We start from the raw sequence: 123,455 nt of genomic DNA on the forward strand, positions 1-123,455 counted from the left end.
AGACTCCGCCAGCCAGTAGAATAGAAGTGGTTTATTGCTTCCCCAGTATACAGCACAGCACAGATGTCATCAGGTTACAGGGTAGGCTTAGGATGCCTCAGCCCCCCTTGATATGGGGCAGGGGTCTCGGCTTCTAAACCCCCCAGCCTGTTGCTGAGGCTGCCGCCTCCATCCTCCCAGACAGAAACTAACTCCCTCTCCTCCAGCCCTGCCCCGCAGCCAGGGCAGCATCCACCTTCCTTTGTTCCTCTCCACGGGGGTTAGCTGGTTGGATTGGTTGAGAGATCCCTTTGCATAATGACCCATTCCTGTCCTTCTGGGCTGTGGTACCGGCGGCAGCCAGTGGGGTTACCACAGACCCATAGAAACCAGCAAGTTACCCCCCACTACGTCACACCTAGTTTAAAGCCCTCCTCACTAGGTTTGCAAGCTTCCATACATTCCTACAGACTCTAGATTCAGAACCAACAGAGATAGTGGTTGAAATTGAGACTATAGCCACCAGAGTGGAATCCATGGAAGTACAATTAGCATTACATAGAATTAAAGAGTCCAATGAGCTCCCTTTCTCAACCACCACACACAGTAAGCTCACAGGGCAGGCTGGGCAAGAGGGAAGGGCAAAATATACCTGGACAAGCCAAATGACTCAATTGGTCTGGGGAGTGCTAGGCTCTGCCTCTAACTTATTTTGGGTGTCCCATTTCGGGTGGCGGGGGGAGAAGTGAATGAGGCGTGGAAAATTATGCGTCGAGTTCATGTGACTGAGAGCCACATTTCTCCTGCCTGAGAAGCACAGAATTTAAAGTATTGCTTAGTTTTTTGGGTGACAGCAGGTGGGAGTTTAACATATTATTCTCCTCTCTAAACATTGGTCAAAGGACCCATCACATTTGATAGCCAGGGACTCTCCCCTCCCCAATACTGTTTTACTTTAATACCAGGATCTCAAAGGGTATGTCTACACTACCACCCTAGTTCGAACTAGGGTGGTAATGTAGGCAACCGGAGTTGCAAATGAAGCCCGGGATTTGAATTTCCCGGGCTTCATTTGCATATAGCCAGGTGCCGCCATTTTTAAATGTCCACTAGTGTGGACTCCGTGCTGCGCGGCTACACGCGGCACGGACTAGGTAGTTCGGACTAGGCTTCACGAGGAGTAACGGTAGTTCGGAATAGGAAGCCTAGTCCGAACTACCTAGTCCGTGCCGCGTGGAGCCGCGCAGCATGGAGTCCGCACTAGCGGACATTTAAAAATGGCGGCGCCCAGCAAGATGCAAATGAAGCCTGAGAAATTCAAATCCCGGGCTTCATTTGCAACTCCAGTTGCCTACATTACCACCCTAGTTCGAACTAGGGTGGTAGTGTAGACATACCCAAACTGAGTAAGGGCAACCCATCACAGAGTCATGTCTAAAGAATGATGTTTTCCAAAGTCATTGACAAGACCATGTTGGGAAAGAGGAGAAAGTTTAATGCCCAATCATGCAATTAATGTGTCTATGGAGAAATTGTGCCTGGGATAGTCTGACATGTCACTGGAACTCTAGAGCACTAAGCTGTGCTATTTGTGCTTCAGGTCATTAGCGGTCTCCAAGATGCCACTGGTGTTATTTATGCTTCTCAGTATAAATACTGAAGTGGTCCATTCAGAATTCCAAGCACTGAAAGAGAACAGCAAGAATCAATGTTATTGACAACTCAGGAGTCTGAGATTTCCCCCATTAGTTTTGCTTTGGAGAGGTTGTTTGCAGCTTTTAGAATCAGCTGTTTTAAAGCTCCCTAAAGCAGTGGTGCGCAATCCATGGGTCATGACCCCCAAAGGGGGTCGCAGATGTCTTCCTGGGGAGTTGTGGCACTTAGAGCTGGCCGGCTGGGGCCTGGGCCCGGCCGTTGGCAGCCATACAGCACGGTGCTTAGATCCGGCCGGCCAGGGGCTGGGCGCGGCACTTAGATCCGGCTAGATCGGGGGCTTGGTACAGCAATTGGTGGCTCCCATGGCACGGCACCTAGATCTGGCTGGCTGGAGGTTGGGCCTGGCGGGTGGCAGCCCCTAGGGCACGGGGGTCGCAGATCAAAAAAGGTTGTGCACCACTGCCCTAAAGCATGGAATTTACACTCATTATAGGGATGTTAAATATCGGTTAATTGAATAGTCGAGTAACCTCATGAATTCTTATCAGTTACTCGACTTCTGTAGTCCCCGGGGGTGGGGCTCGAAGCCAGTGCACTCTGGCCTCACTCCTGAGGAACCCCTTGCCACTCTGCGCTGCTCCCTCTGTATCAGAGGCAGCAGCGTAGGGTGTCAGGTTGGAGCTGGTCCACAAGGAGAGCCAGTTTAAAAAAACCCAGCTCCGCTCGCAGATTGGCTGCTTGCCACCCTGTGCTGCTGCGTCTGATAAAGAGGCAGCAGTGCAGAGTGGCAGCAGCCCATCTGGGGGTGGGTCTGAGCTCCTAGACCTGGCACGAGTCGGGCTGCCTGCCCACCTGGCTCCTAGTACACTTTAAATGCAGAGCCATAGTAGAAGCAGGTCCCAGATCTGGTGTAAGCCAGGACTGAGCCAGGCTGCTGGCCAGCCTACTAAAAAAAATTTATGCGGGGGGGGGGGGGGGGGGGGAGGAGAGAAAATGCATGCAGTCTACATCATTAACCTAAAAGCTTTTGCTTATTGGTTAATTGACTACACTATTACATCCTTACTTAGTACCCAAAGAACAGTCTCCAATTCCAATAATTTTTCACTGGCAGATTTAACACCAAGACAGACCATCCAGTGTCACAGTGAGGTCACCCCTGTCATCTCATTGGCAGCAGTTAGTGATTGTTAGTGTAGGAATGTATCCTAGGTGTTCACACATCTCAGAATTGACCTGTAGGGTTAAGATCGGTAGCTTTCATGGTACTTAATGCTATGTAGTTAAGGTTACAGCTTCACTTCACTTAATCTTCCGGTCTTCCTTTTGTAAAGTTTAGGGGAGCCTCATCAGCAATCTAAGTAGTGGAAGTGAAAGGTCACATTTTCAGTCATACCATGGAAAGTTGACAGGTGCTCTCTGGTTCCATTGCTTGGTAATAATCAACACTACAGTTAAAAGTAAACCTCAACTTGGCACGTGGCTAATCCTCAACAAGAAGGAGTTCATATTATAGTGGAGACTCACTATTGAGCTTATTTACATGGCTGTAACACAACATGGCTTTGTGATTTTAGCATTTTAGCTAGTCCACTCCATCCCCCCTGTGGCAACATCCTTCACTATACACAGGGCTGCTGGGAAGAACCATTCATAACCTTGCAGTTTGAAGGTTATGGGCTTGGAATGTCAGAGGGGCTCAATTCCTGCCTTCCTTCTGAAGCAATCTAATGCTCCCTCCATTCCTGCCACTGAAGGGCACTCTCTCATACGGATGTCATTTCAAGACACCCCACCCCACCTACCTGTTGCTTACTGAGAAGTGGAATCCCAATCTGTCCTGCTGAGAGATGAGTTACATAAACTCCCCCCACACTCACACACACACACACGCCACAAGTCAAAGGGGAACATTTTGCAATTGTGAGGAATCTGAATTAATTCATAGTATGTGGAGAGCTAAAGTTTACACGTTTAAAAGCCAGAGACAACACTACTAGATATTTTTCCCAATGCTTAACTCACAGCAGGGCCATAGCAACAGACTATCTGGAACCGTTCATGATCAGACACGTTGGCTGAATAAATGTTGAGAATATTTCAACTTTTGCTTCCGCAACTTTTACCAGCAATGCATTGGAGACCATGGCAGAGATACTTGTGGGATTACATAGTTCACAATAATGGGCTGTGTCTACACTGGGCCACTTATTCCGGAAAATCAGCCGCTTTTCCGGAATAAGCTGCGAGCTGTCTACACTGGCCCTTGAATTTCCGGAAAAGCAACGATGCTCTACTGTACAAAATCAGCCGCTATTCCGGAAAAGCTATGCTGCTCCCGCTCGGGCATAAGTCCTTATTCCGGAACACTGTTCCGGAAAAGGGCCAGTGTAGACAGCCCGGTAGTCTTTTCCGGAAAAAAGCCCCGATCGCGAAAATGACGATTGGGGCTCTTTTCTGGAAAAGCGCGTCTACATTGGCCACAGATGCTTTTCCGGGAAAAGGGCTTGTAGCCAGACACAAACCCCATCTTGTTTTTCCACGAACCCCATCTTGTTCCCCGCCCCCAGAGAGCAAGAGAAAGGCAGTCAGCCTTTGATGCCCTGGGAACGCAGGTGTGCTGCCCGTCCTTGACTCTACCATAAACAGAAACCAGACAGTAAATGGGCTAGCTGAAACCCGGGGCCTCCCGTCGCCCTGATGGCTAGTACCAGTAATTGACACACCTGCACTGTCCCAGGAGAGGAATCTTTGCCCATTACATACCAGAGGTGCCCATTGTCTGCATTTTCCCAGGTGTAAATTATGCTTTGCACCCTTCATGGGAAACTTGGTGTTCAAAGCCATTTTTCCTAATTGGCCACTTGAGACCAGGAAGAAGCCTACATGACCCAAGGGGTATAAAAAGAGGTTCAGCAGCCCATCCCATTTGAGCTCCAATCATCTATACCTGCTGGCAGGTATTGATTGTCTCCCGAGGTCTGTGGGACGCCCAACCTCGCCCTACTTCTTCCCGAGGGATTGAGAGAAAGACGCTGGCCACGCCAAGTCTGGAACGCAGGGGTGAGAATATATACCTGCTATGTGTCTATTTTGCATGCATTTAATAAGAGCTCAGAGAACCAAAAGGGTTTCATGGTACCTGTAAGTGACTTATTAGTGTAATTTCTGTCCTGTCCTTTGTAGTGTCTGTGTTATCTGTAACACAGTAGTAGCATTTAACAACTAAGTTTACCCTGTAACAATAAAATAGTAACTGTTTAAGCTTTAACCTGACTCCTTCAGTTGCTGTAACAGAACCAAGCACAATTTAAAAGAACTTCAGCCAGTCATAAGGGACTCACTGCCCTGACCGTCAGCTGACAGGGCTTTTCCGGAAAAGCAGCCTGCCAATGTAGATGCTCCTTTTCCAGAAAAACTTAAAACTGAATAGTATTCCGTTTTAAGCAGTTCCGGAAATTCATGCCAGTGTAGACACAGCCATGGAGTGTAGGTGAAGTTTACAAGTTACAAGATTACCAACACTGCAGATCCCACCTCAAGTTTGGAAGTGACATCTTCTTTCTGGCTTGTTTAAGACTGGAAAGCCAACTTCTTCCAGCAGCAGCAGCCAGGGGCAGCAGGTCTGCAGAAATTTTGGTGGTGCTCAGAATGCCCAGAGCCCACACCCCTCCCCCACTCAAACTCTCTCCCCACCCAGCCTAAGGCTCAGGGATGGAGTTTGGGTGCAGGCTCTGTGCTGGACATGGAAGGGGAAAGCACTGAGGTCAGCAGATGGGCTGAGGGAAGAGACCTGGCCCTGAATTTTGGTAGAGCCAGGCCCCAGGCTAGCAATATTCCCAGTGCCCATAGAACTCATCACCTATGGCAGCATTGCTAAACCCATTGCACAACCCCAGCCTAGAGTTGTATTTGGTCCTACAACTGGCATTTAACTATTGATGGTGCACAAAACAGCATGAATCCCAGATCCATCAAGGATGGCAATGTTTGTGGGGAGTCTGAAAGAAGTGATGTATTTGTTACTGAAGACTGAACTACAATGAGCCCGAGCCCGAGCCTACAGGAATCAGCCTGGGACTGAAGTGGTACAATATTTAGTCACTCTGACTCTAGGGGGCTTGTTAATTTTGAATTAATGTGGGTTTTTTAGCCACTTATTTTAACTAAACCGGCAATGCCAGAGGAGCCATCTCAATCACGTTAGGTGTGTTTTCAGCAGTTTCTCTGGTCATAGGTTTAACACACCTCTACCAAAGCCTACCCCAATATTCTCAAGTGTCAGAGGTCACAGCCTGCAGTTCAGTACTTAAGTAAAGAAAGCGTAGTCTAGACTGCCACCTGGTGGGCATCAGGCAAATAGGTCAATTTTGTGCTTACAAGAATTCTGGTGAATGCATCTGTGAAGCCACTTGGAAATCACACTGGAATTTTACAGAGGCTTTCCTGGCACACATTATCTCCTCTGCCTTTGCCACCAATGCAGTCACCTGTAGAAATAAGCAGGCAGAAACAGAGGGCAATCTTGCCCCTTGTGTATGTGCATTGCAACCAAGGAATCCTGTACATATCTTTACAGATTAGAAGGCACAATTTTGTTTCCTCAGTCTGCAGTTGTTATATTCAGTTATATTCAATTAGAAGGCTAAATTATGTAAAGGATTTAGGATCCCACTAGGTCTAGCATCATCATGCTCAGAAGTCTGAAGGATAACTGTGTTAGTCTGCAACTGAAAAAACCCTTAAACAACAAATCGTTCTGCAGCACCTTAGAGACTAACAAAAAATGTAGATATCATGAGCTTTCAGGGGCACAACCCACTTCTTCAGATGAATGGAGTAAGGGGTTCAGGGTGCAAGTAAATAGCAGAGAAATAGAATGGGGAGGGAAAGAGAAGGTAAAAAAAGAAGAAAACAATATTATCAAATTAGTGTCTCCATGCTAAATGGGGCTGTATGTACCCGATGTAGAGTCGGCTGTATGTACCCGATGTAGAGTCGGCTGTATGTACCCGATGCTTAACTTTTTAAGTCATATGGGTGTGGAATCTAGTGACCCATCCAAGTCAGATCTTTGTTCAAATCTTAATAACAGGTGTCAAACTTGTAAATGAAACCAAGTTCTGCAGCTTCTCTCTCCAACTGTTTTTTTAAATTGCTTTGTAATAGTATAGTCCCTTTCAGATCCATTAGGGTATGTCTACACTACCACCCTAGTTCGAACTAGGGTGGTTAATATAGGCAACCGGAGTTGCACATGAAGCCCGGGATTTGAATTTCCCGGGCTTCATTTGCATCTTGCCGGGCGCCGCCATTTTTAAATGTCCGCTAGTTCGGACTCCGTGCCCGCGGTACCGGTAGGTGCTCCGTGCCTCGTAGTGTACCGGTAGTTCGGAATAGGAAGCCTAATCCGAACTACCTAGTCCGTGCCGCGTGTAGCCGCGGGCACGGAGTCTGAACTAGCGGACATTTAAAAATGGCGGCGCCCGGCAAGATGCAAATGAAGCCCGGGAAATTCAAATCCCGGGCTTCATTTGCAACTCCGGTTGCCTACATTAACCACCCTAGTTCGAACTAGGGTGGTAGTGTAGACATACCCTTACTGAGTGCCCAGGCAAGTGAAAATGTTCCCCAACATGTTTCTGTGTGTGCTCAGAAGGCAAAAACTGAGGGGCAGTAATTTGGACTGTCCCATCACCTCGGAATAATTGGAAATGTTTCCTTTCACTTTTGCTGAAAGAATATTCAAGTGACTTTTTGCTAAGTGGTAAATCACCTTGTTGGGAATCCATGTCCTGAATGCTACAAGAGCCAAGAGGTGGAACTAGATGAATCAGGTTGCGATGTGATAGAGGGGGGCCAAAGATACTAGTCTGTTCTTCATTCTACTTTGTGGGAAGTGCCTCCCCCCTCCCTTCCCTACATAGGCTGGAGTCTGGCCACACCATCAAGCTCTGAACTACGTGCAACTGACTAACACAGCCTTACTCATTTTCAATTCCTGGATTTTAGCCCCATGAACTTGCCAGGGCCTACATCCAGCAGCAGCACAGCATTACCCCAAAGCAGGAAAAGGAACATGATCCCAGTCCCAAGGAGCTCATACTTGAGAAAAAAAGGTTACAGGAGTTAAAAAAGTATATAATGTAGGGTTTCTCAGGGCTCATTGCACCACAACCCCATCTGAAAACAAAAAAATTACCACAAGACCCTGGAAAGGGGGACCAAAACTGCTCCAGGCAGGGAGACCAACAGAGCCGTCCTTACACTTTATGGGGGTTTTATGCAAATAACCACATATCCCCACATGGCTTCTGCTGGGGCCTGAGGCTTCCCTCCCTGCACCTTATCCTTACAAACTTTTGGCACCGAACAGCATGACCCCGTTGTGCCAATACTAGCCTTATAGCTTGGTTACATCTAGACAAGCATGATTTTCCGGAAATGCCTTTAACGGAAAAGTTTTCAGTTAAAAACATTTGCGGAAAAGAGCGTCTAGATTGGCACAGACACTTTTCCGCAAAAGCACTTTTTGTGGAAAAGCATCCGTGCCAATCTAGACACGCTTTTCCGCAAAAAAGCCCCAATCGCCATTTTCGCAATCGGGGTTTTTTTGCGGAAAACAAATCTGAGCTGTCTACACTGGCCCTTTCAGCAAAAGTTTTGCGCAAAAGGACTTTTGTCCGAACGGGAACAGAATAGTATTTCCGCAAGAACACTGACAATCTTACATGAGGTCGTCAGTGCTTTTGCAGAAATTCAAGCGGCCAGTGTAGACAGCTGGCAAGTTTTTCCGGAAAAGTGGCTGATTTTCCAGAAAAACTGGCCAGTCTAGACACAGCCCTTCAGAACCATGATTTGTTTTAAAGGGAGTCCTAACAAGAGACAATGCTCACCTGGGTTTGTTTTGTTTGTTTGTTTGTTTGTTTGTTGTTTTTTGTGCCAGCCATCCCCTTTAACGCTCAGGATGCAGCCAGCCTACACAAGCTTGGTGGTATGTTTCCAGATACTCTTCTAATTTCAAGCAGCAAATTGTGCAACAGATTCTACCTTAGTATTAAGGAGGCCTCGGGCTCGTCTACACTGGCCCCTTTTCCGGAAGGGGCATGTTAATTTCAGAGATCGTAATAGGGAAATCCGCGGGGGATTTAAATATCCCCCGTGGCATTTAAATAAAAATGTCCGCCGCTTTTTTCCGGCTTTTAGAAAAGCCAGAAAAGAGCGTCTACACTGGCCCCGATCCTCCGGAAAAAGCGCCCTTTTCCGGAGGATCTTATTCCTACTTCAAAGTAGGAATAAGATCCTCCGGAAAAGGGCGCTTTTTCTGGAGGATCGGGGCCAGTGTAGACGCTCTTTTCTAAAAAGCCGGAAAAAAGCGGCGGACATTTTTATTTAAATGCCGCGGGGGATATTTAAATCCCCCGCGGATTTCCCTATTACGATCTCTGAAATTAACATGCCCCTTCCGGAAAAGGGGCCAGTGTAGACGTAGCCCTCTTGTTTGACTCATTTAAAGCTGTACCACTCCATAAAGATTCAGAACCCTACATACTACAGTATCTAACCAACAGATCTTGCCTCACTTGTGAAGAATTCTCTCTGGCATTTAATAATACTTGAACCCTTAGTAGATAAGTGCCAATAATGTCTACGACTACTCTATATACACATCTGCTTTCACACCCAGCACAAGTGAAATTAGCATTAAAGTGACTTAAACTGTACCATTTATCCAAAATACAGTTTTTCAGAGGCTATACCAACCCTGCTGACATTATTCCCCTTGCCAGGCTCCCTGAGGATAGGAAACCCCCCTTGCCCTCCCACCATGCAGCCTTTGTAAGGGAACAAACTGACCTAAGGGGCAAGAAAGGAACTGCAAGGCTGGGACCAGTATTACTCTCTTAACCAATTAGTTGCCATTTCTCCCCCTTTTCCACTGCTGCTGTTTCACTACGTGGGGGATTAATTCAGATTAATTGCATGCAGGTGTGTGGTTCTTTAAGCGCTAGACCTTAGTTTACATGATGCTCAAGTCAGGCTATAATCTGGGGAGTCCCCTTTAAGGCTTCAATTTAGCTGCTGAAAGCTACTCCACAAAGGTGGGCCTTTTGCCCATTTAGCATTCCATCAATATCAGTGGAACTCTGAATAGGTGTCTGTCTTTGCAGAGCACCTAGCAGGATTGGGGCCTTGGGCCCTCTCAAGGGGCAGACTCACCACCATAGCACCTCCAGCCAGCTGTCCTGAGAGTTAGCTTGTTTGGCTCTTGGATGCCTCCCTCTAGCTCATGTCTCCCCGGCTGTGTCTACACTGGCGTGATCTCGCGCAAAAGCAGCCGCTCTTGCGCAAAAACCTGCTGCCCGTCTACACTGGCCGCATGTTCTTGCGCAAGTAAACTGACATCCTAATGTATAAAATCAGGGCTTCTTGAACGAGAACTCTGATGCTCCCGCTTAGGAAGAAGCCCTTTTGTGCAAGAGCTCTTCCAGAAGAGGCCAGTGTAGACAGGCAACATGAATTTCTTGCGCAAGAAAGCCCTATGGTTAAAATGGCCATCAGAGCTTTTTTGTGCAAGAGAGCGTCTACACTGGCATGGATGCTCTTGCACAAAAGCACATGCCAGTGTAGACGCTCTCTTCTGGAGGAGTTTTTGCAGAAGAACTCTTCCACAAAAGAGTTTTTGCGTGAGAACATGCCAGTGAAGACCTAGCCCCCATGTTTTTTTCCCAGGGAACACCCAGTTCCCCTGTACCCATCTTGCCTCAGTGACCGTCAGTCTTCATCTAGCCCCTGCCTCGGGGCAAACTGCAGTCTGTAATGGCCACTCATCACTGGCAAAGGGGTGTGGACCTGCTGCTGCCACCGCCACCTACCATGGCTGCCCCTTACAGCCCCAGTAGCTTCAAGCCCTGCAGCCTGGGACCTTAGTAGGCCAGAGCCACCCCAGACCTGTTCTATCTCTAGGAAGCCACATCTGTAGGCACTCAAGACCCTACTATTCTCTGTCTAGAGTATCAGTCAGTTCTCCCTGTCCCTGCAGGAGTCCTTCTTTATATCACCCCAAGCAGGGCCCTCATTAGCAAGAACTGCCTCAACTGGGGCTTCCCTAGGGGTACGTCTAGACTACATGGCTCCGTCGACGGAGCCATGTAGATTTGTTGTTTTGGCAAAAGCAAATGAAGCCGCGATTTAAATGATCACGGCTTCATTTACATTTACATGGCTGCCGTGTTGAGCCGACAAACAGCTGATCAGCTGTTTGTCGGCTTGCGCGCTAGTCTGGACGTTCCCCCTGTCGACATCAAAGCCCTTTGTCCGCAGCCCCGGTAAACCTCATTCCACGAGGAATAACGGGGCTGTCGACAAAGGGCTTTGATGTCGGCAGGGGAGCGTCCAGACTAGCGCACGAGCCGACAAACAGCTGATCAGCTGTTTGTCAGCTCAGCGCGGCAGCCATGTAAATGTAAATGAAGCCGTGATCATTTAAATCGCGGCTTCATTTGCCTTTGCCTATGTGTCTAATCTACATGCCTCTGCCGACAGAGGCATGTAGTCTAGACACAGCCTAGCAGTCTTTGCTCAGGGCTGGGGGGTTTTCCGTTAAAATTTTTCCGTTAAAAGCATTTCCAGAAAATCATGCCAGTCTAGATGTAGCCTTAGGCTATGTCTACACTTGCAGCTTCTTGCACAAGAACAGTCGTTCTTGCGCAAGAATCCGCAGAGCATCTACACTGCCCATCCGCTCTTGCGCAAGTAAATATACAGTACGGTGTGATAAAAGACGGCTCCTTGCAGAAGAGCTACGCTGTTTTCTATCAGGCTTAAGCTCTCTTGCGCAGGTGCTCTTGCACAAGAGGGCAGTGTGGACGTTCGGCAAGCGCATACTTGTGCAAGAATTGGCCTCCAGTGAAAAACACAGGTGGCCTCTCCGACACTCTGTACAGGCAATCACCACTCGTTGGTTCCCCCTAATTGGCCCCCCCTTAAAAGAACAGGCGCGGAGCACAGCCATTTGCCACGTGCCACCCGGGTAGCAGCTAGAGGGACGAATGGCAGCTGCCCAGCCCCAGCCAGGTCCCTCAGACCCCATGGAGGAGCCACCCCAGAGCACCCAGCAGGCCCGAAGGGGCACCAAGCGGCGGGCTCCATGCTGGAGCACCGCCGAAGTGACTGCCCACCTGGACCTCTGGGGAAAGGAGGAGGCCCTCCGGGACCCCAAGTCCCGGAGGAGAAATGCACACATTTTTGCCCAGATGGCCCAGGCACTGGCCGCAAAAGGACACCTGGCCTGGACCCTGGAACAGGTCCAGGCCAAGGTGAAGGACCTGCTCCTCACCTACGTGCAGGCCAGCGAGCGTGGGGACGGCGGAGCCACTGCCTGTCCCCAGTATCACCACCTGCACCAGATCTTGGGGACAAAGGGGCCATTCCCCTGCTGTCCTAGGTGGACATGGCAGTGGCCACCCCAGTGGTCCGACCCAGGCCACCGGAGGAGGAGGAGGAGGGAGACCGGTCCTCGGACAAGGACAAGGAGGTGGCAGAGGACAGCAGCCAGACCTCACCATCCCGGCCCAGCAGCAGTCAGGATGTGTCCCGGGCATCCTCCGAAGCCGGCGACGGATTGTCTGGTGAGTGCAGTGGCTCCATTCGCAAGTGTGCTGGAGAAGGGGGTGGAGGGCCACAGGATGGGGAAGAGGTAGCGGCACATGGCACAGCCTGGCCACATGCTGCGCAGAGGCATGCAGCACGTGCAACCTCGTGCTGCTAGGGTTGCCAGGTGTCCAGTTTAGAACCGGACAGTGCAGTCTTTGAGCTTTCTCTTCAGGAAACAAATTGAGAGGCTAAAAATGAGAAAATATACATGTCTGGGATTTTTTAACTAAGATGTAATGTAGACTGTCATGTAATGTCAAGTGTGCCCAGTATTTTTGTTGAAACCATCTGGCAACCCTATGTGCAGCCAGACCAAGTGGCACAGAGAAGCCGCAGCTAGCCCGAGCACATGCCTAGGACCCCAGGGATTCCGCTCGACCAGACCGGCGGAGGGGGAGGTTTGGCCAGGAGTAGGCCAGCCCCAAGGTTGCAGGCCTAACCCCACACAGCCTAAAGGGTGCTGCACACAGCACACATCCATGGCCACCTCTGTGACACTGTAGCTTCCCCTGGGGAAGGCACAACAGGCTCCCTCCCAAGCACATGCGGCCCCCCTGGGGGCTCCTGGGCCACCTTGGGACCCCTCCTCCTGCTGCCCCAGGGAAATTCCCCCTCACCAGCCACACCTGTCCCCGGGCATCGTGACGTGCTGGGAGGAGGGCATGGGGCTCTGGAACACCATTTGGGGCAGGGCTCACTGACCATGTTGCTCTCCTCTGCTTCTCCTGCAGTGGGACCCCCTGCCAGCGAGGGACCTTCCAGCCCCATCCCGCTGGCGCAAAGGATCCAGGGCCCATCGCAATGCTCCCGGTACCGCCACCACCTGCTCCGCCACCACGTCTGCGCGATTGAGCGCATGGAGCGCGCTCTGACAGACCGTGTCTGCACTCTCCTGGGCACCATTGCCGACCGGATGGGCCCTGTGCAGCAGCCCAATGCTACCAGGCCCCCCTCTGCCACTCCCAGCTCTCCGCCCGCTTCCTCCCCTGCCTTGCCCATGCCCCCTCCTGAGGTCCCCCACCCTCGGCACCTCCTGGTGCAGCCTGCCCCAACCCAGCACAAGGGGCAGAGGCGCCCCCGCACCCATGGGGGTGGGAGAGGCCTCCATTATCCATCATGAGACCCTCCCAGTTCAGGGTCCCCTCCTCCCCCCTCCTTCCAGTTCAGCGTCCCCTCCTCCCCCCTCCTCTCAGTTCAGGGTCCCCTCCTCACAGTGCACTCCCTTCCCCATGTAAATAAAAAAGTGCCTTATGTACAGCAAGTGCATTTTATTTATTGGGAGGTGAGGGAACGGTGGCAGGAAGGGCTGGTGATGGGAGCGGGAAGTGAAGGCACAGGGGAATCCCTGCAGTCAGAGGTGTAGGAGTGGCCTATTGTGGGGCCTGGTCCAGCATCACCCAGAGGGCTTCCCGGGCCCAAACCCCATGGCGGTTGGTCTGCCGGGTGGCAGCCATATGGGGCTGCTGGTAGGCCTGGCCATCACCTACTATCCACCCCGGGAGGAAGGCCTTCCCCCTCCCCTCAATAATATCGTGGAGCATGCAACATGCTGAGATGACCTCCGGGATGTGGTGCACCCCCATATCCAGGCGGGTCAGGAGCCACCTAAACCGGGCCTTCAGACGGCCAAAGGTGCACTCGACGGGATTGCGGGCCTGGTCCAGTTCGCTGTTGAAGGTGGCCTGGCTGTGGTCCAGGTGGCCGATGTATGGCCACATCAGCCAGGTGAATCCCCAATGACATCCCCAATGCTGAATTCCCGCTGGGGGAAATAGGTGCCCACCTCCAGCCTGTGGCACAGGCCTGAGTGCCTGAAGATGCAAGCATCGTGGGCCCGCCCGGACCACCCAACATAAATGTCCTGGAACCAGCCCAGGTGGTCCACTAGCGCCTGGAGCACCACGGAGCAGTAGCCCTTCCAGTTTATGAACTAGGCCGCTTGGTGCTCTGGCGCCTGCATGGGGATGTGGGTCCCGTCTACGGCTCCCCCACAGTTCGGGAACCCAAGGCTGGCAAAGCCGGTAATGGTGGTGTCCACGTCCCGGGGCGGATCACCCTCTGGAGCAGCACGTCATTGATGGCGTTGACGACCTGCAGAGGGATGCATGGAATGAGAGACAGTGCGTACATGGGCCCCTGGGGTGTGCTCACCCTCCCTTTGATGGCCCTTCCCCCCACGCAGGCCAGGGCCCTCTGCCCCCCCAGGATCTCCCCCTCCCCCACCAGCGGGGCTGTGTGCAGGAGGGACAGCATGACCCCCTGTGTGCGGGGCTTCCCCCTGCCCCTACAGCCTCCCCCTGCCCGGTCTGGCCCCTTCCCTCCCCCAGGATGAGCCCATGGTCCACGGAGGGCCTTACCTGCCGGACGACCACGCTGACGGTGGACCTGCCCATCCCGAACTGGTTCACCACGGGGCAGTAGCTGTCTGGGGTGGCCACTTTCCAGAGGGCAATCGCAACCCTCTTCTCCACGGGGATGGCGGGGCGCAGGTGGGTGTCCTGCTTTTGGAACACAGGGGTGAGTCAGGTGCAGAGCTCATGGAATGTCCCCCTGCGCATCCGGAAGTTCTGCACCCATTGCTGGTCTCCCCATTGTCCCAGCACCAGGCGCTCCCACCAGTCCCCACTAGTGTTGTACCTCCAGAGGCGCCTGTCAGTGGTGGGTTGCGGGTGCCTGAGCCCAGCTGCAGCCGTGGCGAGGTCCTGCACATGCTGCCCAGTCTCCAGCTCCTGCTGGAGCAATGTGGCTCCCTGGTGGAGAAGCTCCACAGCCTCTGTAATGGCCATGAGGCGCGGATGTTGCTGGCTGGGGTCCTCCTCCGGCTCCATAGCTGTGACGGTGGCAGCGAGGGTACCCAGGGCGCTTGCCAGGAACAGAGGTGACAGGTGCTGTTCTGGCTCTTGCTCCCTCAAAAGGGTGCGTGAGCATGCAGCTACAGGGAAACGGCCGTCCAGGAGTCCCTTTAAGAACGTTTCCCAGTGGGGGTCCAGCGCATGTCCACAGACACTGCTGGGTGACCTCTTGACATAGCTGATTTGCTTCCGGAGACACGTTCTTGCGCAAGGGCTTCCCACTAGTGTGGACGCTTTCTTGCACAAAAGCTCAGTGTTCTTACGATGCGGTTCTGGTCAGTGTAGACTTTTTCTTGTGCAAGAGATCTTGTGCAAGAGATATTCCTGCACAAGAACCCACCAGTGTAGACGTAGCCTTAGGTGCCTAGCTTATGGATGTTAGGTGCTTACATACTTTTGAGGGGCTGAGCCTTAGAGTGTAAAATTTCTGGGGAGAGGAATTAACACCGTGGCCAGGCTTTTATACCCTTGTACACATAACACTGTGCATGTGATAAAGAATAGCAATACATAAGGAAAGCTGAAGATTTCAACTTATAAATAGCAAGGTTCCCTAGGACAGCTGATGTCTGGAGAGTCTGAACAGAGTAGGTTAAAGTTGAATGCCTGCTATCTGAGATTTATTTTAGCACCAGAGACAGATGTTATTTTAGATTTTTTCCAACTATTACTTTGTAACTGCCTGTTAATAAATGATGTATTTTACAAATCTGCATCCTGGAGTCAAGTGATTTACATGTGAATCTGAATTATGTTGACCAGATGTCTCATTTTTAAAGGACTGTCCCATTTTTAAGCCCTCCTGCAGTGGTCCCAACTTTTTCTTAAAAACAGACAAATTGTTCTATATTTTCTGGCACTAGGGTTGCCAGATGCTTTCACAAAAAATCCTGAACATGGCAGGAGAAAAATTGGTTGAGCAAAAAACACCAAGGGACCAACCAAAGTTGTTGAGAAAAGAAAAAAAAGGTCACTGTGCCTTTAAAAATCCCCGCGCTCCTCACTCATTTTACATGTCTGGTATTTTCTGGGGTTTTTTTACCAGATAGGGGCCACTAATAAGGGACTGTCCAGGTGAAAACCGGACACCTGGCAACCCTATCTGGTGCCCCCCAGCCCATAAGTCAGATCCCTAATCACCAGCTGCCCTCCCACCAGCAGTGAGGGCAGGGGTCCAGTGGCTGAGGTTGGGGGTGGGAATGCAAAGCTAGTGACAGGGCAAAGATGGCATGTGGGGCTGCACATGCCCTCTTTGGACTCTCAGCACAGTCCCTGCTGTGTGCCATCTTTCAGCCAGCAGGACCCTGCTCCCTGTCCCATTTCCAGTCGGAGTTAGCAGTGGTAGCTGGTGAGTGCAGGCAAGGGCCAGTTAATGTGTCACCTCTGCTACCCATCCACGAGCTCTTTACATGCTCCCCCTTTCGCTAACCTCACCCTGCTTTGCCCCTTCACCTCCTAGCTCTGCTACTTCTCCATATCCCCACTGGCAGAGTCCCAGCACTGTGCAGAGAACCACCCCGGTCAGAGTGCTCAGCTCACCTACAGTCTGGCCAATAGGCTTCTTCCTTTCCTCACTGCCTTTCGCTGGCCTGTGCCAGGGAAAGCCCAACACCATCAGGCTCAGGGTGCTTGCTAGGAGGTGCTGAGACGTGCCTGGGCCAAAGCCCTTCACTGGCACAGAAAAGCCTCTCTGCCCCTCAGCTGGAGTGATGGGGTGGAGTGGAGTGATGGAGTGGAGTGATTTCCAGCCTGTTCAAACTTCAAATCTGCAGGCTCCTCGGCAGACCCCAGGGCAGGGTCTTAGCACCTTTTCCACCCAGCTTCCTGTCCTGGATCCTGCCCCCAGGAAGCGTGGGGCTGCTCCATCACTTATGCACTTTCCTCTGCTGAAGCACCTCTCTGGCCAGGTTCACTGAAGTCCCTGCAGCCAGGTTCCTGGTGCACAATTCAGCCTGAAGGCTTCACCTCCTTCCCACCCATGCTGTAGCTGGGAGGAGAGGACAGGAGGCAGCTGGGTTATATTGGTTACCAGCAGTAGCCTGGAGGTGTTAGCTGCCTTTTGACACTGTGTGGACAGGAAGGAACAAGCTGCTTCCAGCAGTGGGTGGGGCAGGGGAGAAGAAGAGATGAGTTCTGCAAAGTCAAGTTACCCCTCCCCACACTCCATTGTGACTGGAACCAAAACAAAAGAGGGCTGCTGGCCACATTCTGGTGTGTACCCTGGCAGAAATCTCTGGGGGGAGGTGATCCTGTGTGCCCTACCCAGATGTTGCCTCAAGAAGACGCGATGCCAGGTACCATGCGTGTGAACTGGTCCCTTCGGGCACCGCCTTCTGCTCTCCCACAGGAGAGGCAGGTCCATACTGAGGGTCCAGCCAAGAATGGAGGGCAGAGAGTGTTGGGTAGGAAGGTTCAGGTCAGCAGCTCGGTCGCTCCTTCGTGTGTGTGTGTGTGTGTGTGTGTGTGTGTGTGTGTGTGTGTGTGTGTGTGTGTGTGTGTGTGTGTGTGTGTGTGTGTGCGCGCGCGCGCGCGCGCGCCTTCTCTCCCCATAAGTAAATGCAGGAGATAGGGGTGTATGTCATCCCTTTCTGTGTGAACCCTAAAGTCTTAAAGATAAGAAGGTAAATAAAAATCCAACTATGTAGTATTTCTTTTTAATGCTGGGCTCAGTTAATTTGAACTTTTTTCTTGCACAGTTCTAACTGACTGCCATTGAACTTGCTTGAATGCGAGTAATTTTACCAAGTGTCCCGTATTCAGCATAGGGAAATATTGTCACTGTAGCCTCAACTGTTTTTAGTGCCATGGTCTTTGTCCTACCTTTGGGCTTTAGCATATTGAGATCTATGTGTTAAAATGCTCTCCTATCATTGGGCATGAGGGATAAGGAGCATCTGTACTAGTTTAGATTTCTTTTTTTTTTTTGGCACAAGGTCATTCCGCATCCAAGCTGGAGCCATGTAACTGTTTGTAGATCTTCAGATAATCATATATGATCATCCTGAAACACTTCCTTTTAAAAAAATTGCTAAGAAAAAAATAATGCAGGTATTAGCAAACACCTACACAAATCTGAGACTGCAGGACACAAGATGGAGACTGAAAACCCAAGACTATTGCATTCAGCATATGTAGATGTGGGAAATATTGTACTCTGATAAAAAGGGCAAAGAGTGAATTGCAAAAAGGGTGAATAAGAATGGAGCACATGGTGATACTGGGTTTCTCCTGAATATTCTCACGTTTAATAATGACATGCAATATTTTATATGCAAGAATGCACTGCTGTAGGGGATATCTGGGATACCCAGTATGATGGTGTTGACTTTAAAACAGACATTAATCCACCCCTATAGGGCAGGGTGTGGAATGTTTAGCCACTAACTTACCTAGATGTTGCAAACACTTGCAAGCATGGGCTCACTTTATTACTGTGAAGAAGCTTCAGGAGGTAGCTGAGTTAGTCTGTTACAGAAAAAAACAACAAATGGTCAACAACAGCGGCTGTGCCCAAGAAAGCTCATGATACCATCTACACGTTTTGCTAGTCTATAAAGTTCTACCAGACCATTTGTTGTTTTATTACTGTGAGTATTCTCATGGAACTCAATGGGGCTTCTCCAGGAAATAAAGAAAAGTAGAAGCATAAGCAGGGTTACCATATTTGAACGTTCATCTGTACTAATCTGTATGTATCTGTATGAATATCTACCAACTCACATTGCATTAATGTGATAATCACATTAATATAATGTGAGTTGGTAGAAACTGATCCAGATACACTCCTTCTCAGGAGTGTGTTCTTTTTTTAAAGTTCAAATATGGTAACCCTAAGCATAAGCGGAAATAGGCCTTATTCGGAGCCATTCGCCCACTTACACATCTGTTGTTGCATCACTATTAGATTTGGTGTGGGATATTCTGTGTTTTGGGATACACTCTCCAGGATCCTACTACCTACTGCTGTTATTGCAATTTCACCGAAATGGTTAAAAAAAACTGAAACTTGTTGAAAACAAATGCACATACAATTATGGCTCTTTTATATGCAATAGAAATAAATTTTGAATTCTTTCAGCTGTCTGTGTCAGGCATTATTTACAATTACTGAGTAGGTGAACTTTGCAACAGAACTGAAGTCGTGCTGACTCTTCCGTTCTGGGATTTTCCCTAGGGACGTTACTCTGGGATTCTTTCCTTTTCAAAATGTGTATTTATTTAAAAAAAAACTACTAGGTACTCACGAGTACCTTCCTTCGCGACCGCGGCAGGACTCGAACCTGCAATCTTCTGATCCGAAGTCAGACGCCTTATCCATTAGGCCACGCGGCCACCTTGTGTTAAAGACTCAGCAATTGTCCTAGGAAGCTGAAAAAACGTCCGCTGTGGCTGATTCCATTTGAGCCAGAGACAGGGGGAACCAGGCGGAAACCCGTGAACTGGCCCCTTCAGGCCCCGCCCCCTCCTCACCCAAGCTGGTTACAGCCTCAAGCCTTCGCGTGCAACGCGGCCTAGAGCACCTGCTCCGCCGCCGCGTCTGCCACCCCTGCGAGCAGGGCCCAGGAGCCCCCGCGCGGCGCAGCCTGTGGGTGAGGGGCCCTGCGGGGCTGAGCCCGGGAGAGAGGAGCCACCCCCCGGAGCCTCACTCCTATGGGGCCTGGGGGAGGGGGGCAGGCTGAGAGCTTTGGGGGCGGGAGGGAGGGGGAGAAGGGGGGCAGGCTGAGAGCTTCGGGGGCAGGGGGAGGGGGAGAAGGGGGCAGGCTGAGAGCTTTGGGGGCAGGGGGAGGGGGAGAAGGGGGCAGGCTGAGAGCTTTGGGGGCAGGGGGAGGGGGAGAAGGGGGCAGGCTGAGAGCTTTGGGGGCAGGGGGAGGGGGAGAAGGGGGGCAGGCTGAGAGCTTCGGGGGCAGGGGGAGGGGGAGAAGGGGGGCAGGCTGAGAGCTTAGGGGGCAGGGGGAGGGGGAGAAGGGGGCAGGCTGAGAGCTTTGGGGGCAGGGGGAGGGGGAGAAGGGGGGCAGGCTGAGAGCTTCGGGGGCAGGGGGAGGGGGAGAAGGGGGGCAGGCTGAGAGCTTCGGGGGCAGGGGGAGGGGGAGAAGGGGGGCAGGCTGAGAGCTTAGGGGGCAGGGGGAGGGGAGAAGGGGGGCAGGCTGAGAGCTTAGGGGGCAGGGGGAGGTTGATACCCTTAGGGAGGCTGGGGTGAGGGGAGAGATCTCGGTGGATGAAGGGGAGGCTGAGACACTGGGAGGCCGGGGGACTGAGGGTTTGAGGGTAAGCCGAGCCCCCTTACGGAACTGGGAGAGGAGATTGGCAAAGGAACCCCCCCCCCCAAAAAAAGTTTCCCCTGCTGAACTCCCTGGGTGGTAAGGGGAATTCCTGGAGAAAAGCCAGGGGAGAGAAGCTGTGGGATGGGACACATGGGGTGTCATGGATCCATGGTAGCTGGAGTGAGCTACTGGAATGTGGGACTGCATCTGCCTGGCCGATATCACAACGTTACAGCCTTGTCTACACTAGAAGATTTGTTTTTGAACTGTTCCACGCTGGTTCTGCTCCAGTGACACACTACTGGTGGTTGCAAATTCTCAGGTTCCCAGAAGGGGCAGAGGAGCCCCAAAATGGATTATGCTAAATGTCTCTCCTCCTATTGCTCTTCTCTTTGCAGACCTGTCCCACCGAAAAGGGCACATTCTCCATGTTACTAAAGGTGGCTGAAGATGGCTCATTTGCTATGGCGGAAGTCAATAGCACGTCTGTTTCCATCACCGAAAGCCAGGCATCGAAGATGTGCCTCAGGTTCTTCTGCCAGTCACCCAGTGCAAGAGGAGGTTATACATGATTCTGGCACCAGCCAGCGGCGCATGAACCCACTACACATCCAGATGCTGTCCAAGGTTCTTCATGAGCAGATTTTCCGGGGTGCACAGGTGCAGTACTCAGATGCTGACATCCAGAGGAGTGTAGAACATCTGAAGAAGCATGACCTGTGGGGCAAAGAGACATCCATACTCCCTGATGTGGATCTGCAGCTGCCCCGCATGTATGGGACTAACCTTGATGAACACTTCCGGATTCTGGCCCAGAAACAGTCTCTCCCTTACTTGGAGGCTGCTAATAAGTTGCTTCACTGTGAGTTGCCCCCAATGCCCTCACAGTGGGCTTGGGAAGTTGGTTGGACACAATACGGACCCAATGATGAGAGGAAGGCTGTAGCCTTCCCTGAAGAACAAGCTTTGGTGTTTGATGTTGAAGTGTGCATAACAGAGGGCCATTGCCCAACACTGGCAGTAGCTGTTTCTCCAAGTGCCTGGTAAGATATAATGATTGCAGTATACAAGAGAAGTCACAACACTAGCTGTTACCACAGTGGAAATGGATGGAGGAGCAGCAGAGCTGAGCTTCTCCATTGCGCCAAATACTTGGAATTAGTTTGATGGGGAGTAAAGGGTCCCATGGAGATGTACAGTAAAACTCTAGTTGTTCAGCATCCAGTGGTCCAGCACTCCCAATAGTCCAGCACCAACTGGAACCCAGAAGTGCTCTGGCCAGCCGGACAATTGGAGCTGCTCTGCCCTGGGCTTCTCCAAGTCCACCGCTGCTGAAACTGACCAGCGACGGATTTGGGGAAGCCAGAGGCAGAGCAGTTGGAGTGCTGCCCATGCTGCACAGTTCCCCGCTGATCCCTTCCCTCCCCCCCAAGACCTCTCATAGCGCCCCTTTCGGTACTCTGGTATATCCAATAATCCGGCACCCCCTGGGTCCCAAAGGTGCCGGATTATCGGAAGTTTACTGTAGCTACTGGACATAGGTCAGTCCTAAAGCCTGCATGTGAAACTCCAGTTTGGTTCAATTAGTGAATTCAGTACTGGTTTCACAGCCTCAGTGTGTGAACAGGTAAAACATGGGCAGCTGCTGTGTTTGCTTGGATAAGTCAAATTCGGAGGGGGAAGAGAAGAGGAATTTGGTCTCGAGGCTCATCCCTCCTTATAGTCTTTCCACTAAGACTAACAGAGATGAATCAAATTTTACAATTTAAGTAACGCAAAATAAATACAACCTTCTTTTCCAGGTACTCCTGGTGCAGTAAGCGGCTGCTAGAGGAACGCTACACCTGGTCTAACCAATTGACTCTAGCTGACTTTATCCCACTAGAAACTAATCTGAACGCAAGCTGTCCAACCAAACAGGACTGGACAGAGAGATTGGTGGTGGGTCATAATGTTGCCTTTGATCGTGCACACATTAAAGAGCAGTATTTGATCCAAGTAAGTCCATTCCTAGTTTGTCTATTTCATCCACTTGCTTTCAACCTGGGCTTTGGGCGTGGTTTTGAGGAAAGCCATTTAAGACTTGATTTTCAAAATGTATTGTGTACAGTAAATTATTTAACTTTGTAAAATAAATTATATTTAATTTGCTAGGGTAGGTACTCCTAGTTGCTTGCCACTTGCATGTTCACTTACCTGATCCGCATCTGCTTTTGTAATTACGCACAAATTGTGTATGTTTTTATAAGTATAATTGCACTCACCTAATTTTGAAGGTTTGGTGTCTTAATATACTGCTCTGTAATATGGAAATGGCATCACTTCCTCACCTCATGGGAGGGATTGTGAACTTTGTCCTCTTACGGCAAGGGTGGGGAACCTTTTTTGGCTGGGGGCTACTGACCCACAGAAAAATTAGTCAGGTGCCAGGAGTTATGGGGAGGTAGGGGAGGGCGGGCTGCCAGGCAGGTTCCCCAATACTGGAATAGGTTCGGGGGCCAGATCCAGGCAATACAAGGGCCACATCCGACCCCTGGACCTTAGGTTCCACACCCCCATCTTAAGAGTTGTTACTTGTTCCCTTAAGTGCTTTGAGATTCTCGGATATAAAGTGCTATAGAGGACAGCCCTTTGCCTCTTGATGCTTTTTCAGTTTCCTTGCCCTGTGTGTCTAAGTATATAGATATTGTGCTTAGCATCAGGAAAATCGTGAAGGCTAGAACTGGCAAATAACATGGACTTCAGAAGTCCAAGACAAGCTACAAAAATAGCCTGTAAATAGTGAAATATAGCAAGTCATTTTGGTAGCATCCTGGTTTACTGCCATAGCACAGCCCTGGCTTCTTTCATTTGTAACCCCAGGATCCTTTAGAACACATTGTACAAGCACTGCCAAGCCTGACAGAGTTGTAGAAGGGCTTGGATCTTTGTTGTGGTTAATTTCTGGGTATCAGATTCTGTCTGTCCAGCAGCAGAGCTAGCAAAATGTTGAGTCTTAAAGTCAAAGTCCCAGCTGCTTACCTGTGTGCATAGAACACTAGCAGCTCAGACACTGGACTGCCTTCCTTCCAACTGCTTAGCCCCATTCTTGAGAAGCTTCAGTTTGTGAATTGTGAAAAAGGTAATGGCTCCTGGACTGCCTGTCCTCAAATTGTGGGTCAACTAGGGCTTAAGCCAAAGCCTGAGCCCCACTTCCTGGGGCCAGATTCCAAGCCCTAGCATCTAAGGCCAAAGATGAAGCCCAAAGGCATCAACTCTGATTAGTGGAGCTCAGATTACAACCCCTCTCCTCACCTGAGGCTGAAGCCCTCAGGCTTTGGTTTTGGCTACCCCTCCCTCTGCCCATAGTGGTTGGCCTTGGGCTTCAGTCCCATCTCCTATGGTTGTGCAGTAATTTTTGTTGTTGTGAGGGAGTCGCAGTGTAACGAAGCTTGAGAATCCCTAACCTGCTGTGCATTTCAGGGGTCCCGGATGCGTTTCCTAGATACCATGAGCATGCACATGGCCATCTCTGGGCTGACGGGATTCCAGCGCAGCCTCTGGATGGCAACTAAGCATGGCAAGAGAAAAGGATTGCAGCAGGTCAAGCAGCACATGCAGAAAACACGCAGCAAAACTGAAGGGTCTGCAGTGAGTAGGAGAAACACTGAAGAAATTTGTACATCACTAACTATACTGCTATAGATCCTAACTGCTTGTTTTCCTTCACTTTGTTTCCTTAGCATTTAAAACCTTCCTACCTCCTTTCCCGCCACAGGAGACTTAGCTCTGGCTTTCCCAAATAAATGCTTTAATAGACTGCTCCATTGCATTGTTTGAAGTAGCAGAGTCTGTAATACATGTTTCATATTGGGCTGTTATCGACCATCTCTGTAAACTCCAGATGGGGTCTGAAGACTGAGCTAGGCTCTTTCTACCTCTTATGTTATCATGTGTAATTAAGGGACTGCAATCAGAACTCTACTGGTGACCTGATGCATAAGGTACAATTGTGACATCTTGTACTCCTGTAGCTTCAAAGGAGCTACAGGTCTAACAGGAGTAGGAACTGGTCAGTGACAATAAATCCAACAGCTCTGACTTGCAGATGCAGGAGGAGCAAGCCTGTGGAATAAGAGAGACCGCTTTACCTTGATAAAAGCAATCTTGCCCCACTCATACCTCTTCAGAATACTGCTGCAAAGATTATTGTCCTAGCCTATCACTGTGACCATATCACCCCCAGTGACTCCCCCTTCTCTACTGCATCACAAAGAAGCTTACCTTTTCACTTTAAAGGCCCTTCACAACTTGCCCCTATCATATCTATCTTTTCTCATTCATTATCAAGATCTCAACTCCTGTCTCCAATGGGCATGTGTCTGCCTCCAGTACTCTGCTTGCTACGTTTTCAAACAAGCATCTTTGTGTCTTCTCCCATGTTGTTCCTTATTGCTAGAGAGGAGCTCCCTGTAAACATCTACAAAGCTGCCTCATTATCCTTCTCTAAATCCTCTTCCAAAACTCCTTTGCCACGATGCCTACAAAAAATTAGATTATACAGAGACCATCTGTTGGTTCTGCACAGTGCCTAGCGCATAGAGATGTTAACAGGTAACCAGTTGATCGGTACCCAGGGAGCAGCCTGCAGTATGCTACAGAAGGAGGGCTGCTCTAGTGGCAGCCTCGCACTGAAGTGGCCCAGAAGTGGCAGCAGCTCTGCTGGCCCCACTTCAGGCTCCTGCTTCCACAGGAGCTCCATGTGGGGCTGGAAGCAGCTGGGCTGGAGCAGCCCCTGCCTGCAGCATGGTGGGAGGGAAGAGGGGCCCACTTCAGCCATGCTGGGTTGGAGTGGCCCCCCCGCCCAGTCCCATTTAATCAGTTAAACTTAATGTTTAACTGGTTAACTAATTAAACAGGATTTTACATCCCTACTAGCACAGTGAGACCCTGGTACATAAGACTCCTAGACCTTATAGTAATACAAATCAGCATTATATAATCATTTTTCTCATCATAAATGAATTTTAGGTATACATTTGATATATCCATTTAAAAATAGTACAACAAACTGCCTCTTCATGTCAGGTGGCTGCCAGTTCTTTTTCCTGTCCTGAGCTGGCCTGCTGGCTTGTCTTTTTACAGATTGCCTCTTGGGACTGGGTGAACATCAGCAGCATTAACAACCTTGCAGATGTGCATGCCCTGTACGTTGGGGGTGAGCCACTGGAGAAAGAAGCCCGTGAACTGTTTGTCAAGGGGAGAATGAGTGACATTAGAGACAACTTCCAGGTAAGGCTGAGCAGCTTCTGGGTGAGATCAGTGAAGGGGAAGCAGAGCCAGGACAGGTGGATTCCTTTACTTTAAAAAAAAAAAAAAAGAACTCTGTGGGAATAACATTTTCTAGCAGCATGTTTTCCCATTTCCTTGAAGTGGCTTTTGGAGACATACAGAGCATCCCAGCTACAGGCAATTAAAGATGGAGCACTTTGTGCTACTGTCAGTAGTTTTCATGGGCAGCATCTCCATACTAATGACCAGGGCGTTTACAGTTGGGTCCTTTTCATTGAAAAGGTGGTGCAAGTCTCAGTCTTCCTGCACATTGGGAATGTGGCCATTACTTAGCTAAGATTTACGAGCCTCTGACCCAACCTTCTGCAGTTTCGTTTTTTTACCAGGGAGAGACCTGAGGGGAAGTTGAGAGGTCGGGGTAGAAAAGTGCACGATGGAGGCTTTTAGTAGAACTGGCTAACGGGTACCATGACACTATGATATTCCTCTCCAGTTTCAGCAATGTTTTGCTCTCCTTGCCACAGCCAGTTTATTGTACTATGCTCTACACACATGGTCTGATCTTCCTATTATTACCTGTCTCTGCCCCAAAGGAACTAATGAAGTATTGTGCCCTTGATGTCCAAGCCACCCATGAAGTATTCCAGAAGCAGCTGCCACTCTTCATGGAGAGGTGAGAAAGGAATTTGACCTCAGCTGACACAAAAAATAAGCATTGCGCAGAGCCAACAAAAGCTGGCCGCAGACACAGGGAAGTTAGTGCAGTTGCTGCAGTCTTATCCAGCCATGCAGAAGACCAGATTTTTATCATCTTGGGGGCAGGGAGTAAAGTCATATTTCTGAGTTGCCAATCAGAATCCAAGCTCTTTGTGTTGTGGAAGGTTGCAGTGTCACATAACCCCATTGCATGATGACCCTGATCCCTCTCTCCGGGATAGAAGGAATAAGCATAATCACTTCACATTCAGGTAAGCTGGGCAGCCCTTAATGAGAGGGGTTCTGTAGTGAAGTTTTCATGGATGGGACTGAGGGATCTTGTTGATGAAGACTTTTTTCTGCCTGCCCTACATACAGATTAATATTAGGGCCCTCAATAATTGCCAGTGGGGAAGGTCAAGAGCCATAGCATGAGGCAGTATCATGAGGTTTGGAAACTACTAAGTGGAAAGGGAGTTAAAGTTACTTATTTTTTTATCTTTCTTTGTAGAATAACCCAGTGTTTACAAACCAAATGCCTTCTGGGTTGTTTAATACTATATGTATTTGTACTGTAGATGCCCCCATCCTGTGACATTTGCAGGGATGCTGGAGATGGGTGTTTCTTACCTGCCTGTCAATCAGAACTGGGAGAGGTACTTGGATGAAACTCAGGGCACCTATGAGGAGCTACAGAAAGAGATGAAGAGATCCCTGATGAACCTGGCAAATGATGCCTGTCAGCTGCTTTATGAGGAAAGGTACCAGCTCGGTTATGAGAATTGTGGCAGGAGAAAATGCAAAAGATGAAAGGGCGTAGATTCTGGCACTTCATGTGTTGTACCAAATATGCAGGAAGAGAAAACATTTTTCATTCAAAAACAGCAAAGAAATTCACTTAGCAGTAATATGAGAATAGTGGGGCTAGATGGCTAAGGAGATTGTTGATGAGACCTGGAGCCATTTATCTTTAGATCACCAAATCTGTCCCCATATTCAGAAAGGCTGATCCTCAATCCAGTCCCTAGCGGGGAAGTGTTCACAACTCTGAAATTATCTTTAGAATTGGCACCAATTAGTTAGCAACCTTTGTAGAAGCGGAAGGTTCAAGGGAGACCAAATTTCTGACTGTTTGAGTCTGGATGAAGCATGTTGGCAAGGATAGTATGTGGGAAGGTGGCATTGCTGAGGTCTACTATTCTGTTCAAAACACTCGAGTTAATACTTGATAGGGAAAATAGTAAAAAATTAGGTCTGTGTGTGTCCCTTCAACTTGTCCCTGGTAAAGTAAACTGCAACCAGATGTCAAAATTCAGGGTCTAGATCAGGCAGAATGTAGAACCAAAAAACCAAAACAGACTGTGTGTAATATTTTTCTGCCATGCAGATATAAGGATGACCCCTGGCTATGGGATTTGGAGTGGGACCTGCAAGAATTTAAGCAAAAGAAGAAGAAAACAGTAAGGAAGAAAAATGAAGATGTAAACAGTGAGCCAGCCAAAGTGGTGGCAAACCCAGCTGTCCTAGAATGGCAGGAAGGTAGTGCTCTTGGTGTGTGCACATGGTGGGGAGGTGAGGGTGGAAAACAGATTTAATACTAACTATAAGTTGTAGTGAGGTTGCAGGAGAGATGTGCAGCATAAAGTCTAAGCAGTGGGAAATCTAAACCAACAGCGAAAGGCTAGCTGTCAAGTACAAGATAGTTGATGTAACTTTATAGACAAAGAGGAACAGAAATAAATGAGTAAACACAAGCATGTGTAAGAGCAGTGAATGTTGGAAAAGACACTGTCTCATCATGCTGCATTTCCAAATGGAACAGCTGGTGTGGATGCATAGAGAACATCCCCTGCTGAGGTTATGTTTATTACAAAATCAGATCCTGGTCCCCCCAGTGAAGAGGAAGAGCTGAAAGTCCCCCAGAGCAGGGTCTGCCTGGAGCGTCTGAAGGAGACTATCAGTTTGCTACCAAAGAGAACTCAGCACCTACCTGGCCATCCAGGGTGAGTCATTCTATGGGGGTTTGCATAACTCACCACCTAGTGGTGACTTTGGTGTCTAGATGGAAACATTTCCAGCTGCTATTGCTAATCTATGGAAATGTTATCTGGTTCCTGCTAATGCTTCCTACCCATGGGCCAGTGTATTCCAGCTGTCTGGTTTCTTTCCAAGTGCATTTGCCCATGGGTATTAAGTAGCTAAGAGGTGGTAGAATGGTATGCGAAGTGGAGAGCTTGGAATCTAAATGGATGAAATATGTACCTTTTGTCTCGGAGGCTGGGTTTACACTCTGGCTGATGTGGGATTAGTGGACAGGAGTTCATCTGGGAATAGGGCATATGTAAGTATTCTGCTCAAAATGGCTTGTGCTGAGCCAATGTGAAAATTAAATCACCTCCCAGTTCTAGAGAAGATGTATCCTCCCTCATGCTGGAAGCACCACTGCTACCGCACTGCCCCAGTGTCTGCGGTTGAAGATATACTAAACATATCCCTTTGTTCTATGACCAAAGGAAATCTGAGTGTCTCTTGGGGCTGGCAGTTCATGGGAGTGGATTCCTGAGCTAGGGATGTTAAATTTATTTTTATCAACTAATCAATGGATTTTCCATCGACTAGTCAATAAGTGGGGGAGCCGCAATGGGGTTAGCTCCCGGCCCCGGGAGCTAACCCTGATGCAGCTCTGCCCTTTAAATGTATGAAGACCCAGCAGGCTCTTTATACATTTAAAAGGCTGAAGTGCGGGGGGGGGGGGGAGGGGGGGGCAGTGAGCTGGAACAGCTGATTCCTGGCTTGTGTTGGGTGTCTCCCCCCCACCCGGCTGCACTTTAGCCTTTTTAATGTATTAGGAACCTGCTGGCTCTTAATACATTTTAAAGGCTGAAGCACAGCGGAAGGGGGGGGGGGAAGACATAGTGCAAGCCGGGCCAGCTGATTCCTGGCTCGTGCTGAGTCCCCCCTTCTGCGCTTCTGTGTTTTAAATTTATTAAGAGCCAGGAGGCTCTTAATACATTTAAAAAGCAGAGGTGCCGCTCTGGGACTGGGTTCGAGCCAGGAATCAGCTGATTCCCAACTCGCGCCCGGTCCCACTACTCCCCTACCCCCCTCAAAGATGGTGCTGGGGGCAACCAGCTTTTAAGCCAGCTCCCCCCAGCACTGGCTTCTGCTCCCCCTACTTACTGCCTCTGATAGAGGCAGCAAGGGGGTGGGGAAGCTACTAATCGAGGGACTAGTCGATTTCCAATAAGCTTTTGCCTATCGGATAGTTGACTTGTCGCTTACGTCCCTATCCTGAGCTGAAGCATGTGCAATATCACCTTTTCCTAGAAGGGGAAGAGAAATTCCCTTACTCCCAAGATTTCTCACTCTACTGCAGTCCTTTGCCCCAAGAAACAGAAAAAAAAAATCAAGCTTCTCAAGACAGCTTTTTATAAGAGGAAATGGTGAAATCATTCCCCTGTCCCTAAGAAATCAGCACTTGGAAAGTGTTTGCTTGAATACATAAGTAGGAGGCAGCCACTTATGATTTCCTTTTGATGGGTGAGCTCCACTCAGATGGTCTTGCATTTGCTGATGGCCCCATTGATCGTTCACTGGATATTAAATCAATTAAATGAGTTCTAGAGGCAGAAGCCTCTCTCAGTTCAGAAAACCCTGTCCTAGGCTAAGAGGTGAAATGGGATGAACCGCCTAGAAACTCTAATAGTGAAAGAAATTTCTGATGTTGTCTTATTAACCCAAATGAAAGGAGGCAAATGGGGAGAAAACTTGGAATTGCTCTTGCAGCCTAATTGCTACTGTCTTGGATTTCTAGGTGGTATCGTAAACTCTGCCCACGCCAGGATGATCCAGACTGGGTACCAGGTCCCAGTCTCATCAGCCTTCAGATGAGAGTGACGCCAAAGTTAATGAGACTAACCTGGGATGGTTTCCCAGTGTATTACTCCGAGAAGCACGGCTGGGGCTACTTGGTGCCGGGGAGGAAGGAAAACTTGGCAAAGGGTATCCCAGAGACAGAAGAGCCATCTTGTCCATACAGGTAGGAGGGCAAAAGAGAGATGGTACGGGCTATTTAGGGAGATGTCGGCAATAAAGCTTCTGTATGCGCCATTCTGGAAGAGAGTCCCATGTTGCTAGGACTTCCAATCTTTAGTGCTTATTTGCTGAGCAGTTTTGGGGAGGGAGACTGTGGGAAGAAGGCCTGCAAATTCATCCAGAGCTCCAAAGCCTTAAACTGCTTGGCAATCAAACAAGGCAGTAACCTGAAGGACTTAAAGATGCATCTGTTCCCTTCTGAATAGGGGTATGTGCTTTTCTGTATCCAAGAAAAAGTCTCTGTCTAAACCATGTTTGGCTGAGAATCTTGGCCCTTCCTTCTAAAGGATGCTGGGTGAGTATGTTGCCCTTATATTAATCTTCTCTGAACAGATGTCCTTGTGGAGCCAGGTAACGCTCTGTCATGGGATGCTGCTTGTGGAGGTGATAAATTCCGGTTCATATGCTTTATATGAAACCTTTCTCTGCTCCCCATGACACAGTTTCCTGAGTATCACTCATCCCTTCTTCTCCCTCTAGGGTTATTGAGCACTTGTACAAAGAACACTGTAAGGAGAGAGGGAAGGAGCAGCCTGGCTCACTGGATACCTCCCTTGAAGAGGAGCTCATGTTAACAGACAATAGCACTATTTGGCAAAAGGTAAAGATGAGTTTGCTGGAACTGAGGGATGGAGGGAGTAGCGGCTCAGAAAACTTGTCTAAAGTACCCATGGTGGACAGAAAATCCACTTGCACAAGTAAGAAGAGAGGCTCCACTGCCTGTGACTTCTGCCCTGTAGGGATGTGAAAGGTTAACCAGTAAGTTAACCCTTAATGGACAATGCTTGATGTGACATAGTGGGGATTGTATTCACTGTTTGCTTTGTTATGCTGTATGTGATTCCTACTGTCCTGTGCTGCTCTGTAGTGACTGTGTGTGTGTGGTGCCCCGTGGAGGATGGGATCTTTGAGTGAGAACTCCTGAGGGAAGGCACATAGGGAATGGCCCAGGCCAGCCTGTCACCTGACCCTACGGTGAAGATGCAACCAGTGATAGTCAGATAACACCCTGGGTCTGGGAAGCAGGGCAAAGGAGGTGGCGGGGCTGCCTAGATGGCTGGGACCAGTTGCTGTGTATATGAGCTTAGTTTTTTGGCTGGCTTAGGGAGAGGGGAGTCTGGCTCTGGACCCCCACATCCCCAAGATGGAATGTACTGACTGCTCCTGGTTCCTGTAACAAGTCTGTGCTACACTATGTCGCTGTCAACAAATAAACCTTCTGTTCTACCTGCTGGCTGAGAGTCACATCTGACTTTGGATGGGGACACAGGGCCTGGTGACTCCCCCACACTCCATGACACTTACTGGTTCAGGTTAACTGGTGGGGGCTGTAGCAGCTCTCTGCCCACCACAGGAGTACCCATGTCCCCTTGAATTAGTTAATTGGTTAAACATCATGTTTAACTAGTTAATCAATTACCCAGGATTTTACATCCCTCCTGCACTGCAAACAAGCTGGCACCTTTCATCAAACCAACTATCCACCTGGGTTCCTTGATCATGATGTAGGGCTGCCCCACATTCTGCTTTTTCCTATGTCTGGGTGTCTCCATTAGTCTTGACTGACTTGGGATTCACACAGGCCTTGCTTTCCATGGTCATTTCCCTGAAAGGAATCTTGATATTTGTATATGAACAGAGAACATTGAAAAATACTGAGTTCAGGTCAACTCCACCAGATTGACATCTTGACTCCCATAGTCCCTCTCTGAACTACTAAAAGTCTGGCCAGGTGGCCACCCTACTCAGAGATTTGTTAGTGCCAAATCTTAGCAGTCTGTGACTTGGCGCAACTGAGAAATCATTTCAAAGAGGGATGAGGGGAAAAGGGAGGTGTGAAGCAGTGCAAGAGAATGCCTTGGAGTCCAGAACAGATTGCCTTGGAGCCCGGGGGCCCTCTTCACAAAGCCCCCATCCTGTTCTGCACAACTGCTTTCTTGTTGGTTAAACACTGCTGTGCTTACATTCAATTAAAGTGACGTAAGATGGGACTGGCCAGCTTGTATGGGAATACAGCCTCTTTCATCTGGTGCTGATTCAAATCCAGCACAGTCACAAGTGACCAAGTTGTTATCCTCTGGCTCTTCAGCAGCCTGTGCGAAACAAACTAGCCTTACTGAGACTCTTGGCAGAGAGGACAGAGACTAGTAGCTATGAAGAACGAATTCCCCATTTGCCCCAGGCTAGTACCTCCAGGTCATTACTGCACATTATTTCCCTGCTGCTTCCTAGACTGTGCCTCTTTCTGGGATAAACTGATTCCTGAAGTCGCCTTAGATATCAAGATACCAGCATCTTTTGCCAGCTGACTTGAAAAAGGAAATTGAAGAGCTGTGGGTTCAACAACATGCTGGAGAGCAGGAGCCTCACACTGTGAGAAGTTAGCTGTCCTGGCTGCTCCCAATCTAACTGATAAGCCAAAGCACGTAGATTCGTAGACCTGGAGAGGTCATCTATCCAGTCCCCTGCACTCATGGCAGGACTAAGTACCTTTCCTGACAGGTATTTGTCTCTGATTCCTCTGTCCCTTTTGTTCCCAGGTGGAGGAGCTGAGCCGTTTGGAGATAGATACTGATGTGGAAGCTGAAACAGGCAGAACAACTAAAGGGCCCAGACTTGTAAGTGGAATGTTCTGTTGAGAGTGTATCAGCCAACTGGGATTTACTGTACAGATGCTGCTCCATGTAAAGCAAGAGGGCCCAGGATCTTGCATAATCCTGTGAGACTGACGAGGAGCAGCCACCTCGATAGCAGGGTCCCTTTAGGATGCTGCTCTCGGGAGCCTAATGGATGACACCATGGTAGTGTGTGAAGGGTCATGCTTTCATTTCAATGTGCTTATGTAGCTGAGGCAGCACTTCATTAACTAGGTGCCCCTTCCACTCTGGAGAGTTTGCCTTCTTCTGGCTCTCTGTTTAGCAAGTGTCTCATGCTGGATGGTTTCAGGGAGAGACTACTAACCTGGAGCTGGAGTGTGCCAAAAGCCAGCCTACATATCACCATGGCAATGGTCCTTACAATGACATCAACATTCCTGGCTGCTGGTTCTTCAGGCTGCCTCATAAGGTGAGTGTGGGATTCATGGGATGTTTGATTGCTGCTAAGCCCTCCTTGGAGTGCAGGGCAAGGTGTTGGAGACCCATGGCTAGCTTCAAAGAGGGGGGAAGAGTCACACATTTGGAGACCATTTCCCCTGCACTGACTCAGTTACGCTCTTGCTGTCCTCATGACAAATCCTGGGATGTGCTGAACAGTTTACCACTGAAATGCATGAGGGCTTCCAGTGTTTTAACTGTGGGACAGTCCACTCACTCCTCCACCCAAAGCCCTTTATTGGCCTAACAGGATCAAACCCAGCTCCTCACTTTCTCCTTCAAGGCATTGCATGGTTTCACCTTCTTCATCCTCTCTGCTCTTGTATTTCCTCCTCACTCTGCCTCCTCCCACTCAGAGTTGTGTACCTTCAGTTGGGCCATCCACCTAGTTTCTATCTCCCGAACGCACTTGCATTCCATCTTCAGCCCCCACTTCTTTGATGCAGCCCCTTGCCCTGGTCAGCAGCTTGGGGAGGGCTGGTGTAAAGTACATGCTTATATAGTTGTGGAATGGGACAGGGAAATGATCAGGATTTTAATTGCTATTTTATAATAAAAGCCACCCAATACACTGAGCCAAGCCAATCTCCTTTCCTTTATTGTTAAAGGATGGGAATGATAGCAATGTTGGAAGCCCTTTTGCCAAGGATTTTTTGCCCAAGATGGAGGATGGCACCCTAAGGGCTGGCACTGGGGGCACTGACGGGACGAGGGCCCTTGAAATTAACAAAATGATCTCATTCTGGAGGAATGCTCACAAGCGAATCAGGTGAGAGAGACATTAATTCCTCTCCTCCCCAGCTAAACTGCAGACCCCACCCTCATGGAGCGTCTGCATTACCAATGAGAACTGGATTTGCACTGAAAGTGGTGTGGACCTCTCTGTTGAGGCACTGAGGAGCATTAGAGCTGATCAGGGAAGGAACCCTCACAATCTCCAAAGAGGCTGATCCTTGGCACAAACTTTGCACACTTAAGAAAAAAAAAGAGGTATTCAGCAAAGAGCCAAAATGAAACTCTTAGGCTGTGTCTAGACTGCCCACTTTTTCTGGAAAAGCAGCTGCTTTTCCGGAAAAACTTGCCAGCTGTCTACACTGGCCGCTTGAATTTCCGCAAAAGCACTGACAATCTCATGTAAGATTGTCAGTGTTTTTGCGGAAATACTATGCTGCTTACGTTCGGGCAAAAGTCTTTTTCCGAAAAACTTTTGTGCAAAAGGGCCAGTGTAGACAGCAGAGATTTGTTTTGCGCAAAAAAGCCCCGATCGCGAAAATGGCGATCAGGGCTTTTTTGCGGAAAAGCGCGTCTAGATTGGCCACTGACTCTTTTCCGCAAAAAGTGCTTTTGCGGAAAAGCGTCCTGCCAATCTAGACGCTCTTTTCTGAAAATGCTTTTAACGGAAAACTTTTCGGTTAAAAGCATTTCCAGAAAATCATGCCAGTCTAGACGTAGCCCTAATGGGTGAGTGCGGGAAGGGAGCTCTGACAAAGAGCAAACAGACTGAATTAAGCATCCTGGTGCTATGGACCTGGGTCTTGCGAGGATGTGTCTTCCACTCCCAAGGAATGCAATGACAGTTCCATAGACACTCTGCGGGGGAGGGGGGAGATGTCAAGGCCCAGCCCAGATCTAATATGGGAAATCTCTCCACTAGGATTTCTAGTGGAGAGCAGTGGCAGTGTAGGGCAGTGGTGAGTAACCTGCGGCTTATTGGGGTTCTATGTGTGGCCCATGAGACATTTTGTTTACCATTGCTCACATGCAAGATTATTAGATTCCACTGTTTTCAGTCCACATAGTTTTTTCCTACCCGTATTACTAAAGTGACATGCATGTAAAGTAAGGGGACATGAAGGGTGGTACATGCCAGTTGCACAGAAAGTTGACTGTGAGAACCACGTGCTTCCTCTGCATTTAAAGTGCTACTATGGTTCAGCTGACACACCTCACAAACGCTAGGTATGCAAGCACAGTTAGCAAAACTACCCTATCTTGAGGGACCATCTTATGGTAGAGGCACACTTGCAGCTTACTCACTAGCTTAGGTTGCTCATCGCTGCGGTCAGGCATTCATGCTGCAGAAGTAGCTTTCTGTAGATCTGCAATAGTCTCCAAGTACATGTGCTCCCACTGTTTGCACTTCTGGAGTCAGGCAGATAAATGTGAATGTTGGGGGTCTGGTAGATTTGCTACTAACTTCCCTTAGCAGACTACAGTAATTTCTAAATTACAACATGCCTCTTGACCGTCCTTGTTCTTTGGACAGGGAACTTCCTATCCAGGTTAAATAATGTCACTGTCTTGTTTTCTGGTAGCTTGCTATGTGGGACTGTATCTTCCTGACCACTGTACAGGGGCTAATCTGAACTAGAATATCAGCAATGTAGGATCTGAGGGAGGAATGTAGGTCTGAGGGGTGTAGTGCCATCTCTTATCACAGCCTCAGTGTCCCAACCCGTGAATGAACGATTTTGCCTTATGGTCTGGATGAAGCTTGAAGCTTTCATCCCCTACAGTATTTCCATGTAGCATTAAGTTAGAGATGGGAAAATGGCAAATGTCTGAGGGCTTGTCTTCACTTGCTGCACTGATGCTGTGGTACCTACTTAACATGTCTAGTGAGGACACGCTATGTCAGTGGGAGACTGCTGTCTTGTAATTTACTCCACTTCAACGAGAGGCGGAATCTGTCAGCAGGAGTGTCTCCTGCCAGCAGAGTGCGACGTAGGCACCACTTTAAGTCAATGGAACATCGGTTGCTCTGGAGGGTGTTTTTTTATTTTTCCACACTCCTGAGTGGCATAAGTTACATCAACATTAGTGGTAGTGTAGATAAGCCCTGAGCAATTCTTAAACACTCTGCCCATCAGTGGCAGACTTTTACCTCTTCATTGAGTTAATGGGAACTAACTGGGCTGTAGGTGCGGGAAAGTGCCAGAATGTGCTGCTGCAACCCAAGCAAGAGGACACACATCTCCCACATCGGAAGTGCCAGAAACCTGCTAAACTGATATTTAAAACTGCCTTGCCCTCGGCACAGGCTGTCATAGTAGTGCTGGAAGCTCAGTGGAGACAGCATGCTCAGCTCTCGTGTGCGGGTCTTGGGCAGCTGAAACCCAAGAAAGGGGAATGTAAGCTTGGGGATAGGGGAGAGAGGCTGAGATCTTCTCTGTAAGTGGTGTCCTGCCCCAGTTGCTGCTGTTCATGTCCTTTCTCTTCTTGGTCTGCTTCACTAGGGCCCTGGCTTCATATATTCTTGTTTTGACAGCTCTCAGGTGGTTGTGTGGCTGAAGAAAGGGGAACTGCCTCGATCAGTAACTAGGTAAGCAAGGAAATATCATATAGGTCAGTGTCCCAGTTTGGTTAAATCTGATCTCTGACTATTGGACCTTTCTTCATCTGAGGCTGTGGGAGTCTGAATCCTTAAGGGTGTCAGAATTGAGGCAGTACTGGGGGAAGGGTCTCTTTTCTAGTCCTTCTCCTTCTTCTCTTCAGTCTCAACTCTCTGGCTTGTGCAGTCAGACCATTTCAGCAATCAGACTCCACAGTGGGATTATTAAAGCACTTTAGAAACTCAGTCCCATGTGATGGTTCCTTCTTTGCTATAGCCACAGAAAAGTCCCGCTCAGAGACCAGGTTCTCAGTGTGGGAAAAGCCAGAGTGAGGCCATCTTTGTTCCTACTCTGTGAGGGCAGGGAATAGGCGACAGTAGGTGGATCACTTAATTGGCTGTTCTGTCCATTCCCTCTGTGGCACCTGGCATCAGAAGACAGGATGCCAGGCTAAATGGATCTTTGGTCTGAGCCAATATGGCTGTTCTTATGTTCTACAGCTTTCCAGTGGGCATGCAGTGACAGTGCGCTTCTATTCCAGACATCCCGACTATGATGAGGAGAGCAGTTATGGAGCCATCCTGCCACATGTGATAACGGCAGGGACTATCACTCGTCGGGCCGTGGAACCCACCTGGCTGACTGCCAGCAATGCCCGGGTATAGAACTGTCCTCTAGTACTCTGAACGGGGATTATTTGTGGAACACAATGTGGGGTTTCTCCTGCCCCAATGGGCAAGATCTCTCAGGCTAATGACAAATGCTGTAGATTTGAAATCAGATTCTTGGGAATGGGGGTATGTCTTGAGTTGGGTGTGAACTTCGTAGATCTCAGAGGCTGGTTCTGTAACCTTTTGCCCTCTTTATCTAGCTGACGTGTTGGCCTAGTAATCTAGGGTGACAAGACATCCAGAAGTCAAGGGCTGAGAGTAGGCTCTCACTGAAAAAGGAGATGGAATCTAAAAGGATTTTCCTTTTATCTGAGGTATTATCTGGGATGTAGAAGTCCTCTCAAAAGAAGGGGTAAGAGTAGAGCAAGGCAGTATGCATCTCCTTGTCAGGAGTCTCTCTAGTGGGCATGTAATGCTCTTCCAGTGCAGAAATCTTTAAGAGTAAAGTGATAAGAGTTGTGGTGTGCTGTTAACACCACAAGCTGTGATTTTTCCAGGGAAGCAGGATGCAGCGGCCTGTCAGCCACTGGAGAAAGTTGTGTTTAGCCTAAGAATGGTGTGAGGGAGGGAAGTGTGGGAGGACATGCACAACATGGCATTAATCTATGTCCACAGGCTGACCGGGTAGGCAGTGAGCTGAAAGCCATGGTCCAAGTCCCTCCAGGTTACTACCTAGTTGGAGCAGATGTGGATTCCCAAGAGCTCTGGATAGCTGCTGTCCTTGGAGAGGCTCATTTTGCTGGCATGCACGGTGAGAGATGTAGTAGTCAGGATTCACCACTGTGGTTTCCTGACAGGTCTCCTGCTCCATCAGTGATGATAATCATTCAGCTGCATGTGTGTGAGCTCCTGTTGTGTATTGTGTTGACTATGCGCAAGTAGTCAACTCAGAGAGAGTCCCCAAAGACCACAAAATCAGATAAGGATTGAAACCTGGTGCCCGGCCATCAAACTAAGTATAGTCATAGTTGTCAATAGATTCTACTGAACCACTGTGCACTCCCTGACAATGGACATGACTCAGTCAGTGACATGGGAATCCATCACTGCCCCCTAGGTTGGGCAAAGGCCCCTCCAACACACCACTTTATATATAGGTTAAAACAAGTTACGCACCATTCCTGACATTGTCAGGTTGCCACCCTCTGATGTTCTTTAGATACCACCCATCACACTGCACCTCATGGTTCAATTAGAACATCTCTCTCCATCGTGCTGTCATTTTAGACCTTTTCCTGAACCTGGGTCAATATGTCCCTGTTATCTATTGGAGCGTGGGTACCAAAGACCTTTTTAATGAGGCGATGTTATCATTTTTTTGAAATGTGCTTTCAACCTATGCCCAGTACCAATTGCTGTTTTATAGCCGGTACTTAGTACCAGTTACTGTTCTACGCCTGTCATCATCATCATCATCCACAACCATGGGCTCAGCTATGATCAATTAGTGTTTTACACTCAGCCCTGTTCATGCCAAGTTCTGTGAGCAAAGGCCTGCCTCTTGTTCACAGCTTAGCTTTGCTTTATATTGTTAGCGAGGCCACAAACTAGGCCTGTGCTGCATGGACTTTTATTTCAGGTCCTCATCTCATTGCAAGTGGTTCAGCTGAAGCAGAGACACAGACTAGTTAGTGCTGGGGCAGGATGAAGCATTGCCGTGGTGATGCTATAAGATCTGACTCTGATGCATTGCCAGTCCACATTAACTTCTTCCCTCCTGCACCCCAGGCTGTACTGCTTTTGGCTGGATGACTCTACAGGGGAAGAAGAGCAATGCCACAGACCTGCACAGCAAGACGGCCTCTACAGTGGGGATCAGCCGGGAGCACGCCAAAGTCTTCAACTATGGGCGCATCTATGGGGCAGGCCAGCCCTTCGCAGAGCGCCTGCTTATGCAGTTTAACCACCGGCTGACACAGCAGCAGGCAGCTGAGAAGGCTCGGCAGATGTATGCCGTCACCAAGGGGATCCGGCGGTGAGTGCTGCCTTTGGTTTAACTTAGCAAAGCTGTAAAGAAAGAGCAGTGAAGAATATGATCTGCCTGAAGAATTACTTGTGTCCGCTACTGAAGGAACTGGCCAAAAACTTACTGTGCTATTAGTCCAGTCTCTCTCTAGCTGGGTCAGTCTTCCTGGGATTTGGACCATTGGTAAGTTGGCTGCCCCTGTGGAGCTATCTGAGCAGAAGCTGTGTCTGTCTCTGTCATTGATAAAACCCACCTAAAAAAGTGAAAGTAGAGCAGTGATGCGCAACCCGTGGATTGTGACCTCCAAGGGGGTCGCAGATGTCTTCCTGGGGGATCACGGTGCCTAGATCTGGCCAGCCAGTGGTTGGGCTCAGCAGTTGGTGGCCCCCGCGGTGCAGGGGTTGCAGATCAAAAAAGGTTACACTCTACTGAACTAGAGCATGTTGCATGCTGCTGGGCTCTCATAGTCCTGGCTAAGTCCCTGGATCTGGAGCACATGCTTCTTGCCAGTGAAAAGTTAGTTCATTTGCAGCACAAGCCTGCTCAGTTCTATACTCATGAATCTTTCACTTGATTCCAGGAGATGCCATTTTATCCCTACTGGTTCCTCTTTCCTAGGTATCACCTCTCTGAGGAAGGAGAGTGGCTAGTGAGAGAACTGGGCTTATCGGTGGAGAGGGCAGAGGATGGTTCCGTGTCTTCACAGGATGTACGAAGGATACGGAGAGAAACCACAAAGAGGTGAGGAACCAAAGTTTGAGAAGAGCCTCTGAAAAGGGAGAGCGGATGGGAAATGGGATTCACAAGCCCTCCAATGTGCCCTGTGCCATTAATAAGGGGCAAAGCAGAGCTGACACACACAGGAGTCCTGTGTCCAGAAAAGGGATGCTGGCAATGTTCCCTCTAATTTTTTTCCATCTATGTGCAGAATAAATTTTATGTGCACTGAAGCATGTGCAGATGTACACCACCAGTAGAAACACATCCTGGCAGCTAAGGGCACTCTGCTTAATCAGCTGGGCAGCATTTGAATCTCCTTTTGGGTGGCCGCCCAAGTGCACAGCTTAAGGGAACACTGTATGCTCCTGAAAGAAGCAAGGCAACAGCAAAGACAGAAAACCATTTCCATTGGTAACATCTAGAGCATCCAGCAAATCAACAGCTCTTAATTAAATTGAGGGTAGAGGCAATTTTAGTTTTTGCACAAGGAAAGGCTAAAAACAGCCATGAAATAGGTTTTGTTCAGATTTTCCTCAACAACTTCTGCCATGGGACTTCAAGCCTAATCTGCAACATTCCCAGCTATTGTAATCTTGGATTTGACTCATCTTCCCCCATAACTGCACTGCACCTTAGTCTTGACCTTCAGCATCCCTGCTATTCCAGCTCTGAACTTCCATGTAGCTTTGGTGACACACTTCTGCAGAATCTCCTGCTCCTTTAGTTGGGGGCTTCCATTCCTGCCACTCCACTGGGCCATTAACCTAAGGTTGCAGACGTGAAAAGCTAGTCTAGCTCTGCCCTTTATTCACCTTCCATTCCTCAATATGCCCTTTTCTGAGTAGGAAGAGGGAGGATCAATCGTGAAGCTCCTGAAAGCTCTGACCCCAGTGCTTCTGCAGAGACTGTTCTTTGACAGGTTCCTGGGGGATAATGTAGTGACATTTGTATTCCCCACACTGCAGGTCTCGCAGAGGAAAATGGGATGTGGTATGCCAGCGTGTGTGGGCTGGAGGGACTGAGTCAGAAATGTTCAACAAGCTGGAAAGCATTGCTTTGTCTGCTGCACCGAGAACCCCAGTGCTGGGCTGCTTCATCAGCAGAGCCCTGGAGCCAGCTGCTGTCAAGGGCGAGGTAAGGGCATACCCTATCCTGACACACGGTTCTGACTTGGCCTTGCAGAACTCTTTCGTTCCATGTTTGTCAGATTGAATCAGATGGCCTTGGCGCTCTCAGCAATCAGCACTCCATGCTGGTAACTGTAGTCTGGACAGGCTAACTTTGTATTAGTTCACTGAGTGTATCCTGCTCTATTTTCTGCAGAGCATGAGTGGCAGTGGGACTGTTGGCTGGTTGCCAATGCTGCTTGCCTGGTAAATGTTTGCAGCATCCTATGAAACCATAAGTTTATTGGTGCTCCACCCGTATAAGTTTTGCTGCAGCTGTAGTTCTCCATAATGCTTCCTTATGACGGTCAGTGATAAATAGCAAAGAAAACAGTCTTGAAGTTAAGCCTCAGCAAATGCTCTAGAATCAGTTGTCAGAAACTGAGTTACAGACAGAATCAAAGCTAGGCTCTTACTGTGCTTTTTATGTCTGCAACTATAGGGCATGCAGTGGGATGGATCAATGAAGTCACACAAGGATGTAAGCAAAATTTGGGCCTTGGCAATTTAGGGTCTATGCAGCAAAATACATTTCATAGTCTGTAACATTGTAACCACTTCTCTTGTGGGAGGAAATGTAGTAAAGACAATGGGTTTATCCCTAATGCTTTCTGGAAACTGCCACAGGTATTTTCATTTTCGCCTAGAAAAGCCACTTAAACAGCTTGATTTAAGTCTCCTGTCCAGGATGGCATCTTCAAAAGTGCAACATGCACCTCGTACTGCTCTACAGTGTCAGCATTGGGGATGAGCCCCAGTCTTGGTGAAACAACTAAACTCCATAACCTTGTAACTCAGGTGGGAGTAGTGCCTGCTGAGATCATAGATGCCTGTGAGAATGTGCCATATTCTCAGGAATAGGATATAATATAACAAAAGTTCAGCATACTCACCAGCAGGTAGATAGCTACAGTAACCAGTTGCAAGTGGCTCCTTCGGGGAGGAGGCTGCTTGCTTTTGCTAGATTTAAAGGATCAACCCCTCCACCCCTAAAAGGCATGCTGGGAGCATGTGCTTATAAAAGGGCAATTGTATAAGCATGAGGGTTGGTTAGAGATTAAGAAATAAGTTGCTGCATCTGTGGCCTATCATTCTGTCCCAGTGGCCTTCTATGCTTACACTCCAGACATATCTAAACATCTGGCACAGGTTCTGTCAGCCAAGCTCTATTTCTCTACAGCATAAAACTTGAGAGGGTAGTGGTGGATTGTTTACCTGGTTTTTGTATCCTGAAACGCTGCCCCAACAACACAGCCCATTCAGGCTTGTTATACACTGTGGGTGCAGTGTGACCCCAATGAAAGACTTCTCCAGGGAACCATGCTTCCAGTAGGAATAAGTTCTGGAATACTTCTAACTTCTGGTTTATATTTCCTCCAGTTTGTAACCAGCAGAGTGAACTGGGTGGTGCAGAGCTCAGCTGTAGATTATTTGCACCTAATGTTGGTGTCTATGAAATGGCTTTTTGAAGAATTCAACATTGATGGGCGCTTCTGCATCAGCATTCATGATGAGGTGCGCTATCTGGTCCAGGGTGAAGATCGCTACCGGGCAGCACTAGCCTTGCAGATCACCAACCTCTTAACACGGTAAAGGCTCCAAAAACCCAGCAACATTCCAACCATGTGGCATCCTGATGGGCATGTGCTTCCTGATGGAAGTGTTGGTAGGATAGGAAAGTTAAGAAACATTGTCACTTCAGTTATGTTTTGTCCTTAGTGAAAGTGATGTTGGCCCAGAGTCAAGTTAGTAGCATCAGAGACTGAATTGCTTTTTATTCACCACCCAGATTAACACAGGCAATTTCAGATTAACCCTCTCCATTCTGGTGGGCCCCACTCCTGATCTAAACAGGGATCTATGCAGTGAGGGGCAATCAGGACTGACTACTACAGAGCCTTAACCACTCTATCAGGTAAATTGGGGTATTGGGTTTTTGATGTGAACACCTGTCTTCCTCCCATCTCCCAGGCTCAACAGCCATTGGCAGGGAAGTGAATTAGAGCCTAGATGTTTTTGAAATTCCAAATCTTGAGGGTTAGAGTGCTGAGAATCTTCCTTTATAAAACAGAATGCAGAACATTTCATCTTCATGGCTCTCCTAGCATGGGCAGGAATGGATGTGTGCCTGCAATTCTGCTGTGCCAGGAAACAATCCTAGCATCTGTGCAGGTTAAAGCCTTGTACCACTATAGGGCTATGTCTACACTCGCGGCTACTTGCACAAGAAAACGTCCACACGGCCGTGTGCGAGCTGTGCTTTTGCGCAAGAGCGCCCATGGCAGTGTGGATGCTGTCTTGTGTAAGAAAGCTCTGATGGCCATTTTAGCCATAGGGCTTTCTTGTGCAAGAAATCCCTGCCGAGCGTCCACGCTGCCCTCTTGTGCAAGAGCTCCTGCGCAAGAGAGCTTACACCTGTTAAAAAAGAGCGTAGTTCTTGCGCAAAAAGTCCTCTTACCATGCCATACTGTAAATTTCCTTGCGCAAGAGCGGGCAGGCAGTGTGGACGCTCTGTGGATTCTTGCGCAAGAAGCTGCGAGTGTAGACATAGCCTAGCAGAACTGACTTCTTCCTGGCCTAGGATCCTTCCACTAGTAGCTTGCCATTGTGCGGCTGCACTGAGGTCACAGCAGTGAGGCAGCTCTAGTGATTCAAACCCATATTTCTTAATTTTTAGTTTAAAATTATCACCTGAAAACTAATTTTTAAAGTCCCCTTATCAGCATGTCCTAGCACTGTTGCAGCCAAATAGGCCAAAGCAGAGCAACTTGCTCTTTCAGCTAGTCAAGGATGACAGTAAATAGAGCTGTTCTGTGCCCATGTGTTAATACCTTGGCACTTGTGGTTTTGCGCTTTCCCTTAGTAGCAATCGGCTTCACATTCGGAAAATGTTGCACACTGTGGGGGAGGAATAACTGGATTTAAGGGGCTGGGATCTTTCTTTCTTATAAGGGAAACTGAACATATATTCCCTTCTCTTCTTCCCACCTCCACTTCAGAATACCAAGCTCTCTTGCTACTGTGTAGTTATAAAGCACTTTACATCTCCAAAGTGCTGTGAAAATAAAATGCAAAATAATCTTAGGTGGTTGTTAAACATTTGTTGAAGCTATTTTTGCTGCAGGCAGGTTTGGTCTTGATTAAAGCATGACTTCTAACAGAAGGGAGAGGATACCACAGTTGTTGCTAACTGTGAAATCAGACTCTTCGCTGTCTTTTTGAGCTTGCTAGAGCTAGCCCAATTGAAAGTGGAAGCTATCAGCACTGAGGGAGCGCTCTTCGCAAACAAGCTGTAATGTCCACACTGCCTTGTAGAATAAGCCTGCCTCGATAAGTCTCCTACCTTCTAGGGCAATGTCAAAGGATAGAGGGTTCTGCCCCTGTGTGAGTAAAGATCTTTCCCATGATCTCAAAGTGGGTGTGGTAATAGTGAAGAGCTGAGACACAAAGCACTACTGGCCCACTTGCAGGTCTGAGAGTAACTCTTCCAGACAGAGCTGGAATCAACTGCCTAATGTGAAAAGGGGAAAGATTCTCCTCTAAGGCTTAAGTATTTACATGCAGTGGCTCTTACTCTTTCAGGTGCATGTTTGCCTATAAACTAGGCCTACATGATCTGCCTCAGTCAGTGGCTTTCTTCAGTGCTGTGGATATTGACCTGTGTTTAAGGAAGGAAGTGACAATGGATTGTGTAACTCCATCAAATCCAAGTGGTCTGGAGAGGCGATATGGCATTCCGCCTGGTAAGTATCATCTTGCACATGTTAGGACAGAAATGCAGATTACAGCTCATTGAAGAATGAACAGCTAATATCCATATGTAAGAAATAGCACTTGCTCCTAAATGCTCTGTCACAAAGCTTATGTTCAGCTAGGAACTTTATGATTGAATGTTGCTCTGCAGCAATCACAAAGCTATTTACTGTACAAAAAAAATCCCGTAAGACAGTTTTCTACCTCCATACAAAGATCTCTGCAAATGACCGTGTATTTGCTTGTACCATCTGTTAGGAGGTTCCTGTCTCAGCACCCAGGTCAGCCTGAATTTCCAAGCCAATGGCACTATATAGAACTCCTAACCAGCCAGAGACTGTTCTAGTGTAAATTCTGCAGCAAGTCCTACAGGAGTGCCCCCTCCCTGCTGGATTTACTGTAATATTGTGCAGACTCCACTGTTACCTGTCCTTTTGTCACCCCTACTCGTATGTCTGTACTGACTATAGATTCTAGATTGAGTAGATATACCCATATTACCTCTGATCATGTTAGTGTGCTAAAAAAGTGTAGCCATAGCAGCAAAGAGGCTAGCCCAAGGGCAGGCAAAATGCTGTCTCCTGCCACAAGCCTGTGGCAGGTGAGAGCCATGGGCAGGCTCCTTGCCTTTCACATACCCACATGCTGCTCTAAGTGGCCAGCTGTAGCAGCTCTGAGCTCTGCTTTGCATGCTGATCCTGTTAACAGTACAATCTTGAAGCTTTCAGCCAATGGGATGTGCTTATGTCATGCTTGTGGTGCAGGCAGTACATGACTCCCTCCCCTGGGGGCTCATGGCACTCAGAGCACATGGCCCCTGCAGCCAGCTTCTTTGAGCAGTATGTGGGGACATAGAAGGTAGGGAACTATCTAGGTAAGCGCCTCCTGACTAGATAGTTCCCTGCCTTCCTGGCTGCACCTGACATCCTGGCTGCACCTGACATCCTTACCCCAGGTCAACCCAACCCCCTTTAAATAAGACATGCAATATACCCCTTTAAACAACCTTTATTGGTAAAGCTTAAGCCAAAGTGCATTTTAGGAAAGACCTAACAAGTGAGTGTGTCCTGGTGATATGGACCCCAGGTGACTTCTCTCCAGGAATATGGGCTAAATACCAACTAAAGTTAGCAAACAAGAGAACACTCAAGTCCAACCAGAGAAGAAATAAACTGCTCCATTTTTTTCACTGTATCACCATAGCTAGCTTCTGATTTTCTCTTTACCAGCCTAGGGCTGCAGTGATTTTGTGTTCACAGCAGGGGCGCTAGGGCCTTTAAAGTGCTGTAGAGTTTCAGAAAGAGTACAAATGGAAAGAACTTCATAGCTTACCCTTGTCTTTCAGGTGAAGCTCTGGATATATATCAGCTTATTGAAATAACCAAAGGCTCATTGGAGAAAAGAAAATAGAGCTGGAGACAACAGTTGGAAGACTCTCTAAACAGTTAACTTATTGGCAAGGAGTGCCAAAGCTTGGGATCGGCTCCTGGTAGTGAATCACGCTGGTGTAAGAAGGGACTTGGCTAAGAAAGAGGACTCCATTGAAGCAACACATTCTAATGGCAAAGACAGATCCCAGAGCAGTGTCCAGACAGCCTACCCTAGGCTTCATGTTTAGCTGTACAATACAAAGTCTTGCACAGATGGTATCACTGAGCCACCATAGTTCAAGCAACTGTGAAGGGAGAGTGCATGAGTACTTATGTTCATTGCCAAAACAGTTGATACAGTTGTCCAAGGCATTGCTCCCAGTCTGCACTGAAAAGATGTGCTTGGTGAGCATTACTCTGACAAGCAGGCACCAAGAGAAGATAAGCCAGGAGCTCTATTTTTTTCGTCGTCTCTTCTTTTTGGGTTCCTGGCTCTCAGATGGCTGTTCTGCTGCAACAGTCTACAGGGGAATATCAATAAAAGCACATTAGAACCACATAAGCCTGTTCTTCAGTAGCATAACCTAATAGTTTATCTACTTCAAGAAACCACTCATGCGAATGAGAACTAGTGTTGCTCTTTCCCCATCAGACCCAGTGTTCCTCACTGATACTGCCACTGCTAGAAACACCATTAATGCATGGTTTTGGGTTGTTTTTTTTTTTTTAAATCTGGAAAGCATACTGAGTATAAACCCTGAGGCAGGAACCTTTTTATTTTACGTGCAGCATCTACTCCAAAAGGGCCCTGACCAATGTTCTAGTTTTTTCCAGACAGGTGCAGAATACGTTTTGTGTACACAGGCCAGCAGTAGAGAAACATGCTGCCTGTTCTGGGCACTGTGGGTGTTCTGCTAATCCAGTCGGTGGCATTTTAATCTCTCCTCTAGGCTGCCCAAGCACTCAGGTTACAGGGAACACTGACCTAAGGATGTTAAAATGCGGATAATTGACTAGTCTCTTGTACATTTCAAAGGAGGAATGTGGAACTTCTGCTGACTCCAGGCTGCACACAGGTGCTTGCTTTGAAATGCACAAGAGTCCCTAGCAGAGGCTCTTGCGCATTTCAAAGCCATGGAGACCAGGGTCAGCAGGGGACATTCAGTCCCCTGCTGACCCCGGGTTCCATGCTATGGGCTCTCCTTCCCCTTTCAATAGGCAGCAGTTTCAATGGGGAAACAACCACACAGCTGCTGCCTCCACTCAATTCAAATGAGCTCCCTGGGAACCCATGCTAGAAAAATCTACTATATAGGCTTTTCTAAGGTATTGTATACATCTGTTTTATTTTTAAACTGATTCATTTAAATTGGTAGCAGCATATTGAGTGAAAACTAGCTCTGGGCAATGCGTTGGACTAACACCAGTGTAGTATCACAGGGATGGTAGTCAGATCTCTACCATTTCACTCATTAAATGGGCAGATAATAAAGGTTACTTTGTAAAGATGGAACCAGGACAGGCTAACTGTACACTGATTTAGCCCATGCCCAAGGAAAGCCTCAGCTGGACCTTTAAGAGAGTGGCCTCCATGAGCCCTGGCACTTGTTCTTGTGAGATCTGACCTGGTCATTATCTGGTTCATTCTCAGCATCTTCAGTGTTCTGCTCCTGCAGTGCACACTCTACTGTGGACACATTGATGCGGAAGTCCCGGGAGGTGCTCAACTTCATGTACTGCATCAAGTTCACCTACCACAACCAAAAGAAAAATTCAAGGCCAATTGCTAGGAGAGAATGCTACAGTATTAATACCTGTTGTAGTGCAGCTTTCAAACACTGCCCACTCTTCCCAGTGCAGAGTCCTTTCTCACAATAACAATATGTTACTGGCAAAGTCTAGGCGACAGACTGATCATCTTACACTCCCTTTTTTCATCTTGGGTATGTTCAACATCTCCTGCCCCACTTTCAGGTGGGCAAAGCCCTTATGGTCTTTTTAAGAAGCTGAGAGTAAGCCAGAACCCTAAATGTGTATATTATCCTGGTATTTCAGTTGAGTACTGGCTAGGAATGGTTCTTTCACTGCACTTGAGATGAATGGCCAGAGCAATGGCATGAAACCTTTCAGTTTCTACTCAAGAAGATACAAAATGACTAAGTCATCAGAAAGCTTATGCTTCCCTGAGTGCCTGCAGTGATGCCAGCTAGCTGAACATAATACCAGTTTAGAATAGAAAATCAGGTCAGGATATGTGAGAAAGTTGTCATGATAGCAAATTCCTTCTATGACAAGTTGCACTGATAAAAGCAGTAGGGACATTCATTTAGAAAACCAAGAAAAGGCATGACAGCCTTCCATAGTGATGTTGCTTTGTTGTATGTATGTCATCTGTCCTTTAGCCACACAGAGACAGTGCTGGAGAGCAAAGCAGATTACCTTTGACTTTTTGGAGAGGTGGATAAGAAATTTCTCATATTGCTCTATAGCAAAAATCAGGTTTGGGATTGGCTTGGTCTCCCGAAGCACTTTGGCCTGTAATACATACAAAAAAAAGTGATGTTGGAAGTGAACACTGAAGGAGGCTCTCATAGTAAACTTTATGCAGTGTGAGCAACCCAGGTATGTAAGAATGCACACATTCATATGATCCTGAAATTGCAGACATAAGCCTGGATCTCCATAACTGGACAAAACCTACCCCCAGTTGCCAATTGCTTAAAGGCATTACACAGAACTCCACTCTCTCATGTCAAGGGACAAAGTCATAGAAATGGAAGGGACTTTGAGAGGTCATCAAATCTAGCCCTCTGGAGTGAAGCAGGACCAAGTAAATCTTAGATCATTCCTGACATTGTTTATCCACCAGCTTAGGAAGTCTATTTCTGAGCTTTAACTACCCTTATAAGTTAGAAATAAGTTCGAATTTTTCCCCAATATCTAACCTTAAATTTGCTTTACTGCAGATTATACCTATTACTACTTATCCTACCTTCCGTGAACATCATGCATGATGCATTACAGTAGGTATAGCCCATTTCTGGTTCAGGCAGTCAGTGAACTACTTCAGTGCTAAACCAGTGACACCATCTCTTTCCCTCTATCAAGTATCAGTTCCATACCATACCTTGCTGACTTAGTTTAAAAAAAATACTGAACCTAACTGGATCACAAGTACCTTTGAAGCAGATACTGCACAGTACTTTTCCATGGTTTTAAACTCTTTACTGAGCTGGGTCTGTGTTTTTCTATTAGGCAGCATCCATTTCTGACTCTCAATGCATTTCTGCTCCTTTTATTTTCTGTCATGATTTTCATTTCTAATAACTAACCAGGAGGCAGCATCCAACTCCATGGGAATCTCTCTGTCCTTAGCACCATCATTTTACATTCAGGAAGCAGTGAGGAAGTCATTGCTTTTGCTAACCTCACTATTTTTTATCAAGAGTATTGGTTCATTTGAATGTCACAGGAGTGTCTGAAATTTGACCAGCTATAAACATGATAGCTGATGGCATGATGCTTTAATGAATTTGAAGGAGAGATGCTATCTCATAGAGCTGGAAGGGACCTTAAGAGGTCATCAAGTCCAGTCCTCTGCCCTCACAGCAGGACCAAGTACCATCCCCTGACAGATTTGCCCCCTCACCCCAAACGGCCCCCTCAAGCATTGAACTCACAACCCTCGGTTTAGCAGGCCAATGCTCAAACCACTGAGCTATCCCTCCCCCTGTGCACCTTTAATCAATGTGACTAATTCTCTAGTTCCAATTCACATTTTTTCAACTGCAATTATTAATCTAATTTAGTCAAAGGAAATGCTCCATCTTAGTTTCATACTAAATTAAGGCAACTCCGACAGCACAGAGCACCAATCATCACAATGAAAAAGAAATGTGCTAGTATTGCCAACCCCAAATGTTCAAATATCAGTCAGGCACCAAAAAATTATGATTTAAAAAAAAAAAAAAAAGGCAGGTTCTTATTTGCCTTGTTTTTTGAGCCTTTAGAGTGCATTTGGGTCACATTTTCAAACTCTTTTTCACAGCCAGAAGGGCTACAAACTGTATTTTTTAAATGAAAGATGAGTTTCTGGTGTATTAACCTGCCTTCAAGAGAGAGAGCTTTAAGAAAACACAAAATCACAAGCTTCATGATAAAAATCTCAAGAGTCAGCAACACTATCATCACTGCATGTAACCAGATTCTAACAGAGAGTCAAGCTCACCATGACTGTAGCGACTACAGCAGTTTCATCCTCTCTCTTCTTTTTCTTTTCCCCTGCAAAGCTCAGGCTTTCACTGTGGATGTTCTGAAGGCAAAAAACACAGGGCAAAGCATCACAGGGCTAGCAAGAACAGCTCTTAGCTAAGCCTTGGCAGACAAATCTCTATGCTGCTGGTGCAATGTTGACAGCTTACCAAAGGACATTGATTCAGGAAGTGAAAGTTATCCAGAAAGCAACAGAAAACTTCCCTCGTTTTCTTAATTTTGAGGGTTTTGGAAGCTTCTAGAAGCGAGAGGCTACTATCACTACAAGAGCCATGGGCAGGTGTTCATGCAAGCTCTCCCAACTCTGCCAACATAGCTTAACTTTCAGCAACAGCTCCCCCTCGCAATTCCAGCTCTGGTCTCCCCTACATGGCTCTGGGAATGCCCCTTGGTCCTTACCTGAAGCAGCCCTTGCTCAACCACTCATAGATACATCTGTCAAAGCATCATCTTGAGCAGAGATTGCCAATTATATTAATGTACATGGTGAATGGCTGCGCTGTATTTCGAGTCTCTCTTCTGCTTGCTGTTATTAATAAGACCAAGCTTGCCCAAGGAAGCCATGTCAGTATCCACAAATGCATATAAAGGGGTGATCTAATACATGGCTTAAGGACCAACACAGCAGCCACTTCCCTCCCTTTCCCAAGCTGAAATCAGTATTTTTGTACAAGTTGAATCCCTTCCTTACTGAAGAAGAATGTGTCCCTTGCCATGCTTATATAGGATGAGCTGACGTTTGGAATGATCAGAGCCACAAGCCGCACCGTGGAAGTTCAGGAACAGGCAGTGCTGATTTGCTCATTGTTCCTGATGCATGCTTCAGCACGAAAGGGGTTTCTCACAGGAAACGTCGTGCTCTTACCTGCACATATGTGATGAAGGCATAACACTGGGGAGTCAAATGGGAACCTGAGAGCTTCACCTATGAAGAAGCATAGATATCAGTGTTAATCCTGACAAGTGAATGTGCTCATCCCTCAGCATAAGAAGGTGGCACTCAGTGTTCCCTCCAATTTTTCCCCACGCACATAGGGAATTAATTTTGTTATGTGCACCAGGATGAAGATGATGTGTGACATGATACATAAAATTCATGTGGGGGGGGCAGAGAGGTTTGGAGTATGGGAAAGGGCAAGGGCTCCAGGGTTGGACTGGGGCTCAGGATTGCAGTGAGGGGGATGAGGGTGCAGACTCTGGAGTGGGGCCAGGGAGGAGAGGTTTGGAGTGCAGGCTGCCCAGGGGCTACGGAAGGGAACTCTTCCCCCTCTTCCCCCACCCCAGCTCTCTCTTCCCACAGTGACACTTGGGTGGGGGAAGGGTGCCTCTGCCCCAGCCAGGGCAGGTTTGTGCTAGGGCTGGGTTGGGACTGGCCCTGACAGGCATTTTTCCCCCTGGCCATGGCAGGGGGTAGGTTGGAGCCAAGAAGGGAGGGGTGCCTCTTCCCACCACAGCAGGTCTGTGGCTGGCAGGAGAGGCATCTCCTGCCATAGCCCTGAGTCCCTGCACAGGGCTCAATAGGCAGCTGCACAGCCATGTGGCCACACAGCTGAAAGGGAACTTGGTGGCAACTCACCAGCTTTTCCAGCCTCCCTGAAATTGTGCCCAGGCCATTGCGGCAAACTTGGATATACTGCAAGAAATACCCAAGAGAAGAGAGTGAGCATCCTTCAAGCACCTCCATTCATCCCCTGAAACCTGTCTTTCCAGGCAATGGCTGGAGACATTTCCCTCTGTGACACCCCTTGACCCACTGAGCACATGGGAGAGGGAATTCATATAAAAGCAGCCTGAAGGTTTCAGAAGGCTAATTGCTTCCCCACTTTGGGGGCAAGTGACTACCCTGCTCTAATGGGGTCACATCTTACTTGGATGTTCAAAATGAAGTTCTTGTCCAGTGCAAATTGTAGGAGGCAAAGAAAGGACTGTGATGTTTACTGCAGTGCAGATTAGTATGGTTCTCAACCTTTTCAGACTACTGTATTCCTTTCAGGAGTCTGATTTGTCCTGTGTATCTGATGTTGCACCTCACTTGAAAGCTACTTGCATTAGGGATGTAAATACCCATTAAAACAGTTAACTAGTTAAACTATTAAAAATTATATTGTTCAACTAGTTAACTGTTGGTGGGCTGATGCAGAGCAGTCGGGGCTGAGGTCCCATTGCCTTTGTGGGGCAGAGTCCTGCTTGCCAGGCACAGCAGGGACTGCTCCAGGCCAGCCCACCGTAGCCAGGATCCTGCTAGCTGGCCTGCCCTCTGTGGGCAGAGGCCTGCTTTGGGCATGCCCACCGGAGGATGGGTTCCACTAGTCAGCTCTCCACAGCTGGCCATCTGCTGGGGTTTGGAGAGATCTGATTAACCATTCCAGTAAGCCTAATGCTTACCAGATAACTGGGTAACTTTTTATATCTCTAACTTGCATATAAAATCAAATATAAAAATACAAAAGCGTCACTGCGTGCTAGTAAAAATTGCTGACTCTCATTTTGTCCATATGAAATTTTAGATTGTACTGACTTTGCTAGTGCTTTTTATGTAGCCTGTTGTAAAACTAGGCAAATATCTAGATGAGCTGATGTATCCCTGGAAGACCTTTATGTACCCTGGTTAAGAACCACTGGGCTAGGTGTTTTTCAAGTTGCCTTAGGGACAGCCAAACTGCACTGTGTAAGTGCTTATTAGAACCACCTTTGCAGCCCTCACTGGTTAGTATGGAAGTTACAGGCACTATCATTGTGCAAGCTGGTCACCAGAGAGACAGGGGAAGCATTCCTCACACTTCAGGAATGTCACTGCTGCTCTGGGGTATAGGAAATTCTTTGCCTTCTTCCAAAGCATCATCTCAGTCCTCATGTGCCAATTTCTACATTCCTAATTGTCAAGCCATGGATGGGATGAGGGGAGAGAGGAAGAGTGCTGGTTGCATGGTGTGAATGACACATGGTTCTCCAGTGAGAGGCCTGTGAGATTACAAAATATGCAAGAACCACTCTCCAGCAAGGGCAGCACAGGTCTTCCTCTATCTGCTATCTTGGCTAGGAAACTGATATGCATGCTGCATTGGAGGAGGGGGAGGATAAACTCGACTACAGCATGTTAACCGTCCCAAGCCACAGACGAGCTGTTGCCACTGTTAGCTTGCTGTGGGGAATGGGCAGAGGTGTTTAAATCCCATCCTGCAAGTTCAGCACAAGAGCACTCACATGTTTGATGAGGGAGGTGAGAATGGTGTAAGTCTTGCTGAGGCTTCTCAGCAGTGTGTCCACACAGCTCCCTGCAGGGAGGGCTGTTTGCACCAGCTCATGGTAAACCGTCAGCAGTGTCCCCAGTTGCAGGATTATTGCCTTCTCCAGAGACTGGATCTGACTTGATGCCTGAGAGGCATCTTCTAAAAAGAGAAGTGATAGGTACATCCACACCACAGTCACACTGACACTTTGGGGAAAATCAAGTAAAAATCAGTGCACATTTTGCAAAAAGTGGGGCTAAAAAGCCCCCGCTTCTACCCTTCTCAGAATTAAGATGTAATGCTAGCCAATAAGCTAGCAGTAGCCCCATATGCCCTGCCACTGGACATACAGGGTCAGACAAATGACCCTTCCTGCTTCTCCCCCGCACAGACACACAGCTTTCACCTGATGTCACATGCGGCCTGCATATACTTATCCCAAAGCCCAGATCCCAGCAATCAATCAACAATACTAAAGATAGTGAAATACAAATGTCCATCTTTGTGTGGAGGAGATATGGGGAGTATGTGTGTGGGATCAATCAGTGTAAAGATTGTTAACTCTTACATTTCCCTCCTGGGACCAGCCCAAGAGAGGCACCTTCAACCATCAATGTTAAGAAGCAGTCTCAGGAGGCTGGTTGTTCAAATAGTGAGGTATTTCCTTGCTCCCTAGTGCCATCTCTCTTTTGTGGAGCTCTAAGATCATAACAAAGCAGTGGGCCATTTCATTACCTGAGGTCTCCAATCCCAAGAGATTCTTAAACTTCTTGATCAGCCAATCCACCTCTTCAAGTACCTTCTCTGCTTGAGTCAGGACCAGCAGCTGAGGAAAAAAAGGAAAAGCAAGAAAGGTTTTTGGAACATAGTTGAGCACATTAGTTCTGCAGTCCATACATATCAAGACACCACATGGTCTGGTAGCACTTTATAGACTTTATCGTGAGCTTTCGTGTTTTGTTAGTCTATAAAGTGCTAGCAGACCATTTGTTGTTTTTTTCTGTACAGACTAACTCGGCTACCCCCTGAAGCTTATATACATATCAAGGGGAGCCTTGGCAGAGATTGGGTATTGCACATGCTGTTCCAACTCACACATGCAGTAGGGGCTGCTGTCTTGATGTTCACAATAGCAAAATGTGATTGATTCTCCACTTCCATATCCTGTGGGGAAACAGAGGCTCTTTGATAATCTCAAATACACACTGCACCTCTGCCTTGGCCAACACCAGGTGCTAAGCTTACACTAAGAGCTGGGGGTTTGGGCTGCACCTGATCTATGTCTCCAAGGTGAGCATGGATATCCTGGGCGAGGTCACGCAGCAGGCTGGCAGGGCTCTTGTAGAGAACATGGAGACTGAAGAGCAGGGTCAGCAAACCTCTGCAGCAAGGGGCATCCTCTGCAAGAAAGAGGAGGAGATGACAGCCACCGGGCAAGGCATTCCACGGCTTTTTGATCATGTATGCATTTTACTATATCCTACATTTTAAAGAGAGACACTGCATCAAACCCTTGTTAAAACACTAGTTCTAAAATTTGAGGTTGGAAGTCAGGAAATTCGCAGTTAAGTTTCTGCAAACAGCCTTAGCTCTGATCCAGCACCTCTGCCCTTCATTCCCCATAGCTACTGATGAGTCAGATCAGGAAGTCAGAGACTTGAGGCATTCTAAATAATATATATGGAGGCAAAATGAAGTAGATTGGACCCTTCAGCTCATAGGGTAGTGGTAACTAGTAGGGATGTGAATGGGTAACCAATTAACCAGCAGCCCCAGCAGGGCCTGTTGTCAGCAGCCCCAGCAGGCCCAGAAGGCCTCTTAATCCGTTAAATGTAATGTTTAGCAAACTGATTAATTGGGATTTTATATCCCTAGTGACTAGGAGGCAAATGCTACTGCACTGCATGGTAGAAGAGGAACATAAGAACGGCCATTCTGGGTCAGACCAATGGTCCATCTAGCCCAGCATCCTGTCTGCCGACAGTGGCCAATACCAGATGCCCCAGAGGGAGGGATCACAACAGATAATCCTCACAAGATCCCTCCCCTGTCACCCACCTCCAGAGAAACAGAGGCTAGGGACACCATTCTGGCTAATAGCCACTGATGGACCTAACCTCCATGAATCTATCTAGCTCTTTTTTGAACCCTGTTAAAGTTCTAGCATTCATCGCATCCTCTGGCAAGGAGTTCCACAGGTTGACTGTGCACTGAGTGAAGAAAAACTTCCTTTTGTTTGTTCTAAATCTGCTGCCTATTAATTTCATTTGATGACCCCTCGTTCTTATATTGTGGGAATAAGTAAATAACATTTCTTATTCACTTTCTTCACACCAGTCATGATTTTATAGACCTCTATCATATCCCCGCTTGGTCTCCTCTTTTATAAGCTGAAAAGTCCAAATCTTTTTAATCTCGCTTCATATGGGACCTGTTCCAAACCCCTCATCATTTTTGTTGCCCTTTTCTGAACCTTTTCCTATGCCAATATACAGGGCTCGCCGAACCGCGGTGAGCCCTGCTCGCCAGCCACGCTGTCTGGCGATCTGCGCATGCGCAGATCGTTCTGCACATGCGCAGATCACACGAACCCGGCTCTTCCAGGTTACAATCTACTCGCCATGTATTATTTGTCGAGCCCTGCCAATATATCTTTTTTGAGATGAAGCGATCAAATTTGTATGCAGTATTCAAGATGTGGGTGTACCATGGTTTTCTATAGAGGCAATAAGATATTTTCTGTCTTATTCTCTATCCTTTTTTTAATGACTCCTAACATTCTATTTGCTTTTTAGACTGCCGCTGCATCGAGTGGTTTTCTTCAGAGAACTATCCATAATAACTCCAAGATGTTTCTCGAGTAGTTGTAACCAAATTAGTCCCCATCTTATTGTATATATAGTTGGGAGATGTTGGTGCTTCTAATCAGCAAGCAACTGAGTGACCATAAGCAAGTACACTGAGTCCAAGAAGAATGACTATCTTCACAGAACAAAATCTAGTCCTGCGCATCTGAGATGCTACTAGAGAAGGGAAGTGAGGTGAAATGAAATGAAAGATACACATCCAACATTCAGTTTGCTACAGCAGCGGTTCCCAACCGCCGATCCGCAGCCCACTGCTAGACTGTGAACCACTGGCTGATGGGCTGCGGCAGCTGTTATAACTCAAACCAGCAGTTCTGGCAACTCGCTGCCGGCAGCCATAGTGGCTCAGGCAGCGGCAGCAGGAGGCACCTTCTTCCCTCCTCCCCATTCTGCTCTTGGGGAGGAAGGGGGCACAAAGGAGGGAGGCATGCACACCACCAACAGCCACTCTCTCTGCCTGTACAGCCGCTTTTGCTGGAGGCGACAGGAGGAGGCAGACCAGGGGGCACCTCCCCAGGGCTCCAGCTTCCTCCTCCACTCCCCACACAGCCGCTTTTGCTGGCAGTGGCACTGGGGCAGAGGTGAAGCAGGAGGCGCCTCCCTCCTTCTCCTCTGTAATGGTGGCTGTACGGGGCTCTGCACTCCCCTCCTATCTATGGGGGCGCAAGACACACTTGAGGAGGTGCGAAGGAGGAGGGCTGCTCCCCTGCTCACAAGGCAGTAACAGCCATGCTCCCTAGAGGGGGCAGTCTTGCTCTGGAGAGTGTAGGGATGGGATGGGGACAAAGGAGTGATGGGTGAGGACATGGTGGGGTCACAGAGGAAGAGGGTGTTGGCAAAGGTTGTAGAGGTCAGAGATTAAAGGGTCAAAGGGCATGGGGCGTAGGAGTGGGGGGGGATCAAAGGATGTTAGGCACTGGGGAGCAAGGGGCTGGGGTGGGGCTAGGCTGACCAGTAACATTTTATTTGCATATTCATCATTTGCATAATGAACATGCAAATAAAATGTTGCCAGTTCACCAAATGTTTGTGAATGGGTTTGCTGGTCTGCAGCATAAAAAAAAAGATTGGGAACCACTGTGCTAGAGCCACAAAAGACAACTCTAAAGTGGGCCTAGCCCATCTCATACTAGTTTCAAAGGGATGAAAAAAAAAAAAAAAAACTCAAGAGCACAGTGTCAAAGGGCCAAATTTGAGCTGATGCAACTCCATTGAAATAACTCAATTCCAAATTTACTCCCCCCAAAAAAATCTTACTCACCCAGATTGTTTTCCTTGCAAATCTTGACTGTCCACGAGAACAGCTGAACAAACTACACAATGGGAAAGGGGTTTTACATGAATGCAGTCACAAAGATAATGCTAAACTGAAAAAAATTGGTCTGAATTCAAGAAATATTCATAGCGCAAAGGTAACAAAACCATCCATGGAAACCAAGAGGCATCCCTAGCAGAAAGAAACCAGGGCAGGGTCTGTGGAGTTCTATACCTACTCAAGAGTGGTAGATGGCATTTTCAAGATGATGCATTGCACATGAGGGTCTGTGGTCTCCCTTAGGATTAAATGGGGTAGACTGTCTAAGTAAGTAAAGCCTTCATGTTCCTAGCAAATTTTCAATATGGCTGCTGCCTGGGTAAAACATGGTCTCCCCTACTCTAGCTCTTTAAAAGCTGTGTTTACGTGTTAAAGGGGGGTTAAGCACTCATCCATTCTTCCTTGAAGAACTGGGGCTAGAGGGGCCCCCAATGCATATGCACCCATAAAGAAGAAACTCCACAGTTTGGCATGATTTGCAGCTACTAATCAGGAGATCAGTTTGCAGGAAAACTGTAGTCCAGGCTTGAGGTGTATCGGGGGAAGAGCCAAGACCTCTACAGAAGGGCAGGGATTGCTGCAGGTCAAGATTAAGGTGCACTGGCAGAACCATGAAAGGGGTCTGGACTGCATCAGCAGAAGGTTAGAGAACGTGATGGATGCGGTGTCTCCTTGTCATAACTGATCAGTACCCATCATAGTAGTGACAGGGGATCTGGGAGGTACCGCAATACAAATAATAAAGGAGAACTAGGAGAGGTATTGCAGGGAAGCATATACAGCATCTGCCTTGTAAGGTCCAGCCAGTGCTACTCCTCCCTTATGAATTTAGCCTTCCTAAAATGTAAGTGTCATTCCTGAAGGCATTTAGTGTTGTAAGCCAATGTTAGGCTGGCTGTAATCCTGGCAATGTTTGGTCAACTTGCAAGCACAGAGCAAAATGAACATTTAAAAAATCTTGTCACCTCTGGAAGGCTGCAATCATACCAAGCTGATGACCTTCTCCCAGTGTATCATAAGCTTCCATACCCCACTAATGCCAGAATCACACACGTTCTCAGCAATCAATCACTAACAGCTCCGCTAAGTACCTGGGGAGAAGAGGGCTCCAGTAGCTTTGACAAAATGGAGATAATAGTCACAAGCGAAAGCAGTTCCTTGCTGTTCAAGTCATCACCAGTACTGCTCAGTTGGTTCACCAGAGACCTCTGATCATGGGAAGGAAGGACAGAATCCAAATACATATAGATGCCTGGGCCATTTTAGGAGAACAGTAATCAAAAGCCCCCAAAACTGGGAAATGTAAAGAAATCAGTAGCTCCCTCCTCAGACCCCAGCATAGGCAGCACCAACACTGAAGAAGAGCAGAATTTCTTACACAGAGATAATCAAGATACTTTCAAAACATCTGTGAGCATTTGATTTTGTTGCAAACTGTTAAATAAGAGCTAGTTTCTCCTTTAGTGTGACTCATACAAAATTCACTGAGGTGTGGGCTGTACCTCTGGTTTCTACATTTGCTTTCTTTTGCAGACTGCATTAGAAACACAGTCCCAATCTGCACTAAGTCTTATTGTGCTTCCTAACAGGTGTGAAACTCTTCTGGCGGTGCCAGTTTATCACTCAGTGGGTCAGTCACAGGACATTTTCTTTTCAGTTGGCAGCAAGCTAATATACTAGGCAAAACATGTAAAGGTGCCCCCAAGTTAGCTTGTGTTTTGAGACCACTCACTAACCACAGTGACACTCCTGCTTCTTACCTGAAACTGTCGAATCTGGAAGGCAGCTTTTTCAGTGACGTTAATATCTTCCTCTTCCGCTACATCATCATTAGCAATATCTGAGAGGAAGACACAGAATAGAGAGGACAAGTTAAGTGGGCAGAATACAGGATTTAGTACAGACACATACATGAGCATGCATGCATACATTTTCTCCTGTGCTGTGGCAGTTAAAGGCCACAAGTCTGAAGAAAACAGACTGGAGAATTGTGGAGGGCAATAGAGGATGGTTCAAGTCAGGGTTTCAAATCGGGAGGTTCCACACCAGACCACCAATGTTGCTCTGCCACCAGAGACTATTTGCTTGCCAAATCTCTGGGACTGGCCTGAGGAAGTAAAGTCAAATGGAGCTCAGTGACTAGCATCACTACTGAATGACTCCTCCTGCAGTGACTCTCTCCTTGTCCAAAGGTACAGTTGAAAGCTGTCACAGTACATCTAGCCCCATTAATGAGAATCCAGGACTGAGCAGACCTGTTCTGTCACAGCCAAAGCACTTACCCAAAGCCCGTAGAAACTGTGGGATCTTGGGCTTGTAGAGCTGTTGCACTGTGTTAAATATCTTCAGCAAGCCCTCCAAGCACAATAGTGAGATGCTCTTGCCTTTCTTCTTCCCAGACTCTTCAACTGCAGTTGGAATTGAAGTGTACCTCCATAACAGGACCCTGGAAGGGGTGGATAGGAAATTAGTTTCATATATTCTGGCATAGTTGGCTGTACAGCACAAAAACTCAGATAGAGTCAGTCTTGGACTCTAAAACCTAGATCATCTTTTCAGTACAATTGAACTGGAAGATCTTTTCCCCACAAGGAGGGGTGAGGACACAGTGTGTCCAGAACCCCTCAATGTCTGAACCTTTATCACTCATGTCATATTTATCAATTACATTTATGCAAATTACGACAAAGATTTTGCCCTCCTATAGTTTGTTTTTGATGAGCCAATGTGACAGATCATTCTATGTGATTTATGAAAATATGCTTGTGACATGAATGTGTCATAACTCGTATGCTGATGCAAGATGGTTTGTACAACGTATCATGGGAAAAGTTGTAATTTACTGAATATGATTATCGCATTTGTATGCATATATAATTTTTGTAGATCAAGTTAGGACCTGTGCATCTGTAATTTCATATTTGCTGCTTTCTTTCGCACCCACTGATGACACTTCAGGTACAACAATGGAAGAGGCCACAGTGCTCATGGTCCATCAGCAAGAGACAATGGGCTGTAAAAAAGCTTGAAAAAACTTAAAAAACAACAAATAGTCTAGCAGCACCTTAAAGACTAACAAAACATGTAGATGGTATCATGAGCTTTCATGGGCACAGCCCACTTCTTCAGTAGCCACGTTCCTGTGTCTCAGTGGCAGCAGGTTGGAGAGTTAAGCTCAACAAGACAGGGTTACCGGACAACCAGGCTGTCAGGGGAAGCAGATGAAACTGAAGAAGTGGGTTGTGCTCATGATACCATCTACATGTTTTGTTAGTCTTTAAGGTGCTGCAAGACTATATGTTGTTTTAACTTTTTCCAGTTACAGACTAACTTGGCCACCCCTCTGAAGCTTGTAAAAAAGCTTAACCTTCCTGGGAACATGTGGGTCAGCCCATGAAGAATGGCTACAGAGCTATGTGATCATGTCACCAGAAACTAGAACCCAACTTGATCTCTGTAATTTTCCATGAGAATTTGGGAGCGGAAAGGGGCCAAACTTGAAACAAAGGATTCCTGCCTTATGCAAATCCTATTTAAGGGTGGGAAGTGAGATAATCCTGGTTGTCACAAAGACTGAACTGGAGGAAGGATTGTTAGAACCACATTTAGGGTGAGAACTTACATGGAACTGGTTTCTTTAGTGTATTAAGCTTATCTCGCATGTTTATTTTGCTCCGTTACCTACTTTATTGTCTGCAACCTCTTATGACCACGTAAATCCTACATTTTTATACTTAATAGAATCACTTTTGTTTAGTAATAAACCCAATGTAAATAACTGTTACTGGGAAAAATGGGGGGCACGTGGGAAGGAGCCTGTGCATCCTTCTCTTTACCATGAGAAAGAGGATAAATTTAATGAGCTTACAGGCTGTGTCTAGACTGGCAAGTTTTTCTGCAAAATCATCTGCTTTTGCGGAAAAACTTGCCAGCTGTCTACACTGGCCACTTGAATTTCCTCAAAAGCACTGACGATCTCATGTAAGATTGTCAGTGCTTTTGCGGAAATACTATGCTGCTCCCGTTCGGGCAAAAGTCTTTTTCCGAACAGCTTTTGCGCAAAAGGGCCAGCGTAGACAGCAGAGATTTGTTTTCCACAAAAAAGCCCCGATTGCGAAAATGGCGATCGGGGCTTTTTTGTGGAAAAGCACGTATAGATTGGCCACGGATGCTGCCAATCTAGATGCGCTTTTCTGAAAATGCTTTGAACGGAAAACTTTTCCGTTAAAAGCATTTCCGGAAAATCAGGCCAGTGTAGACGTAGCCATACTGTATAGATCTCTATACAGTATAAGTCTGCAAACACAGACTGAAAGCAGCTTGCGTCTCAGCTGCAGCAGGCTGGAGAGCTAAGCTCAACAAGACAGGGTTACAGGAGGACCAGGCTGTCAGGGGAAATAGACTCAGTAGTATCTCAGAACATCCCAAGGAGATCCTGACCTGTCGTAGCTAGATATCTGCATTGGGATCTATATAAATAAGACTTTGAATGTACAGAAAAGAAAAGCTAAATTGAGAAGTTTTGAAGAACGAGAAGTGTTTGTTCCGAGGGGGACCTGTAATGTATCTGTTTTCCTGTTCTTGGCCATCAGGAACCTTCTTTCCCCTTACTCAAACCCATTTCTACCAGCCATCTCTCTACACAATCCTTTAACTGTCATGACTACCTTCCTCTGATTTAACTTACAGACTGATCATGCAAACCCCTTTATTCAGATGGCTAGTTCTTAGCTAATGTAAGTAATCCCATTAGTTTCAACTGAAGTACTGTCATGGGTAAAGATTTTTCACACAAGGATAAGTTTGCAAGATCAGACAGAGATCCATTCTTTAGGATAGAATGTGTTTCTCTATGTTTGTTTATCATGTACATTTATGATATTATCCAAAAGTGACTTCTAATCACAGTGGTACTAGATAGCCATCTACTTGCTACCACCAGAAGAATGAGAAAGACACAGGACTATGTTTTTAAACTCAAAGGGAAACAGCCAATGTTTGGCTAAAGCTAACTCCTCTTTCACACACAACAATTTCAAACTATAACTGGAGTTAGGTTCAAACTAAAATATCCCCCAAAGGCCTGTGAAGTCTGGCCTACAGCCATACTAGTTTTGTACTGTGAGTAACAAACTAAACACCAGAAAGGGACTGGCAAGCTGGGTTTTATTGGGAATGATTCTTCCATCTCTTTCATTGTGCTACACGGTCTATAACTCACTCTAAGCAGCACACACCTTTATTTGTCCACCATGCATCTCAGGGATATGGGAGGCAAGTTTATTATAATGTGGTTCTAATTACAGTTTCAAACAATTGCCACTGACTTTATTACTCTTTCAGACTTTTACATGAGTTTCAGTTGTTTAAAAAATACATACACTTGAACTTCCATACTCTGGGTGTCCCTAATCCAAGAACACCCGTAGTATGGAGGAAGCAGCTCTGCATACTATGGGGGATGGTGCAGCTGGGGCTGCGGGAGGCAGGCCCTCAGCCCCGCTCCCACCACAGGAGCAGCGGGGAGGGAAGAGGCTGCATGGCATGAACCTCTCTGCCCCGGGAAGCAGTGGGAAGGGAGACAGCCGCAGCCGCGGTCACAGCCCAAGCCAACCCATTCCTCCCCAGCCCCAGGTGCAGTGGAGAGGGAGGAGGCCAAATGGCTCCACCCTCCCCAGCACCCGGAACAGCAGGGAGGACACATGGCTCCAGCCTCCTGACCTGAAGCAGCAGGAAGGGAGGCAGCTATGTGGCCCAAGCCTCCCCGCCCCCAGGAGCAGCAGGGAGGGAGGAGGCCATGTGGCTTCAGCCTCGCTGGCCCCCAGAGCACTCGGGAGGGAGGCAGCAGCGTGGCCCGAGCCGCCCCAGAACACGGGCCGTCCACGGCAGCAACACTCTGACCCCAGTACACCTACAGCAGGCATTCTGGGGGTGGAGCGTGGGCAGGGCCAGGCTGGCAGTTTCAGAAGGCAGAGCTTTCCCCCGCCTAAGCCATTAGACACCCATGCTGCACACTATTTCCCCTAGCCACCAGCTGGGGGAATGGCAGTGCAGCAACACACTTCCCCTGAGGCTTTTCCCTGCCATTCCCATAGCAATGCAGGCAATGCCAGGGAGCAGCAGGGGTGAGGGGGGAGGAGCCCAGAGTCATATGTACCTCCAGGAGTGGGGCACTAGGTCAGTGCCCCACCCTCATCTCACACGCCCTCCTGCCCTAACAATTCTTTAATCCAGCATTCCCTCTTTCCCAGGGTTGCGGAGTTAAAGAGGGTCACATGTACTTGCAGTCCAGCATTCAAGTCTCCAAGCTATGTAGCAACTCACCGAGTAATTTTGCAGAGGGTTTGGAACATCTTCTCTGGGTTCTGCCCATCAGGTCCATCTGTTTGACCTGTCTCCTCCAGCTGTTGCACCTTCTGCAGTGCTACATTGACCGCATAGCGCATGAATTCACTGCTGGAACGCAGAACAGCCAAGCTCTCCTCGTGGCTTTGGGCACTATCCCTGAAGAATCAAATGAACATTTTATGAACACCTCTGAGTCTAGGATAAGAACACACCTTCAGGTAATGCAGAGAGCTAGCCAATAAGCATTTTGTCTTGGCACACTAGAGTGCACAAGGCCCTGTGAGGAATATAACTATCTACCTGACTGTTCTTTTTTTAGTTTGCCACATAAATGTGCTTCAGAATCTGAACTTTCATTTTAAGAAATGAATCATGGCTTTAACCCAACAACAAACCCTCTCCAAGGAGGAAGCAACAGTCCAGTTCTTCATTTAAACCACTTGGAGCAAATACCCAGAAAACAGAGTTCTAATAGTCTCTTAAACCGAACTCAAATCCCCAATTGAGTACAAGTGGCAGAGTCTGCTCAGCAGAATAGAACAGCACGGGGGGCTGCGTGTCAGGACTGAGGGTCACTGATCTTCTGAGAGTGGAAGATGGCCCAGAACTTGGATATCAGAGGTGCTTCAGGTCAGAAATAAGGAGCATTAATACAGCTGAAGTGTAGCTCTGGAGAGAAGCTACAAATCAGGCCTGAGGCTGCATGAAGCCAACTAGTGCAGCCCCTGCCTACACCAGACTGCTCTGGAGAGTGTTCCAAGTGTACTGCTCAAAAAGACAGGCAGCCCACAAATGCCACACAAGTGACTTTAATGTAAAGTATACAAATCAGAGCTAAACAGGCTATGACAGTTTTACCTGAACAAAGCTGTGAGCAGTGTGGATACAAAGCTCATGGAAAGGAAGCTTCGGGTGGTTTTATTGGCCGAGGGTGACTTGTTCTTCCCAGCCTTTTCCTTCAGGATCTCCGCAAGTTTGCTGTAACACTTAAACAGGCCTAGAACATCCTCAAACTTGTTCTTGCTGCAACAACACAAGGTGAGAAAAAGCACTGATAAGGACCAAACTACAATTTCTTCATGTGAACTTTTATTAATCCAATTAGAGAAGATACTTTCCAGATGACATATCAAGCTCCCTATCCTTCCAATACACAGCTCAGGTTCCACCCAGTCAACACTGGCTTGACTACGTCCCTCATTTCATAATCCTAGCAAACTGAGATAATGAAAAGTATAGTGATGTTCAAAACAAAGACTCTCCTAAGGTTAAGTGTAGATTTACACCATGATATGCAAGGAATGAGTTATGAGAAATCATTCTCTGTTCCTCTGTTATAGTTGGTGCACTATGCTGTATTTTCAAGGTACACTGAAGACATGGTCCAAGACACACAGAAAAGCTAAGGAGTTAAGTTCCTTCTTAACTTCACCAGTGTTGTTAAAGTATAGGACTTGACCCATTACCTGAAATTCCCTATGTTAAAGTTGTATTCAATCAGGACCTCGCAAATTCCCATTACCAAGATGGCATAGATATTGTTCTTCACGCCAACACCAGAAGCCAGAGAAAAGTCTGCTGATTTATCCTAAAAGCCAAAATGAAAAAATGAAAAATCCTTCTAAAATCCAATAGGAATCAAAACTCTCCTTACTCACCTGGCCCTGTTGAGAAAATCTGAATTACCAGTTCAAAGTCCTCCAGTTCACTCTTGATCATTCGCCGTGTGATAGAGTCCAACATCTCTTCAAGGTCTTGTTGGAATCCCGCATAATCATCCTCGTCATCGTCTTCCTCAGCTTCATGATGCAGATGCACGGTGCTCTTATACCAAGCTAGGCAGTGCTGGATACAGCTGAGCAGATGGGCCTGGAGAAAGCAGTCACCAAGCAAAGTCACTTGTAATATCCTAGCAAGGGATTAGCCAGTGGGATCATTCCAAACCTTCTAGCTGGAGAGGGAGATTGGTGAAATGGAACACAATTCTCTATGGCAACAGGCTGGACCACTATAGCTAGGGGCATAAAAGCCTCAACAACATGCTTCAGAATTCATAGTCTATGGGAATCTGAGTGTCTCTCATTCACAGCTGATGCTTTAAAAGACAGAAGTGCTGCGGTCTCATAACCATACATCAGAACTTCTAACAATGCAATATACTCTGAATTCCAACAAAGGATCTCAGCTTCAGTCCTACATAACAGCTGCCACTACGGACACATGGCTTGCTGTATATCTGAATTATTTAAGGGATATTAGATGAGAAGATAAACAAATTTCAAAGGGGTTCCTTCACTATTTCTGTGGCTTCTGGTGTCTTCCCAATCACGTCTTCCGCAGCATGGAACAGAAGATTCTTCAGAAAAAAACCTAATGGCTAGATTTTAATTTGGCCCCTTTCAAACTCCGTGAATTTTTGGAGATACCCAATCTGAGGGCAGATTGGGTGAGGGAACAATGGAGGGAAATTCATGCTGAAGAAATGAGATCAGAACTGACGAGACACTTCTTTTCTGTATTTCTATATTATTTGGTGCTACGCTGCAGGACATAAGACTGGAACTGGCTCAGTAGAGGATAACAGCAGCAGAACCACAGCATTGCTATGGCTCCTTCCATCCATGGCTGTATCAAAGCACTTTAGAAACATTAATGAAGAAAGTACTAAAACATCATGGATATTGTCCCCCATTTTACTGATTGGAAAGCTGAGCCAGAAGTAGTGAAATCACCAGAAGGTGTGACTTGAGTCAGTCAACTGCAAAGCTAAGAACCAATGGAATGAGTGAGTTTTAAAGGGCAGAATACACTGTATATTTCTTACCAGTGGTTCCTGAAGAAAGATTTGGTCTCCTTGAGCCATGATACATCCCTCAAGTTTCAGTGGGGGAAGCAGGTCTGGTTCTGGCTCATAGTATCGCTTTATCTGCCACAAAAAGCAAGGAATAAAAAAAATAGCTAGTCACTTACTGTGATGGGTTTGGTCACCTCGTTGTGATTGTCACTTGATGTGCTGAAATACCACTTGAGTCTACCTTCCTGCCCTCTTGGGCACCCCTCAACTCTAGCCCTGCTCAGCAGGAAGATGGGCCCAATGATATTTCAGCACATCAAGTGACAGTCACAAGGGGGTCCCAGTTTTCCAGGCTGTGAAAGAAGCTTATCAGAATAACTGAGGTTGAAATATTCCATGTGACCAGTTTCTTAGTGCATTAAGCTTAGCTTGCATGTTTTCTTTTATTTTAATAACCCAGTGTTCTGTCTGATATCTCTTATGATTATTTAAATCCTACTTTTTATCCTTACTAAAAATCACATTTCTTTATTAATAAACCCAGTGTAAGTAGTTGTTTCCTGGGGGAGCAAGAAGTCTGTGCATCTCTCTCTTTACCCTGAGAAAAAGGGTGACCATGAACTTATCATGTATAAGGCTTTATACAGAGTTAGATGGATTTATCTGGGGTTCAGGTCCCATTGAGGCTGTGCATTTCAATGCTGAGGCAAGTCCCTTTGGCTGAGCCTTACCAGAGCTGAGCTGATTTCAGTGTCTCTTAAGGGCTGAAACTCTATTTGTGTGTCACTGGGAAGCCTGGATCAGCAGGACAGAAGTGAGGGGCATACAGGAGGGCAGAGAGTCTCAGTGGTATTTCAGCAAATCAAGTGAAAGTCTCTACAGGGCCTCCATGAGCAAACCTATCATACTTGATTTCTGTATCTTTCAGTTCCCCATCTGTAAAATTTCCATACCTCATATTAAAGACTGTGAGGGATTCAGTTACGAGGGAATGGGGATCATAAAAAGACCTGAGACATTACAGGCCCCTCTTCAGCAGGTCATACATCCCTGATCTAGGAGCAAACTTCAGTCCCCTGATGGCAAGAACCACAAATAGGGTTGATGTATGTAATCTTGTTGAAGCTACATTTAAGGGCACTCACTGTTCCCTTGGTTACCTATATCCAGCAACACTCGCATTTTACCTCTTCAAAACTGTCAGTTCATCACTAGAAAGGTTTGCAATATCACCCACTCCTGCATCAGTGAATGTAAATAAATTGCTCTTGTAATTTTGCACCTATAATGAGCTACAGGCACAGTCACACATCTAATTACCTAACTTTGGTGGTGCAGAGAGGTAAGTAGTTGTTTAAATGCAAGCAGTAAGTGTCCACAATTCTTTACAAGTAAGATACCTAGCCCAAAAAATGAGACACCACAGCTGAGAATCCAGGTTAATGATTTTAGATTGCTTCACACACCACAAGGGAACAAGCGAGCTTGGAGCAGCGCTGAAGTCACAAAGGGAAAGGGACATAGGTATGCTCCTGGGAGACCATATACCAGGTTAAGAGTGTATTTTAAAAAGCCTGTAGCAACAGGCTTCCATTGACAGGAACCATCTGCCATGCACAACTTCAGTTCTTGGTTCATGTGGACATGTCTCAGAGAGCACCACCTGCCAAACTGGCCGAAAAGATGTGACTGTGACATGTGCAAAAGAATTGAGAAAAGTTAATCCACCCTACAAGGGCAAAGAGAGCCCTCCTGGCGAGCAATGATTCTGTAAGGAGATGTCTGTGGAAATCTGTTGGAGAGCAACCACTGTGCAGTGCAAAATTCTAGGACCAGGCAAGATGCAAGATTGCTGTATACCTGAGACAGCAGCATGTCCATTATGGAGTTACTCAGCTGAGAGTTCCTACGGAGGACATCATAAAAACCCTGGAAGGAAGAGAGACACGAAATAGTCAAGATTACCAAGAGACAATCTGCAAACCTAATTTTGTGCTGCTAGATAACAGTGAACTTAACCGTTCAGCACTGGAAGTAATCAGGAGCAAATACAGTTGTATTCAGTATAAAGAATATTGGCAAAGTAAGACACAAATGTCTTATGGGTGGCCACACCCAAGTTGAATCCCTTTACTGCTGTTGGCAGCAAGCAAAGAGTCTGACTTTTGGTGCTGGAGCATTAAGTGGCGCTATCCTAAATTTTAACCTGCATTTGTGAAATATGCTCCAGAGACAACATATTCTAGATGGCAGTCCATAGGAGGCAGTAATTCTTTAAACTGTGAATGGTAAATGCACATCCTGTAGCAACACAGACAAAACACACACTAATTACCAAAAATCAAATCAGCCCAAACAAAGAGAAGCAAGAATGCTCATTCTGATTTACTAATTGTTTCCCAGGAGCCTATCTCCCTAAACCTGATACATCATAGACAGGGGATGACAAACCACGGAAAAATCCACTCGCCAGCCCCGCACCGCGCATGAACCAGACCCACATTGCACATGTGCGCGCTGCCAGTGAACGGGGCGACCGGCTGAAATCTACTCGCCACAGGTGATTAGATACATCTATGATCAGGGCTCAACAAATCAGCGTATCTTTGGAATCAGACTTGCACCTGAAAACACCTCCTCGTACTAGACCTATCATGCACATAACTTGGTCAGCACCAAAAGAACCACAAGGCAGAGACAAATAAATGGTTGCTTCTCAGTAGTAGTGGTAGAGAATGGTAGAATCCTGCAGGAGGCCTAAGGAGATTCTTCATACACCCTCCTACCAAGGATCTCATTGGAGCCTGTCAAAGTTACTACATAATCAGACCAAGGCATCATTACGAGGCCCCAAAAGAGGCCAAGCAAGCTATCCCTTCAGTTCACCAAACCATCCTCAGACTGGGAATCAATCCCAGGTCCCTGACATGAAAAGCAGAGCACTGGCCAATAGCTAGACAGACTAGCCCCATTATATTTATACAGCCGAGAAATACATCAAGAACTGGTGATAATCAAAAGCATTTAGGAGGCTTATGTAGACTCATAATAAAGAGAAACAAAATGGTTAAAACAAATCAGAGTCCTTAGAATGTCAACATCCCTGGAGAAAGTCAGCTGAGACCTGTAATCCATTTCCCACAGGCTCCTAGACATAAAAAAAGATGGTGACAGCATTCAATCATTACTGACCTGGGCTGGATTAGAACCAACTATTTTGGATTAAACTGGTGATTTTTGAGGCTATTGAGGAAACCCAGTTTACCTCATACAGCATGAGTCGGACATCAGCCTGCTGACTCAAGCATCGCCTCAGGCTGCCCAGGATTTCAAGGCAAAAGGCCTCATTAGCTGCAGAGTTGTAGCAGGCATGAATATCTGCCTGGACCTGAAAGAGGGGATATTAGTGAAGGCACATTGGTTCTGCTTCTAATTTATTACGATGCAAGAACTAGATCAGAAAGGGAGACAAACGTATCATTTCAGCCAACCAAATATCCAGCCTCACTCCAAAACAGAGAAAATCACCAACATATTATTGGTTTTCTACCCCATTCTGACAGGGGTAACCCTTGCAGCATGAATGCTCCATTTGAGTTGATGGTTACTGTGGCCAGGACACTGGGTGAGGATAGCATCTAAAGGGCATGCTCACCTGGTCCAGCCTCTCTTTTCTCACTGGATTACCAACATTTCCTCCTAGCTGTTAACATTAGTTGGAGTGGCTTCTATGACAGGAACAAACACTCTACTCTGAATACCTATTATAAATCAGCATCCATTTACAGAAGCACACTCACCTGACTTGCACTGATGGCCTGGCTGCACTGGGAAAAAGCCAAGCTGCCCAGAACCTTAAAATTCTTCAACAGCAGTAAAAAGCCAGCAACTGCAGCTTTCCGAGCATCTAGCTGCCTATGAGTTAGGAAAGAATAGAGAAGCATGAGGAGGGGCAGGAGTTTTAAAAGAGATCAGCCCACCTAACAAGACTTTTCTGAGCAGTTCATGTAATTTTCTGATACATATGCAGAGCATAAAAGTGAAAAAAGAAAAATTAAAGTGATGCTGCATTCTGTAAGGGAGCATGTAATGCCCAAGGAATTAGTATCTCGGCAATTTAGTTAGTTTCCTCTGAGCTCTTCAAATCTCACAGCACTGATTTCTCCTTTCTGTCTCACTCAAGCATATAGCAAGGGAGAATGCTGGGCACAGACTTGCTGATTAAATGGCTGTGGAAGTGGGAATGAGAGCCAGGCAGCCAGGCAGCAAAGAAAGCTGCATATTTGCAGTAGAGCTGGAAGGGAGGATCTCTCCCATCTCTCACCTTTCCTCTTTCCCACTTGCAGAGCTGCAGCTTTCTGTGCCCCTGGAAAGCAGGATCTTTCCTCTGCACATATTTAGGCAATACCCCACATCCTTCATCAGGATCAGGCTGCTTGCTTTAGTTACAGATTTTTGCATCTATAACTAAACAAACACTACCCAAGAAACTCCACAGTGGCTCCTAATGTACTAGAGACAGAAAGAAATCATCCAGGACTTTGCAAAGAACAGATCTTTCTACAGTCTCAAAATAAGACCAGCATACTATAGCATCTTGATGTTTCCAGTCATTTGTTCACTTTGAGTTCCCCATGGCATTGGTGTGCTTTGATGTACGGTGACGGTAAACACCATTGTGGAGTTTATTTTCATTTGCTCTCCTTATCTTGAGCTTCCAGCTGATTTTCTGAATTTATAGTCTCAAGGTCAAGGCTCTCCCTCATTAGAAATCTGGAGTTCTCAATCCAGAAAGTGAAACTATGACTGCATTATAATAGCGTGGAAGAAAACAGGCCTTCACTCTGTGTTTGTGAGCAACAAGTAGCCAGAGACAGTTTACTCGAGCAATATTGCAAGGGAAGAAGCTGCTGCTAGACAGATCATCAAATATAAAACAATTAGAAGCCAATATATATACTATCCGTTATATATAACAACAACAAAATTATTCCCCTTCTCATAACAATTCTCTTCAGACGCCACCTTATCTCAAGGTCTTCACTAGAGTCAGCATTCTATCTTTATCTCAAGCACAAAAGAGAGGCGAGAGGCAAAAACAGCATCTCTCACAGCTCTCGTGTTGTTAGGTCTCAGTGTTAGCATGAGTTAGGCTAACCAAACTCAAAAATGGCTGTATACAAATCCCTTATTCCCTTTTTCCTGCCTCCACAACAGTGAGGGCCAGGTGGATTGGGATGAGGGGTCTCCATAATAAAAAGTACCCACTTCCAATCCAGAGAGGAACAATAACTTAGAAAAGTTTTCAAAGACACCCAGCTTACCTGGAAAAGATGGCTTTTCGAAGAACAAGTATGAGGGAGTCCCTCACTGACATGCTGACTTTCAGCAGTGGCTGGAAGGGAAGGGAACTGTTAAACAGAGTGGAAATAAGGCTAACGCATGTGTGGGGGTGTGTGTTCATATCTTATGCTAGGTTTCTACACTTTCATCAGTACTAAAGAAAAACCAAAGAGTTTTAAAATGTTGTGAAAGAAAAGAAATGCATTGGATTAAAGCTCCTAGGCAAGGACTGTCCTTGACCATATTTTCAACTAAGAGGAACTAACAAATTATTAGTTCAAGAAAGGCTCCATGCAACACTGACAGCAACTGCAGAGGACTTGGGGCACTTTAACATTTATATGTGCAGTGCAGGAAGATTATTAGGCCCCTCTTACTGCTGTGGCATGCAGCTACAGCTGGAGCTAAGCTCTAACATATTCATTCATAGGAAATGCAAAGCTTTACCTGTACGGCCTTGAGCAGACCTTGCACCATGTCAAGAGGCAGAAATGATAAATTGTCAAAAGCCTCAGTGACTTTGGAGGATGAATTCTGAAGGACGAGGGGAGCAGATATGACAATATTAGACAACAATTCTGAAAGACAAGATTACAAGAAGAGAAGCTGCTATCAAAGGCAAAACACAGTCCAAATTAAAGAGCAGGGTTTGGGAGAGATTTGGTTTCTGTCTATGGGAACAATAGGTACAAAAAGAAAATCCATAGCCTCCCCATTAACTGGAAAGATTCCATTTGGGATGAATATATTGTTAATCCAGTCTCCTACCATGATACAGGGTGCCATATCCACACAGCCCAGGTATAGGGAACACCTTATCAGGGTGTACCCAGGAGCTGACCAGAGAGCTCTCTCAGAAGTAGGTGCAAGGCTCAGAAGCATCTTCCCAAAGGAGATCAAATAGATTCCAATTCTTGACAATTTCGCGTCACACTGTAAAACTCTATTTACTAAAGCATTCCCCCAAAGAATCACAGCATAAGAAAACTTGACAGCGTGTTCAAAGACATGTACCAGTAATGAAACTGAACAGGAAGGTAGAGAACTAATAGTCTCTACATAGTGGATACATGCTATAATTAACGTGCATGTTGTATAGGGTGCTTGCATTTCTGTAAATATGGATAATCACAGCTCTGGGACAAGCTAACGTATTACAGTGTTCGTCCTCTGTTGCGAGGTGTGTTTTGAATTGCATGGACTTAAGGCATCCATTATTCTTGACCTTCAGGTCACCTAATAAGGAAAATCCTCTACAAAAAAAATTAATCTGACTTCTGAAAGCCACATATATTTCCCTCTCTTTTTTATTACCTATGAAGTGATTGATGGGAGAAGCTGCCTTTGTGATGACTCTATTCAAGACCTGCTCCAGAATTGCACTTCTGATTGGCTCATGGACCTAATAGGATAAAGAACAAAAGAAAACACAAAATAGAGAATGTCATGTGATTTCAAGTGCTTGGTCATTATCCATTAATGTCCAAGTTTGAAGAGTAATGTTTGTCCAGTCCCTATTATTCACCTTTGGCTAGCTTAACAGAAACTGAACCAGGATGGAATTTGATTAAAAGAAAAAAACATAAGAGTGGAGTGAGTACTACCATTTGGTGGATGATAGTTTAGAGGATAAAATGAAGACCTAAGAGTTAAAGGCATAGGTTCTATTCCCATCTCCAACACTGATTTTCTCTATCTTCCCTTCAGTTCCCCTGATGATAGAGACAAACAAGATAACAGAGACATGATCAGTTTCCCCAGAGGAACAACTGATGTTATCCCAAACCTCATCCTACCTTAAAGGTTTCCAGCAGGATATTAGCTCCAAGTCTGCATGCCTGCTGGGCTGGCATCTTGGAAAGGCCATAACTGGTTTCAGCAACTTTTCCCAAAACCCTTTTGGGCTCATATGAGTCCATTAAGGTGAAACCAAGATCCACCAGCCCTTGAGTAACGTGGTCCCAACCAAAAGCACTGGAGGAAAACGTTAAACAGAGTAGGAAAAAAGCAAATTAATAAAGGGAAAGGCTCAGGCTACAACATTCAAATTAACAACATCTTCCATGGTGACTCAAGAGTCCAATGCAGTTTGGGAGTTGAGCGAAACAAGCTTGCTCAGCTCTCAGGATAGGGAAAACCTTCCCAGAACTCTTCAGTCCCAGGTCCCCCAACCAGCAAAGGAGAGACAGTAAAGCTACACTTCGTGGGGGATCAATGTGCTTCCACAACAGATTTGGAAATGGTGCTGACTGATGGCAGGTCCTGGAGCCATATAGGTAGTTTTTAAAGGGAGGAAAATGGTAGTGGGGTGGAAAATTAACAGAGGATCCATCCCTTATTCACTGCCCAGAAAGCATTCACATTATAGAAGGCAGCATTACTATAAATGGTCAGCTCGCCATTCCCAGTAGGAAGTTGGTGGCCAAGTGATATATAATTCAGTCACTCTGCACCAGATGGCTGAAATTTGAGAGACATCTGTGCAAATGTATATTTCCCCTCCCCGCCCAGGTCTCTTACATAAAGCTGTGAAATAAAGTTTGGGGTTTAATGCTATATGAACTTCAGCAGTAATATTTAGAATCCTATCACATTTCCATCTAGGCCAAGACCCCGCTCCCCATCTCCCCCCAAAAGCTCTTGAGTTCTGGGCAGTGTGTTCCAAAACCAAACCTGTTTTCCACCACTTCCAGGATTATGGATGCCACATCATACTGCTGAGGAAACAAATCCGTCAGGAATTTTGAGCCCTGGAGAAACTGCAGGTCCTTGTAGCTTCTCACAATTGATGTTTTCAGAAAGTCAAACACCTGAAACATAAAAATGGTGTGAGTGAGGAGGAGTCCATCCAGAGCCATTTCCACAAGTGACCTCCAAGTGAGAGAATCAGCTAGAGCAGGCACAACGTAGGAAGTGTCAGTGCCAGCTGCTTACACAGCTCTGCCAATATTTCTCCATACATTCCTTCTCCAGGATGCAGTCAGGATGTGAGAGCCAGGAGGGTAGGTATATGGTCACCCAGTACCTACATTTGGACATAGATATCCTAAAACCAAAATGAATAAGTTGCTCTCCTTTCCATGTCTTGTAATAACTATATTATTAGATGAGAAGTCTCTGGAGGCTGTAACATAATGGATCTCAATGGTTAGTAGGCGAGGCACAACAATGGGGCGATAACCCCCTCTCCTTGATGACAAGGATGCTCCAGTGTTCAAGAGTCAGGGAGCATGACTCCCAAACCATCCAACAGTATGTGTTTCTTTTACTATTACCAAGAGCTCATTTTTGAACCTACACTGAAAAGGGAGCACAATCTGACCATTCCCCACAATCGTATAGACAAGAAAGCTTTATGCAGAAAGAATCCCCAGGTTGCATATAATTAAAACATACCTGCTCTTCAAATCTGTGTTTTATTGCTACTGAAAGCAGAAGAGCCACACTGAAAGGACACAGGGTCTTGCCAGGGTCCCTTTGCTGTTCAGCCTAAGAAACATCAAGAGACATGACAATCAAAGAGATTGTTATTTATGATTTAATGAAGCTTTTTGCAACGTCAAAAAAGCTATCGCTAGTTTAGGCCAGACTGATGTAATACTACCGCAAAGTTGACCTAGGTGATAGTGGCATCTCTTACTCCCCCAAAGACACCATATCAATCTGCATATTTTGATAGCCATTGTGGTATTAACATTGTCAAATCCTGAATAAAGATAACCCACTAAACCTAGCTTCTAGTTTAAAAACTTCTCATGCCCCCAACAAACTGAACAGTGCACTCTGCATTTGCTGCACCTTTACGAGTTTGATTAGTTCCCTGCCGAGATCCTGGTCTAGGTTGATAACAGAGATAATATGAAGAATTATAGTGCCTTCCACATGACGAAGCTGGTCTAGGGGCACGGTAGCAGCTTCAAGGTCCCCTGACCTGGAAGACACAGTAGAAAACCTTAAGTTACACTGCTGTCACTGATAAACACCATCTGAAAGGCACTGAACAGGACACATTCAAGCAGGATTTAGCATAGTTCATACAAAAAGGATGTCAGGTAAGGCACTGAGGGTTACAAATACGCAGACATGAAAGGAAGACAATTATAGGAAAGAACGTACTCTGGAATCTTCTGCTCTTCTTTTTGCCGTTTATCCAACTGGTTAAAAAAAGTTATGATTCCTTCCAAAACAGTCTTCTTACTGCCCTGAAAGGCAGAACATAGCAAAGCAGCATGAACTATATTAATCTATAGCACATTCTGTAATGCCATGAACAGGGCTTGACAAATGGCAGTGAAACCTACTCGCCAACCCCGCATTGCACATGCGCAAGACCCGCATTGAGCATGCGCACGCCACCAGTGAACAGGGCGACCGGCTGAAATCTACTTGCCATAGGCAAGTAGATTCAGTGATTTGTCGAGCCCTGGACATGAAACCCCGCAGCGAATTGCTATCTGCTTCCCTGAATTCTCCTTTGTAATGTTAGTTTCATACTATTTTTAATTTCCCATGTTGTCACTGTGTGGGGCTCCTGTGCAATGCATTTCTGGAATGGAGTAACTCTGTACAGTTCGTATATTCCTTTTTACAGCACTTATAAAGAAAGGGTTTTTCTTTAGAATGGTTCCTTTAGGTGACAAGTCCATTCAAAGGGGCTGAAAAGTACTAAAACAGTCACTGAGACTCTAGACTTGAGCCTGTGAATCTCAACAGCTTCCTATAATACAAATAGGCTATATCTACACTGCGCATTGTTGCGCAAGAAGATATGAAAATGAACCACGGCAATGAATATCACCATGCCTCATTTGCATACCTAATGAGACGCCATTTCGTAGAAGAGGCTTTTCCACAAGAAGGGGCTGTTTACACTGCTCCTTCTTGTGCAAAAAACCTCTCTTGTGCAGGAGCCATTCTTCCCGAAAATAAGTGGCAAAACGGCTCCTGCACAAGAGGGGTTTTTTGCTCAAGAAGGAGCAGTGTAGACAGCTCCTTCTTGCACAAAAGTTCCTTCTGCAAAAATGGCAGCTCATTAGGTATGCAAATGAGGCTCAGCGATATTCATCACCGTGTCTCATTTGCATATCTTCTTGCGCAACAATGCGCTGTGTAGACATAGCCACAGAGACTCTGGATAAATCACTCTTTTATTGAGTCATTCATGAAATAATAGCCACAAACATCTGAATGGAAGAGTCATCCCATCCCAACTGACTGGGAGCACCTGCTTGGGACAGGGGCACAGATATGAGATCTGCTTTAAGATTGATCCTGACCACAACCCAGAGGCAAGTCACACTACGTGAGAGGTGAACACACTACAACAGGCAACCCCCTGAGCAGAGATGAAGTCCATGCCGAGGAACACTAGTAGGGGCCTCACCGATTATCATTTGGAACTGTATCCACCACTTCCTTTTCCAAAGACTATGTCACTGCCATCCTCCTTTCAGTTAATGAGATAAATGTAACCTTTTCACCATCTCCCTGTCCCCAAGACAGAGTCCACTCCCAGTTTCCATCACCTCTGGAAGTGAACTGTCCAGCTGAGATATAAATTCTGATCCCCCTGCATGATCCAACCCATAGCTCAACTTTGTGCATTTTCTCATATGTGCATGTAGCCCATGTCTGCTATAGTAGTTAGCTGCCAAAGCAGGCTAGGAGAGCTTCAACAACTCCCTTTAGGGTTTTACCTTTGCAGAGAGCAGCAGCAGCTGATAAACCAAAGGAGGAATTTCTTGGAGGTCTAATTTGGAGACCATCCTCAGGACCTTTTCTACCACAAACTGCAACTCTTCTGCATTTAGTGGGATGTCTCTGAAGAATCAAAGGTGCAGATCAGTCATTGCCAACCTTAATTTCTTTAGAATACCATAGCAGGGTCAATCCTTGATCTAGCTTAGTGTTAATATACGAAGAGATGGCTAGCATTCCCAAAGGCCTAACACAGGGACTTACAGTAAAATCTGTGTTATCCGGCACACACAGGGAATAGGTCGTGTTGGTTGTCTGAAAATTCTGGATATTGGGGGGGAGGGGGAAGGGAGGAAGAGGGGAAGACGGGAGCCGTGTGGGGCCTACAGGGTAGGGGGGCATGGTGCGGGGGCCGGGATGTGAGCTGCTGGGGGGGGGGGGCGGAGAGCACGAGCCACAGGGCAGGATGCAGCCTGGTGAGGAGGGGAGAGCGGAGATGGCAGGGGGAGAGCCGCGAGGGGACTGACCTGCGGGGGAGGGCTGGGTCTGCTGGGAAGGAGGCCAGGGGGGGAGAGAGAGGAGAGCCGAGCAGCCACGAGGAGGCCAGGTTGCCGGAAGACACGGGAGGCTGACCTGCCAGGGAGGAGGCCAGGAGGAACGAGCTGAGCATGCATAAGCATGGGGGGCTGCCAGGGGGCCAGGAGACGGCCTGGTGTCAGGCAGTCGGAACGGCCATTTGCCCCTCCCCCAGGTACATGCTGCACGCCCAGCTTAAAGCACCAGTTTTCTTTTTCCCACCTCCCGCCGGCTCAGAAATTTGCTGGTTTCTAAAATTTTCCGGCTAGTTAAGTGCTGGATAGCACAGGTTTTACTGTAAAAAGCTACCTGAAGTCCTAGATAGAATTCACTGCCATAGACTCCTTAGATCCCTGCAACTGTCTCAGACTCAGGTCTGCATTCTGAACTCCAGCACCTACCTATTTTCCAAATGACTCCTCCATACTGAGCATTAGAGTCTCTAGCTTTCCTTTGAAGCACATGCCTAACTCCCACTAAGGCTAAGGAAAGGTATCTGCAAACACCAAAGGAACACAGACCCCGATTTCACACACATTTGAACAAGGGGAGACATGTCAAGTGTATATATTCCTCAGTAAGCAACAGATATCAAGCTAAGTGAATCTCAGGGAGAAATATCACGGGGGGCATGTTTAGCAGGCTGTGTACAGTCCCCAAACACAACCAATGGAAATGCTCAGTACCCACGTTATACCGAAGCTGTAACTGGAAGGATATTGATGCATAATCCCCAAGTTGCTTGTGCAACAGGAAGCAGAAATAGATGGAAAATAAGAAAACTGGAGGAGGCAGAAGTGAATTTACCTGAACATGTTGGCAAGATGAATGACACACTGATGATCCCACCTGGTCAAACAAAAGCACAGAGAGTCTAAGATGAGGGAGAGTTGCTGTTTGTTCTTCCCTTCAACCTCCAAATTTAGTTCATTTCTACAGTTTTTCTATTACTCTCTCAAAGTAAGAAAAGAAGCCTGATTTGCACTGAAATTCTCCACTATTTCTAGGTATTGATGAGTAGCTGGTATGGCTCCCATCTACTCTTCTAGTGACAACAAACTGAAAAACTAAAGGGAAAGACCTAAGCACTTCCTGCCAGCAATTCATGCAGCAGTGTTGCAGGTGGCTCACCTGCCCTCCCAGCTGGAGAAATCACTATGCAAAGTGGAGGGAATTCTCCAGTCCAGGTTGGGCATACTGCAAAGCACAACGTAAAGAACATTATTTGGCCAATTGTTGGAAGGCCAGTTTAGCTGCAAACTTTTTGGCTACAGTTAGGGTTTTATGCTGAGGTTAGTGTTTCTTTTATAGCAGGTAGGTATTATGCAGACTTTTTATGAAGAGCCCAGATGCTGATGGTTAATTTAAGAATCCTTAAGCACCTAACAACTAGAAATGAAGAGAAGATGTACGCACCGGCTGGAGCAGAGGGTATTGATCAACTGCTTCTTAAACTCTTCTCCACTCAGCTCACCTAGAGAAACAAAAAGCATTTAGAAGCAGATTCCAGTGAAAGGAAGGTGTGGTAGAGACCTCAATATTGATGCAAAAATTACATTAATACAATTTTAACTATTTTAGTAGGTTGTTACAAGTTTGCTCCTGCACTGAATATTAAGGTATAGCTATAAGCATGTTATATCCAAAATGCTTAGAAATACAATAATACATGTATTTAGCGAGTTAAGTTTAAAAACATTAATGCTAATCAAAGACATTCCATACAGTTTCTACCTCTATCCCCCAAGGATAAAGTACGGCAAACATCAAGAAAAACTGTATGCAACATCTATGTTTTAGGCAGAGGCTTAATTGTGAAAAGAAATATAGAACCGTAACTCTAAACTATGAAGTAGCCATAACTATCCTTTTATTTTAAAAGGAAAATCTCTGCTTGCATTTTGAAACTCCAGGAAAAACATTTGCAGTTGAAAATGTTTTAAACTTCTGTTTATATCCTAAAAGTTGATATGACAAACACCTTTGTAAAAGGCATACATTTGCAAAGATAGGTTGTACCTCCTAAAACTGGACTCTCTGGTTTGGCAAGAGCATAAGAACGGCCATACTGGGTCAGACCAAAGGTCCATCTAGTCCAATATCCTATCTTTCGACAGTGGCCAATAACTGATGCCCCAGATGGAGGGAACACAACAGATAATCATGATCCCTCTCCTGTCATCCATTTCCAGACAAACAGAGGCTAGGGACACCATTCCTATCCATCCTGGCTATGGACCTAACCTCCATGAATCTATCTAGCTCTTTTTTGACCACAAAGTCCAGGAACAAGGTGGTCTGATGGCAGGGCAGGAGTGTGATAGGAGGGGTCGGTGATTCAGCCGGGAGTCCCGTGTCAGGAGGGGTCGGCGGCATGGCAGGGAGTTCTGGCCCCAGCGGCAAGGGAGCTCCAGCCCCAGCGGCAGCCAGAGAGCGCTGGTCCTGGCGCCAGGTGGCTGCGGAGCTCCACAGCTTCCTGGCTCCGCAGTTGGGGGCTGAAGCTCTGCAGCTAGCACCAGGGCCAGGGATCCCAGGCTGCCACTGGGGCTGGAGCTCTCCAGTCACTGGGGCCAGAACAGGGTCAGAGTTCCACAGCCGCAGAGCCTCAGTCCCAGCCACAGAGCCAGGGAGCTTCAGCCCACTCCAGCCCCTCAGCAACAGCTGAGCTGGCAGCTGTTAGAGAGCCCCAGGGAGCTGGGGTAGCAGCAGGATTGGGCTGGAGCCCTAGCCTGCGGGCAGCACAGGCCTTTAGGGGAGCGACCTCACCTGGTCCAGTAAATCCCCTCGATCCAGACCAGTCAGATCCTGAGAGTTCTCATAGCAAGTGGTGGGAGGCTCAGAAAAGTAACGTGTGCAGGATTCAGGATGGGGCAGGGACTTAGTTCAGGGGACTTACTGGGGATGGCCAGGAAGGCAAGGTTGATGCTGCTCCGGGGGGGATGTGCTGCCCTAGTGGCTCCTCCTGAGGGGGGAGGGACACAGCTCATCCCAGGAGGCCAGGGCTGCACTGACCAGTCCCCCTGAGCTATAGTTCCTGGACAGGGGCTATCTGGCTCCCACAGCTGACCAGCATGCCATGGTGGTTTCTCATGGGGAGACTCCTCCTGAGGAGTGTGGGCTGCGCTGCCCAGATCCCCCAGCTGGTGGCTCCTAGCAGCAGAGGGGGAGGGTAGGGGCAGGCCAGTGTGCTGGAGTGTCAGAATGCCCGGTCGCTTCCCCTCTTGGCCTGTACTTGTGGGGGGCAGGCAGGATGGGCACCCGCCCCCCCCCCCACCTGTACTTGCAGGGATGTGTGGATGGGCCCCCCTGTCTGTATTCGCTCCCATCCAGCCTGTACTTTAAGTTAGGATAAGAGGAAACTGCATACCAAATTTGGTGGTCCTAGCTCTTACCATTTAAAACAGACTCACAGACAGACAGACAGTGATGTACATTTCTCAAAGATAAATATGGAATCTAATTACCTTGCTAGACAAGTGTATACTTAAATTAAATTGCTTGTTACAATATTTATGTTACTAGGAAAATAATTAATTGCTGGTAGTGGACAAGCAAATCCTCACCCAACATTGAAAGGCAAGAAAAATCATCTTCTAAAAACTGTTGTGTAGAATTAAAGAATTTCTAAAAGTTATTTAACATTAAAAGACTGTTTTGAGAACAAATCTTTTTCTATAAAGGACAGGAGTGTTTGGACTTTCTGAAAACAGAATATGTACTGATATTTTTGAGATAGGAAAATGCTGCTGTCACTTAAATAATTGTTCCTCTGGTAATCACCAGATGATTAGACCATGTATTCACGGAAAGGAGATAGGGGCTAAAGACTGGTAAATAGAGAAATAGTGGAATTCAGTTGGATTTAAGGTTCTTAATATTCATAATTGGCCTGTTTAAGACCAATCCTTAAAAGGCTTCTTCCACCTAAGTAGTTTAAATATTTTATTTCATAAGCTTTAGTTAAGATTGCTTTCTTTGTCTAATTAAAAACTGTTAAGCCTGTCTAGTTCACAATAACCTTCTTACCAGACTTTAAATTATTTTGCTCTATATAGTCAATGGTAAGTATCTAATAAAATACTAAAACTGAATTCACAATAGTTTGGGAAAACAGTACACTTGGGTGTCACCTTAACAAGAGAAGAGTGAGCCACCGAAGGTGGAATTCACTGTCAAAGGTGTAATCTCTGTTAAAAGCTCTCCCCAGATACATACAAAACAGAAATAACCAGTTTATAACTTGTATTTTGTTTAATATTTTTTCTTTTTCCAATAATTAAATAAAGATGGATTAATAATTTGTGGTTATTTTGCTTGGTCTTGATCATGGTATCGCCTAAGGCAGGGATCGGGGCCACTGACACACAGAAAAATCAGTCGGGGGCCTGCACACAAGCAAGAAGCAAAAAAACCCCAAGAAAATCCTCACTGACGTGGCCCCTGACTGAGAAGGAGAAAGACACTCCCCACATTCCCCAGGCATACCAGCGCCTAAGGGGGCCCAGCCTAGTAGATTTTGTGTGCTCCAGCACCACAGTAGGGAGGAGTTGGAGTGCTAGCACAGGCTCTCCAGTGCTGGGTGAGGTTGGATCCTCGCAAGCCAGGGGCCGTACTCAGCCCCCAGGCCGGAGGTTCCCTAACCCTGCTCTAAGGTGTGCAAAAAAACCTCTGTGACTAAGTAGTGCGAGTCACACCCCTGAGTTGACAATAACTAGAACAATTAGTAAAAGCTGGCCTAACCTTTCATGGTTTCTTTAAATATTTTTTATAATTTTAAAAATGAAATTATTTGACATCCAACAGTTTAAACTATCCTTGTTTTTACACCCCACAAAGGATTAGGTATTGAGTGGTAAGTGTTGGGATTACCTTTCCCATACGCCAGGTTTTCTTTAGAGGTAGCCAGAGCAGTAAGAACTGTGGAAAGCAGTTCCAAGGATTTCCCATTAGACAGGTTTCCTCCTTTAATAACATCAACAAATAGAGTGGCTAGTTCAGCCAGTGCAGTGCCTGGTAATTGTCGAACCTGATAAAAAAATTTTTTAAAAGAACATAAGGAGATGCACAAGATGACTCCAGACATACAGGTTTGACCTCCTGATCCAGCACCCTCAGGATCTGACCAGTCCCAGATGAAGGATTTTGCCAGACCCGGGGAAGTCATTTCTGTTATCAGTTCGCCTCCCCTCTCCAGTCATGACCTGGATGCCAACCTCCCAGCTGGCTCCTCTCCCCAGCACCAACCCTCCATAGCTCCCAGCTCCACTGTAGCAACCCTGCTGCCGGACAACACTGTTGGGGTTTAGATGTGCCACTGGGTGGCAGCCACACTACTAGGCTCCCATCACGCTGGGTAGCCTCGCTGCCATGCACCCCTGCTGGGCAGCAGCAGGGCTGCCAGGCTCCTGATTGAGCTGTTGGGCTCCTAATCCTGCTGCCAGGCTGCCAGCCCAGCTGCCGGGAAGCCCCACCACCTCCCAATCCTGCCAGGCGGTTGTGCCACCAGACTCCTGGATGTGCCACAGCCCCACTCCTGGGCTCCCCGCCCCATTGCCTCCTGGTCTTGCTAGGAAGCTAGGTAGTTTTGTTGCTGGGTGTTAACCCCACTGTGAGGCTTCAGTTATGCCACCAGGTAGCAGACCCACTGCCAGGCTACAGTCCTGCCGGGCAGAGTTGCTACTGGGTGGCAGTACCACTACCGGGCTCCTGGTTTCACTGCTACAGGGCAACTCCGCTACTGGGCACCAGCCCTGCTGCAGGGTTCCTGGCTACCAGCCCGACACCAGGACTCTCTGGTCCATGGATGTTCTAGGACTGGCGCTGGACCGGAGAGTCCCAGTTTAAGGAGGTTCAGCCTGTACAAGCGATTACAGAAAAGTAACCATGTTCTCAAGAAGCCAATGAGACTGCTGGTGCAGCCTAATACTGATTAATAGAGAAAATAACCCTGAAACATAGTGTGCCACACTGACAATTAGAAGAGGACATAAATCACATTGATTGAATCAAGGAATTGGAGAGTCTGAACTACTTCCCAATACAAACATCCAACTATGATAATTACACACGTAACACTTTCCAAACATTAACTAACCTCATCCTGAGTATAGGGTAACCCATTCATTTTCCCCACTGGCTTTATCAATAATCGGAATACACACTTCATAGATCAGGGGCGGCCAACCACAGTTCTTGAGCCGCATGCGGCTCTTTGCTCAAAGAAATGCAGCTCTTGCTAGTTCGGAGCCGCGTGCCCAGACTGCTCACAGCTGCTCTGCGCACGTGCCCCAGCGAGAAGGGAGAAGCGTGTGGCTGCGGTGGCCCCAGTGAGACCCAGACATTGGGTTAGAGCAGGGAGGCTGGGGGGTGCCTGGCTCTGGGGGAGGGGAGGAGGATTGGGTTAGAGCGGGGTGCCTGGCTCTGGCAGAGAGAGGGCACTGAGTTAGAGCAGGGAAAGGAGGCTGAAGCACCTTAAACTCAAAGCCTTCATGGATGCAGAATGAGGCAGCTAACACAGATGTCTCATTTAAATTCCAGGGCAAAAAAAAAAAAGAATCAGAATGTACATGGTTTACGCTGTGTTTCTTTAAAGAAAATTCAAAGGCTATTGTTTGCCAAGCTGAAGCAATTATTCTGAGATATGAGTCTCTCCCTTACTGTTTTCGAACCTGTCATATTTGCAGTCTGGGACAGACCTGAATTTTTAGAACTATAAAAAAGCCATAATCTTCATAAGTTTAAAAAAAAAAAAAAAAAAGAGGAAACCATACCAGAGATCAACAAAAACTCACCAGACATAATATGGCAGTAGTGTTAAATTTAAAATACGTGGTGGAGATGCTTATTTTTAGTGTGAGAATATTACTGTATTTTCAAAGGTGTTTTTTTTTTAATTTGATGTTTGTTTCTTGTCAAGTTCTCTGAAGATCTATGGACTGGCTGTGAATTTTTTAAGTGACTAGATACTTTTTATTGTTTTTATTCTGAAATGTACTTTAATGTTATTTTTATCACTACATTTTGTGTTCACTCGCTCTCGCTATATTTTTTATATATACATATATATATATATATATATATAGACACACACACACACACCTCTTTGCACTTTATCCACAGCTATTTCGGCTTTTAGTCTCTAACTGGTTGGCCACCCCTGTGATAAATAAAAGGGCATTATCCCTTCAACTTGGCCCATATAAGTCACTCCAAATAAGCACCTACCTCCAACATCAGCAGTCCTATGATCTCTGACACTATGTCTAATTGCAGGTCCCCTGACTCCACCAGCCGGATACAATGTTTGTAAACTTGGAGTCTCTTGAGAACACCATTCTGCTGAGAGCAAGGGGAACCTTATTGAAGGAGTGAAGCAGGGAGAAAAACAATAAGGGAAGGGGAAAAAATTAATATCTTATTAAGTTATAGAAAATGGATCACAAGTAGGACCAGATTTTGCCCCCCCCCTTTCATCTATTTGATAAAACCAGAAGAAAATGAAAATTTAAAAAGCCATAACTAAAAATTTGAAATTCTTCTCTTACCCATCTTGTTACTGCTTGTGAAGACAAACAGATTTTCCAGGGACTGGAAAAGCACATTTTAAAAAGAAGCCAGCCTGCCTCTTCAGATTTAGCAGACCAGCTCAGATTCTGTTCACATCCTATTATAGGCTCCCTAAACTAGGGCTAATCTTAATAATTTAGCTAAATTCCTGAGTGCTCTTGGGGATTTGAGGCAAGTTAAGTTACACCTATTTCCCTTTATCCAACACATGTGTAATGTTGTCTCATTCAGTTGATCCCAACTTCAGGAAAACTGACTGCTTTGGATTTAGACAGAATCACAGTGAAAGAAAATCCACATTCCACTTGAAAACCTACTTCTTCCATGATATCAATAACTTACTTCAGTTGCCCACTTATCTCATGAACGAACAGTTCATCCACATGGATGAGCCAAGAGCCTTTTGAAAGTGGGTCATCAAGAAGCCAATGAAAATCAAGTTGTCCCATTACCTTTGAAGATTCCCCTCAGCAATGCTGCAGTCTCCCTTCCCTTCACAGCCTGCCTTGTTATAAGATCACCAAGCTGCAACCAGAAGGAGACAGCTGTAAGATAAGCAACTAATATATCCACACTTTCACCATTTACATTTGCAGGTTCATCCCATTACCTTCTAGGAAAAGTTCTGCATGTCCAGGAACTAGTTCCCATTTTGTTGGGGAATGACTCCCAGCTCTTGCGCTGGGGCTGGCTGCCGGCTCCCAGCCCCAGCGACCAACTTTGTGAGGCTGGCTGTCTGGGCTGGAGCAACCCTCCACCCACAGAAAGCAATGGGTGGTGGGCTGCTCCCAGGGAACTAGTTAACCTGTTACTTGTTCACATCCATAAAGCCAAGTCAGTCCTAAATTACTTTCCAGTCTGGGTACACCATAGAACATACACCATAGCTCCAATCTACTCCAAGTTCTTCTTTAGCCATTGGAAACTCAGCACACAGCCAGAACTACTCATTCAGAATACCCTCTCAATTATTTTTTCACCTCAAATGTCTAATGAATTAATATGGGAAAACTTTTCCAACATCTTCAAATGAAGGAACATTTTAGCAGCCATTCTCTCCTGCTACAATCCATGCATAGAATCAAGTAAAGCCTCAAAAATATGCAACTCACCTCACTTTCTTTCAGGTTTTGCAGGCACTCCTGAAGTCTGTCTAATGTTTCTTCTGCTGCTAGAGATAAGATTTTCTGGTCCATTGTAGCTGGTATCAGTAGACTTTGCAGCACAATCATGCATTGAATGTGTTCTGGAAAATGATAGCAGCAATAACATTTGGGGAATAATTTAAGCTTTTATACTGCAGAGCCCACAGCGCATGTAACTGTGTAAACGCTAGGACTTTTAGAGGTTACACAGTTACATTTTAAATGACTTTTTACATCCCTAATAAGGAACCACTCAGCACAAAAGGAAGATTGGAGTCTTATTTTAATTATAATTATTAGGAGGGATATTAGCATGAGGACATGGTCTTTGCTCCATAAGAATCCAGCTGCCCAATCTCTGAGAAACATCTGCAATCTTAGTGAGGAACAGTGATAGAAATGCAGCCGTGTTAGTCTGGTGTGGCTGAAACAAAAAACAGGACTATGAAGCACTTGAAAGACTAACAAGATGGTTTATTAGGTGATGAGCTTTCGTGGGCCAGACCCAATTTGATCTGAAGAAGTGGCTCTGGCCCACGAAAGCTCATCACCTAATAAACCATCTTGTTAGTCTTTAAAGTGCTACATAGTCCTGTTTTTTGTTTTAGTGAGGAATGACATTTCAGAAGCAGAATTAGCACCTGGATTATTTTATTAATGATGATTATTATCTTGCACACTTCCCTACTGGCAACGAAAAACAACACAGCCCCTTCGGTGCCCTCTTCCTAAGCCAGACATGTCCAAAGTCTGGCCCGCGGGCCAATTGCGGCCCGTGTTCTGGTTTAATACGGCCCCACAGGTAATTTGGCAATATCTATCTTTTATGGCCCCCAATGAATCCATATGTATTGAGATGAATACATTGTAAAATCTCAGTTAATGTCAGTTGGTCTAAATCAGTTATAAATATATTTGGACACAACATGTAGACTTGGTGTTATGTTCCTGTTCATATTTTTTGAACTTAAAAGTTGACAGACAACCTTTATTACCAATAATATGTAATGTACTTTACAATGTTCCTGACATATATTTCAGCTTCCTGGATTTTTTTTTTTCATCTGGCCTTCAGATATGAAAGGCAGAGTGATTTAACACCTGTTTAGATTTGTCATCCATGTGACGAAATGAAAAGTATGCCGTTGGCAATAAACTTTGCATAAAATAGTTAATTTGCATTTAATTTTAATGGTTCAAAGAATGTCAGGCACAATGGTCGGCCCTCACGCATGTTCACTTCATCCAATCTGGCCCTCTTTGAAAAAAGTTTGGACACCCCTGTCCTAAGCAAACACCCCGGGGCATAATAAAGGGCCAAGTAACAGAAACTTGTGAGCGGGCCAGTCAGACCGGCCCAGGACACCAGGCAGTAACACACCCACCCACGGGCTTAGGGAGAGGCGGAAGTCACCTAACCTGGGGCTTTGAAGAAGTTTGCAAGGGGCTTTGTTACCCCCCCCCCCCCACTAGGTTTGAGGCACCTTCGCCGCAACCCCACAGCGCTCTGCTCTGGGACCCCCCCACCCGCTTCTCACTCTGCTCACCGCGCGCTGCCGCTCCCGCCTCGCTCTCACCCCGGAGGCCGCTTCCGCCCGCTCTTGCCTCAAGCCCGCCGCCCGGGCCAGGCCCCGATTCCGAAACTCCCGCCCGGAACTCCGTATCCGTTACCCTGGGCAACAGATCCCACCTCCTCGCACCCGCTTCCGTTGCCCCTGCCGACAGAGCCCGCCCTCTCCAGACCACGAGCCCCGCCCCCCGGAGAGCCGACACCCGCGTGAGCAACTCGCGCTCAGAAAGCCGTGGGTCAAGGGTTCGGATCCCCACGCCGCTCGCTCGGGCTGGACCAGGGCCTGTCCCGAGCGGGCCGAGCCGCGTGCGTGGATGTCTCGCTCCCCCCGTCCGTGGCGCGGCTCAGCTGCTGACGCGGAGCTCCGGCCCATGCAATCGAGCCTGGGTTAGGAGTGCTTGGTGGGGTGTAGGTCTGGTTTACCCAGGCCTAACTGCACCAGTCTGGGCTGGCTGGCCGGGAGCCGCAAGGTCCGTCTAGCCCCCTGTCCTACGCCCGACAGTGGCTGTGCCCAGAGGGAGTGGACAGAATAGGGAGTGACCCAGCCCAGCTTCTGGCAGAGGTTAGGGACCCCGTCCTGGCTAATAGCCATGGATGGACCTGACCCCTTTGCGGCCACTAGCCCAGTCCTGGCCTGCTACACTGCACTATGCCCCCTTGGTCCTGCCTTGCAGCGCCCTGGCCATAGAGAGGCCCAGGACTGAAGGGGCCATGCAGTCTGCTGTGCTTCCTTAGCCTACCACAAGGGTCTTCTAACAGTGGCTGGGCAATGTGTAGGAGGTGGTACTGCCCTGTTCAGCTGAATAACAGAGGACTCTTTTTTTAAGGGCCTTTTCTCCACCAAGGAATTCAACTCGGGGGAGGGGAAACCTTTCAGTAAAAACAGGAGGCTACTTCAGTGCTTCCCTACACATACCCAGGGCTGGACTGAAGCATGGTTAGAAGATTAGAAAGGCAGAGGCACAAAATGAGCTCAAACTAGCTACAGGAATAAAGGGAAACAAGAAGAATTTTTATAAATACATTAGAAGCAAGAGGAAGATCAAGGACAGGGTAGGCCCACTGGTCAGTGAGGAGGGAGAAACAGTAACAGGAAACTTGGAAATGGCAGAGATGCTTAATGACTTCTTTGTTTCGGTCTTCACCGAGAAGTCTGAAGGAATGCCTAACGTAGCGAATGCTAGTGGGAAGGGGGGAGGTTTAGAAGATAAAATAAAAAAAGGAACAAGTTAAAAATCACCTAGAAAAGTTAGATGCCTGCAAGTCACCGGGGCCTGATGAAATGCATCCTAGAATGCTCAAGGTGCTGATAGAGGAGGTTTCTGAGCCTCTAGCTATCATCTTTGGAAAATCATAGGAGACAGGAGAGATTCCAGAAGACTGGAAAAGAGCAAATATAGTGCCCATTTATAAGAAGGGAGATAAGAACAACCCAGGAAACTACAGACCAGTTAGTTTAACCTCTGTGCCAGGGAAGAAAATGGAGCAAGTAATTAAGGAAATCATCTGTAAACACTTGGAAGGTGGCAAGGTGATAGGGAACAGCCAGCATGGATTTTTAAAGAACAGATCATGTCAAACCAATCTGATAGCTTTCTTTGATAGGATAATGAGTCTTGTGGATAAGGAAGAAGTGGTGGATATGGTATACCTAGACTTTAGTAAGGCGTTTGATATGGTCTTGCATGATATTCTTATCAATAAACTAGGCAAATACAACTTAGATGGGCTACTAAAAGGTGGGTGGATAACTGTACTCAGAGAGTAGTTATTAATGGTTCACAATCCTGCTGGAAAGGTATAACAAGTGGGGTTCCGCAGGGGTCTGTTTTGGGACCGGCTCTGTTCAATATCTTCATCAATGATTTAGATATTAGCATAGAAAGTATGCTTATTAAGTTTGCAGATCATACCAATCTGGGGGGGGGTTGCGACTGCTCTGGAGGATAGGGTCATAATTCAAAATGATCTGGACAAATTGGAGAAATGGTCTGAGGTAAACAGGATGAAGTTTAATAAAGACAAATGTAAAGTGCTCCACTTAGGAACAATCAGTTTCATACATACAGAATGGGAAGCAACTGTCTAGGAAGGAGTATGGAAGAAAGGGATCTAGGGGTTATAGTGGACCACAAGCTGAATATGAGTCAGCAGTGTGATGCTGCTGCAAAAAAAGCAAACATGATTCTGGGATGCATTGTGAGCAAGACACGAGAAGTCATTCTTCTGCTCTACTCTGCGCTGGTTAGGCCTCAGTTGAAGTATTGTGTCCATATCTGGGCACCGCATTTCAAGAAAGATGTGGAGAAATTAGAGAGGATCCAGAGAAGAGCAACAAGAATGATTAAAGGTCTAGAGAACATGACCTACGAAGGAAGGCTGAAAGAATTTGGTTTGTTTAGTTTAGAAAAGAGAAGACTGAGAGGAGACATGATAGCCGTTTTCAGGTATCTAAAAGAGTGTCATAAGGAGGAGGGAGATAACTTGTTCATCTTGGCCTCTGAGGATAGAACAAGAAGCAATGGGCTTAAACTGCAGCAAGGGAGGTTTAGGTTGGACATTAGGAAAAAGTTCCTAACTGTCAGGGTGGTTAAAAACTGGAATAAATTGCCCAGGGAGGTTGTGGAATCTCCATCTCTGGAGATATTTAAGAATAGGTTAGATAAGTGTCTATCAGGGATGGTCTAGACAGTATTTGGTCCTGCCATGGGGGCAAGGGACTGGACTCAATGACCTCTCAAGGTTCCTTCCAGTCCTAGTATTCTATGATTCTATGGGCGAGCCGGGCAGCTGCCCGGGGTGCCTGATGACAGCTGTAAGGGGTGCGCAGCGTCCCTTACAGCTGCCATCAGGCACCATGCACCTGGTTCCCACAGCGCCGGCCCCGCGGCGCTGGCCAGCAGCGGTAGCCTGGCCAGGCTGGGAAGCGCATGCGCCGTGCGCCCCAGGGGCAGTCCTGCGAACCACGGGGGGGGGGGGGGGAGGCCTGCACCCCGGGGGTGGGCCCGTGCATGCAGCATGTGCCCGGGGGCAGCACCACACGCCCGGGCCCGGGGCGTCAAAAGGGCTCAGGCCGGCCCTGCATATACCCCAACCCCTCTGTCCTTCTTGGGGGACAAGAGGGTCACACACACTTCTGCCTCCCTGAATATATTAGGGTGTCTGTGTCTTAACAAGAATTGAACAATCCTGCTGTCAGAGCTGCCTGGGTTCCATTGCTTGATCGGTTTTCACTTTGATATCGTCTTAGCAGGGCCTGAAATGCTCTCCAAAACTCATCCTCTGAAAAGCCAGGCTCCCAAAAGCTTATTTTTCATGCATTTTCCTCCACCTACTCCATATCTACATGCATTTTAACATCTGCTCTCGATTGGGCTTTCTTAGAACAACAGGTAGTCCCATGGCACCTTAGAGCTTAACAATACTATATATTTTTGTTAGTCTCTAAGGTGCCATAAGACTACTCATTTTTAAAGTTACAGACTAATACAGCTACCCTGCTGAGACTTAGAACAGACACTCAAATAAACCCCCTCTTTTACTCTCAGGGGGCAATAGAGCACACAAATTTCAGGAACATAGAACCACTCTGAATCCAGTTAGAATTGAAATGTGTTAGGTTTCTCGCCCAGACATTTCTTGGCACCATTCATTCATTTCACATTATTCAGTGCTTACTAGACTGAAGAAGTGATGAAATTACTGGCTGGAGTTATATGCAGTGTTGTTGTAGCCAGGATATTAGAGAAACAGGGTGGGTGAAGTAATATATTTTATTGGACCAACTTCTGTTAGTGGGAGAGACAAGCTTCTCCTTGAATGGTCTCTCAGAACTCAAGTCTCTACTTTTGGTAAACTGCTTTATCTTGTAATTTAGTTGTGACATTCTAAGTACTTTTCCCAGACCTGGAAAAGAGCTCTGTGTAGGTCAAAAGCTTGTCTCTCTCACCAATAGAAGCTGGTCCAATAAAAGATAATACTTCACTCATCTTGTCTCTCTAGTATCCTGGGACTGACACCACTACAACATTGCTAGTGTTAGACGTACTGTAAATTGCAGTATGAAGTAATACCGAAGCAATACAACGATAGAGTATAAAGGGCTGGTACTGTCAAATAGTGTATTTTTTTAATTAGGCTATTTCTGGATGTGCTGTCAGCATGCACAAGGAACATGTCTCCTGCTATATCCCTATGTAGGTTTTGCAAGCATGTCACAAACCCCTAAGCAGGCAGGAATGCCTTTTACAGACATCTCTATAGAGAGTTCAACAGATGCCCTATGGAGCCCATGAGATAAGAAGAGGATGTGGTCTGGAGGGGGAAAGAAATTACTAGGAAATGCATCTGATACAAAGGAGTCATGAATGTTTCCAGCTGCTCCTCCAACTGACAGCCAGGATAAGAAGCAAAAAAAATCAGGAAACTGGCCAAAATGGAGTCTGAGTGGTTGAAAGACTTAGGTGGTAGATAGAGCTCACTCCCTTTAGGGAGGCTAGCCTCCAGTTCCACCCTTTCACCTCCCCACAGCTGAAGTCAAAAGCCTCTGCCCTCCCCCTGGAATAACCTGGAGCACCCCAGAGTATCAAGCTAGCTACCAAAGGAACATTTAGGAGATGACACAGTCGCAAGAAGGATGTTTCTCAATGAAAGCCACATACCACACAGTTCAACAGGGTCTCTGTTTTGTCTTCCATCACACACACACTATATCATATATTTCTGCTGAAAAGCCCATTGAAATCTTGTCTGTCTCAGGTAATTTCTAACCCTTTGTACATCTGAGAAGCATCAGCGCTTTCCCACAAAAAAAACCCGCTAAAAACAATCTTAAAATACCACTCTCTTTCTTTTTTGTGGGCATGGTCCTAAAATTAGTTAAGACTTGGTGTGTGCAACTCTCCTTCATCCTTGCATGTTATTGTGGGGTTTGCAGATGACAGGGCATCGTGGGCAGGTTCTGAAAACAGCGGAGGGCCTTTAATGGGTGCTGACTCTGCTCACTAGTGAGGTGGTAGCTTGCAGAATGCAGTGTGGTTTCTACTTAGGACAGGGAAGATATGTATATTTTTCTTTTTGATAATTTCTGCTTTTGAGCCCTAAGATTCAGCTGGAGTTTTCTTCCCTTTTGTCAGGTCCCCTCCTGGGCTTTGTCTACACTCGCGTCTTCTTGCGCGAGTAATATGCAAATGAGGTTAAGCGTTGAATATCGCCGAGCCTCATTTGCATAACTAATGCGCCGCCATTTTGCAGAAGAGGTTCTTGCGCAAGATGGAGCAGTCTACACTGCCCCTTCTTGCGCAAGAAAAACCCTCTTGCGCAATGCCGTTACAACTATTGAGAGGAAGAACGGCATTGCGCAAGAGGGTTTTTCTTGCGCAAGAAGGGGCAGTGTAGATGCTCCTTCTTGCGCAAGAGCCTCTTCTGAAAAAAATGGCGGCTCATTAGTTATGCAAATGTGGCTCGGCGATATTCAACGCATAGCCTCATTTGCATATTACTCGCGCAAGAAGATGCGAGTGTAGACATAGCCCTGGAGGGAACACTGACAGGGCACTTGATGCTGCTACTTGGTCACTTCTGTTATGACAATCCAGACACTAGCCTTATTCCTTCCAGGGAAGGAGAGGCTGCCTCAGGCTCTTGTGAAGAAGATGCAGCACATGTTGTTCCTTGGCAGGCATTAGCAATGATTGTGGCCTCACATATTAGGCACCTTTCATAAATGATTCCACAGGCTCTGTGCTCTGGAACAACTCTGACTCAAACCCAGGCAGGACCCTCTGTATGACACACCTCTGGGCACACACTCACTAGGATAAGCCCCCTTGGCTCAGCGCCTCCTGGGATTGACCTCAAAGCCTTCAGATACCCTGTTCCATGCTGTGAGCCTCCTGGAGCAAGTCCCCCTGAATGGGACACCTGGGGAAGCTTTACATGCTCCCAGAAGGACCATGCACTCCCAACTTCTGCAGTCAGCACTGATTCTCAGCCAGCATTGTAAAACAGAAGGGTTATTAGCTGAGTGGAACACAGGGTAGGAAAGTTCTTGGTTAGCAAAGAAACCAGAAAATTACATTTAAGCCCATCTTGGTCAGACCTAGAGCTCAGACCCCACATCCCTGAAACCCAGACCAGCAGTGTCCTTTTTCCATCAGCTCACCATCAGTCACATTCCATTGCCCTTCCTCATCCTTTATTGTGTTCCCCTGAGCAAAACTGGTCACCTGTCCTCCATCTCTCATTTTGTTCTTCAATGCATAACCAACTGGCTTTTTGCAGAATGGGTCCCCCGTCCGTCAGTTGCTAATTTGCAAAATGTCCAGTCATTGTCTGGGCCCAGGAAACTAGACAACATATATATCTGGTTCCCCAGAACTCTCTGCAAAGATCATCAGACACCATTGTCCCACCACCTAGGGAAACATAGGGAAACTGAGGCATGCAGTAGTCATGCAAAACATTAAGAATCTCCCCCACTTCTTCACACCTCCTAGCTCTGTTTTGTTCTGAAACAGATTTCTCAAGTGAGGAGATACTGAATGAGAAATCACATGCTCTGCATTGTAATTTCTTTGCAGAGAATTGCTAGGCAACCTTACTCATTTACTTCAAGCATTATAGGCAGGTAAAAGCCATTGTAGCCTTATGATCTCTGTGTCACAGGAAAAAACAAATAATCACAAGGAAGTTTGTTGCTGACCTGTAATTTTCTTTTATGTGTCTTGAAATCTGTTATAGTTCCAAATTTAACAACACTGCTCATAGTGTAGGCCCTACAAATAAACAAAGCTAAAGTGATGTGTGCATTCTGATTCAGTTTTAATAAGAGTAATTTTGAATAAATGCAAGATGTGCATTAATGGTCAAGATGTCAGAGATGAATAATGTACATTGGGTCACCCTGAACAGTCTATCAATCCTTGTTTAGGCTGAACAGTTGCACAAATGCTTTCATGTCCACTTCTTTCCCTAGTAGCTCCCAACTGGCTGACAGGTAAACATACATGCCACAACATGCATCACTTGGAGCTAAGTGTGTCATTGTGTCCTCATGCAACATCCAACCTGCAGTAATTGTGAAGACTCTGTAAAGATCCCACAAGCTGATCTCTCCAGCAGAGAGAGGGGTGCTGGAGGACCAGAACTCCCTCATTTTTGGGCTAGAGTCCAACCTACATAAACCTGATTAATAACATTAGGTTCACCATTGTACCCAGAGTGGCTGCCGTCCTGCTGTGCAGAAGTGATCTGGGACCTGTTCTCTTATTGAGATGGGTTTGTGTCACATACAGGGGCAGATTCCTTCTCGAGAGTGGCTCCTATATAACAGCTAGTTCTTACCTTATCAGAGCCGGGGTCTGAAGGAACTATACCAACAGCACTGTAGGATCTTAAGGTGGGCATGGTGGTGGGGCAATAAGTCCTCTTTCTCTGGTGCTTTGAGCTGGGACCCTGCATCAGGATTAGGTGGATGCATCCATCACAATAATTTTCCTGCTATACAAAGTACTGGGATTGAGTCCTTTGAATGGAAGGGAAGCAGGAACTTTTCTTTTCCCTCTATCTGGTTCTTCCTGCTCCCGCTCCTCTCAGCTGTTTCATGGTAGCTGCAGTCGGCAGAGGGCACTGTAGCACTGAGCTAATTTTCTGAAACAACGGCATTCTTAAAGAGAAGGCTGATAAAAGCACCGGGTTGCAGTGTTTCCAAGGCTTCTGCCTTTCCCTGCCTCGATCTGCCAGCAATGCAACCTCCCCATCACCACCACTCCCACATAAGCCCTAAGACAGAGAAGATGCCATTAGTAAGCAGGTTGTGTATTTCATCTTGACTCCCAAGATACTGTATATACCCTATGCACCTTGCCAAAACCTCCCATGTTTGCAGTGCCTTTGAGGATCACTTTGCATTCTGTGAACACTAGTCAAACCTGGGAGAGACTTTCCTTAATTACCTTGGGCAGGGCATCACCAAGCATTGCTTCTCTTCTTGATGAGTTCTGAGTCCCTTTAGGTTGGACTGCAAAGCTGATCTTGATATTAATAAAGGGAGAGCAAATCTTCTATCTTCCTGCCCCAAGGCAGACAGGTCCCATTTGGGTATAGGGTGGTAATTATTGTCAGGGATCCATGCATGGCAACACAGCATCTCTGTCTCCTACACACCTATGTGCTATGGGAACAGAACTCTCCAGGGTTGGGTGAGGGGTCTGGCTGAACCTGAGCCATAGGGAGCTGTGAGTTCTACAGACCCACAGGTGTGTGTGTGTGTTGGGTGGCAAAACCAGGCCCTCAAAAGGAGTCAGCAGCGTGATTTTACTCAGTAAGGGCTTAATTCTTCCATATCTTGCCGCTTGCATCACCATTCACACTTCTGCAAAGTGAAGGCCCAGTGATACTCTCAGCAGAGTGATCAAGGAGAGGATCCTGACCCAAGAGCATTTGATCCCCAACCTTGGCACAGGTCAAAATGGTGGCAGTAGGGGGAGAAACACGCCCCAGTCCCCAGCACAGATTTTATACACTGGCATGCAAACAAGGAAGGGGAGGGCAGTGAAGTTACTTGTGCCCAGACATGGCTTTGGCTGTCCCGGCATACATGGATTTTTTACTAACAGAATGCAACAAACTTTGTCTAAAGTAAAAATCTTCATCGAATGCTAGAACTGGAAGGGACCTCAAGAGATCATCAAGTCCAGTCCCCTGTCCTCACAGCAGGACCAAACACCATCTACACCAGGGATGGGGAACCTCAGGCCCGGTGGCTGGATGCAGCCTCTGGCTTGCCTGGATTGAGCCCCCAAGGCTCAGAGCTGCCCCCGCAGCATTGGGGAGCCCATGCTGGCATGTCAGCCCTCTGTGGCCCCACTGTGGGGCTGGAGCACACAAAATCTACTAGCCTGGACCCCCAGGTTCTGGTGTGTGAGGGGAATGTGGAGAGTGTCTTTCTCTTTCTCAGTAGGGGGCCACACCAGTAAGTGCGGGGGGGGGGCTGTTTTGGTTTTTTTGTGGAGGGTTTTTCTTCTTACTTGTGTGTGGCCCCCACTGATTTTTCTGTGGGTCAGTGGCCCCCACCCCAAAAAAGGTTCCCCACCCCGATCTAGACCATCCCTGACAGATGGCTATCTAACCTACTCTTAAATATTTCCAGTGATGGAGATTCTACAACCTCCCTAGGCAATTTATTCCAGTGTTTAACCACCCTGACAGCAAGTTTTTCCTAATGTCCAACTGTAACCTCCCTTCCTGCAATTTAAGCCCTTTACTTCTTGTCCTATCATCCAAGGCCAAGAACAATTTTTCTCCTTCCTCCTTGTAACACTCTTTTAGATACTTGAAAACTGCTACCATATCCCCTCTCAGTCCTCTCTTCTCTAAACTAAACAAGCCCAATTCTTTCAGTCTTCTTTTAGGTCATGTTTTCTAGACCTTCAATCATTTGTCTTGCTCTTCTCTGGACCTTCTCCAATTTCTCCACATCTTTCTTGAAATGCAGTGCCCAGAATTGGACACAATACTCTTACTGAGGCCCAATCAATGCACAGTAGAGCAGAAGAATGACTTCTTGTGTGTTGGTCACAACACTCTTGTTAATACATCCCAGAGTTATGTTTGGTTTTTTTGCAACAGTGTCACACTGTTGACTCATATGTAGCTCGTGGTCCACTATGATCCCTAGATCCCTTTCTGCAGTACTCCTTCCTAGACAGTTGCTTCCCATTCTGTACGGGTACGTCTACACTGCATCCCTAGATCGGACTAGGGATGCAAATGGAGACAACCAAAGTAGTTAATGAAGCAGGGATTTAAATATCCCGTGCTTCATTAACATGATCTTGCTGGTGCGCTAGTTTGAGTCACAGCTGATTCAAACCAGGAAGTGCGCACCGGGACGCGTTAGTTTGGACTAAAGCCCTTAGTCCGAACTAACATTACTCCTAATTTTTTGAGGAATAACATTAGTTCGGACTAAGGGATTTAGTCCAAACTAACGCGTCCCCGGCACGCACTTCCTGGTTCGAATCAGCTGTGATTCGAACTAGCGTGCTGGCAAGATCATGTTAATGAAGCACGGGATATTTAAATCCCCGCTTCATTAACTACTTCGGTCATCTTTATTTGCATCCTTAGTCCGAACTAAGTCCGGACATTCCCCATGTGTGAAACTGATTGTTCCTTCCTAAATTCAGCCTCCTGTGATTAGATATTATTTTAATACCTTAATCCACATGGGACTTGTATGAGCAATTGACATCTTTTCATCAGTGTTAACAGCCAGGTGACCAAGGCAACCTCATTATTCTTTCATATTAACTGAAAGACTCGTCATCATTTAAGTTTAAATGTGGCTGACCCTAAAATAGTTCTGATCCAATGCAAAATTCTCTCTAGTTTCTGGGGATCACAGAAAAATAAAAAAACTGATCTTGTAGGGCCTACACAAAAGCCAAGCCTTGTCGGAGTCACTTAGATTGCCACCTTTTTCTGGTTTCTTGAGACTGTCTTGATTTTTAAAGGTCTCTCTTACAAGTTGCAGGATGTCAAAACCCTCTAATTGAAATGTGGTTAATAATAAATCACCATCAGTCGACAAAGGGGGGAAGCTCTTGCTTGTGACAGGCAGTATTGTCACAACTTTGCAAAGCGATGGTACTATGTTGTGACACACAGGACAAGTCTCCAAATGTAGAAGCAGCAGGATTGCTTTAGCAAATGTTTTTCCTAGAGCTGTGTCTAAGCCAGGGTTGGGAAACCTAAGGTCCGGGGGCCGGATGTGGCCCCCAGCTTGCCCGGATCTGGCCCCTGAGACTTAGGGCTCCTCCCTCTAGCATTGGGGAGCCCGCGCTGATGCACCAGCCCTCTGGCACTCCCCTGACACTCCCCTGCTCAATCTACTAGCCCGGGCCCCACTAAGCTCTGGTGTGCTAGGGGAATGTGGGGAGTGTCTTTCTATTTCTCAGTTGGGAACCACGTCAGTGGGGGGGCGGGGAGCTGACTGATTTTTCTGTGGGTCGGTGGCCCCTGACCCAAAAAAGGTTCCTCATCCCTGCTCATCTGACCAGGTCTTTAGGTCACAGTGTTCAGGCATATTTGCTGCAAAGCCCCTGCTGGCTGGCATTGGGCCTGACCCTGTACTACTGAAATTCATGAGTGTTTTACCATCAACATAAGTGAGCATAGGATCAAGCCCATTGGCACTGATAAGGGTTCACAAGTTGCAGCAAACACATGAAGCTGTGTCCATTCCATCAACTCCAGGTGAGAGCCAAGAGAGAAACTTAAGATAGGCAGGGAAAGGAATGATCTATCTACAGGATCACGAAGCTAGAGTGTGACTCAGGCCACAGTACCAACACGGGGGAGTAAGAACTCCCACTCCCACAGAGAATCCTGGAGGGCTTTCTCCCTAAGGAGACATTGTAGGGAATCCTGGGGGGTTCTGCCAATTATGGGAACCATTTCTAAAGCCTGTTCCCCAACAGTAAGCCAGGTTCTGCACAGAGATAAATTCTCCAGGGGAAGAGAACCTCCTGCAAAGAGAAGAGTCCCAGCTGGGGACAGCAAGTCACACAAACACTGGTATTGCCTGCATAGCATGGTATGGAGACACCAGGCCAGGTCCAGGGATAGTGGAACTATCTGGGGCCAATCACACTGCTGTGAAAAGTCCTTGTGTGGATCAGCTATGGGCCTGAGACGGTCACTAGCTAGGGGAGGGCACACAAGACACCCCCTAGAAGGTGCTTTGAAGTGGCTGGGCAGTTCCCACATTGAGAAAGAAGTGCCCCTGGATTGCCCCCTGTGAGAATCATGCAGGAGCCTTCTGCTCTGGTTGAATGGAAGATGCAGACACATGGAGAGACCAGAGTGAGGGAATGTGAAGCTGAGGTGCTGACCCTGCACAAAATGCCCATTCATGATTCAGGGATTCCTTGAAGCCCTTATAGGCCCCCAATGTTCCCTGCTGCATCAGCTGCACTTCCTCTTCCGAGTCTCCCTTCCCATGTGGCTGGGATCAGGGTTTGCGTAAACTCCTTAAGCACTGGGAGACAAGGGGCAGCTTTTGTTGCGTGAGGGGGTTTAACCTGTGTTTCAGAAATGGGGATTTAGCTGAATGATCTGTACACAGAGCAAGCACAGAGTTAGGGCTTTTGTAAGCCTTGCGTTAATCAGGGACAGGAGCCACTGAAAAGAGCAATGTCGAATGGGAGCTAACGTCTCACCAGCTCCAGCTCAGGGGTCCTCAGCAGGCAGGGAAACAGATGAGTACCACTCGGGACTCCCGGCAGGGTCTGCTTAACACAATCTGTGGCCTCCCTCTTATTATCCCCGAAGGCTTCCATGTCCAATGCAGCTGAGAGCAGTTGACTGTTGCCTTCTAGGTCTGATAGCTCCTCTACCCCTGCTTCCTTCGAGGTCACTACCTGTGCCAAACCCAGAGGAACAATTTCTGTTCTTGGGTGCTCAGCAGCAGCCTGATGGTGTCACTGAGGGTCTGAGATTTTAAATGATGTGCAGCAAATATACTGCAACACCTGGGACTTCCTGGCTGTCCTTGTGCTGCCCCCCTTGGCCACTCAAAACTTCTCAATGACTATAGAGAGAACATCCAGATTTTCACTTGAATGAAAGGAAAACCTCCATTACTTGTCAGCATTTTAAGGCTCCTGAAACATGGAGCAGCTCTGACTCCATCCAGGAGCAGGCAGGGGTGCAACATACACACTAGGCAGCATGTTACAATGGATAACAAATCTCTAGCAACTTCATCTGAAGATCACACCATGTTCTGGAAGCATTTATTAAAACCTCAGTCCTGGCCTTATAAAGGTGGCGATGAGTGCTACTGTCCCCATTTTGCAAATGGGGAAACTGAGGCACAGAGCAGGGATGTGACTTGTCCAAGGTCACACCGCAAGTCATTGGAAGAGACAAGAGGAGAATCCAGGAGTGAGAGACTCCTAGTACCCCAGCATTGGCTACACAACATGCCCTTTCCTATGAAAAGTTTCATACCATTCTTTCCATCCCGCGTTCTCTCCAAATCTGGGTTACAAAGAGCGAGTCTACACTGCACCCATAGCTTGAAATAAGCTACTCTTATTTTGAGTTAATTTCAAAATAGCTCATTTTGTAATTTGGCGCTATCTACACAGCACTTTTTTTGAAATAAATCACTATTCCGAAATGTCCCTTAATCCTTGTGGAATGAGGTTTGCAGGGATGTCGGAATAGCGAGCCCGTTATATTTTGAAATAATTAGTTTGTTTCAAAGATGCGGAATAGCTATTTCAGGATACCAGCAGTACCCCAAAATAGCACCGCAGTTTAGAGGTACCCAAAGGGATTTTCTTATCCCTGACACATTGGCAATGAGTGGCCAAAGGTGTTCATGTCCCCTGCACACACAGATGAGATGGAGGGGCCAAACAGAGCCACTATTGGGCTCCAGAAAGGGGAACCTCAGGCTTTCATTTTATACAATCCTTTTCTTTGAGACAAACCTTGGAAATGTAACAGTAAACTGACAAGTAAGTGAGTGGGACATGCAGCTTGGCTTCATGCTATAGCAGAAGTGGAGGCACCCACCGATCCACACGCACATGCCCTTCTCAGGGGAAATGAGTCATAAAATCTGATGTGCATCCCAGAAGATCTTCTCCCTCCCCCTCCTCACAATTCTCCACCCTCATCCTGCAACTTCATGGGCAGAAACTGGTTCTGTTTGGAGGCAGGCAACTAATCATTGTTCCTAACTAGCCCCAAAATTGGCCTCTCTCATCTCTGCTCATGCTCAGCCCCCTGAGTCCTGCAAGGAGAACTCTCCTCTTGTATCCCCACATGTGTCAGGAGGAACACATGGGGGAGGCATGTTAGGACAACATCTCTCATCTGCTATTCCAGTGGCTCCCAACCTGTGGTCTGCAGACCCCTAGTGGTCCACGACGGTATTGTAGGGGGTCTGCAGAAAGTTTAAAAGTAAGGATCGGGCCCATTGTGGGAGTGGGACTTTCCACCAGGGGATTCTTGCCCGGGACTCACTGTTTGTGACCATTTCTCCCCTTCCAGTCCCATGGTGGGCCTGATCCTTATTTTTCTTTCCCTTTTTTTTTTTTCTCCCCCAGGGCTCTGTGCCTGGACATGGATGGGCAGGGGATAGAATCATAGAATCATAGAATCATAGGACTGGAAGGGACCTCGAGAGGTCATCGAGTCCAGCCCCCTGCCCTCAAGGCAGGATCAAGCTCCGTCTACACCATCCCTGACAGATGTCTATCTAACCTGTTCTTAAATATCTCCAGAGAGGGAGATTCCACCACCTCCCTTGGCAATTTATTCCAATATTTGACCACCCTGACAGTTAGGATGGGCAGGAGATGGACAGGGCGGGAGCTGAGGAAGGGATGGGACAAGGGACATGCTAGCTGTCGCATTGTCAAGTAATGGAAAGTTTGAAAACAGCTATATTGTTTGGGGGGGGGGGGCATACAATTTTAATAGATCGAAAAGGGGTCCGTATGCTCGAAAAGGTTGGGAACCACTGTGCTATTCCAAGGGGACCTTAGTCCTTCTCACCGCTCCCCCTACGCCCATTGGCAAACTGTCTTTTCTTTTCCCCTTCATTTCTCCCACTGCCATGTGCTTCTACTCAGCACAGCCTCAGTCAAACTCCTTAGGACCCACAGCCTCAGGACATCTCCAAGAGGAAGGCACGTTGTGTGGGAGTGAAGAGCCAATAAATACAAGATCTTTGCAGTGGTAGGGCTCTTATGGCCTGCTCTGTTTTGCTGTTTCTCCGGGATTCCCAGAGAGAGAAGGCTTCCCAGCCACCCCAGTTGCAGGAGGGAGTCCAGGGTTCCTGGTGCAGCCCTTACTGATAATTGCTCTTGCTTCCAGGCAAAACAATGGTTTAATTATCATCATCATTTTCTCCACTCCAACAACCTGCTTGCGAGGGGTTCTGACTGACTCACAGACAAAGCAGCCGCCGGCACCCAACTAATCACAATGGGCCCATTGTTCTGGAGATGGACACTGCTCAGTGGGAAGAACTGTACATTTGGAAGGTGCTTGTCATGGGTCCAGGTAAAGTCAGGAGGGAAACGCTCACCCTTTGAAGCAGGAGAAATTCCCAAGGATCCGGAACCTTCCCAGGCAGCCTCCATTGTGACTGGACCTGGATCCTTGGCTGGGCTTCTCAGAGCAGACGTCATACCCAGCACTAGCAATAGCTCTTAGCATCAGGCATTGTCCTACTAGCTGGGCTGAGCCACGGGTGGGAGTGGAGCAGGGGATGCTCCAGATCTTTTAGTGTGGGCAAGGGGTAGCATTATAGTCTACAGTGGGAACTGTGCACCAGGAGAGCCCAGAGTTGCAAATCCCTGGAGGATGGAATATCAAACTTCAGTGATTTTGGCAGAAGCCATTCTTCCTCACCTCTCCCTAGGCCTGCCCCCTCCCAAGTCATGTGTCTCCTTCCTTCCTCCCTCCCAGCAGGGTCTCAATTCCGTTTGCCTTGCAATGATATGGAATTCAAATCCTTAAATCCTAGCAGTGTTACAAAACATGCCTTGTGTAAAACCCTTCATTCCTGCACCAGCCACTTAGCTGGAGCTCCCCTCAGCAGCCTCCTTCAGAATAAGAGCCTGGCTAAGATTGAGTGGTTCTCAATGGGCCCTTGTGTTCACTTACCTTGTTCCCAAGGATGAAGTGTCCTTCAAGAGGAAGTTAGATCCTCCTCTTATCAAAGAGAGAAGAGATTTTGTCACAGCAGCACCAGTTGTGAAAGGATCTGCAGATATGGAAAGATGCAAAAAGCTAGCTGTGTCTTCCAACTTAGTTACCACTCACCCAGTGGCTAATGCAACCCTCTGACTGTGTGCTAAGCCTCTGAGTTTGGTGTTCAGTGAAAGGAAGAGTCTGGGGGATGCCCAGTGATCACTGAAATCTAGCCAGCCATATAAAAGGCTGATTTGGCAAAAGTCCTCAATTTCAGCTCAGAATTACTTGGCAAAGAGAGGTCCGGTGGGCACAGGAGATTTCTGGGCTGCACTAGAATTCCACAGAAATACCCTGGTTATGAAGCAGAGACTGAGGAACTGACTATAGGGTGTGCCTATAGCAGGCTGGAATTTAGTCAGCTGTATGACAGTTTTTGATGTGGGACAGAAACATCATGGGCATGTTATTGAACAGCTCTTGGGAAAGGCCCAGGGGCAGCCATTTGGAAGTGAGGGTCAAAAGCAAATAGATCTCATTTTACCGAAAGATATTGATGGGATGTGGAGTTCTTGGCCAATGTAGCTTGCTGGTGAATCTGACAAGACAAGAAAAAGGAGGAACCACCCCATCACAGCTAAAAACTGAAACTTGGGGCACAGGAGAGGGTACAAGTACTTACTGCAGCCCAAACCCACTAGAATCCAGGAAGACCGCTTAGAAAATGAACAAGTCCAAGATGGTAACAAAATTGAACAAAGAGGAATTGTAGATTAGGCTCAAAGCTCCTTGAACTTAGCTGAGTTACCCAAGCAAGGAATCTGAGCCCTTCCCTCTTCATATTTTCTACACATTTAAACGAGATTCCAAAGTCCTCTTTTAGTGGATTGATTTCAGGCTCCAAAGGTTACCACTAAGAGTCTTTACCTGAGATCCCCAGGGACAATCTGGTCCCTGGGCCACAGTGTATTTACCTTGGTGATCTGAACTCACTTTTTTCAACTGGAGTTAGATTGTCTCCTGTGGGGAATGAGATTGTCTTGCCTTTGGCAGTGAACATCATAAAAGGCTGCCTCTGTTCCAGGTCTATAATTGTATCCCAGAGGCACTGTGCACCAAGGCTAGGATGTTTGGTGGTTACTAACATGATACCTGCTCCATAGCAAGAGGAAAAGGCTGCATCCACAGTTCACTCTCTCTACATTTGCATCAGGGTACTTTACAAATCCTAACCATATTTTCACTTTAGAAAAGAAACAACCACCACAGAATAGCTGTGTGTTGTTCATCTGACTGGCAGACACACAGCAGCCCAGCCAAGACCTCAGGGTGCAATAGCAGGGCGCAGGGCAGACAGGTGGGCTGGGGGAGGGAGGGATGGGGTTGGGGAAGCAAGTGAAGCGCATTGGCAGAGCAGTGCATGTAGGAACCCAGTGCTGGACCAGCAAGTGGTGTGCAAATTGGGATGGAGGAACAGCAGAGCTGCAGGGGGGAGGGATAGCTGTCCAGCACCTCAGTGCACTCTGCCTAGTTTCCAGGGCCAGGCCCTCATGCTTTCATAACCAAATTCACTTACAAATTCTAATAGCCGAAGCATGTGTTAATCCCGGGAGCAGGGCTTGAAAGCAACCTGGCAACTGCTTCTCCCCTGAGCTCTTGGGTGGGAGTAGGGAAGAGCCAGAGCATGGAAGACACAAATATCACTAGGGCCCTGCCCTCTCTCCATCCCTCCCCCCCCCCCCCCCCGCCCTCCTTAGTCTCCATTCAGAGATTGCTGCCATGGAGCCAGGTCTCTCTGCATTTGAGGACACACCGAGTTTTTCCAAAAGCAGGGAGTGGCACTCTGCCCATTTCCTCTGCCACCACCCCCCTCCTTTCTATGCTGCCGAACACTAATGAGCAAGGCCCAGTTACACAATAAGAAGCTTTTATACTTCACTAATCGGCCCAAGAGCCCACTGGCTGGCTCCCCCTCTCCCCACCCCTGCCAGCCAAGAGGCCACTTGCTCCCTCCCTCCCACTCCTCATCTGCCTTTTGTATTTTTAATGGGGGCCCTTGCCTGTTTTGAGCTGACTTAATTAAAAAGCTGCTGTGAGTGATGCCTTGTGACGGCCTAATCCCAACCCGGTGACTCTACAAAGCTTTCGCCTGGTTTTCCCCCTGCTCCACTCCAGCCCTGCTTGCTCCCTCACAGTCTGTGTCAGGTCTCTGCTCCGGTGCCCCCCAGCTGCGGACGCTGACCCCTCCAGGACGATTTGGCTTCTTGCATCTCCCCGGTAAGTATTCGCGATTCTGAGGCTCATGCTCATAGTAATCGAGATGTTAAACCAGGCCCCCTGCCTGCTCCCAAGGTCAACAAAGGATCGTGCCCTATACAACCAGTTCTCTGGGGCTTAGTCCAGTCGTGGTTTGAAATGCCCTAAGCAAGACGGCTCCCCTTCCTTCCCTTCCCAGTCTGATAGACAACAAACCGGGGGAAACCACTGTCATGGATGGAGTGGCTTTGACCTGAATAGTTCTAGAGAGACTGGCTTCACTGACAGGACGGGCTGGGAGACCTACTGGACAGAAAGCCCTATGCAGCCTACCAGTCCCCCTCCTGCAGCAGAAGCTGCTCTAAGGAGCTTGGCGGAGAACTTTGTGTTTGCAGCTCATCCTCCCTGTTACGTATTGACAACCAGCTGCCTTTTGTGGCTGCCTATCTGGGCTGTGCCTCAGTCCCTGAGTTACCTGCAGCTGCTCCTGGGAGCTTTGGGAACAGGGCATTTGGGTTCTGAGGAGGGAAGGTCTGTTTGTCTGTTCAGAACACTCCCTGCTGGTTCTGTTCAGCTCCTAGGCTAGCCCCAGTAACTGGTCCCTCTGTGGAAATGGATCTGACTTTTCAAAGAGGAGAACAGCAAGTCAAGCAGAAACATCAACCCGCTTCCGGGAGAGAATAGGGTGCTGGGCACAACCATAATGAAAGGAGTCCTGCTGTCTGTGGGTGGGAGTTGGTCAGGAGAATAATTTGCTCTTTCATTCATTCAAACTAGGATGCATGCATTCAGACATGCATTCAAAACATGCATTCAAACTTCACAGCTAGGATTTGGGCAATAAGATGAAACAGGGGCTTTTGACTGTCAGAGAATGGAGGAACCTGAAGGAGTGGATCATGCATGGAAGACAGGCTGTGTTGTTTTGACATCTAGTGATTTGAGGTCCAAGCACAGAGATGACCTACTATTCAGGCAGGAATAGCAGGGGGTTCTCCAGTTCAGGATCCAAGTGCATTGGCAGCATGGTACCGGGTACCACAGGACTGAATTACCCACTTGTCCGTGGGGGAATGAAACAATTCCTAGACAGACTGGGAAGTTCTTCTCCCAGGCTGTGTCCAGACTCCATGCCTCCGTCGACGGAGGCATGTAGATTAGCGAGATCGGAAGAGGGAAATGAAGCCGCGATTAAAATAATCGCGGCTTCATTTAAATTTAAATGGCTGCCCCGATCTGCCGATCAGCTGTTTGTCGGCAGATCGGGAGAGTCTGGACGCGATGCCCCGACAAAGAAGCCTTTCTTCATCGACACAGGTAAACCTGGTTTCACGAGGCTTACCTGTGTCGATGAAGAAAGGCTTCTTTTTCGGGGCATCGCGTCCAGACTCTCCCGATCTGCCGACAAACAGCTGATCGGCAGATCGGGGCAGCCATTTAAATTTAAATGAAGCCGCGATTATTTTAATCGCGGCTTCATTTCCCTCTTCCGATCTCGCTAATCTACATGCCTCCGTCGACGGAGGCATGGAGTCTGGACACAGCCCCAGTTAGACTTGTGCAGCAGCCCCAATGAAGTCAGAAAGTTGCTCCATGAATTGGAATGCACTCTGGCTCCTTTGGGATTAAGAGCTTGATAGAAATAGAACATATTGTTGCTCTTCATAAAATTTCAGGCAGGTCGGGGGAGCTGCTCTCACATCAAGAGAATGAACTTAAGATATTGGCTCAGATTACAAAAGGGGTTTCTGTGCATTCCTCTTCATGTTCCTGCAAAACTCTTGTGGACGAGGTGTAACCCTTGTCATAGAGAATGGAGAGCCCTGGAGTTAGAAGGGGGAAGGCGCCTTCCTGGGAGTTGACCAACCCTACTAGGCACCCCTGGCTGCAAGAAACATGCGACTGGCCAGCCTGGAAAGACTCTTCTAGCTTTCTAGAGGTACTGTAGAGCTGTGTGAGGTATCCACCAGAAACCTATCGGGTCGTGGGACTAGCTGACATTCTTCTTAACATATGCACAACATACCTCCGGTGGCATGTGACCAGGATTCACTATTGAATTTGGTCTGCTGCCTCGAATCACTCCAGCTGCTTCATGACCACAGAGGTGTTTATCTTTCATGAATGAACAAGATGGACCCTGACTGACTGAGCTCATGTAGTCTGTGGTGATGCCCTCCAGGATCTCATTCTCGCTCAGAATACAGAGTTTGCCAAAACTCCAGCGAGGAGCTCAGCATCCCTGAAAAATGAAGCACAGGGAGCCTGAAGAGAGACACCCAAATTCAAGGGCTACTTTGGCAAACATTAACCTTTAATATTTATAGAATCTCTTGATTTCCATGGGCAGAAGGTGGCATTATTATCTCAACTAAGAATGGGGGAGGTTGGCATCCTATTTATATAGTATCTCCAGACAAATTCTTCACCTTCTCTCCTGACTCCTGTAGAAGTGGGTGCAAGGCAGGCTGAGTTCAGACCAGGGCACAGCTACCTGGCTGTTATTCAGGGCAGGTGTTGGGAAACACTTTGGAAATGCTTCTCCAGCTTTTAATGTGGGATTCTTCCTTGTCTCTTTCAGTGTCCCGTGGACAATAAGGAAGCAGCATGTCTGCAATAGTGAGTACTTCCTTTGCTCAGCTTTATGTGTCCCCTCTCCAGCTGCACGAACAGAGAACTCTGCCAAGAATTGGCCATTGCTCTCCATTCTCTAACAGAGCCGGGGAAAGCCAGCTGGGCTGTAAACATTCCTTATCCAGAGTGCCAGGGTCAGGTGAAGTGCACAGCAACCTGACTCCCCAATTCCCCCACCAGTTGGGTGGTGGGGGGGTGTCTCGGGCTGGCAGTCAGGTTGGATCACTGTTGATGTTAATGGGCATACCCACCAACTGATGCTGTTCTCAAAGGTGATGGTGGGGTGGAGTGATCTAGTGGCTTGCCACGCAAGTATTTATGTGGTGTTCACTGCACCAGTCATGGCTGAAGTGTTAGCTCACACATTATGGAAGCCATGGAAATAGCTCAGTGCCATGGACTGCAACATTCCTGCTGGCATCCCGCTGCCATGACTGAATCAGATCCACACCTTGTCACCTTCCAGGCCCATTTCTCTTCCTGCTATAGAGCCTACAGCTCTAGTCATCAGGGAAACTCATCTCCTCCCTGCCTTTCTCTCCCCAACACTTCTGGTGGCACCAGTGCCTTCTGTTTCTCAAGCTAACAGTGAGACCCCCAAATCATTCTCTGTAGAGCTTTAGGGGGCCACTCTTGGGTGGCAGAACTACTACCTCTCATGGCTGGCCAAGTCTGTTCTCTGAGCAACTCCCATTGGCCCCATGTACTCGTGTGGCCCACAGTGACACAGCAAGGACCATGTTTCCTCAGGGTTTTCCTCAAAGGCACCCACAAAGTCAAGCCAGGCCATTTGCCTGGGTAATCACATGTGTCAACGAGGGGTTTGTGTGTAAGGAGTAAAGGCATTTGCCAGTCTCACAGGCTTGAAGGCTTCTTTCACATATAAACTAGTTTTACTGTGTCAGTCCATGCTAAGTGCAGGAGTTTAAACAGTGGCAGAGGGAACCTTCTCCCTGTTCAACCTTGACACGGGTCCAATTGCAACCTCTTTCCCTATATAAACCGGAACCTAATCCTTCCCCTTCTCATGGTCTGAAGGAGCCCTTCCCCTCCTGTCCCCAACACAGACATCATTACCTCCTGTAGTCTGAGGGAATCCCCCCTCCTGACCCCAACACAGATCCTAATACCTCCACCAGGCTGAGGGAGGCCCCCCAACTCCCATGATGGCCCTGTTACCTTTGCTGGATAAGTGCAGGGAGCTGGCATCTCAGGATGTTGCTCTGGGCACAGTAGGCATCTCTGCTCTCAGGGCTTGCTGGATGCACAGACCCACCCCAGGCCTGGACCAGTCAGGGCCGGGGCACTTACTAGGGCGAGTCTTGCCAGGCGGTCTCATCTAGCTGCGGTTTTGCTCCCAGACTGGAACGTTCCGGATTGTCTCCGAGGAGGAGCAAGCCCTTCGCACCAAACTCGAGCGACTTACCACCAAGGACCACGGCCCCGTCTTTGGAAAGTGTGACAAAGTCCCCCTGCACACCATGCAAAAGGTGAGCGCCACGGCATGGCAAGGTGGCAGGGGAGCCCAGGCCTGTGGGGAAGTCACATTACCAGGAGGCTGGGAAGCAGGGAGCAGAAGGTATTAAGGAGGTGGGAACAGGACATCTGCTTCTTTGAACCATCTGAGGCTCTGCCTCTGCTCACCATCCCCTACTACCTATCGGCGCTCCCTGCCCCACATTACTCCTGTTACACAGACAAGACGTGGTCATTCCCCACCTCCACAGTGCTGCTGATCATGCAGGCTGCTAGATGCTTCTGAGTACACAGCTGGGGCAGAGCGCCCTTCAACAGCTGGCCTGGTTGTGTACAATATATTTGCACGGTGGTCTATTCTCCTGTGGCTTGTACCCTGCCTCCACGGCCACTTGGCAACCTGCTAATGAGGCTCCTCAGACCCTTTGCTAGCAGAGCGCAGGGAAAAGTGGCTGTCTGGGGTGGTGCTTTAACCCCATCCCTGCCAGGGCATGCATGCAATCCCTTTGCAGTGTCTCTGAGGGAGCAGGAAAAGGCTGCCCCCACAAATGAACCCATGGGGCGGTGAAAGAAGAAGGGGCAAGTCAAGTGTATGGGAGAAGCAGGAGGCACAGTCTCAGCCATGAGGCAGCTAGGGAAAGGCATGACAGAAGAGAGGGATAAGGCATTGCACTGGAGTGTGGGATGGGTGCCCTCTGGCAGAGTGAGGAAGGGGATTAATTTGCTCTGATCGCAGAGGAAATCCTCCCAATGGATCCTTTGTCTGAGGGTGCTACTCTGCCGGCTTCCTCTCATTTAAGGAGCGATGGGACACTGAATCCCCACAGAGTCACCAGCACAGCTGCCTCCCTCCGTAACCTGGGAATTGTGCAGCGATGTGGCCAGTAGGTCACAGGCGAACTCGGAGAACAGGCTAGGCCATGCCACGGAATCTGCCAAGCAAGGCAGAGACACGTCCCAACTCCTCCACCCCAGAGCAGGGCCTGGAGCACAACACCACTCTAGAGGGAGGGAGGGGAAACACAGGCCAAGGGGGAGCAGGCATCTTGGCGCCTCTCAAGGGGATCTGACAAAACTCAAGGAAGGAGAATAGTGAAATTGGGGGGGGGGGGGGGGGGGGGGGGCGGAGGGGCAACAAGGCAGGCTGCAGGGTCTTTGGCAGAGCAAGGTGAAGCCCCAGAACTGGGATAGCAGCAATGTAGGGCTGCAAAGATGCTTTAAGTCAGGACTGAGGTGCCATGGAAACGCCTTAACTAGATTAGGTTAATCAGAAGGGCATTCAAAGAGCAGGGAAGAGGGCATCTGTGTTTGGCACAACGAGGGAGTAATTAGTGATACCTGACTCTGTTCTGCCTACCTGCGGCCAGATACCCATTTCATGAGCAGTAATAGCCCCTCACTAATGTCAAATCTAGAACTGCCCCTTGGAGTTCAGGTATCCTAAGCCACCTCTTCTTGCAGCTGCTGCTAATGCAGGGGAAGAGGTGGCCAGTCCCTCATGGGAGGCTTGGAGGCCAGGACACTGGGGGTACGTCTAAACTACATGCCTCTGTCGGCAGAGGCATGTAGATTTGTTTGTTCAGCAAAGGTAAATGAAGCCGCGATTTAAATGATCGCGGCTTCATTTACATTTACATGGCTGCCGCGCTGAGCTGACAAACAGCTGATCAGCTGTTTGTCGGCTCGCCGCTAGTCTGGACGTTCCCCCTGTCGACATCAAAGCCCTGTGTCGGCAGCCCCGGTAAACCTCATTCCATGAGGAATAACGGGGCTGCCGACAAAGGGCTTTGATGTCGACAGGGGGAACGTCCAGACTAGCAGCGAGCCGACAAACAACTGATCAGCTGTTTGTCGGCTCAGCGCGGCAGCCATGTAAATGTAAATGAAGCCGCGATCATTTAAATCGCGGCTTCATTTGCCTTTGCTGATCTGTCTAATCTACATGCCTCTGCCGACAGAGGCTTGTAGTCTAGACACAGCCTAAGAGTCCTGGGCCCAGGGTGACTGGACAGGCTGCCAGGCCTCCTCTCTCCTACAGTCGAAGTGGGAGTGTCTGGGAACCAGTAAAGCACGAGTAAATGGCACATGAAGTCACCAGCAGGGGCCTGCGCTTTGGGGGTGCTTTCTTTTGGCCATGTAGTTGTGGGTCCAGGCACCTCACTTTGAATCTAAGTACTGCTACTGCTGCATCAGGCCCCTGTCTCCTGCCATCCCACCCCTTAGGCAAAGGACGAGCTGAACGAGACAGAGGAGAAGCGGGAGTCAGCCGTGAAGGAGCTCCGGGAGCTGGTGCATGAGAGAGCCAGCGGGGGCGAGGATTTGTGCAAGGCAGTGGCAGAGAAGGTGAAAGGAAAGGATGACAGCTTCTTCCTTCGCTTCATCCGTGCCCGCAAGTTCGATGTCAACAGAGCTTATGAGCTACTGAAAGGTGCAGCACTCCTTTCCTCTTCCTAAGTTCCCCTAGGCCCCAAGCTGGGGGCAAGGCCACCCCTGGCCTGTTATTATGGGGCACCATGCAGGATCCATCCCCTCTGTCTGACACCCTGCGGAGTGCTGATGTCCTGCAACTCTCTAGACGGTGGCGAGGATCCTGTAGCCATTTTCCCCAGTGACTCCAGCTGCTGCTAGGGTGCGGGTGTAAGGGGAAAGGGTAAGAGGTGGGATGAAGGACTGGAGGTTGTGGGACAAGCAAATGATGCCAGAGGGACAGGCCGGAGCAGTGAGGCACTCAGTTCCTCTGGAAGCTCTTGCCCTAGGATTCCAACAGACAGTGGCCACTGAAGTGTCTCTGTGTTCTGACCTGGCGGAGGCAGGTTGGGGTGATGCAAAGGGGGCCCCAGACTGTGGTGGCCAGGTCCACAAACCTCTGGGCGCTGCTTGGCTCTGCCTCTGGGCTCCTTTGTTTCTGTGTCTGGGATAACGAGGCAGTAATTAGTGGTGCTGGATGGGAAGAGAAGCAGAAGCTGCTGGCAGAAGAGGCATTTTGTCCATTGGCATTTTCCCAGGGTGTTTCTCCTCATTTCATGCCTGACAGCTTTTAATGGCTACAGGATGCCAGGGACAGCGGGACTTGGGGGTAGGGTCTGGCTATAGGAGAGTGCAGCAAGTCACCCAGCAGAGAAGGAACAAAACAACCCTACATCATCAAAACCACTAAGCAGGCTCCCAAGATTGAGAGGGACCATTGGGGGGGGGGGAGGAGGGCAGCTGGGGCTCTTGAAATTAGAAAGTGCTGGTGAAGGACAACTGTGGCTGCCAAATGGGGAGAGTTATGATGCATCAGACGGGAGCAGGATTTTAGCTGCACTGGTTTCAAATTAGGCTTCTTCAAACTCAGGGTACCAGGTAGGAAAGAAGGGAAATGTTCTGTTCTGGGTGGTACTTCTGAATCTCAGCTGAGTAGAACTCAGTGCACAGTCAACCTGTGGAACTCCTTGCCAGAGGATGTGGTGAAAGCTAGGACTTTAACAGGGTTCAAAAAAGAGCTAGATAGATTCATGGAGGTTAAGTCCATCAATGGCTATTAGCCAGGATGGGTAGGAATGGTGTCCTTATCCTCTGTTTGTCTGGAAATGGGGGACAGGGGAGGAATCACGTGAAGATTACCTACTGTGTTGCCTCCCTCTGGGGCATCTGGTATTGGTCACTGTTGGCAGTCAGGATACTGGGCTAGATGGACCATTGGTCTGACTCCGTATGGCCCTTCTTATATTCTTATGTGGCATTGGCCTGACTGCAGCTGGTAGATTCCTCTTGGGATAGCGCTTTGCCCTGTGGAGGACCATTCACTTGTACAGCGAATTGAGAGTTCCCTGCCCTCTTGTGACTGACATGGACCAGGCCTGATTGGAGTTTTGGGTGTGAGTCTTTAGGCAACTGCACCCTATCCTGCATCGGGCACACACAAAATCCAGCAGCATCTAGAACCAAACTCCCTGGCTCTCTATTCATCTCCTCTCCTTGGGAGTCAGAGCCAGGTCCTGGTGCTGACATCAGGAAAGGGAATTTGTTCTTATCCCAGACCCCGGCATTCTCTCTCTCTCTCTCTCTGACTCCAGGCTATGTAAACTTCCGTCAGCAGTACCCAGAACTCTTTGATAACCTGACACCTGAAGCTGTGCGCAGCACCATTGAGGCTGGCTACCCTGGCATCCTGGCCAGCAGGGACAAATACGGCCGGGTGGTGATGCTCTTCAACATTGAGAACTGGGACTACGAGGAGATCACCTTTGATGAGGTCAGTTCAGCCGTGCTGCTCCGACATGTCAGAGCTCCACTTCCCATGCACTCCAAAGGGTGTCAGATCCCAGGCTCCTCTTTCCTGCAGGAAATGAGGATGGGGTCCCACCCCTCCCATTCTGGGCATCAAGGTCTACGCAAAGCTCTTTCCCCCAAGCTTGATGTTAGTAAGTAATATCCCAGGCAGCTCTGCTTGTATGGACAGAGCATGCTCCAGCCTAAGGGAACCCTGAATGCACTCTGCAGGCCAGGAGAAGCAGGTGTCACAATGCTAACAGCACTTAGCTTGGTTCATCTGCAGAGCTCAGAGTACTTTACAAAGCTAGGTCACTATTGCTGTCCCCATTACACAGACAGGGGAAAGGACTTGCCCAAGTACACTCAGCAGGTCAGGTGAGTCTGCACTAGTGCAACTTACATGTTCTCTTGACTGGTCTGGATTCATATGGTGCCCCATCTTAGACTTCCCTCTGAATTTGGCTCTGTATACGCGGGAATTGCTCATGTAGCATTGAAATGCATGGGCCACTGGTGTGGAACAGGGCAGCAGTTTAACAGCACACAGCAACGCTGCATAATGTGGATAAGACGAGAGGAAGAAAACATAATACAGGCAGGCATAACGTAATTGGCAGAGCTGGAATTTGAACGGGACACGGGCTAATACTCTGACTCTGCGGAACCATGCCAGAGGATCCATAGAGGCTGGACTCAGCCAGGCCCTTGCACTTGCATGATAATGATTTCTGTCTCTCTTCCTCCGGCTCAGATTCTTCGTGCATATTGCGTTATCTTAGAGAAGCTGCTGGAGAATGAAGAGACCCAGATCAATGGACTCTGCATCATTGAGAATTTCACGGGCTTCACCATGCAGCAGGCGTCGGGCATCAAACCCTCTGAGCTCAAGAAGATGGTGGATATGCTGCAGGTGAAGCCATCCGTCTGCTTCCCCCAAGTAGCAACAAGACAGGAATGCAGGGTTAAGTTACCCATAAGAAAGGGGACTCAAACAGTGGCAAACAAATCCCGAGGCATCTGCAGGGCCATGAGGAATCAGACTGGCCAGGGAAGGGATTAGTCCAGGATAGCAGCACGAAGGTATTTTAGATAGAGAATATGCCTCCACATAGACAGGCATTACTCTCCGTATTGGAGTGCTCCTCAGTCAGTTCTGGCTCCCTCCAGGGATTATACTGGGCAGCCAAGACTCACTGGCTGATACAAACATTGTTGCTGGAAGCAGCATCTTACAGAGAGGCTGAAACTAGAATGGTACGACAGGTTCAACAGAAGTTCATAATTCCTGCAAAGATGCAGTTCCACCTACCAGGTGTGGCATTCCCTGGGCTGCTCTTTGCCCCGTGTGGCAGTGCAAATTTAGTTGCCATCACTGTGCAAGACCATCTTTTCATGCCCTCAGCCCCAGCAAAAAGTTCCTTCTGAAAGTCACCATCCCCACTATTATCCCAATTCAGATACTATTGGGCTGGACAAAGATTCATTCTCAGAATGTGACTGATTCTGTGCTTTTGGAATCAGACCAAAGACAGAGGGATCCAGCGGCCCCTGCCAGGAAAACCAGATTATAGAGAGGTATTTCTTCTGTGGTTGGGGGACCGTGAGTTGCCACTGCTGCCCTAGCAATTCCTTAGGACACAACTGGCTCTGTGCATTGGCAGAAGAGGATGCACATTCTGCAGTAGATGGGTAATACAAAAAGGCCCTCAAGATGAATGCAAGAAGTGGGGTTTTAACAGGGAATAGGGGGATGGGAGAAGATGAGGAAGAAAGAAATTGCCCATCTGGGGTTACCGTTTCCACCTATGCCACAGTTGTCTTGCCCCTCCCATTTGCTGCTTTCTTGGTATGCCCACGCTGCCCATGTAACACTTTGTGTATGGGTTTGGGATCTGTAGGACTCCTTCCCAGCTCGATTCAAGGCCGTTCACTTCATCCACCAGCCTTGGTACTTCACCACTACCTACAACGTGGTCAAACCTTTCCTGAAGAGCAAACTCCTGGAGAGGGTGAGTGTAGGGGAAGGGCCCGAATGAACTGTGCTTGCAGAAGCAGAGAGTGGTGGGATCTGGGAACACACAGGCTCTGACCCAAATCAGGATGAAGCAAAGAAAACCCAGGATAGAGCGATGTCTTTTGCGTCTCTGGCCAGTGGTTTCTCTGCTCTTGGGCGGACTCTGCTGGTGCCAGACTAGGAAACAAGCAGTGACTCGCTAAATGGAGAAACATCAAACCTAGTTTATCAGCCTCTCAGGGAGCTGCAGTGTTGCCTGTAGCCAGAGTTCTACTGAGCTCTTCCCAGCAACGGCTGGGCACAGGAGCTGGCAGCTATGTACAGAGACTGGCCCCTGTAGGAAAATGGATCGAACATGGAGGGGTGTGTGAAGAGGTGGGGGTACCTGCTCACTGCATCAGGCTCACCATGCCCATGTGCATCATCACCATGCTAAGATCACCACTGCAGCTATTTTCTTTGGGCACCAGCTGGGAAAACAAACTTGCCCCGCAAGGAAGAGTGCTTGTGCAGCCCCTGGTTAGTCTGATGAGGGCCAACACCAGTCACTCACTGGTGCAGGCATCATCTGGTTTCCTCAGGGCTGTGGCATGCTTCTTAGGCAGATGTGCTCCCATTTGTGAGTCTGGAAACTCCCGTGCATGTTGCTATGCTCAGCTCTGTGTCACTCCTTCTTGCCTCACTCCAGGTCTTTGTGCATGGGGAGGAGCTAGAGTCCTTCTATCAGGAGATCGATGCTGACATCTTGCCAGCAGATTTTGGTGGCAACCTGCCCAAATATGATGGCAAAGCCACCGCTGAGAAGCTTTTTGGACCCCGGATTGAGGCTGAAGACACAGCTCTATAAAGAAAATCCCCTCCCTGCTTCCCCATCTGATAAGACTAGAGACATCTGTCTAACCCAGCACACTTACGCCCTGCCTTACTGTAGCATTGATTGCACAATCGCTTGTGATGATAAACTCTGGGTGCGTATCTCCACACATGCTCCTCACCCCTTCAAAAATCCATCAAGGATCTTCTCTCTCCAGCTGTCCAGCAGGGGAGCAAACCATAAACAATCGGTTCTGTCATGGCACCTCCTGAAGCTGCTAAGAGAAGGACAGGGCAGCAACTGAATGGAGAAGAGACTGTCAGGCTGGTCTCAGCCCCACCCTTCACCTGAACACTGGACCATGGCTCACCTCCAGCCTAGGTAGTGTAGTAGCTGCAAAGTGCCTTTCCCTGTGCTTGCTGGCTTGGCTTGTAAGAGTGCAAGGCAGTAGGAAAGCAGGGCTCCAAGGCCAGCATTTGCCCACCCACAGCAGGGTACTCGGAGGCCAGGCTAGTGACAGGTGGCTATAGCTGAAGGAGGAGAGCAGTGTGGTAGTAAAGTTGTAGAACAGTCTCCGGGTAGCTGGAAGAATTCCAAGCATCGCATGTGACTGTGTGGATGACACAGGCAGAGTCCACCACCACAGGAGGCCCCCAAGAAGCACTGTTTGAAATACGTACACAGCGAAATAAAGTGCACAACCGCAGGGATGCTTTGGGTCCCTTTGTAGTCCCTGCCCCTCCACCACCCATAAATGGGCCAATGGGTTGTCATCTCCAGTCAGGAGGAGGCTAGATGCAAAGGCATTTGTAAGGGTCGGTGGAAGGTTGTGCCCAGGAGGATGCAGCGAGCACTCCTTCCTCCAGACACACTAGGGGAGCTGGCACAGCAGAAGGGACACAGGCTGCGTCAAGAACTACCACCCCCAGCCCTTCTCACTGAAGAGGGCAAGGCGGGAATGTGTATGGAGCCTGAGCTCCCCAGTCTCCCAGTCAGGCTTCCTCCTGGCTGCTGCCCATGCCAAGCTAGGATTGGGGTATGTGCAAATACCCAAGCCCTAGCAGGACCTGGGGAAAGGAGCTTCTTCCCTCTGCCCTAGGGCATGTTGGGAGATGCAGGGGGTGGCTGCATGGTTAAGGTTAGTGAGGCTGCACTCAGTGGCCCTGAGGAGGTCCCCACTCCATAGAGCAGTAATGTCAGCAAAACGGGGGAAGGGGTTAAATATAGGCCTGTGGGGAGGGAGGGGGGAGAACAATGAGCTTCACACTCTGAGGATGCCTTTTGCCTCCCAGCATTGCAGCAGAGCAACAACCTGCAAATCAGGCAGGGGCTGGGTAAAGAGCAACCAAGGCTGGGGTGACCTCCTACCCCCAAGATGCTACCTTACTCCCTGATAGGAGGGAAGGAACTACTTGGAGAGGGGGCAGTTGCAAAGGGTGTGTGTGCCTTCAGCCCAGGGTCGTTCAAGCCAAGGGAAGGGAGGCTGGGCAGGTTTCTTTTATAAAGCAGAACAACTCAGACTGAGTCACATTAAAAGCTCATTGCAGGACAGCAGACTCGTGAGAGTCTTAATCATGGACCCTTTGGCTGTGTCTAGACTGGCAAGTTTTTCCGGAAAATCAGCCACTTTTCCGGAAAAACTTGCCAGCTGTCTACACTGGCCGCTTGAATTTCGGAAAAGCACTGACCATCTCATGTAAGATTGTCAGTGCTTTTCCGGAAATACCATGCTGCTCCCATTGGGGCAAAAGTCTTTTTCCTAAAGACTTTTGCGCAAAAGGGCCAGCGTAGACAGCACAGTACTGTTTTCCGCAAAAAAGCCCCAATTGCGAAAATGGCGATCGGGGCTTTTTTGCGGAAAACTGCGTCTAGATTGGCCACGGACGCTTTTCCGCAAAAAGTGCTTTTGCAGAAAAGCATCCTGCCAATCTGGACGCGCTTTTCCGAAAATGCTTTTAACGGAAAACTTTTCCGTTAAAAGCATTTTCGGAAAATCATGCCAGTGTAGAAGTAGCCTTTGACTTCATTGACCTGCAGGCAATAGGCACAAGTGGTGGGTGCCCAAAGAGAAGCATGGTTTGGGAAGAAGCCGGTTTTCCTCTGTCCCAAGTCTTCGTAGTCACCTTCTACCAGTGTTAAGCTACGGCTGTTGTCCCATTCCTCCCTCCATCCCCCCTCCCATTCTCAGCTCTCAGACTACACAGGGTACCCTTAATTTGCAAAGCAAAATAGCAGGGGTTCATCTGAACTGTCTGGAGATGGAGGATGCTGACAAGAGGCACATTCATCAGGGCACTGGCTCAGATTCAAACCAAACAGGATGTCTGCTCTGAAGCTGCAGGGAGGATGGGGCCTGTCTGAGCAGAGAGAGCTGGGTCTAGGTCAGCTTTCCCCAGCAACAGCACCCAGTAGTCCTACACAACAGCACATGCAAGTCCCAGGATCAGCCTCAGGCAGGATCCCTGAGGGAGTGATGGGACAGCGGTCAACTATCTTGGATCTGTTACTTTACTAATGCCCAGTTTACACTGCAGGATACAGCCCAAAGCTCTGCGAGGTCTGCCAGGAGCAGGCAGGTGAGAAGTCACTACTCCCCTTTCAATTTCCATCAACCAGTTCATTTGGGGGGTTGGTATCTGCAGCAATCCCAATGATGTGCTATGTGGTCATGCAGTCAGCAAGTTGGGGCAGAGCACAAGCTAGTCTCGGGCATTGAAACAGCAACCTGGGCCCCTTGTAGGGATGGGGAGGTGTGTCCCCACAGACAGATTCAAAGTTCAGAACATGCCCATTGGCAGAGGAGTCAATGGCCTGAAGATAGGTCCTTTGGCATTTAGCTAGGGTGCCAACCCCACTTCCAGACACTTCTGGAAAGTCAACAAAGCTGTTCACCTAACTTTCAGTTGAATGACTAGATTACCTTGTAAGCCTCAGATCAGCAAAGGGCAACTGTCTGACATGGGCTGGGATCAACCCAGTGCCCCAGCAGAGAAAGAACTGGCACTGCAAACTGACTGGTCAGAGCATCGCTCTGAGGGCTCTGCCCAAAGCAGGAAACTGAGCAAGAACAATTACTGGAGAGCTGAGAACGTCTCACTTGATAACACAACTCCCCTTTTCTGGCTTAATACAATTCATTTTATAAGAGGGCATCTAAATCCTAGTTGCGGGGTAGGCAATGATGGTACTTGCCCACCCTACCCCTCACTTCCTGATCAAACAAGACACTGGGGAGACCTGCTGAACAGCCAGGACTGAAATGAAACAGGACCAACCACAGTGGTTTGAGCAAAGGAAATACACAAAGCAGCATTTTGTACCAACAAAGGGGGCTCTGGCTGGCTTTGGCAGTGCTTTGCTATGCATTAGCATCAGCCCACAGATGGTCAACTTTTCGAAGGTGTAATTTCCCAATGATACCATCTACATTTTTGTTAGCCTCTGAGGTGCTGCAGGACCATTTGTTATTTAAGGATTTCCCAAACATTCAGACTACAGTAGTGATTAGGAGACTGGATTTATTTCCAGCTCCTAACCAGTTAAGATATCTCTGCCTTTTCTTTCTAGCTAGCAGGATGGGAGGTTGGAGGGTAGGGAATTTGCCACTTCCAGTCAGGCTGATTTAAGAGCCAGCAGCCCAGCCCTGAGAGGAGCTAGCATGGTTCCATGCTGAAGAAAAGGGATTGATATGCCAGTGTTCACATTTTTAATGGCATACAAAGCAACAGCCATAGAGAGACTCATTCACCACTCCTGCCTGCTCATTCCAAACCTACACCAACACCATCCTCTCTCCACAAAGCTCCTAGCCGTCCTCGGGAAAGGGGCCTTTCAGTAGGCAGGACTATTGACCTACACGATTTCTTCTGCCTGGAATCCTTTGATGTGGCAGGTGGAGCCATCCTGCCCATTGGATGGTTGGGGCAACTGTTTTGGGAATCTGGTGCCAGCAGCAGGGCTTGGGACTGTCCCTACACTCAGCAGCAGCTGCAGGAAGTGGAGCAACTCACTCCCAGCCTGCTCTGTTCCTCCAAATCCCTGCGGCATTGCTCAGGGGAGGGGATTTGAGGGAAAGAGTGGACCCGCCCCCGCCCCGCCCCCTGCACTCAGTGGTGGTGGGACATGGGAAGAGGGAAGTGGAATGCTGTGGCTGGGAGCCAGTAGAACAGAGCTGGCTAGGGTTGTGTTGCTCCACTTTCTGCCGCCAGCGGTGAATATGTGTTGGGACTGACCCCTGCTGCTGGCACCCAGCTGGGCCACGTCGCTCAGGGGGACAGCCCAAGGAGACAGGGGAGGGAACAGACAGGGTGGGGTGTGATGGGTTGTCCCAGGTTCCACAGTCCCAGAGGGACGGCCCTGGTGGCAGGTTCAGTCAGAGCTCTGCCACCTTGCTGCAGGAGCCTTCGCTGTGCTGCAGCTTCTTCAGACCCTTTGCTCTGGCCCCAGTAGCTTTGCAGTTTCAGATGAACATGGTTTTGTTCTGGTCAACTCATCTCAAAAGGCACAGAGACAGGCAGCAAAAATGATTAAAGGCTTGACTTCAAGCATAAGGCAACAAACCAACAGGAGTGTGTAGGAACAAAATGGCCTTCCCCCCAGCTATATAATAAAACTAGCCAATGTTGAAATTCTTTCACCAGGTATCTGATTTGGCAGATCGCCAATCTGCTTGCTTCAGAATACAGTAGTAATTTCTGGCAAAAGTAAGAAGGGTTCTACCCCAGAGCATGGATCAGGCTGGAATTCAGAGTTTGTAAGGAAATTTAGAATTTCCAGCAACTCTGACACCTTCTGAGAGGGGTGGGGAGAGGGAGGAAAGCAATATTTTGGAACATACTTCAAGCAACTGTGAATCTGGTACTTCAAAGACTGTCTGAAGTGTTCCAGCTCATAGCAATTCAAATTCATTCTAAGACATGTGCGGGGAACCTAAGGCCTCTTGCCTGGATCTGGCCCCCAAGTCTTGGGGCTTCCCCACCCTCCCCAGCATTGAGGAGCCTGTGCTGGCACTTCAGTCCCCAC

General features: G+C 47.7%; 3 protein-coding genes and 1 non-coding gene across 10 annotated transcripts; 2 read left to right on the forward strand and 2 right to left on the reverse strand.

Annotated features, from left to right (window-relative positions):
* Window positions 1-19,402: 19,402 nt before the first annotated feature.
* Window positions 19,403-19,475, reverse strand: TRNAR-UCG (transfer RNA arginine (anticodon UCG)). Its single transcript has one exon. It is a non-coding gene; the product is annotated as a tRNA-Arg (tRNA).
* Window positions 19,476-19,580: 105 nt separating this feature from the next.
* Window positions 19,581-47,101, forward strand: POLG (DNA polymerase gamma, catalytic subunit). Of its 5 annotated transcripts, none has more exons than XM_075897072.2 (23): window positions 19,581-19,732; window positions 20,803-21,447; window positions 22,207-22,402; window positions 23,867-24,034; window positions 25,529-25,675; window positions 26,269-26,348; window positions 26,950-27,132; window positions 27,759-27,910; window positions 28,251-28,374; window positions 30,186-30,410; window positions 30,947-31,067; window positions 33,007-33,084; window positions 33,413-33,532; window positions 34,170-34,330; window positions 36,830-36,883; window positions 37,435-37,552; window positions 38,180-38,315; window positions 39,293-39,539; window positions 40,149-40,271; window positions 41,216-41,384; window positions 42,797-43,005; window positions 44,999-45,159; window positions 46,515-47,101. In XM_075897072.2, the coding sequence occupies exons 2-23, from the start codon at window positions 20,855-20,857 to the stop codon at window positions 46,577-46,579; spliced, it is 3,630 nt and encodes a 1,209-aa protein (XP_075753187.2). In that variant the 5' UTR covers window positions 19,581-19,732; window positions 20,803-20,854; the 3' UTR covers window positions 46,580-47,101. The 5 variants fall into 5 exon arrangements, with proteins under 5 accessions (XP_075753187.2, XP_075753191.2, XP_075753188.2 ...); XM_075897073.2 differs by having other exon boundaries at window positions 19,612-19,728; XM_075897074.2 differs by lacking the exon at window positions 19,581-19,732 and adding an exon at window positions 20,316-20,408.
* FANCI (FA complementation group I) lies at window positions 46,160-89,421 on the reverse strand. Of its 3 annotated transcripts, none has more exons than XM_075897070.2 (38): window positions 89,298-89,421; window positions 87,660-87,793; window positions 87,000-87,072; window positions 86,206-86,336; window positions 83,851-84,007; window positions 80,398-80,455; window positions 79,789-79,830; window positions 78,405-78,528; window positions 76,825-76,910; window positions 76,507-76,639; window positions 76,105-76,197; window positions 75,382-75,518; window positions 74,505-74,682; window positions 74,023-74,110; window positions 73,156-73,286; window positions 72,690-72,760; window positions 71,166-71,280; window positions 70,631-70,753; window positions 69,226-69,294; window positions 67,396-67,497; window positions 66,258-66,440; window positions 66,038-66,159; window positions 65,430-65,594; window positions 64,548-64,727; window positions 60,506-60,669; window positions 59,984-60,063; window positions 59,315-59,431; window positions 58,170-58,221; window positions 55,314-55,441; window positions 55,137-55,205; window positions 54,777-54,867; window positions 54,016-54,200; window positions 52,388-52,444; window positions 51,677-51,736; window positions 50,768-50,851; window positions 48,979-49,074; window positions 48,165-48,290; window positions 46,160-47,060 (listed from the first exon to the last, which is right to left on the reverse strand). In XM_075897070.2, exons 2-38 carry the CDS (start codon window positions 87,777-87,779, stop codon window positions 46,995-46,997), a joined length of 4,056 nt encoding a protein of 1,351 aa, XP_075753185.2. In that variant the 5' UTR covers window positions 87,780-87,793; window positions 89,298-89,421; the 3' UTR covers window positions 46,160-46,994. The 3 variants fall into 3 exon arrangements, with proteins under 3 accessions (XP_075753185.2, XP_006139350.3, XP_075753186.2); XM_006139288.4 differs by having other exon boundaries at window positions 89,240-89,375; XM_075897071.2 differs by having other exon boundaries at window positions 89,270-89,372.
* A 17,643-nt stretch (window positions 89,422-107,064) lies between these two features.
* RLBP1 (retinaldehyde binding protein 1) lies at window positions 107,065-119,161 on the forward strand. Its single transcript, XM_006139291.5, has 8 exons — window positions 107,065-107,259; window positions 109,820-109,857; window positions 111,234-111,362; window positions 113,572-113,776; window positions 115,407-115,585; window positions 116,357-116,515; window positions 117,504-117,614; window positions 118,308-119,161. The coding sequence occupies exons 2-8, from the start codon at window positions 109,846-109,848 to the stop codon at window positions 118,464-118,466; spliced, it is 954 nt and encodes a 317-aa protein (XP_006139353.3). The 5' UTR covers window positions 107,065-107,259; window positions 109,820-109,845; the 3' UTR covers window positions 118,467-119,161.
* Window positions 119,162-123,455: the final 4,294 nt, after the last annotated feature.

The sequence above is a fragment of the Pelodiscus sinensis genome, chromosome 14 (genome assembly GCF_052426305.1).
Source record: "Pelodiscus sinensis isolate ZL-2025 chromosome 14, ASM5242630v1, whole genome shotgun sequence".
NCBI classification, from domain to species: Eukaryota; Metazoa; Chordata; order Testudines; family Trionychidae; genus Pelodiscus; species Pelodiscus sinensis.

What these genes read in the sequence shown, in the direction of transcription:
- POLG (XM_075897072.2), top strand. Translation starts at nt 20,855, where the DNA reads ATGGCTCATTTGCTATGGCGGAAGTCAATAGCACGTCTGTTTCCATCA. An exon ending in CTGCCACTCTTCATGGAGAG is followed by an intron (nt 26,349 to 26,949) that starts GTGAGAAAGGAA and finishes TTTGTACTGTAG; the next exon opens with ATGCCCCCATCCTGTGACAT. An exon ending in TCATTTTGCTGGCATGCACG is followed by an intron (nt 38,316 to 39,292) that starts GTGAGAGATGTA and finishes CCTGCACCCCAG; the next exon opens with GCTGTACTGCTTTTGGCTGG.
- FANCI (XM_075897070.2), bottom strand. Translation starts at nt 87,779, where the DNA reads ATGATTGTGCTGCAAAGTCTACTGATACCAGCTACAATGGACCAGAAA. An exon ending in TAGGACTGCTGATGTTGGAG is followed by an intron (nt 84,008 to 86,205) that starts GTAGGTGCTTAT and finishes TTTTTTTATCAG; the next exon opens with GTTCGACAATTACCAGGCAC. An exon ending in TCTTTCTTCAGGAACCACTG is followed by an intron (nt 66,441 to 67,395) that starts GTAAGAAATATA and finishes TGCTTTCTCCAG; the next exon opens with GCCCATCTGCTCAGCTGTAT.
- RLBP1 (XM_006139291.5), top strand. An exon ending in AGCTTATGAGCTACTGAAAG is followed by an intron (nt 113,777 to 115,406) that starts GTGCAGCACTCC and finishes CTCTGACTCCAG; the next exon opens with GCTATGTAAACTTCCGTCAG. An exon ending in AGAGCAAACTCCTGGAGAGG is followed by an intron (nt 117,615 to 118,307) that starts GTGAGTGTAGGG and finishes GCCTCACTCCAG; the next exon opens with GTCTTTGTGCATGGGGAGGA.